The 137491-nt window shown below is 40.3% G+C and overlaps 2 protein-coding genes across 6 annotated transcripts; one reads left to right on the top strand and one right to left on the bottom strand.

Moving 5' to 3' along the window:
- The first annotated feature begins 10143 nt into the window (after positions 1–10143).
- LOC122660188 (amino acid transporter AVT1A) lies at positions 10144–63744 on the top strand. 3 transcript variants are annotated; one of them, XM_043855388.1, is made up of 12 exons: positions 10144–10333; positions 20869–21152; positions 21797–22011; positions 22413–22436; positions 22543–22723; positions 22822–23041; positions 23117–23252; positions 23369–23388; positions 23497–23642; positions 24679–24722; positions 60938–60997; positions 63332–63744. In XM_043855388.1, the coding sequence occupies exons 1-12, from the start codon at positions 10146–10148 to the stop codon at positions 63422–63424; spliced, it is 1611 nt and encodes a 536-aa protein (XP_043711323.1). In that variant the 5' UTR covers positions 10144–10145; the 3' UTR covers positions 63425–63744. The 3 variants fall into 3 exon arrangements, with proteins under 3 accessions (XP_043711323.1, XP_043711325.1, XP_043711324.1); XM_043855390.1 differs by having other exon boundaries at positions 60938–60994; positions 63324–63744; XM_043855389.1 differs by lacking the exon at positions 10144–10333 and adding an exon at positions 20098–20262.
- Positions 63745–78226: 14482 nt separating this feature from the next.
- Positions 78227–88841, bottom strand: LOC122658243 (protein SUPPRESSOR OF MAX2 1-like). 3 transcript variants are annotated; one of them, XM_043853161.1, is made up of 4 exons: positions 88823–88841; positions 81004–82600; positions 80277–80565; positions 78227–80165 (listed from the first exon to the last, which is right to left on the bottom strand). In XM_043853161.1, the coding sequence occupies exons 2-4, from the start codon at positions 82224–82226 to the stop codon at positions 78504–78506; spliced, it is 3174 nt and encodes a 1057-aa protein (XP_043709096.1). In that variant the 5' UTR covers positions 82227–82600; positions 88823–88841; the 3' UTR covers positions 78227–78503. The 3 variants fall into 3 exon arrangements, with proteins under 3 accessions (XP_043709096.1, XP_043709095.1, XP_043709094.1); XM_043853160.1 differs by lacking the exon at positions 88823–88841 and adding an exon at positions 82737–82789; XM_043853159.1 differs by lacking the exon at positions 88823–88841 and having other exon boundaries at positions 81004–82835.
- Positions 88842–137491: the final 48650 nt, after the last annotated feature.

Raw genomic sequence — 137491 nt, forward strand, 5'->3', positions numbered from 1 at the left:
AACAAAAAGGAAAAGTTTTTGATGTCATAGGGCTGACGTCACGATGACATCAGTAGGCTATTGTTTGCTGGTCAAGAGTAACCTACTCAGAGAAATCCGACATGGGGTTAAAGATTCCCCAACCCGGTCAATAGGACCAGGTCAAAGATTCCCTGACCCGATCAAAGTCAAACCTACCCGAGGCCCAAAATGTGACCCGATTTTCTGCCCAAAAGCGTAAATAGTTGACCCGATGTTCCGATTCAGTGGTCCAAATAAGACTAGTTTGGTTCACCGGTCTAAATCGATTTTGACTCGAATTGAACCGGTTTGATTACGGTTTTAGAACAAAAAACTTCCAAAGGTCTATACGGTTTTGTTTGGATCAATTTTGAGGCTCGGTTTTTTTTATGTTGTTTATTTTTTTCGTGCTCTTTATTTTGATATGTAATTTAACATATCTTGGTGTGAGGGCTATGACATGGCGAGGGATCGCCACGTGTCCTCCACCTCATCCCTCTTTAGGGAGAAGAGAAAGGTGGATTGAATGTTGGAGTCGCCAACTAGAGGAGGGTCTAGGACCCAAAAAATTGTAAATGTAATGACTCTCATATCATGCCCTTTTGGGGATCAAATGGTCCGTTGGTCTGGATACGGATCAAGTTACTGTCCGGGGAAGGTATTAGACACCCCAGTTTGTCCGGACTTGCCGGTCTCTCTATTGCTAGGAATAATGGAATGAATAACATACTTTGGGAGAGTGTAAAATGCAAGTAAAATTATGAGAGAATAAGACATAAGAGATGTTAAGAAACACATACCCGGAGGTTTGACTGCAAGGCAAGGGTTAGTATACAGGAACGTAAAAGTAAGAGATTTAAGTCCTAATAAACCTAAGCATGGTGGACATTAAACTAAGAATGGTGATGAGAAAAGCATAGGAGCCGAAAATGGTACTTTTATGCATGTACATGATGAAGCATGGAAATTAGGTGTGAAAGACACAAAATTGAATATGCAAGCTAAAATGAGAGGATGTGAGATTGTATGAAGCAAGTGCAAATATGCAATAATGTGAATATGAACATGGTAAAATCTTATACTATAGGGGATGGGGGTCAGGTGAAGATGCATCCATGACATATGATGTAATACCAAAAAAAGAACAACAAGGAGTAAATGGGATCACCATCTAGAGAGATGAGATCACTTTCCTCCGAAGATGCAAAACGGAAAAAGTGAAAACAATGGATATCAGATAAGATTAAGAATGAAAAAATGGCTTACCTAGTTAAGAGGAGATCAGAATGGGGATGTGGAGGTTTCCCTTGTGTAACTCAAGAGATTTGTACGTTGAGCAAGTATCGAGACTTATGGTGGCTTCTCTTGTCTCTTGTACTTGAATGTTTCGCTGTCAAGCCAAAATTATCAGATTGGTGTCTTCAAGTGTTAATCTTGGGGTCTTCAAGTGGGATAATGGTGTTCAAGAAGTAGGGGAGGCAATATGCTTCAAAGATCTTGAATATAGGCTAAGTATGGGTGTAAGGGAGCAATGTCTTTGGGATGAAGGCTTGGGCAAAGCTCATAGAAGGTGCATGTAACCCTCCTCAATGTGAGAGGGGTGCATTTATAGACGTAGAGGGGTATGTGCACTCCCAAATTCGTGTAAGATTGGCTGGGTTGATCCAGATCGTCCAACGGGGGTGTCTTTACATCGACGGTAGGTGTTAAGTCAAGGTAAGGACCAATGGATGGGTGACAAGTGTTTAGTTACCTTTGGAAGTGTTTCTTGGGGCCTAAGGGTGCCAAGATTGAGATCCAAAGTGCCAAAAATAGGCTGGGACGCAAAAGGAATCGTAATCGGAGCGAAATATGAAAAGTTTGGGCTTCTCGGATTTATAGAGATTCGATAGTGAAATTGCCTGGGTCGACATCGAAGTGGGGTACAGTCGACATCGAGGGTTGGTTGTTGAGTGTCGATTGCCATTGAGTGAATGTCGAAGTGAGATAGGTAATAAAAGTGCATTGTTCGACAGTGAGAGGGAATGGCTCGATGCCAATGTAAGGTGGGTTCAGTGTCAACTCGAGGCCTTTGAGTGTCGATCCATGTTTTTGTGTCGACAAGGATGAAATGGGTTGTTTGGGCCAGGTTTTGGGTTGGGCCAGGCTGGTTCCAAGGGGTCTGGGTCATGGCTAGCCTTTCCAGGGGTTCTTGGAGGGCTTGGAGGCTCTGGTTTGGGCTCCGGCAAAAGGGGAAGGGTGATCGGTAAACGGATTCGAGCAGTGTACACTGACGCTACATCCACAAAAACACCGGCTCTAGGCCTTAGAGGTTGCTCATCATTGTTACGGGAAACCTCTGGGAAAAAAGACAAAATGAGGTATCTACATTTGGGTAATCAAAGACCATGGTTTTGGCAAGTTTTACGTTTTCCTGCAACCTTGAATGCATGTTTAGGTCAGTTTTAATGGGCGTGGAGCATTGGATTGAGCTCCGGTTTGGATCGTTGTGTCCGTCTTTCTGAGATCTATTTTTTGGGTACCTTGTTTCAGTACGGTTGACACCTCTAGGGACCTGTTTTGACTTTTTACCTGTTATGGTGTATACAAACTCGATTTTCTTGAATTTTTAATTGTAATAGGTTGTGGGTATCCCGGTTTTGGGGTTTGAGGTACTTAAATGTATCAAAGTGACTTTGATGTCAAAGTTAATTTTGTGCATAGGATTTTAGAATCCCCAATTTGGCTGTAAAAGTTAGGATTGCAAAATATCATGATGAAATTAGGCGGGACCCACCAAAGTGGCATGCATGATTTTTATTGTGATATCTTTTGTAATTCAAGGTTATATAATTGTTTTAGTAGCAAAATCGATAATGATCACTCAAAGGTGACATTGTCAAGGCTTGGAAGTTTTATGCACAAGAAATTGAGAAGCATGGCCTAGGGGTTTCTTATCACATATAGGTAGAGGAGATTTTCGAAGGTCATTGCCTTCTCGCAGTAGTTGCACTGAGAGGACCAGTGCATTTTTTGACCCAAAGGTTGGAAAATGTAGTACGGTTAGAATTCTTATTTTCTAGTTCAAATTACTGGCGTAGTTCATTAGGTGTGTGTATATCATACCAAAGTGTTGGTGACATTTGCCCAAAGGTGATGTCACCCAAGTTAAGGAAACACATGTTGGAAAGGACAATAATCTAGGGGGTTCCTTCTGCCCAAAGGTGATGGGATTTCTGGGAGTTGTTGTTCATTTCTCAGTAAAAGCAGATGAATAAGAGAACCAGTGCATTCCTAGCCCAAAGGATAGGGATGTCGTAATGATTGTAACTCTTATTTGGTTTTATATTGGTAAGTACACTGATAATGTAATTGACTGGCCTATTTTCTCATGTCTAATATCTTGTTAATTGTTTCTTCTTTCATGTGTGTTGTCTAATTTTAGAATATTTGCTACTGTTCTTACTCGTATTAGAATAACTATAAGGAAAAATAAGTTATGGACCTATAAGAGAATTTAGGGTTATTGTCCAAACTTGATATGTTTAGACTTTAGAAACACTCTAGGAGATAAGATTATGATAGAAAAATGGAAATATGGAAGAAGGTAGTTGTGTTCAAAAGGCACTCATGATGAAATTAAGGGTTTGGTGGTACTGAGCCACACAGAAATTCAGGCAATTGTTTCAAAAGTATTGTACAATTTACTTGGTGGTTTATTGCTTATTTTAGTTAATCAGTGGGAGCTTATTGTTTGTTTTGATTAATTAGTGGGAGCTCAGTGGGAACTTGTTTAGTATGCTTAACAAATATGTTGCATGCTTGGTTTGTTGAGAATAGATATTTATGAGTGTGCATGGTTTGCTTGGTTTAGGATTTGTATACATATGTTTGTTGATATGGGATTTTTATCGTCTCAAGTGTACGCCAAATCCACCCTTACGATGAAGACACATGGAAATAGAGGATCTGACGGTCTAAATTGGAAATGAGAATTTCACTTTCATTTGTCTATGTTTCAAAAATTTCCCTCCATTCTCTCTCTGTCTCTCCTGTCTCTGCTCTCTCAAGAAGATGACCTGACCATAGCTCCATGGTGGAGCTCCTCTCACGACTTCGATCTGACCAGACTCGACGGTGGAGGTGGTTTCCGTCACCAGAAATTGCATCCACATGTCGGCGTTCATCTTCCTCGTGGTTTTCGTTTCTAAATCCCTAACTCGCTCTCTGCCATAACTCCAGATTCAAAGGCGTTCATCTTCCTCGCACGAACAAAGCTCTCTGCCCCTGTCACTTCAGGTAAATGGGAGTATTTCACTCGAAGTTTTATTTAGGTTTGCCCTAGACCTAACCCAACTGTGTTCTGACATTGGGTTTCTTTTGCAGACCAAACCCTATCTCCTCTCCGTCGACTCCTCTCCTCCAAGGCAGCGGCGGCGACAACAGCAATGACGACAACTCCTCTCCACACTCCAGGTATCCCCCATGGCTATCTTGCCCTCTCATGGTCTTTCCTTCGATCTCTTTTTCCTTGACATTGCCTCTATTTTTGTTTGTGTTTTTTGTTGTCATTTCTGTATCGATTTGGAACTAAATCAATTTCCATCCAAACTTGCTCCAAGTCTAGGATGAGCTGAATAGTCCAATCAGAGATTATTGACATATTGTACTCATGTTCCAGCTACCATTCCCATAATCCATGACCACCTTTATTTGTAAATTCAAGCTGATATGCTCATGAATGATATACCTTGAAAAGAAGTATAGATCTTTTCTTTGACTCTTTACATTGTTAACTTCCCTAGATACAACCTCTACTTATTACCCTCCCTCGCAACCAAACGATATAATCTCTGATTTGCTTCCATTATCCATTGTAGTTTGTAAGTTCTCAGAGACAGAGAGAGAGAGTTTAGATTCCTTGCCTTTTGGTGGGTCAGAAAATTGGAGATTGAGCTTTAGACTTCTTGAACCCTTTGTGGGTCCTCTCTCTCTCTCTCTTTGATTTGGCCACCCTGCATTATCCATTGTAGTTAATAAGATCTGATTGGAGAGAGAGAGAGTCTTTCGCTTTTGTGGGTGCTCTGTCTTGCTCTCTTCCCAGTTTGATCATTTGTGTCACTTAACAGTTTGAACTTATAAAACATCGGTCATCTTTCTTCCCCATTATATACTGAGCACAAGTGGATGAACACAGACGACTCAACAATGGTTACCATTTTATAATTTCGTAATGGGTTTGTTGCTTAAACTATTTGATGTCTAGAAAGACTTTCCACAAACAAACGAACAGCAAAGTCTTCCTCTTGTTTGGATATATTGCAAGCATGATTAGTACATGAAATAAAGAAAGAAGGGATTCCTTGACTGGTAGGTCTATAGTTTGGCCCTTTGCTTGACAGAGTTGGTGGCTTCCATCGACCTTCAGTTTTGGTTTTTAGTAAACTTCAGTTAAAAATAATATTCTTGAGCTTATTGTACTAGTAATTTTTCTTCTTGGGCTTTGTTAAAGATTGGATTCTTGAGCTTAAACAAATTTTTTTTGTTGTTGTTTCCTCTCCTCTATCTAAGAGGGACATAGGAAGAGCTTTACAAGACTTTGGGCTTTAATTGGGATCATCTTTTGTCTTAGGTTTCTAGTGATTGAGAATCATTTGTCAAATACTTTGACTTGCTTATTTGCCTCTAGAGGTTTGAGTTTATTTTTTCACTTGTTAAGTGTAAGAGTTGTAGAAAACTGAGTATCTTCAAGTGCTAATCACTGAGGTGAATATGGAGGTGTGATTACTACAGTGAAAAGTAATTGGGAATGATTGATTGCTACCATTTGAAAAGCAATTGAGTTATAAGCAGTGAAACTGAAGAAAAAAAACTATTGGATTGATTGTGAGTTTGGAAAAACAAATGTGTAAGGATTAATTACTACATGGGAAAGTAAGTGTGTGGAGGTTGTTAGATCAGTAGCATTGAAAAATGATTGAGTGAATGGAAAGTCCAAGAATGTGAGTATCACTTGATAGTAAAATTTAAGCAAATGTGTCGAACCACTCTAAATCGCATTGCGTTAAAACTATCTCTCTCTCTCCCCCCCCCCCCTCTCTACATATGCTTTGTAATTTTTATTTACTTCCTAGCATTCAACGGTTGGGTTGGGTTAAAATTTTCAAAGTACCTATTTTAGTTGTTCTTTCATTGATCCTATAACGCTTATATTTTCACAGAAATGGATGAACAACCTCCGATGTGTAGTTGTGGCCAAGGGAGGATGGTCATGCTGACTTCCAACATGCAAAAAAAATCCTGGGCGACAATTTTACAGATGTCCGGTTAGGGAAAAACATCCAGAAGCTTTTATCTCGGTGGATAAGATTTCGAGGAATGAATCAGGGAATGTAGACATAGAGGCATGTCAATCGTATGAAAGTGTTAACAGCCGCACACAGTTGAATTCGGTTGGTCCACAGAAAGCATCTGGCCCACAAGTGCATAACCAAATATGTGTGGACCAGACACTACTCAACCATTACTATGGAATGACCATCTTCCTCTGTATTTGGGTGTTTATTCTTTCGTGCTATGTATTTTATGCTATGTTTGTGTAATATTTATACACCTTCCATTTTGCCAGACTAAACATTGTTTTGTTCTTATCTATGTAAACTGATATTTTGGATTCCAATCGTTATGATTTTTTTTGGGTACCATCTTCATTAATTGTTGGAATAGAAAACAATAGAAACGTATTAGAACAAAAAAAATCAAAATAAAAAAAAAGGATAGTTCACCCACCATGTTAGGGATTTGGTACGTTGCAAAATACCCTCTCAATACTTATTCATGCCCACTCCCGCCCTGCAGTGAATGAGATCCCATTCACCGTGGGTGGAAGGAATCTCAGCCAAAAAAAGAAAAAAAGAAAAAAAAAACAAGAGAGAGAACCTTGGGGGGCTGTTAGACAATATAGATCCCATCAAGAACAAAGGTTTTCCCACCTTGAAATTATGCCTGTGAAACCATTGTGACAATAATAATTTGCCTTTTTAAAGTTGCTTTTTCCCTTGTAAATCAATAAAATAGACAACATCAATATCAAACAGGCAAATAAATGGATTTCATTTGAATCTGTTTCATTAAATTCTCCCTCTCACCCCTTTACTTATCTCAGTAATGTGCACCCCCAATCTCATACCTGTACTCTCCTACAAATTGACTATATCCTGTCCTTATTTTTCAATGCTTCCTAGTATATGTTTAATCATGATTCATAGGGCTTTCTTATGTTGCTTAATGGAAGAATTGGAAGAACAGGGGACTGTGTAGAGGCAGCAAGGGGTGGGTGAGTGTGTGCCTGTGTGTAGGGACAGCAAGGGGTGGGGGCGAGTGTGTGAGTGTTTGTAGGGGCAGCAAGGGGTGGGTGCAAATTTATGAGTATGTGAGTGTGTGTAGGGGCAGCAAGGGGTGGGAGTGAGTGTGTGAGTGTTTGTAGGAGCAGCAAGGGGTGGGGGTGAGTGCTCGGGTGTGTGAGTGAAATGAAGGAATTAACATATTGCCCTTCTTGGAATTAGTAATAAGGAGGTTGAGGTTTAATGTACATAGTGAGAGTCTGAACAGGAAAAAAAATGATGGAATAAAGTTCAGCTTAATTTGTGTGGGAACGAGTTTGAGGAGATTTTTTGGTCCACAATGACACAGAAAGAGTCATACAAGAGGTTCTTTCACAATCTAACTGAAAGAAAAAAAAATGCCATGAGGCTTTATGGATTTCTATATGCATCCATAGGTCCAACAACAATTTATGGTTTCAAACAAGTGCGTGGATTCTCTATGCCCACAGGGTTGGGGTTCTCTATTCTTGGAGAATCTGTGAATTGTGTTAGGGCGTTTGTATATTGATTGGGGTGTTGGAATTCGATGGCACCTAAAGTTAGTGCTTGACAGGTGGGGAAGTTAACACTCATATATTTACACCCACCCTTTCCTGCCCATACACACACTCACACACCCGAGCACAACATGCAGAGATGTTTATTTATGATCGTAAAGAAAACCATAGTCTCCTTAAGATGTAGTTGTAGAAGTAAATTGAATGCAATGAGTAATAAGAATTGGGTTACTTGTAAACGTCAAACTTCAAACTCTACTTGTTGGGTCTTTAGCTCATGGTAGAGCACTTGGAACATGAGCATGTCTCAAGCATGTTCTAAGGGGATGGTGGTTCGAATCAACCAAGATCCTTTTTAGATAGTCATACATGATCATGATGGATGTTTTCATCTTAATTTTAAGTAAGTTTAGTCAAGTAATGACATTTCTGTAATAATTAAAAAGTGTTTTAGAACAGGTTTTACCAAACGGAATTGTATTGTTTTTTTTGTTCTAAAAATATTTCTAAAACAAGTGTACCAAACACCATTTTAGAGCCTAAAAACATGTTTTCAACACAGAAGCGTTACCAACCGCGACCTAAAAGAAAACAAGTAGAGAAAGTTGTGTGCCTTTCATTCCTATTTTCCCCATCACGGTTTAAAATAGATTTTTGGGGCAATTTTGGAAGTTGCTTTTATTTTATTATTGCGTGGCATGAGTACTAACCAACTTTGAGGATTTGAGTAAATCTTTTCAAAATGCAAAGTAGTAGATATAAAACAAATTTGAAACCTACTTATTTTGTAATTTTCGTTCTTATCTAGTTGATCTAAGAAATTGTCTATTTTTTTCCTAATCGTTAAATGATGACACATGACCATCATGCATGTATTTGGTTCGAACATACAAACCAATTTGAATCAGATTAAACAAATCAGCCCCTCCACATAAGCCCTTCTGACCGAACTGATCTATTTGGTGGATCGGATTCCAATTTTTTGCAACCCTGGTTGGTACATCCTCAAACCCTCGTTGTGTCTCGGCAGCACGGTCCTACCGGGCACCTACCTGAGCAAGGGTAAGGCGATCATTCACGTGCCTCGATGTGTCTCGGCAGCACGGTCCTGTCGGGCAGCTCGGTAGTAGAAGATCCAAATCAAGGTTCAAAATCCAGGTATCAAACTCAAGATCGAATGACCGCCTTACCTGCTCGGGCGGGGCACGAGTAGGGGTGGGGCGGTCATTCTGCGCCTCGTTGTGTCTCGGCGCACGGTCCCTCACAGGCACCTACGAGCAAGGGCGATCACCCCCCCCCCCCCCCCCCCCCCCCTCCCCCCCCCCCCCTCCCCCCCCCTCGGTAGTGGAGGATCCAAATCAAGGTTCAAAATCCAGGTATCAAACTCAAGATCGGTCATGGCCGAAACCTTTCCGAATCGGGATCGGATTGGTCCAAATCGGTTAGGATCGATCAAAAAACCCCCAAAATCATTTTTTTATGGATCGGGTCATATATCGGTCAGAGTTGGTGGGTGTTGTGATCTCAGGATCGAATCGGCCGATATTATCTGGATCGGATTGGTCAAAATCGGTTGGTATCGATTAATATAAAAAACTTAAAAAAAACTTAAAAACTTTGAAAAAATAAAAAAAATATTCACTTGGATTGGTCGAGTTGGATCGGATCGACTGATCCAACCGAGTGAGCGATCCAATCAACGATCCAGTCAAACCTTGTTGAATCGGTCAAATCTCAAGATCGACTTCAATCGATACCGATCCGATCCGATAATTGTCTTTTGTGTGGGTCTAAGTTGGTTGAATGGCTTAAAATCGAAAAACTTTTATCCAAACCTAAGGTCGTGCTTAACTTTTTGTAGCTTAAGGAGCCAAGTGCCACGTCACTTATCCCAATCCTTTAAAATGGTTGGCAGAGTTTGTAATGAAAAGAACAGGTCATTCGCGCCTCTGCAGCGTTGCCACTTGCCAGTTACCACTTCTTCCTGGTCCATTACTCTAGATTCTATAGCCACACGATGCCTTCCAAAACCAGAAACTAAATTTCAAATTTCAAAATTTATTGTAAAAAACAGTAACTCTACCAATGGGTGATCTCTCATTCAATCAAATTATCTGTATTCCACGAAGTTTTTTAAATCATGCTCCCACGTTGTTTTTACTATCGTAGAGAATTCAAGAAATCCAATCAAAACGATCTATATAAATTCTGAACATTTTAGGGCTTTTTTATCGCTTTTGGTTTCTGCAAGTTCTTGGGTGGCTCGGTGGTGTTATTTGCAGAGATGATGAAGGAGAAAGATTCTGAGTTTTTCATGGAGAACGGTATGGATGATGAAGAGACAGGAGAAGACTGCAATGGTAACATTAGCAATAGCAGCGATGGAGAGGCAGAGGAGAAAAGTCAGAAAGGGAGTAGTAGTTCGAGTTCGTTGTCTCCTTTCTCTTCCCAGCAATGGCCCCGGAGTTACAGGTGAGTCTCTGTATTTGGATTCTGTTTCATTTGAACTCCATTGGGTTTTCTTTATGTATTAAGATCAGTTGTGATTGGTGATCTGGTTTGGGTGGTGGTCACTACTCCTTGCCCTTTTTTTTTCTTCTCGAGCGCATCACTGTTGGATGTCTCATCTGTCAGATATCGAGCTTTCAGCCCCGAACTGCACTTTTAGGTGCTAGAGAGGATCCAAATCCGTTATCTTCTTATTCATTCAACCTTCATCTCCTTTTTCTCTGTCTCCCTCTCTCCTCCTATTTTCTCTCCACCTCTCTCTCTCTGTGGAGATACAAACTAGTTGTAGGGGAAGGAAAGAAATTAACTTGAAGAGGGAAAAGAGGAAAGAAAATGCTGGCTTCGAGGGCAGCGGCCTCCTAGAATAGAAAAGGGATGAGAGAAGAGATTTGATTAATTCTTTTCATACCCATTACATCGTAATGGACCACCCATCCTTTTATAACAATCACCCCAGTCCCCAGCTACCCAACTTGCTTAACCATGTAGCAAACTATAAGATTTTCCTACCCAACAGATTTACCCAATTACCTCAAGAGCAGTCATAACAGACCCCACCTCCTCTCTCTCTCTCTCTCTCACTTTTCTCCTAGAGTTTATACACGCATGAATAGATATTCCATATCTCTAGTATTATTACCTTTCCATTTTTTAAAGTAGTTTCCTTGTAAAGGCTGGAATTTAGGAACTAAGAAAATTTTGCTGCAATCCGGGTTGCAGGAATATTCCTGCTACCTGATTCACAGCCAAAGCAACAGAATCTAAAAGGGTATATTGAAAATAACTAAAATCTATGAGGGTATTTATGAATCAAAGGGAAAGTGAATTATTTCATTTCTTTGGCTGCAAGCCCGAGTAGCAGCAGGAACATTCCTGCAACCTGGATAGCAGCAAAATTTCTTTTCCTGATGGGATTCTCTTTACTTTCCAATTCAATTAATGCAACATGCTGGCTGAAATATCCAAGAGCATGCTGAATTCATCAGCTAAGTGCTCTAGCCGAAACCATTGTCCAAAGAAGCTGACTCATCACCTAAACATGTTGTTTGATTCAGATAACTATCTCTTGTATCCTTATCCAATTCAAAGATTAACACTAGACTCCAAACTTAGAACCTATTTTTGTTTTGATAAATAAGATTAGAACCTGTCGACTACTACTAAAAATTGCAAGACTTTAAATAATACCAACATATAATAATTAGGTGTACCCTTGACATGCATTATTATTGGATATTTTTATTTTCATTTTATGGCATGTGGCATGTATGTTTTGTGCCTTAAGGAATTGATTAAATGGTACCAGTGTTATTGGTCTATTGGATTAGTGGACTGGTTTTGTGGATGATTATTCGAATGAGCCACTTTGTAGTCCTCGAGTTGACTGCACTCTTCGTGATTCACTACATGCTTAGGTGTGTATAAACTGTAACTGGATCATGATGGGTTTGAGGGGTACAAGTCAAATTTTTTTTCCTCCAAACTATGGGAGACAAAAGGACTAGTCTCTCGATGATTAGTGTACATAAGGTATATAAAGTCCTTCCATGAAAAGTCCTCGTGTATGTTGAGTGTTGATCTTAGTGTTTGATGTTCCATTGCCAGTGACTTGACAATTATGGAAGTGTACGTGTACCTATAAACTGAAAATTTAGAACGATTTAGCATAAAAGGTTTTGCATGAAAATGTTTTTTAGTTGTTAGTGAAGGCGATCAACATAGATCCGTGGAAGCATGGTAGGATCGATTTTATCAATGGAGAATGCTATTAAATTATCTAGAACAACACGAGAATTGATCGTTACCTAGAGTTTCACAGATGTAAGACCTCCAACCGATGATAGCCCTTTTTCAGTTGTTCCACGCACTACGCAAAGCTTGGCGTTCCCACACGATCAAGCCAACTCCTCCACATACAAGGGTTCTCAAAACCCAAGCTTTCTCCAAGATCAAACACCAAGAGAGGGAGAGAAAGAGAGAACGGTTCTAGGGAGGGGAGTGCTCCACCGAATTTCCAAGGATGAGAGAGTGTTTCTTGAATTTTGGCAAGCTCATGAATATATGTGATTTACCATCTTACTCCCAAATTGGTAGCACACATGGGCAAGGAATATTGAGTTTTCTATTGGGACTCAATCACCAACCCATCTAATCTTTCCCATCAAGGAAAGATCCCTATTGCTAGAGGAATCCAATATTGGGTCCAATATCCAATATTGACCAAACATCTTTCCTTTTCTAACAATCTCCTCCATCCTACTGTAAGATCTAATCTTACAAGAGGATCACGAAAAGGAAATCATGATCAGCCGTGCTGTGTAAATGAATGGAACCGAAAGGAAAGGGATAGGATCGTAATGGGATTCTACTCGGCTTCTAAAGTGTCCAATCACCAAAGATGCCAAAGAGAGTGTAACAGTCAACGCCCAAGGTAAGTAATTAAGACACCCATTAGTCCCCCACAAAACAATGTTGCATGGTTCAATATAAGGCATGTATTCAAGACTGTCAATCCTCAATGAACTGATACGCCGATCGAGAGATTCAATTACCTTGATTGGATCGAGGAAAAATATTTCAAACAAAATGTTTAAGAAAATAGATAATGGTTTGTAAATATATATCAAAAAACATTTCAAAAATATTTTGAAAATGCTAACTGATCCAGATTTGTGTCCAATCCTGTATAGAATACTCTTCTCAACATATTCCCAATGTATGGGCTGTGGATTCCATGTTGGGCATCTCTTTCGAATACAGTCAGACACTGTGAATCTAGTGCATCGATATATAGTCAGAGAGACATCAACCGTTGGTGCACCAAAACACACAACATCTGAATACAACGATAAGGACCCCTTAGGTCAAGGGACCAATCGAGAACTACTTAAGAGAATCTCATTCTCTTTATAAACTGGCAGTACACTACATGTGAAATTCTTAAGTGATCTAGTCCAATGTACATACCGTATGTACACTCATACTTGTATCTTAGAAAAGTAACCTTCCTAAGCACACACAATGTGACCACCATGCCGGATAGGATGTTTAGTCCCATCCCTAGTAGTGAACAATTTTAGGTATGAATACCTATGAACAACAACTGCATGCAAATAAAAAATTAAATTGATTAATTCAAAAAGAGTTTGTACATCAGTGCCAATTACCCATAAACTTTATCCCCATGTTCCCAACATGTTTCTAAAAAACAATAGGATATAATGCTTTAGTCATAGGGTCAGATAAATTATCTGCCGTGTCAACTTTAGCTATGGTTATGCCACCACGCTGAATGATCTCATGAATCAAGTGTTACTTCCGCTCTACATGCTTATTCCTTTAATGAACTCTTGGTTCCTTTGCTTGTGCTATAGCTCCCTTGTTGTCACATAACAATGGTATGAGTTGCTCCACTAGCTCAGACACCACCCCTAAGTAGGTCAAGAATTTCTTGAGCCAGACACCTTCTTTGGCTGCTTCACTAGCTGCCAAGTCTTCAGCTTCTGTTGTGGAATCGGCTGTTGACTTTTGTTTGGCACTCCTCCAAATCACTGCACCACCACCAATCATAAAGGCCATCCCAGAGGTGGACTTTCTGTCATCCTTGTCAGTTTGGAAGTCCGAATCGGTATATCCAACTACTGACAACTGATCACAATCATAAACAAGAAAGTAATCATTGGTCCTCCTTAGATACTTGAGGATCCCCTTGACAACTGTCCAATGTTCTTATCCCGGATTGGATTGATATCGGCTCATAATCCCCAAAGCGTGATAAATGTCAGGTCTGGTACACAACATGGCATACATTAGACTTTCTACTGCCGAAGCATAGGGAACTCTTTTCATAGCCTCCACATCCTCAGAAGTTTGAAGGTATTGTGACTTGGAAAGACTGATTCCATGTCTGAGAGGCACATTACCTCTCTTAGAATCCTGCATATTGAACCTGTTAAGCACTTTGTCAATGTAGGTGGATTGTGACAATCCCAACATCCTCTTCTTGTAATCTCTCACAAGCGTAATTCCTAAGATGTAACTGGCTTCACCCAAATCTTTCATTGAGAACGTTTTGGATAACCACATTTTTACAGATGAAAGTAACTCCACATCCTTCCCAATGAGAAGTATATCATCCACATATAGGACAAGGAAACAGACGGCACCCCCACAAATTTTCTTATACACGTATGGTTCATCAATGTTCTGCTCAAACTCAAATTCCTTGATAGTTTGATTAAAACGGATGTTCCAGCTTCTAGAAGCCTGTTTCAGTCCATAAATGGACCTCAACAACCTACATAACTTGTTTTCCACCCTTAGGGAAGCATAACCCTCTAGTTGATCCGTGTATATGACCTCATCAAGATATCTGTTAAGGAAAGCGGTCTGTACATCCATCTACCAGATCTCATAATCATAGTATGTAGCAATCGATAATAGAATCCGAATGGATTTAATCATCGCTACTGGTGAGAAGGTCTCATCATAGTCGATACCCTCTTTCTGAGTATATCCCTTCGCAACCAGTCTCGCCTTGAAACGTTCCACCTTTCCATCCATACCTCTCTTCCTCTTGAAGATCTATTTACAGCCAATGGTTTTCACCCCTTGTGGCAGATCCTTAAGAGTTCAGGCATGGTTAGAATGCATGGAGTCTATTTCAGAGCGCATTGCTTCCTTCCATTAATCTGAGTCAACATCCTTTAGAGCCTCAACATAAGTATAAAGATCCGTGTTTGAACAATCAGACACCATGTGAAATTCTTCCACACTTTGATCCTTCTCTGTGAGAAGATTCAAATGAGTTGGTGGTTGTATAGACTCCCACTCCGTCTAGGCTCTTGAGGCTGTTGCTCATCAGTGGATACGTTGGCTGAAATTTCTGTGGGTGCAGAGGGTAGCTGGTCATTAGATATTTCCTTTATGACCATTGGATCCGATCTTGGTGAGACCATGTCATCCTCTAGAAATGTCGCATGCTTACTAACTATAACCTTCTGATTCACCGAGTCATAGAAATAGTAGTAGCCTATTGTAGTCTTAGGGTATCCAAGGAAATAACATCTGTCTGTACGAGATTTCAACTTATTCGTCTGTTCCTTCCGCACATGTACTATGCAACCCCACACCCTGATATGTTGGAGACTAGGCTTGCGCCTATACCACAATTCAAAAGGTGTCTTGGGCATAGATTTTGTGGGAACCCTGTTCAGTATATAGATGGCAGTTTCTAGTGCAAAACCCCAAAAACTTAACAGTAATTTTGAATAACTCAACATGGATTGAACCATGTCCAACAAGGTTTGATTTCGCCTTTCTGAGACTCCATTCTGTTGAGGTGCCCCAGGGGCCGTCAATTGAGATACTATCCCAGCTTCTTTCGGATAGTCCCTAAACTCATTTGATAAATACTCTCCTCCTCAATTAGATCAAAGGCACTTGATGTAACTATCCAACTATTTTTCAACTTCCACTCGAAATTCTTTGAATTTATCAAAAGTTTCCGACTTGCAATGCATCAAGTATATATAACCATAACGAAAGTAATCATCAGTGAAGGTTACGAAGTATTCGTAACCATACCTCGCTGGAATATTAATGGGCCCACACACATCCGAGTATACCAATTCTAACACAGTTTGGGCTCTTCTTTCTTTATTTGAGAAGGGTTCCTTGGTCATCTTTCCTTGTAGACATGACTCACAGGTTGGATAAGGTTCTACCTTCGAAGAATCTAAAGGTCCATCTTTTACCAGTCTGCTTATCCTATCTACTCCAATATGACCTAACCTTAAGTGCCAAAGATATGTTGAATTATCTTAGGCTGATTCTCTTTTTATAGATGTATTGGAGATTTCGTTCACATCAAAAACCGGTTTTAGGAGAGATAATCCGTTATCTATTAAGTCAGTAGTAACAAAAGAATTTTTAAATCGAACAGTCAACTTATCACCAAATAGAAAAGTATAACCATCCATCACTAGCTTACTAATAGAAACAATGTTCCTCCTAAACAAGGGAACATAAAACCAACCTCTCAAGATCAAAGTAACTTTATTGTTAAAATATAAAGTAAAATCTCCAACGGGCTCAGTAATGGCCTCAGCTCCAGTACCCGTTCTCAGACGAACTTCATCCTTACTTAGCCTTCTTGTCAGCTTAAACCCCTGCAACATGTTGCAAATATGGGCGAAAGACCTGAAGTCCACCAACCATGTATTAGTAGGTTCCTCCGACAAATTAGACTCATAAAGGATTAAAGTTTCAAAAATACCTTTTTCTGGCTTCTTTTTCTGAGTAGCCAGAAAAGCTCGACATTCCTTTTTCCAATGCCCGTCCTTCTTGCAATAGAAATAAGTTTCTTTTTTCTTGTTCTTCTGAGTTCCCTTTGACTCAACCTTAAGGGGTTTCCCCTTGTCAGTCTTATTTTTCTTCTTCTTACCCTTAGGCTTAGAAGAAGAAGGCTTCTCTTCTGTGGTCAAAACCTCCACTTTCTGCTTTTTGAATGCAACCTCTACCTCTTGCAACATGTTGCCCATCTCAGGATGTTCGATGGAGAGTTTATTCATTAACAATAAACGATCCGTAGATATCATGAGACAAAGAGTGGAAGATAACATCCGTCTTATAATTCAGCTTAAAAGACTTCCCAAGGTTCTTTAGATCTTGGAACAAGTTTCACATTTTCATCATATGATCTATAACTGGAGTTCCTTGGGCCATCTTCGTGCCATGGAGAAGTGTCACTAGTTGATGATGGTCATGTCTTTCTTTTTTTCCATACATCTCCTTCAACTCCTCCATCATATCCTTTGTCAAGTACAAATCTTTGACAGAATTAGCGATGGTCTTTTCCACAGAGTTCAATACGAGGAGTTTGACCTTAGAATTGTCCTGACGAAACAACTCATAGGCCGCTTTAGCAACAGGGTCTTCGTTTTGAGGGAATTCAGGTTCATCTTGCTCAATGACTGACATCAGACCTTCTGCAGTCAGGAGTAACTTGATGTTCCTCCTCTAGTCAACGTAGTTTGGGCCGGTCAAAATATGGTCTTTTATGAGGGTAGCATAATTGATTTGGGTCAACATAGTATAAAATCTACACGATGTACAAAATAACGATTAGCATGATCGACAACCATTGAAAAACGAGGTAAGAACAATCAATGGTCAATCACACCCTAAGCTTCCCTCTGGCTTATAGGGTATGAATTGGAACTTATCAACCCTTATGCTCTTGACTTAGCATATCAAAGTTCATCATTTGCATGTTGGTTGAGTGGACTATTCTGTCCGTCACTTAGGCTTCCAATGTGATTTAGCCACCTGAGTGTCATGCCCATTCCTATCGGCTGACATACACTACACTAAAGTCATACCCTTAGTTTTGGAGGGAATTATGGTGTTTGTGGGTTAATGCCTACTATCGCAATACACGTACTACTGACTATATTTTCTACTTATCACATGTGAGATGGGTGTAGATAGTTTCATCAACCTATCCAAGTATTATCCTATCGGCATCTACAAGAGTAGATCGATGAAATTTCTACACTCACCAACTAAGGGAGGCCATGGGAATCCCACCAACCAGGGTTTCCCATAATACACTTGTTTTAAAATTGAGGGATTACGGGAATGCATAAAATCACAACCATACATCCAATGTATAAGCACATAAACACATCCATCCAAGGAAAATTAAATACCAATGATTATAAGATAACATCTTTAATCAACATAAGTTCACATCCAATGTAAATTCACTTTGATTACAAGATGGATGAGAGTAATCACAATCTCATATGTCACTCCCACACATAGCAATAATCATGTGATAATGTAGATGCAACTAAATATTACAGGAAAATAAATCCAAAATTATAAACAACTTGAACACTCCAAGTGAGCAAGTCCCTCCTTCTCTAATCTTCTTACCAATGAACCGTCAAGATCCTTGATCCATGATCAAAATCACGATCTCGATCTTATCATGATCATCAAGCGGTTACAACAAATAATATAAACTAGGGTAAATTACACATCACCCTCTGATTTTCAAACGAAACTCAGATCACCCCCTGATTTTTGAAAAAACTCAAATCACCTTTTGATTTAGACCCCAATATGACAAATTAGTCCCTACCGTTAGTTTTATGTTATTAAGTGATGATGTCAGCTAGTTAAATAAATTTAAATCCCTAAACTACTCTTGACTAATGTTGAAGATGAAAGAATGGTAGTATTGTAAATTTAATTCTAATGCTTTAGTATAAGGATAAAATAGTCCTTTCACACCGATAACTAACAGCAGACTAATACTGTTACTGTAGAGGGAGTGATTTGAGTTTTTTCAAAAACCAGGGGGTGATCTGAGTTTCGTCTGAAAACCCGGGGGTGATGTGTAATTTATTATCCTATAAACTAATTTAAAATTATTACAACCCTTTAAATATAAATAAAACTTAGGAAACCAGTTCACCAATTTGAACTGTCTGAAGGGGAATTATATAACCTTTACATAAGAGATGGGGAGAAGAATGAAAAAATAATAATTGCATCCAAAACCACATCCATGCCATGCCTAGCACACACATCCATGTAATACATATAAATTATTAAATCCCATAACCATGGTCCTCATTATATATATGATGCTCAAATATTATAGATTCTATATTTTATGTGAAAAATGCTAAAAACATATAAAAACACCATTACCATAACTAAACATGTCACAATGGCCATGAACATCTAATGCCCATCATGATTTAATCAATACCACATACATGCTTATCAAAAAACCAATAAAATAAGTCATTATATAAAATGGTGAAGATGGATGAAGAGAAAAATCTCTTGTCCCATCTTCCCCAATGAGTCTCCTTTCAAAAAACCCTTGAAATTGATTTTTTTTTTTTTTTTTTAATATGCTTGCTGTCCATCAAGGCAACCCATGGGAAAAAGACAAGGGGACCATCCTCTTTCTAATAAAAAAAAAACTTGAAAACATTTTATTTTTTTCCAATCGTAAAACAATGATACATGGCAATCATGCACGTATTTAAATCGAACAGATGAACCAATCATCTGCACCAGTGCACCAAAAAAGCCCTTCTAAATTAGTCAGAATCCGACGATCCGAATCGGTCAATCGGCCAATCGGATTCCAATTTTTGAAACCGTGGGTGGACCATCCTCAAACAACTTGACCCACACAAAGAGTCAAAGATTCCAAAATCCATCCATGGTTTAAAATCTAAACACCTTTATCTAAATCTAAAGGTCTTGGATGATTTTTTGTAGTTCACAGAACTAAGGTGCCACGTGATTAGAGGAGGAGTGATTTGCATGTGGATGGCTTGCCAGGCGTACGAGAATGTTCTCGTGAACCTGAGTGGGCCTCGCGTTTGGCATCGTTTGTAATAGAAAGAACAGCTCATTCGCGCCTCCGCAGCGTTCCGTTACTCCATATTCCATAGCCACACAATGCTTCCAAAACCAGAAGCTAAATTTAAAATTTTCTGTACTCGGAAGGTTTTTAAAACATGCTCTCACGTCGTTTTTCCTGTCCAAGAGAATTCGAGAAATCCAATCAAAACGACCAATATAAATTCTGAACATTTTAGGGGTTTTTTTTTTTTTTCGCTTTTGGTTTCTGCAAGTTCCTTGGGTGGCTCGGTGGTGTTATTTGCGGAGAAGGTGAAGGAGAAAAGATTCTGAGTTTTTTTCATGGAGAACGATATGGATGAAGAGATAGGCGAAGACTTCAATCGTAGCATTAGCAGTAGCAGCAGAGATGGAGAGGCAGAGGAGGAAAGTCTGATCGGGAGTATCAGTTCGGTTTCGTCGACTCCTTTCGTTTCCCAGCAATGGCCCCAGAGTTACAGGTGGGCCTATTTATTTGGATTCCGTTTCATTTGATCTCCATTGGATATGCTTTGGAATTTTGGGTTTTCTTTATGTATTAAGAGCAGCTGTGATTGCTGATCTGGTTTGGGTGGTGGTCACTGTTAGACCAATGCTGTTCAATATTTGAAGATAGTCGATAGGTCTTGAGAATATCTTGTAATGCAATTTGTTTGAATTCACCTAGTCACACTCGAAGCTAAGTCTTTTAAATCCATTGATATTCAAATTTGTATCTGATTCTATAGAGTTTGGACCATATTGAATTCCCTTTTTGAATATAAATGACCTGTTGATTGCTTATGATGTGATATACTCAAAATGGTCCTTCTTTTTCAATTTTCTGTTTCTTTAGTTGGAAATGATGAGCAATAAATGTTCAATTGGTTGCGTACTAGACAATTTTTTCTGTTTGTTGATTGAATGAATGAAGAAATCCGATCAATTTGAAGTTGAGATGAGCTTTTGGACATTATATGTGTTGCTCATTGATTGTATGAGGAAATCCATTCAATATGAATTTGATGTGAGCTTTTTAACATCCTGTATGACGCTGGTTTAAGTTCTTATATGTAATTTTATGTCAGGGAAACTACTGATTCCTACACGATAGCTGCGTCTCCAATCGTCACTAGCCTCATTCGGGTCCCTAGTATTAGGTATTCTAGTTTCGACCTTGGTACCAAAAGTAATCTGGACATCGATGGAAAATCTCCATTGCTGCCCGACTATGAAAGATTACATCAGGGAAAAGATGAATCAGAATCAAGAATCCAGTCAATTTTGTCGGAGAAGTCCTACATGCATGAGCAGCTGAGTGGAGAACTACCGATTGGTTATGGATGTAGCTTAACTCAGACGGTCTTCAATGGTAAAGTGCATCATCTAAGTGCTCTATCAACAACGATTACTGATATTTTTCTGAATACTATTATGTAACAAATTTTTTTTTTAATTTTTATTTTTCTCATAATTTTATAGTTTAGAGAAATGACAGGAACTGTTAATCAACATGATTAGGTGTCTTCTTTAATTCTGGAAAATTGCATAAAAATATTTCAGGAAATTCATGCAAAAGTCATAGGTTTTCCAGGGGCTACATGAGCTAGCACCGATCTCTTGCCATTTTCTTTTCCTCTATCCTGGAATTGCCCCCTCCCCCCCCCCCCCACCCAAAAAAAAAAAAAGAACAAACTTTATACTTCTGCTATGTTTCCTCTTGGAAAATATCCCAATATTTACATTTTATGCTATTTGTATTTTACCTATAATAAAACATAGGTTTCCAACTTTTCATCCTTTTGGTTTTGTGTTGGAGTATATTATATTTATGTTGTTATTTTGGGGCAATGGTAAATATATAGGCTGCTGCACTTCTTTAATGGGATTCGCTTGTGACAAAAATTCTTTATAATGTGAAATTGTGCTACTTGTATGCCCTCTCTGAAATGCCTTTTAACTGTTTGATTTCGTGAGGGATTTTGTTTTCTTTTAATTTCTGTTGTTTTTGCACAGGGATAAATGTCTTGGCTGGTGTTGGGCTTCTTTCTACACCATTTACTGTGAAAGAAGCTGGTTGGGCAAGTTTGGGTATCCTACTCATTTTTGCTGCTGTTTGTTGTTGTACGGGCATTTTCTTAAAATACTGTTTTGAAAGCAAGGAAGGTATTTTGACCTACCCGGATATTGGAGAAGCTGCATTTGGGAGATTCGGGCGGCTTTTCATATCAGTGAGTTTTGCCTCACTGTAAATTTCAATTAACTTTTGAAGAAAAAGAGCATTTTCTGTTGATCAAGTTAACACAAGTTATTATGGTATTTTCTGACACACCAATTTTCGCTTGATAAATATGGTCTTTTCTTCAGTTCTATATTAGATACTGGTGGATGCGCAATTTATCCTTTTTCTAGTTTTTATGGTATATGTAACTACTACATGCATCATTTTCCTTTCATGGCATATCAGCATCTGGGGAGAAAATTTTTTTTCTTCTATTTGAGATACTTCGAGGATTATAGTATTGGAAACAATATTAGGATCTTATTGACTTACAATTTGGTCATTTTAGTTATATTAATTTTCTTTTTCTGAGCTTTCTGATGCAGTTGTTTTCTTTGACTTCTAATGCAGATCATTTTGTACACTGAGCTATATGTAAGTGAAGCACAGATCCTGATTCTACTGATTCTTTGGACCAGCTCACCACATGCTATTACAAACCCTAACAGAATTATGAGATTTATTTGTTCCATGAATGCAGTCATATTGTGTGGAATTTATTATTCTGGAAGGTGATAATCTTACAAGGCTATTCCCCGGAACTTCTTTGGATTGGAATGGGTTTCATTTGGACTCTCTGCACTTCTTTGGAATTTTAACTGCTCTTATTGTTCTACCAACTGTTTGGTTGAAGGATCTCCGTGTGATTTCTTTACTTTCAGGTGCAATGGAATCTCTGTATCAAGCTCTAAGGAATTATGCAGTTTCAGACTTTTCAATGTGCAGCCTTATCTTATCATACTTTATTTTATTCTTGCAGCTGGTGGAGTGATTGCAACAATTTTGATAGTTGTTTCAGTCTTTTTTGTTGGTACCTTTGATGGGATTGGGTTCCATCAAACAGGTCCTGCGCTGAACTGGAGTGGTGTCCCATTTGTTGTCGGGGTATATGGGTTCTGCTATTCTGGGCATTCAGTGTTTCCAAATGTTTACCAGTCAATGTCTGATAAGACACAGTATAACAAGGCATTGATAATATGGTATGAAAACCCTTATCTTCTTGTGTAGGATGGGCGTTTTGCTTGACCTTTTCCTTAGACACTTTTTTTCTGCAGCTTTATCTTGTGTACTGCAATATATGGAGGTGTTGGGATCATGGGATATCTCATGTTTGGTCAAGGTACTCTGTCTCAGATAACTTTGAATATGCCAAACCATTCTTTTGCTTCCAAAGTTGCTTTGTGGACAACAGTAAGTATTAGATTCTGATATATCCACTCATGTTCTGAGTAACAATCAATGCATCCTCCTTTCTTGATGATTTCTGCATTTATACTCTTTTTCTCCTTTTTTTTTCTGTTGCCCAGGTTATCAATCCTTTCACAAAGTATCCTTTTGTCTACTAAATGTAAAAGGACCAACTTATTTGGAAACTTCAATTACAGTAGATCCTTTTTCAGTAGCAATTTCAATGCATTTCCTTATCAGCCAACAGATATGCTTTGTTGATGAATCCGTTGGCCAGGGGTTTGGAGGAGCTTCTTCCTGCTAGATTCTCTAATGAAACTTGGTGTTTTATTCTACTGAAAACCGGACTTGTCGTTTCAACTGTTTGCGTTGCTTTTCTTTTGCCATTTTTTGGTATGTTACATAATGTGAACTTAATTTCCATCCTTTTTATTAAATATGTGAAGTAGTCTCAGATATGAAGGAACTGATCTGCAAGAATCCATGTTGTCTTTCCTTTACACCAACTTTTGATGAGGTCTATAATTTTTTTTGGATTATTTGTAATAAACATTTTTAATAAGAGAAAGGTTTGCTTGCACATGCAGAAATTGTCACTGGAGCCAATTTTTTGCATATATAATTTGTATTAACCACAATGCATAAGCAAATTTTTTTTTTTTTTTTTTGGGTCTCGTAACACGTTCTCCTTGGTTTTCTTTTTGGTTCTGAATTTCTTTCTGTTAAGATCTGTATCATTTCTTGTGCTCAATTAACATTCTAGATAAGAAGAAGCAGGATTTGTGTAGCTGACCACATTTAGTTGAATAAGGCTTAGTTGAGTTGTGTCTAGTTCACTTGATCTTTTGCATGTGATTTATTATCTATTATTATTCGTAAAAAAAAAAGTGTCGAATTTACATTTACTCATGTATCTTGCTATTCTCACTAAATAATCAATTTCAAGAAGCTTCTGACTGATTTAATACATATCCTTATAACATGCGCTCATGCATGTGTTTAATATGTATCAATGTAAGATAACTACAAATTTCAAACTGCTAATCAAACATATTATCATTTTTCTATATAATAAATACTGAATGAACTATTTATGTCAAAAAAGAATTATATTTTTCTTATAAATGTCTCTCCCATGTTTGTAAATGCATTCCTTGCATAGTCATGCTTACACACATGTGAAACATAAATCCAGCTCACAAAATGAATCAAAACAATAAAAATCTCAGCAAAGTTGGGATTATTAGCGACTGCAATGCTAAGAAATTCCATGATTGTGCATCCTGATATGTTTCTAATGTATAATTTTTGGAAAGGCATATTGCAACTTATGATTGAGTGCCATGATCATACATTTAAGTATTAAATGCTTTAATGCCTCAACTCTCGTAACAACAGAACTCATACATTGATGCTATTGCAATTGCAGGTCTTGTGATGGCTTTAATTGGTTCTCTCCTCAGCATACTTGTGGTAATTTCACACCTCTTTTTTTTTTTTTCACAGTGCTTGTGATTGGAACCACAATCAATGTTTCCCATCTAGGGTATTTTCACCATTCTTTAATGGTACTAGCAATCATCTGTCCTATTGACTACCCCTGGATGATCAGAGAAATGAATATGACTGAAAAATATATGGTCCTATTTCCATGCATGGGTCAAGTTTTATGTGCTGTTCTTAGAACATGTTCAATTGTTGAAGTGGCATCAATAAAAGACCTTAAGAGGTTGGAAGCTATGTTGCTATGTGAACACCTTAAAGGTTTAGGATTTTCTCTGTGCTTTCTGGTCAGATGTTTGATTCTGACTCTATAAACTTCTACCTTAAAATGGGAAGAAATAAAAAACAAAGAGACACTGTAATTTCCCGATAAATATAATAGTGTTAAACTTGGCATGGGCAAGAGCATGGCCTTCTTCCTTCCAATGGGCCATACTCTGTAGTTTCCATCTGTTACAAGGATCTTTTATTTTATTATTATCAGTTTTTTGCTGCCTATGATTTTTCCATGAAATAGTATTGTTAAAAGCTGTAAGACTTCGGTAAGGATGGTCTAGATAAGACATTACTCTATTTAGAACTGCATTATTTTTCAAAGGCCAAAATTTGTTCTACCTTGAGAAATACGAGGAACCATAGCATCCATTTTGAGGATTCTGTGCATACATGTAACATAATGAATGTCTTTGGACCAGATCTTGTTGAATGTATGTGAGAACATCTCATAACATTATAGGTTTTTCAATCACTGTAGAGGAATGTATCATATTTCTCTCGTGCAAGGGCTTACCGTACATAGTTTATTCGTTTTATTTAGACAGACATTTTTCTGATGACCAAACCTACTCAGGTTCTTTTGAGATTCCTTCCTAGATGGTTCTGCTTGGTTACCTACTGTAATTTCATTTGCTTGTAAACAAGCAAAGCCATTATGTGTTCCAGTATTCAGAATTTATGAATTGATTAGAGATTTGATCTGTCTGATGGTTTATGGCCGTAAGAACCCTAACATTATGGAATAGAAGCATTGTGTGCGGGTCCCATGTGGTCCTAGACCATTGTAGATGAATTGAGGCTCAACTGGTGACCCATTTTCTGACCTAAAATTACAGGTATAAAGATCATGTTGTAGAATTTCTTAATGGTATTTCAAAAGAACATACCATAGTGTTTACTGGATTTAGGGGGTTTTGGCCAAGCAAAGAATAAATCAATGTAGTCGGTCAAAGAATCTAGATTATGCCTCACCAATAGGGGCTCCACAAAGGCTAGGCCCCTGGGTGGGGGAGATAGAGAGATTCTTCATTTTTTAGAAAACCAAGTCCCTAAAAAAATTTAGAAGCCCTCCTCCCTAATTTGCTGCTTGTTGTTTAGTTAAATAGAAAATAAAGCTAGATTTGATATTTACTGAAATTAGAAACCTCTAATAATCAAAATCAGAAACATGCAGAAACAAGCTTAGCCATTATGCCTTCTATTTGTGCACTCCCTTGGATTGGTTGTAGGCCTAAAAGGAGTTACCATGAAGCTAGGTATGGTGCATGGATTTAGGGGTTGGAATTGGATCAGACATCAACTGAGTGGCCGGAGTCATATTGGGATTGTCCGGGTCTGATACTGAATCAACCTGGTGATCCCTCCAGAACTCAGTTGTAACAGATTTCTATAACCCTGTCGTGTCCTAACTAGGCTGAGTCAGGTGAGTATCTGCCAAGTTGACTTGGGATTGGATTGGGCTCAGCAGTAGCTGATCTTATCCCTGAGTCTGAGCACTGATCCTTGGTAAGGTGGGCCAGAAATTTACTTCATGTGCTCAACCATGATGGGCTTATAAGCTGGTTGAAGACCTGTTGGGCCGCATGCATTGTTGTCCTTCAAAAAGTACGATCTTGACAAGCGATTTAAACTGATGGTTGGAATTCTGGATCTATTCCGAATTCAGATAGTGTTATATCCACTCCAATAACATCTGCTCTCTTTACCCCCCTCCCAAAAAAAAAAAAAAAAAAAAAAAGAGTAAAAAAATACATCTGCTCTGATTATAATTTTTATTTAATATGTTAACTATATTCGACATGTGTAATACCTTTCATTTTTACTTATAGGTTTAGGCATAAGAATCAGCATTTATTACTGAACCCCTTGATGCAGATAAATCATATAATTGGGCTTATTTCATTAGAAATAAGCTTTGGGTTGGGTTTATATATTTGTTGGGCCTTCGGTCTAATTTGTTTTCTTTTTAATAGGCCATGGGCCTAAAATATGGGTAGAAGGAAGGGATATGGGATCTACTTTGTTAATTTAGTTGAGTGTTTTAGTAATTGTTATTTCCTTGGTTGTTACGGATAGGATAGAGGTTTGCTTGAATAGATGATGTAAATAAGTCACTTAGAGGGCTTATTTTATTGAAAATAAGCTTTGGGTTGGGTTATGTAGGTGTTGGGCTTTTGATCCCATGAGTTTATTTTGTAACGGGCCAATTTAATGGGCCTAAAATATGGGTAGAAAATAGGAAAACGGGATTTGCTTCCTTAGTTTAGTTAGAGTCCTATTTTGAGTTTGTTTTCTTTATTATTTCACTTTCTTAGTCAATTTAGGTTACCTTATTAGTTAAGGATAGGGTTAGGCCTTTCCTTTTTAGTGTCTGAGTCTAGTTTTGAGTCTTCTATATAAGTTTGTATTGGAGGCCAGCATGGTAGACGAATTTGATTAATGAAGTATTGGCTTTAGCCTTTGTTAAAAAATCCTGAGATAGGTTGGGTGAGATGCCCAAGATGAGCTTAGACAGCCATCCCCTTCCCCAACCCCCTCCATTGATCTCCAATCGAGCTCCATTCAAGTTTTAATTCTCCCATAGCCGATCCCTTGAAGAAACATATTCAGTTGCTGGAATTTCTCTGCAAGGTTCAAGATATTTTCAAACAACAAGTAAGTCTGAAATTGAAATTCTGCAATTATTCTTCTTCCCTTGTAGAAGGTCAAATGCAAGGTGATTTTCGCTAGAATTCTGCCCAGCCAAATCTAACCGTTAGAACCTGCTGCAATTTTGATCGAATCTTCCTCAAACCCTAAGAGAGACTTGATCCAAATTTCATTACCATCCACCCAGCCGATTGTCTGAAATTACCCTTTTATCCCTCAGTCCTATTTCTACTAGGATTCCTCAATAACTTCAGATTTAGTCATCTGGTTTAACTATAAATTTCAGCATCTCTTCTCTTCCATATAATCCACTCTCTCCTAACTTAACACTAACATCTAACCCTAGGTTCCATCAAACCTTAACCCTAATTTTATAATTTTCACATAATTTGACCTAGCCAATTTTCCCAATCCATAGCAGATCCTGGTTATTGGTTTTAGTTGATTTCCTACCAATCTAGAATTACATTATATTGAAAATAAGCTCTGGGTTGGGTTATGTAGGTGTTGGGCTTTTGACCCCATAGCTTTATTTTGTAATGGCCAATTTAATGGGCCTAAAATATGTGTAGAAAATAGGAAAACAGGATTTACTTCCTTAGTTTAGTTAGAGTCTTATTTTGAGTTTGTTTTCTGTATTATTTCACTTTCTTAATCAATTTAGGTTACCTTATTAGTTAAGGATAGGGTAGGCCTTTCCTTTTTAGTGTCTAAGTCTATTTTTGAGTCTTCTATATAAGTTTGTAAGGGAGGCCAGCATGGTACACGAATTTCATTAATGAACTATTAACTTTAGCCTTAGTTAAAAAAATCCTGAGATAGGTTGGGTGAGATGCCCAGGGTGAGCTGAGATAGCCATCCCCTTCTCCAACCCCCTCCATTGATCTCCAATCAAGCTCCATCCAAGTTTCAATTCTGCTGTAGACGATCTCTTGAAGAAACATATTAAGTTGCTGGAATTTCTCTGCAAGGTTCAAGATATTTTCAAGCAAGTCTGAAATTGAAATTCTGCAATTATTCTTCTTCCCTTGTAGGTCACAGGCAAGGTGATTTTCGCGAGAATTCTGCCCAGCCAAATCTAACCGTTAGAACCACCCGGCCGATTTTCTAAAATTACCCTTTTACCCCTCAATCCTTTTTTTATTAGGATTTCTCAATAACTTCAAATTTAGTCATCTGATTGAACTATAACTTTCAGCATCTCTTCTCTCCCATATAATCCACTCTCTCCTAACTTAACCCTAACATCTAACCCTAGGTTCCATCAAACCCTAATCCTAATTTTACAATTTCACATAATTTGACCTAGCCGATTTTCCCAATCCATAGCAGATCCTAGTTATTGGTTCTAGTTGGTTTCCTACCAATCTAGAATTACATTAATAGAACTCCTATTCCTACTTTGAATATAGTTTTAATCACGTGTGATAAAAATTCTAACTAGTGCAACGGTTAAGGTTGCTCCATTGTGACCAAGAGGTCATGGGTTTGAGTCTGGAAACAGCCTCTCTGCGAAAGCAGGGGTAAGGCTGCGTACATTATGACCCTCCTCAGACCCCGCAATGGCAGGAGTCTTGTGCACTCGGTCAAGTGCTCACTTGCTGAACGCTTAGTCATGGGTTCAAGTCCTGGAAACAGCCTCTCTTGAAACAGGGGTAAGGCTGCGTACATTTGACCTTCCCCAGACCTTGCTAAATGCGGGAGCCTTGTGCACTGGGTACAACCTTTTTTTTATATTTCAAGTACACTTTCCTTTCCTATTGTAAGTACACTTTTAGTTTCTATATATTGATATAAGAGCCATAGAGCTATATGATTATTCTATTGAATCAAATTGGCTTTTGTTGCCTCTATGTTCTGTGAGATTCAAAATGCTATGTTGTGGGATCCAACAACCCTTGGCGAGATGCTGAGGTTGGCTGATGGAATGTTAACCTAGTGCCAGGTTGGATGCTTGTTTTATACCTTTTTTCGAATGTCACTTTAATGGTCTAGAATAACACCTCAAAATATATTTGAAATCAAATATTCAGATATGGAGTTATGGACTCATCCTAGTGACAATAGGATTCTAGAGTTAAGGGTTTCAGCGCAACAGTGAAATGAAAAACTTAATGGTCCAATTTTATAGTCAACAAAAGAGCAGAATAATGATCAGATATTAGATTTGATTTAACAATAAGTGTCTATAGATCTGAAAATAGCGAATAGTATCTGATCGTCAAAACAAGTAGAATGAAGAATCCCATTTGAAGTAGGACTCTAAGAAATCAGCACCAAAATCAAAATTTGAAACCACAAGATGGTTTAGAATGAGGTTCGATGTCCAAATCTGATGTTTGATTTAAGAATTGAGTCGTAAACAATATAATAACAACTCAGCCTTATCCCAACTAAATGGGGTCGGTACATGGATCCTTGCCCTCCAATCAGCTTTATTCGAGGTCATACTTGATACAAGGGCTAAGCTATGCATGTCTTTCCTTGCCACTTCTCCTAAGGTCAGCTTAGATTTTCCCCTGGCTCTTTTAGTTCCTTTAATCTGAATCAAATCACTCCTCCGTATTGGAGCATCCAAAGGCCTTCGTTAAACGTGGCCATGCCCCCTCAAACGACTTTCTCGTAGCTTATCATGTATCAGATCTACTCCCAAATCAGCTCTAATATGATCATTCCGTACTTTATCCTTCCTAGTTTTGCTACTCATCCATCCCAACATCCTCATCTCCGCTACACTTAGTTTATCTATATGGTGCTTCTTAATTGCTCAACATTCTGCACCATACATCTTAGCCGGTCTTATGATTGTTAATAAAATTTTTCTTTAAGTTTTAAAGGAATACGTCGATCACACAACATTTCGGACTCACCTCTCCACGTCATCCATCCTATTTTAATTCTTTGTTAAACATCATCCTCTATATCACCTTCTTTATTTTTGATTGAGCCTAGATATCTAAAATAAACACTTTGCGGAATCTCCCACATCAATTTTCACCACCTCATTATCCGTCCTAGTGTAACCAAAGTTACATACCATATACTCCAACTTGGCGTTATCTTAAAACGTTTTGATTCCAAGGTTGATCTCCATAACTCCAACTTGGCGTTAATCCTTGCTTTTGTCTCATCCATCAAAACAATATCATCAACAAAAAGCATACATTAAGGAAACTCATCTTGAATGCCTTCAGTTAAATCATCCATATTGTCAATAACTGAAGGAAAAGAAGAAGAGGAAGAAGAGGAATCGAGAGAAAGAGGAGAAGATGTGCAACTTAGGAGTTACACGATATGTGTAATCTCCTACTAAACTTCATTATATTCAAGTGGTAAGGGCAAAATAGTAAAAACATAATAAAAAATAAATAATAAAGCTAGATAGAACTACCCTTTCTCACCCATCTCGATATTAGCCTAAGGAGCTAATATCGAGCTTACACCATTTACGATAACACTCCCCCTCAAGCTGGAGCATAGATGTTAACCATGCCCAGCTTGTTACAAAATTAATCCACTCTTGCACTCCCCAAAGACTTTGTGAACACATCTACAAGTTGTTCTCCTGTACAAATATGACCAGGAGAAAACAACCCTTGTTGTAGCTTCTCTCGAACAAAATGATAGTCAACTTCAATGTGTTTTGTCCTTTCATGAAACACCGGATTTGAAGCAATATAGACAGTAGCTTGATTGTCACATCACAGTTTCATTGGAGAATCATCAACAAAGCCAAGTTCAGCCAACACCTGTCTCACCCACTTTAACTCATAGGTAACATGTGCCATAGCCCGGTACTCTGACTCTGCACTGGAACGAGCTACTACTATCTGTTTCTTGCTCTTCCAGGACACCAAATTCCCTCCAACAAACACACAGTAACTTGTAGTAGACCTCCTATCAACTAGAGACCCTGCCTAATCAACATTTGAAAAACCCTCTATCTGCCTATGACCATGATCACTATAGAGAAGACCATGTCTAGGTGCCTTTTTAAGATATCGTAAAATATGCATAATAGCCTCCCAATGAGATGTCCGAGTGTTAGACAAGAACTAACTCACCACACTAACAAGAAAGGCTATGTCAGGCCTAGTCACTGTTAGGTAATTCAACTTCCCAACAAGTCTCCGATACTTCTCAGGATCAGACAAGACATCACCATCATCAACAGTAAGCTTCAAATTGGGATCCATAGGAGTATCTAGAGGTTTAGAACTCAACATTCCTGTCTCTGAAAGAAGATCAAGAACATATTTTCGTTGCGAGAGCGAAATTCCTTTCTTGGACTGAGCAACTTCCACACCCAAAAAATATTTCGACCTTCCCGAATCTTTGGTCTGAAATTTTTGCTGCAAGTGTACCTTCAAACTTTCAATGCCAGAAAAATCATCTCTTGTAATAACTATATCATCTACATAAACCCCAAGAAATAATATTCCCACATCAGAATGATGGAAAAATACAGAATGATTACTACCACACCTCGTCAGCCCAAATTCTAACATAACCTCAGTGAATCTGCCGAACCATGCTCTAGGCGACTGTTTCAGCCCATATAGAGACTTCTTCAACTTACACACCAAACCAAACTCCCCTGAGCAACAAACACAGAAGGTCACTCCATATAAACTTCTTCATTCAAATCCCCATTAAAAAAAAGGGAAAATTTCTTAGATCTACTAGATTAAAAAAAGAATTACAAAATAAGTGTATTTTAAATTTGTTTTACATCCATAAAATTATATTTTAAAAAGATTTACCCAATCCCCAAATCAGTTAGTTTCCGTCCTGCCCAAACTACAAACTTCCTAATATACCCTATGACTCAATTTTTTCCCAAAAAAAAGAGCTAAAGATAATGCGTGTAACCGTTTGTATTTAAAAAAAAAAAAAAAAAAAAACCAAACCGTTTGCATTTAAAAAAAAAAAAAAAAAAAACCACTGCACAACTTATTGAATTCCCTGTTCTTCATAGACTCCTCTTCTTCTTACCTCTAGTTGTCTATGAATGCAATAGTCAGAACGATTTTTCATTAAGTAAAGCCAGGTAACCGTGGAATAGTCATCAACAAAAGTTACAAAGTAACGAAAACCCAAAGTAAAACTGACAGGACACGGACCCCATACATCTGAATGAACTAAAGCAAAAGGTTGGTCAAACCGTTTATTGACTTTAGGAGGATAACTCATACGGTGAAGTTTCCCAAACTGACAGGACTCACAATTTAAACTAGAAAGGGACCGAAAACAACTATGAAGAAGCTTCAAACTCTCCTACGAAGGATGACCCAAACGACAATGAATCTGGTGGGGTGACCCCACACTGGTACACGCCATAGATGAAGTGTCCTCAAGTATATAAAGCCTCCCCGACTCACGTCCTCTACCAATCATCTTCTTCGTCATAAGATCCTGAAACACATAAGAAGCTGAAGAAAAGGTTGTAGAACAGTTATAGGATTTGATAAACCGACTAACTAATTAAACGGAAAATCAGGCACATAAAGAATTGAAGGCAAAGGCAGAGAAGGTGTAACATGAGCAGTACCAATACCTATCACTTTAGCTAAGGAACCATCAACTAAAGTGACACTGGAGGAAGATTTTTGAAAAGAAGTATACCTGAAACACCAGTCATAGTTCCGAGGCCCCTGAATCAATGATCTAAGGACGAGGAGTAGCAGTAAAAAGACATGCAGTGGCATTACCTGTCTGAACAAATGTGGCGGTTGGAGGCTGGGCTGACTGAGAAATCTGAAACTGCGTAAAACGGGTATATTCATCATCAGACATCTTCACGGTCTTACCCTCAAGCTGTGGAGATGTAGAAACAGGAGACTCAGTAATCGTAGTAGAATTGGCAAATTGTTGTTGAGTTGGTTTGCCATGGAGTTTCCAACAAAAACGTTGGATATGTCCTTGGAGACCACAATAATGACAAGTCTTCACTAAACCACCTGAACCATCAGAACTACTTTGAGTGCCCAAAGTAGGTGCTTTATTAGAACCAGCCCCACCACCACGACCACGGCCACCACTAGTACCAGTCCCATTGTTGGGCCCATGGTTAGATGGAAAAGAAGCCAGAGCTGAAGTATCAACTACAGTAGTGCTCTCACGAGAAACACGAAGAACCCTGGAAAAAGTTTCAGACAAAGTGGCTACCTTGTCACCACCAAGAATTTGGTAACGGACTAAGTCAAATTCCTTCCCAAATCCTCCGAAAAACCCCATAACAGCAAGTTGCTCTCGCTGAATTTGCATTTGTTCTACATTAGACGTAATAGGAAGTAGGGAATTAAGCTCCTCATACATCCTCTTAAAATCAGCAAAATATTGGGTCAAAGGACGACCCTTTCTATCAACCCTGTAGAACTCTTGGGACAAGTCATAAATACGGGAATTGTTGTTTTGTCCAGAATACAATACATTGAGGTACTCCCACAACTCCTTTACTGTATCAATGTGTGTCACCAAATCGGCTATTTGGTGCCCCATAGAATCCAGCATCTGTCCCAAGATTGGAGCATCGACTGTGTCCCATAATGGATCATCATCAGGCTTGAGTTTAAACAAGTGATCCTGTTGATCACGTCCCGTCAACACCAACTTAACAATTTTCTTCTATTGTTGAAAGTTGGTGATCCCCTCCAATTTCTTCTTAGTGATACGATTGGAGGAGGAAGAGAAAATTTCTGTAGTTATTACAGATTTGGAACCATCACCCATCATGTACTATCGGATTGATGAAGTGAAGAGAGAAGTCCCAAAAAATTCTGGAAAGGTGTCCAAAAATCGATCCTTCAAAAAACCCTGACAAAAAATTGACTTTGCCAGAAACCCTAACAAAAATCGATTCCAATAGAGAAGGCAACCAGAAACTGTTTTCCAAAATTCTGCCACAAAGAAAAGGCAACACTCTTCAAATATCCAGCCAAACCAAAGAGAAACAAATATTGATTTAAAAAATCCTGAAAAAATCGATTTTTCTCTCCCAAGAAAAATCAATCTCAAACCCTAACAAGTGCTGCCGATTTGATGCTTGAGCCTCCAATGTAATCTTCAGTCTTCACTCCATCCAACTCCTTCAAACACTTCCACAAACAGAAAAGGAGACCTAGTTCTTAATTTATGCTATGAACTAGTCTCTAAACAGTCCCAAAATACAGCATAGGGTGCTGCAACCCTTCAAACAAAGAGTAGAAGAAACCGCAAGGCCTTCAAATCCTCTAACACACTTCAATATTGGTTGTAGACTGTAGAAAAGAGAAGAAGGATCCAACCGAAGGCTGTAACAGTACCTAATGCTCTGATACCATGTCAATAACTGAAGAAAAAGAAGAGGAAGTAGAGGAATCGAGAGAAAGAGGAGAGGAGAAGATGTGCAACTTGGGAGTTACACGATATGTGTAATCGCCCACTAACTTCATTATATTCAAGTGGTAAGGGAAAAACAGTAACAACATAATAAAAAGTAAATAATAAAGTTAGACAGAACTACCCTTTCTCACCTATCTCGATATTTGCCTAAGGAGCTAATATTGAGCTTACACCATTCATGATAACACATATTAAGTGCAAACAAATAAGGCTGACCTTTGATGTAACCCAATTGTAATTGGGAATTCACTACCTTGGCCCCCCACAGTTCTTACACTTGTCACCGCACCATCATACATATCTTTAATTGTGTCCACATACTTGAAACACTTCTCTTCTCTAGTACTTGCCAGATTAACTTTCTAAGGACTTTGTCAAACTTTCTTCTAGGTCAATAAAGACCATATGGAGATCTTTCTTGCAATGTCTAAATCTTTCCATGAGTCTCCTAAAAGATAAATAGCTTATGCTGTGGATCTTCTTGGCATAAAACCAAATTGGTTCTCTATAATAGTAGTTTCTTGTCTTAGGTTGGTTTCAATAATCCTCTCTCATAATTTCATAGTATGACTTATTAGTTTTATGCCTCTATAGTTATTGCAGCTCTAAATATCACCTTATTTTTGTAATTTGAACCATAATGCTTCTCCTCCATTCATTGGGACGTAAACACTGAGAAACAGAAATTTCCAGCAACTATAACATGAAAAATAACTGAACAGAAAACTAAAATTACTAACCTGAATCAGAGATAGATAGACTAGAAGAAAGGAGTAAAAGAAAGATATGAACCAAGCATCCCACCTGGAACTAGGCTAACATCCCATCAGCAAACCTCAGCATCTCACCAAGGGTTGTTGCATCCCACAACAAAGAATTCTGAATCTCACAAAACATAGAGGTAGCAAAATCATATAGAGCTCTATGGCTCTTACATCAATATATTGAAACTAATAGTGTACTTACAATACAAAAGGAAAGTGTACTTGAAGTAGGAAAGAGAGAAATAGGAAACTCTATCCATAATAGGAATAGATGGCCCTTATAACTAAAACTCTAACTTAGCTAGTTAGAATAGGTGTCCCACATAATTCGGAGATCTATTCAGTCAATACTCTATCCTATCCTTAACAACCAAGGAAATGAAAATTTCTTGATGAAATAAAACAAGGTAATAAAGTAAATCCCGTATTCCTACCTTTCTAGCCATAGTTTAGGCCCATTAAATTGCCCTAGTACAAAGAAAACCCATTGGACCCTAGGCCCGACACGTATATAACCCAACTCAAAGCTTATTTCTAATGAATAAGCCCATTTATGTGATTTATCTGCATCAATTCTCTTTGGCTTGAAAAAACTCAACCTGTAGTTTTGTAGAGTTGAGGGATCAATTGTGTGTGATGAACATCCATTTGCAGCCCATAACAGTATTCTGATAGCTCACGGATGATAGCAATGTAATATTTAAGTCGTGGAGCTTTCATGTAAGAAACGAGGTGATAAAACAATAACTCTATCTCTTCAGGAACAACATATTGGATCTTCAAGGTTTCTTGTGAAGTGTTCTTGAGCTTGTTCTTGTTCTTGGCTTCATCTTTCCCCACTAGTTTAACCTCGTCTTCATTGACCTCTTATACATAGTCTTTCACGGTAGGCTGAAGGCTCTAAGGAAGGAAAGTCTTCCACTTTGCAAAGGGTTTGTCTTTGCCTTGAGCCACTGACTCTTCTACAGTCTGGGGGAGAACTCGATCTTCCTTTGTTGATTCAGTTGAAGGAATTTCTTCCTCGATCTCAGGTTCCTTTTCTTTGAATGCATCCTTCATTTCTTCCTTTGATGGTGCAAAATTGAAATCAGCCTGTGCTTTAACATTGGAGTTAGACTTCAAACACTCTCCAACTTGAAAACTGATCTTATTCTCTTTAGCTTTAAATGCCTTGTCGAAGGGGAAGTTTCTTTGGATATGCTTTGGTAGGTACTTGTTCTCCAACTCTTGGTTCATCTCTTCCCAAGTCTTAAGCTCGGGTTTTCTAGCTCTGAGCCTCTCTTTATGGATTGTCTACCATTCTTTCGCATGACAGTCAATAAAAAATTAACAACTCTAAGCTTAGATGAAAAGGTTACCACTGTTGAAGACTCTATGAACACGACATAGACGGTTGATATGGATTCAGAGGTCGAGCCCATAGAGTTTGTTGTTGAGCCCTAGTTAAAGCTAAGAGGAATAATTAGTAGCAGTGGACAAGTGGGTTTGCCAATGTGGGTTCTTTGAAGAGAAAGCTCCACGCCATGAAGACTACATTTCAAAGTCTACAAGCAACCATAATTCTGCTTGGGAATGGTCAAAGCTGCTACTCACATGTTGTTTCCCCCTCATCATTATAAAATTCGTCCTTTCCAGCAGGGGAGAGCTGATGCAGGTTTATCACCAGACTGGGCTTCTTTCCTTAGAAATAAGTCTAGGGTTGGAAAGTTAAAGTTCATAAGCTTGGATCAGTAAGGACTGAAACTCCTCTCTCTGGCCCGATGACCTAAGCTCCCATGTCTGATCTCTCTGGCGTGGCGCCGCCGTCACCCAAGGACCTTCCCGCCGCCTCCCTCCCATTACCCCTCCGTTGGTCACCCTGTCTCAGGCCTGTCTTGGTCCTTCCTATTCGGCAACTCAAAGTCTCCTACTAGAGATGGCCTTTGCCTTCACTTTGTTACACCCTCCATTAATGGCACCTCCAAGGTTGCTTAATACGATCCTACCCTTCTGGTAAACGGAGCTCGCAAATGGGAAACCTGCCTTGTAGGGTATATTTTGGGTAGCCGCCCCCCTTTTCCGGCTGTCAAAACCTCCCTTTCCAATCAATGGAAGCTCCTAGGTTCAGTCGAGACTTTCATGCTTGGAAATGGCTTCTTCATCTTCAAATTTTCTGATGGCCTCGACAAAGCTCGCGTTCTTGAAGGTGGTCCGTGGAATGTTGGTAGAAAATTGGTAAGAGATTTAGAATTAGAGAATAATGCTTGGTTAGTCTAAGGTAGACCCCAAGCCATATATTTATAATAAGAGATGGGAAATACATGGACAGAATTGTCCCTAACACAGCCGACATGGCTGTACATGAAATAAAAATAGGAAAAAGTCCAGAATACCCCCACGGTATTCTGGCCCATACAATCCAACACTCCCCCTCAAGTTGGAGCATATATGTCATGCATGCCCAACTTGACTAAGATAGGCAGAAACACTTTGCCACTTAGCCCCTTAGTGAACACATCGGCTTACTAATCAGAAGACTTCACAAAGGGAACACAGGTGAGTCCGGCTTCGAGCTTCTCCTTGATGAAATGTCGGTCAACCTCCACATGCTTAGTATGGTCATGCTGGACAGGGTTATGAGCAATGCTAATGGCTGCTTTATTGTGACAATAAAGCATTATGGGAAGACACCAATATCCTGCAACAATCCTCTAAGCCACAACAGTTCACAGATTCCTTGTGCCATTGCACGGATCTCTGCTTCGGCACTGGACCTTGCCACAACATTCTGCTTCTTGCTACGCCATGTGACAAGGTTTCCACCCACAAAAGAACAATATCCAGAAATGGATTTTCTGTCAATAGAGCAAGCCCAATCGGCATCAGTCAACCTTTAGATGACCATTGGGATTTAAGAGGATTCCTTTTCTTAGAGCAGACTTTAAATATCGCAAGATGCGAAGGACTGCCTCCATATGAGAAGAATAAGGATCATGCATAAACTGGCTTATCAAACTTACAGCAATGGCTATGTCAGGTCGTGTGCGAGAGAGGTTGATCAGTTTGCCCACCAATCGCTGATAACGACCTTTGTCAACAGGTTCACCTTCTTTCTCCTTAAGTCTTGTAGTAGCTTCCATAGGAGTATTTGAAGGGTGACAACCTAGCAACCCAGTCTCAGACAATAGATTTAAGATATATTCTCTTTGAGAAAGAAAGATGCCCTTTGAAGATCGGGCAACCTCTATCCCTAGAAAATATTTTAGAGTTCCCAGATCCTTTATTTCAAACTTACGGCCAAGGAAGAGCTTCAATTTATTGATCTCATCACCATCATTTTCGGTCACAACAATATCATCAACTTAGACTATGAGGATAGTTACCTTGTCACCAACACGTTTGATGAACAAGGTATGATCAACATTGCTTTGTTTGTATCCTACAGAAACCATAGCCTTGTGAAACCTGCTGAACCAAGCTCTAGGTGACTGCTTCAACCTATAGAGAGCACGCTTCAATTTACACACCTTGCCCTTGGTAGTGTTACCTGAAAAACCTGGAGGAATGTCCATATATACCTCTTCCTCCAGTTCTCCATGGAGGAAGGCATTCTTCACATCTAACTACTGAAGATCCCATCCAAGATTCACAGCATAAGATAACAATACTTTTATAGTATTGAGCTTTGCCTCAACTCTATATGTCTGAGTAAAGCCCTTTGCAACCAGATGGGCTTTGTATCTATCTGCTATTCCATCTGCCTTCTGTGACCACAAACACCCATTTACATCCCACTGGTTTTTTCCCTGGAGGAAGAGCCATAAGATTCCACGTATTATTTTTGTTCAATGCTCTCATTTCTTCGAACATTCCTGCCTTCTACTTTCCATCTGTAGATGCTTCTTGCCAATTTTTAGGAATGGAAACAGAAGAAAGAGAGGATATAAATGCACGAAAAGAAGGAGAAAGAGAACTATAAGAAACAAAAAGAGAAATGGGATGCTGAGTGCAAGTCCCAGTACCTTTACGATGAGCAATAGGTAGGTTGGAAGAGGAAGGCTTACCAGGAGAAGAAGGATCTGGGTCCTGAGTCGGCAACTGGATAGGTATTGGTGCTACGGTGGATTGAAGCTGCCCTTTGCTGGAACTTCTCTTTTTATAAGTGAGAATGTTGGAGTTGTCAATGGCCTTCTAAAATTACTAATGGTTCTCTGTATTGGACTTAGCACCTGCTGAATAGGAACATTACCACCACTTGTTTCCATGATGTCCCCCTGTAAAGGATTCCCTTCGAGTGAAGGGGCAGCAGTCAAAGGAGGCTAGGCAGCAGTCAGAGGAGGCTGGACAGCATCCATAGGAGGCTGGGCAGCAGCCATGGGAGGCTGGTCATCAGTCAGAGGAGGCGGGTCAGCAACCATAGGGGATAAAAGAAGGGGAACTTCAAGTGAAGGAACCACATCTTCACTAGAACTCTCCCCCTAAAGAGGTGGGGAAGAATAATAGGAAAGGTTTTCATGAAAAATGGCATCCATACTGACCATAGTACGACGGGAAGGAGGATGGTAACACTTATAACCTTTCTTTGTAAAAGAATAACCCAGAAATATGCACTGTAACCCATGAGGTTCAAGTTTGCCAGGGGATTTGGTATCCCTAGCATAACAGACATAACCAAACACTTTGGGAGTAACCACAAATGAGGAATTCCCAAGTAAAACTTCAGCTGGGCTACGAGAATCAAGAACTCGGGAAGGTAGCCGATTAATGAGATAAGCTGCGGTTAGGATAGCATCATCGCAATATTGGGATGGAACATGCTGAGCAAACATCAATGCTCTGGTCACTTTCAACAAGTGGCGGTTCATTCTTTTAACCACACCATTTTGGGCTGGGGTATCGATACAACCAGTCTGGTGTATAATCCCATGATTAGCAAAATATTTTTGAAATTGAGATTCCTTATACTTAGTCCCATTGTCACTTCTCAAAATTTTGAGAGTAGCCTGGAACTGAGTTTGGATCATGTTATGAAAATGCTGAAAACATGCAAAAACCTGATTTTTTGTGTGCATATCCATGTATTTCTAGAATGATAGTCAATAAAGGAGACAAACCACCGATGACCAAAAAGAGAAGTTTTACGACTAGGCCCCCAAACATCAGAATGCACCAAATGAAAACAAGAACTCCTTTTATTTGATAGAGAATAAGTGGAATGTGTCTGTTTGGCCAGATCACAAGCCTCACAAAAAAAATAATCCTTACTACATTTGGTGACCAAAGTAGGAAATAAATCAGCTAAAATGCCTAATGGAGGGTGACCTAATCTAGAGTGCCATTGGTAAAGTTCAAAAGAGGCCAAGGAGTTCTGGTGTAGCAGAGAAGGTAATGGTGGTGGAGAGAGACGACCATCATCAAGTAGGTGCAGTCCACCTTGCACTTTACCCAATCCAATTGTCTTCCCAGAGGCCAGATCCTGAAAAATACAATGGGAAGGAAAAAAAGTCACTTTGTAGTTAAGATTACGAGTGATACTACTAATGGAAAAAAGGTTAGTAGTAAAATTAGAAAAATGTGCAAACCAGAAGACAAAGGAAGGGAGGAAGTACAGTTGAGGATTCCTTTTCTAGATATGGAGGAAAGGGAACCATCAGTTACTTTGACCTTGTCTTTCCCAGAAGTGGGAGAATACCGATGGAATAGGCTAGAGGAATTGATCATGTGATCTGTTGCCCCAGAATCTATGATCCAAGGATGGGAAGCTACAGAAGCATAATGACCACCAAATGGAATATCTGACCGGGCAAAGTGTGAACCTGAAGGAGCAGAAGAGTTGGCAGTAGCTGATGTAGTAGAGCCGTAGAGGCAGCAGTAGCGGAAGACCTTAGCACATGTAGGAATGCCTGTAGATCATCCTAGGATTGACCAATGTCAGTAGCCGGGGCTATAGGAACAGATTCAGAGTGGTTTGCCTTTTTTTTTTGTCTTCTTCTTGGCAGCCCGTTTGGCCTCTAAGTCAGCTGGTTTCCCGTGAAGCTTCCAGCAGTTCTCTTTGGTGTGGTAAGTCTTGTGACAATGCTCACAAGTAATAGTCCTTGTAGTAGAATCACCAAGAGAAACATGTCCGACAAGTGCAGGAGTAGCCTGGGCAGCAGTCTGGAGGGCTGATCTGTCAGTAACAGGAGGGTGGACCATAGCAGCCCGACGGTTCTCTTCAGAGGAGACCAAAGCATAAGATTGTTCAAGTGTGGGAAAAGGGGAATGACCCAACACCTGAACACGAATCTGGTCATACTCCATGCTCAAAACAGCCAAAAAATCATACACCTGGTTTTGTCCAGATGCTTCTTATATATGTAATGATATCAGCAGCTATAGTGGGGTGGTAATCAGAAAAATAGTCCAATTGCTGCTAGAGACTGCGCAAGGTAGCATAGTATTTGGAGACAGATAACTCCCCCTGAGTAGTATTAGTGGCCGTCTTCCGGAGTTCATACACCTATGCATCATTACCAAGCTATCCATATGTCTCCTTGCAAGCAGATCAGATTTGATGGGCTGTATCAAGGAGAAGGAAGCCACTGGCAAGGTCTGATTACATTGAGCCAATTAAATAAGACATGAGTATACCATTGTTGGAGATCCATCTGGTCAAGAGAGGGCCAGGGGCAGTTGGCATAGCAATGGTGCCATCAATATGGCCCGTAAGCCCACGGCCAGCAATAGCAAAGTATGCCGAGCGAGATCAGATCAAATAATTGCTCCCATCTAGTTTGATAGGATTAGGGAGGAGATCACGGTTGTCATTCCTACCAAGTCCATCAGCAGCAGAAGTGCCAGTAGAGACTTCAGAGTCACCCATAATGCAGCAGAGAAACCCAAATCGCAGAGAAGGGCTGTGGTGATGAGAAACCCAAGAATTCCTTCAAGTTAAGGGCTGAAAATTGGAGGAGAATCCCCTTTCAATGGGAGAATATATGTCTCCAAAAATCAGCAGCAGCAGACAAGTGAAACCCCTAGATCAATATTGTCAGGGTTTTGGAAAAAAACCCTGTTTTGCTGAAATTGATGTAGGGAAGAATGGGCCTAAAAACTGAATTGTTGAAGCTAAAATTGAAGTCGAGTGTGCCTTTTATAAGTAGAGAACCACACTTCAAAAAATTAGAACCAATAGAAGTCGACAACTCCTAGATCGATAATTGTCAGGGTTTTGAAAAAAACCCTGTTTTTGTGAAAAATCGATCTTAGGGAGGTCTTCAATGCTGCTTGGAGATAGGAACTGAATCAGAGAAGAGAGCTTGTTGCAGTTCTTGGTCTTCAAAGAGGAAGATTAGTTCCTTGTAGCAGAGATGGAAGCAATCCTAAAAAAACTTGAAGTTCCAAATACCGTAGGCAGGTAACTTTGTCCCTATAGATAAAAAAATTGCAGCATTGAAGGAGGTCATTGAGGGCAGCAACAAGATCTGTAGATCACCTCATCAGTGCTGCCCTAGTGGGAGAATGAAAGCAAAGGAGATCAAGACAGAAGAAGAAGAAGAAGAAGAGAAGAAAAAATCGAGAGTGAAGGGGAGGAAAAAAACGAGAGTGGAGGGAAGCGAAGGTCCCTAATTCTTAACCTGCTCTGATGCCATGTTGAGAGATTTAGAATTAGAGAATAATGCTTGGTTAGTCTAAGGTAGACCCCAAACCATATATTTACAATAAGAGATAGAAAATACATGGATCGAATTGTCCCTAACATAGTCGACATGGCTGTACATGAAATAACAATAGGAAAAAGTCTAGAATACCCCCACAGTATTCTGGCCCAACAAAAACCAATTCTTCTCAGGCAATGGGATCGACACCTGTAGCTCAACAAACTTGATCTCAGCTCTATCCCCCTTTGGATTTCTCTGCCAGGGCTTCCGCTTCATTTTTGGTGTGAGGATGGTCTCAGTATGGTGGGCTCTGTTCTCGGGAAGCCTCTCTTCTCTTATGGAAGAACCAAGAAAAAAGATTGGTTGGCCTTTGCCAGAATTTGTGTGGAAGTTGCCGCCGATGCCCCCCTTCCTTCCCACATCACTGTCTCTGATACTGAAGGTCACTCTTTCCAGCAACTCATAAGCTTCGACTGGTCTCCTCCCCACTATGCTTCTTGTAGTGTTTTTGGTCACCACCAGGGTAATTGCTTCCCCCAGTCTTCTTCGTCTTCCCTTCCTACATCCTCTGGAACCCCCCAATCCTCCTCTTGAGCCTATCGTTCTCTCTGCCTCTCCTTCTTTCCTCACTCCAGCCTTATCCGCTCCTATTTTACCCTCCTTGCTCCCTCCTCCCACCGTCTCCCCCTTTGGTGGTGGTGATTCCCCTTCTCCCTCTCCCTCTCGGGGTCATTGTCGGCGTCGAACTCGTAAAATAGCTTGCCGCCGCGGCCCCAACTCCCCTTCCCCTTGCGATCTCTTCTTCGCTCCTTCCTCTTGTCCGGAGGTCTCAGGCGGCCTTAGGACTGCTGGTCCAAACCGATTCCTTCCCTTGGAATCTCTGCCTGACTCCTCCTCTGCTGTTCCTGCCCCTGTCATTGAGCCCCTTTCTTCCTCTGCGACTTTGGTGTTGTCTCGTTCCTCTGTTGACGAGTTTCTATCTTCCTCTGTCGCCCTAGCCTCTCCAGCTCCCAAGCCTTCCACCTTTAGTTTAGGGATTTTAGACTTTCTCAAAAGCCAAAAAAAACCCTTTTTGACACCCTCGCGGAATCCCCTTCTGGTGGACCCCCCGGTGACCCCTTCTCTCTCCTCTAATTCCATTCCCCGGCCCATCTCCCCTTCCTCTCTCGTTGCTCCCTCTGGGCCTATTGGGCTTGCTGGGCCCAATGGTCCTATTGCTCCTTGCTTTTCGTCTCTTTGTTCTAACCCTTCTTTTGAGGCTCCCTCCTTCGTGCCCCAGCCCAACGCTCCTCGCCGCCGTAACCCCAGTTCCCTCCTTTCCATAAGATTCGCCCCTACATTGCCTACTCCCTCCCTGGCGCGGTGAAGATTTTACCCCTGAGTTTGGCTATCAAAAATCATTCTTTTTGCCGTGTGGCTGTGGATCCGGGTTAGAGTTCGTGTTTTGTCGAGGCTGCCTTCAAATTGGCTTTTGTTTCCCTTTGTTTTGATTTGCTTAGTGCGTAGTTACTTTTCGGGCTATTGCCTTTTATTTTGCTAGCCCTTGCCGTTTGGCAGGTCTTTGTAATTGGTTTGCGCTGTTTCCTTCCCCCCCCCCCCCCCCTTTCTCTTCCCTTTGGTAATGAAATTTATTATGCATCCAAAAAAAAAAAAGTCTAGGGTTGGATTATAGATATGTTGGGCCTTTGATCCCATGGGTTTTCTTTGTAATAGACCACTTTTATGGGCCTAAAGTAGGGGTACATAGGTTGCATTCAGGATTAGCCCTATACTTAGTTTATTTTCATGTTTTCGTGTTTTAAATTGAACTGGTTGAACCACTGGTCCAATTTAAGTGATTTTAGAATATTCTTTTAGGATAGAATATTTTTAACTTAAGTTATATTTTAGGGTCTGTTAAGGATGTCGGTTAGAATTAGTAATCTGGGGGTGTTTGGTTTGATTTGTGTCTTATTTATGTTTCTAGTTTATTTTCTGTATTAAGGGTAGTTTAGGTATTTACTCTTGTAATGTGTTTAAGTTATTATAAATATATTGCCTCTCCTCACGATTCAATTAATTAGAATCGTGAGGGAGTTTTCCTGCTTCTCCCAATCAATCTCTCTTCTCCATCTTCTCCCCTCTTCTTCTCTACTGATCATGATTGCAGGTCTGCATTGTTTCATGGTATCAGAGCAGCAATTCTGATCCACAATCTTCCCCTCTCCTGCAGTTTTGAAGGAATTTCTGGGTTCTCTCTTATTGTGGTCCACAGCAACCATATGCTGCCTTATATTGCCTGAACCCTAGTCATATTATGATGAAGGACTAGGGTTCCCTGCTGTGCTAATGTTTGACTGCCTGCCAGTTTAATGGTTGAAGTGTTCTCTGCCCCCATCTAAGATCGATTTTCCAAAAACCCTGTGAAAATCGATTTTGTTTCTCCTGGGATTTTATTCTCTCTTCATTGGCTGCTGGTCTGGGGCTTTGTTCTCTGCTGTTTGAAGATTATTTGGCCATAAATTGGTTCCTTTTTTGGCTGCTGCTCACAGGGTTATCGGATCCCCTGTTTTTTTGCCCTATTTTGGGTTTTTTTGGCTGAAATCGATTTGGCTTAACCTGTTCCATTGGTTGGCTGCATCTGTCCAAGCTTTGAGACATCATCTTCTTGGTTATTATGGCTGATTCTAAGCCTCCTACAGATCACTTTAATGTGCAGATTACTACCATCAAGCTGAATGGTGCTTCGAACTAGCTTCTTTGGTCTCAAGCCTTTGAAGTATATGTTACTGCCCACCGGAAGATGTCCTACCTTACTATGACTCCTCCAGCCTCTACTGATGATAAAATATGAAGATTGGAAGGCTGAGAATACAACCCTCCTCTGCTGGCTTTGGAATAGCATGGAGTCCTCCATAGCCTCCAACGTGATATTTCATAAAACTGCCAAGGGTGTTTGGGAAGAACTCAAGGAGAGCTATTCTCAAGATACTAACCTCTCACAGATTTATGATTTGTATGAAAAGTTTTCTCCTTCAAGCAAGAGGGAAAATCGCTTGGCAAATACTACAGCTCTTTGAAGGGTATGTGGGAGGAACTCAATGTGTACCAACCTATATCTACTGATGCTGCTGTGATTAAGGTGCAACGTTCTGAATTTCTTGTTGCTAAGTTCCTCTCTGGGTTAGATTCTGATCTTTAGTCAGTCAAAAGCCAATTATTGACTAGTGAGAAGATCCCGTCTATGAATGAAGCTTACTGTCGCATACAAAGGGTTGTTTTTCCTCCCACGGTCAAATCTGATGCAGCTCCTGTCTCTAAGGATAATTCTGCCCTTTTTGTTTCTACTGGAGGGCGTAGTCGTGGTGGTGGTACCTCTTCTCGAGGTGGTCGTGGTTCTGGAGCTGGTCGTGGCCGTGGGGCTGTTTCTCGTGGTCGAGGGGCTGGTTCGAACCCTGTTGGTTCATCTTCTAATGATGCTGGTTCTCGATGGTGTTCTCATTGTGGTCGTCCTAACCACACTGTTGAAAAATGCTGGCTGAAACATGGCAAACCACAATGGGCTCGAGAGCAGTTTGCCAATGCCGCAGTCTCTGATGGAGCGGCTGATTCTGTGCATCCTTCTAACACTAATCATGGGTCTCCTACTGATGGTAGTGGTACTTCTAGTGATCTGGTTTCTCAACTGTTACAACGAGTTCAACAACTGGAGGCATCATCTTCTACTACTACAGCTACTCTTGCCCACTCAGGTACTACTGCATGTTTCTCCTCTTCATCCTCTCCGTGGGTCATTGACTCCGGTGCATCTTCTCATATGACTGGTAAGCCTAATTTATTTTCCTCTTTTACTCAGTCTACTACTTCATCTCGGATTTCCATTGCTGATGGATCTTTTATTCCTGTTACTGGTCATGGGGATATCCCCTTAATCTTTCCTTGACTAATGTTCTTCATGTACCTTGGCTGCCTCTTAATCTTTTGTCTGTTAGTCAGTTAACTAAATCTTTAAATTGCTCTATAACTTTTCATCCATCTCATTGTGTTTTCCAGGATCTCGCAACGAGGACGACGATTGGTGGCGGGCATGAGAAGGATGGTCTCTATTATTTTGATGTGGCAACTTCTCCAACAGCTGCTGTTGCTACTTCTTCTGGTGTTTCCCCATTGCATTGGCACTATCGGCTAGAACATCCTTCCTTATCCAAGCTGCGGCATCTGGTCCCTAGCTGCAAATCTGTCTCCCGTATTGAGTGTGGAGCTTGTGAGCTTGGCAAGCATCATCGAATTGTTTTTCCTTTGAGTCCAGAGTCTAGGACTCTAGGAGTACTTCTTTATTTCAATTAGTCCATTCTGATATTTGGGGTCCATGTAGGGTTAAGAGTCGATTAGGTTTTCGTTATTTTGTCAGTTTTATTGATGATCATTCTTGGATGACATGGTTGTACCTCTTAAAGGATAGATCTGAGTTTGTTTATGTTTTCAAACAATTTTATAACGAAATTCGTATTCAATTTGGTGCTCATTTGAAAATTTTACGTACTGATAATGCTCTGAAGATGGTTCAACATGAGATTTTTTCCTTTTGTTCTGACAATGGCATTCTTCATCAAACTAGTTGCTCTTATACACCACAACAAAATGGTGTGGTGGAGTGCAAATACCACCATTTGTTAGACATTACTAGATCATTAATGTTTCATATGAATGTTCCTAAACTCTATTGGACTGATGCAGTGTTGACTGCTTGTTTCTTGATTAATCGTATGCCTTCCTCGGTTCTTCATGATCAAATTCCCTTTAATGTTGTTTTTCCAGAGCGGGCTGCTTTCTCTCTTCCTCCTCGTGTCTTTGGTTGCCAATGTTTTGTTTATGTTCTTCGCCCTGGCCTTGATAAATTGTCTCCTAGGGCTATCAAGTGTCTGTTTCTTGGTTATTCTCGTACCCAGAAGGGGTATCGATGTTTTGATCCTATTTCTCACCAACAATATGTTTCCGCTGATGTGACTTTCTTCGAAAATACTCCTTATTTTCCTAGTTCTCCCAGTGATATTGACCTTACTGTTGATACTGGTGTTGTTGGTCCAGTTGTTACTACTGTTCCTCCTCTTCCGCTAGTTGCCAATCCTCTGCGGGTCTATCACCGCCGTGCCCAACAGCAGCCGGCGCCTGTGCTGCCTCAAAATGTTGCTGTTGCCCCTCTACTGCCACCAACTGAGTTTTTGCCTGCGGATCCTCCTTTAGATACTGATGACCGTCCTATTGCTTTGCGCAAAGGTACTCGTACTTGCATTCAAAATAGTTCCCTTTACCCATTGGCAAATTATGTTTCTGTTGCTCATCTCCCAACTTCTTATCGTGCATTTGCTACCACATTACACTCTACCTTTGTTCCCACTTCTTATACCCTTGCCTTATCTTACCCCCGGGGTGAAAACATGCTATGGATGTGGAGATGGATGCCTTGATCTCTCGTAAGACTTGGTCATTAGTGGATCTACCACCTGGTAAAGATCTGGTTAAGTGTCGTTAGGTGTATACAGTTAAGTACAATCTAGATGGAACTGTGGAACGGCTCAAGGCCCGTTTGGTTACGAAAGGGTTTACACAGACCTATGAGGTTGACTATTTTAAGACCTTCTCTCCGGTTGCGCGTTTGAATTCTGTTCGTATCATACTTTCCTTGGCAGTCAATCTTGATTGGCCTCTATTTCAGATGGATGTGAAGAACGCCTTCTTATATGGTGATCTCCGTGAGGAGGTATATATGGAGTAACCTCCTGGGTATGTTGCTCAGGGGGAGGATAGTGTCCGGGTTTGTCGCCTTCATAAGGCAATTTATGGACTGAAACAGTCTCCCCGTGCATGGTTTGATAAATTCAGCAGTGTTGTGGCTGGTTATGGGTTTTCTCAGTGCTATTCTGATCACTCTATTTTTGTTAGACGTCAGGGGTCTAACGTGGTCATTCTTGCAGTATATGTTGATGACATCATTATTATTGGTAATGATGTTTCTGGAATTGCACAGGTGAAGACTTATTTACATGATAATTTCCAAATCAAGGACTTAGGTAACCTCAGGTACTTTCTTGGCATTGAGGTTGTTCACTGCTCTCGAGGTCTTAGCCTGTCCCAGAGAAAGTATGTCCTTGATTTACTTGATGAGATAGGGATGTTAGGTTGTAAACCTATTGATACTCCTATGGATCCCCACATCAAGTTTGGTGCTTCTGATGACAAAGAGTTTGGTGACATACATCAGTATCGATGTCTGGTTGGTAAACTTATTTATCTCACAGTTACTCGTCCTGATATCTCCTTTGCTGTAGAGGTTGTTAGTCAGTTCATGCAGAACCCTAAGCAAGTACATTGGGATGCTGCCTGTCGCATTCTAAGATACCTAAAAAGTGCTCCTGGTAAGGGATTAGTGTATTATCGCCATGGTCATACCAACGTGGTTGGGTTCTCTGATGCGGATTGGGCTGGTTCTGATGGCGATAAAGATCGACCACAGGTTATTGTACCTTCTTTGGAGGAAATTTGGTCACTTGAAAGAGCAAGAAACAGACGACTGTAGCTTGTTCCAATGCTGAGGCTGAATACAGAGCCATGGCTCATACTGCTGCAGAGTTGATGTGGATTCGTTCGTTCCTTATTGAGCTTGGTTATTCCAGTGATCAGCTCATGGAGATGTACTGTGATAACCAAGCTGCTATTTACATTGCCAACAATCCTGTTTTTCATGAACGGACTAAACACATTGAAGTTGATTGTCATTTTGTTCGAGATGCTGTTCAGAAGAAGCTCATTGTCACTCCCTTTGTTCGTTCACAGTTTTAGCTTGGAGATATGTTTACGAAAGCCTTGTTTCGACCTCAGTTCTTGGATGGTTGTTCCAAGCTGGTTCTTGGTGATGTCTACGCTCCAACTTGAGGGGGAGTGTTAAGGATGTCGGTTAGAATTAGTAATCTGGGGGTGTTTGGTTTGATTTATGTCTTATTTATGTTTCTAGTTTATTTTTTGTATTAAGGGTAGTTTAGGTACTTACTCTTGTAATGTGTTTAAGTTATAAATATATTACCTCTCCTCACGATTCAATTAATTAGAATCGTGAGGGAGTTTTCCTGCTTCTCCCAATCGATCTCTCTTCTCCATCTTCCTCTTCTCATCTCCTTCTCCATCTTCTCCCCTCTTCTTCTCTACTGATCACGATTGCAGGTCTGCATTGTTTCAGGGTCCAAACCTCTACACGAATTTTAGAGAGGGAGTGTAATGTAGTCCTAGATAGGTAGGAGTTGCAGGTTTAATGGAGGTTAGGGTTTGATGGATGGAGGGGAAGGATATATGCGGGAAACTAAAATTACTTATTGGTTTGATCTCCTTCAAAGGCAGCAACAACAGCTTGAAGAAGCTTGATTGAATAAGAAGAAGGACCTCCCGATCTACAAGATGCAAGGAGTCGATCGGAGTCCACCAATCCCTTCACCTTGATATGATCCACAAGGTACCCTTGATATTACTCACAAGGCACACTCCCTTACAAACTTATATAGAAGACTCAAAAATAGACTTAGACACTAAAAAGGAAAGGCCTAACCCTATCCCTAACCTATTAGGTAACTTAAATTGACTAGGAAACTAGAATACTAAAGGAAATAGACTCAAAACATGGCTGGACTTATAGAGTCCTAATCCAGCCCAACTTACATCACATGACCACTTAAGTTGTTACATGACCACTTAACCAAGTCACATGATCACTTAAATTGAACCAATTGGATGTAACCAATTTGAACCGGTTCAATTAAAAAACATAAAGATAAACTAAGTATTGGGCTAATCCCGTATGCAACCTATTTACCCCTAGTTTAGGCTCATTAAAGTGGCCTAATACATAGAAAACCCTTGGGAACAAAGGCCCAACATGTATATAACCCAATCCTAGGCCTATTTCTAAAGAAATAAGCCAATTTCTATGATGAACCTGCATCAGAGTGTTTTGAATTTAGACTCAGCCTGGGATTTCCTATTCCTAGGCTGCATAGGAATGGCCTTTGGCCAATATAAATAAAGAACAACCGTGGGGGGCTCCTCTTTAGTCTTTACCTCACTGTTTATGAAATCTCTTGCAAGCTGCTGCAACTTTTCTTCTATTGAAGATCTGCTTTGTGTGTGATCAAAGCTGGTTGGATTGGTGTGTGATCCAATCGATACCTTGTGGTGTGAAAAGCCCGGGTGGTTCGTTGGTGAGATTGTTATCTGATCCAATCGACACTATGTGGTGTGAAGCCCGAGTGGTTCTTTTCAAGTTCTACAGCCCCCAATTCTATTTCTAATCCTCTACAGCCCCAAACCTTAGCTTTTCCCCTTTTTTATTTTCAATTTCCCATAACCTAAAATCTCCACAGACCTAACTGTTAGATATATGGCCAGAATACCGTGGGGGTATTCTGGACCTTTTCTTTGTTATTTTGTTAGTTTTTGTATTATGTGGTTTAGTCCCACATTGCTCGTGTACATATTTTACTATTCAATTATTCTTATAAATAAGAAGGTGCTTGGGATGGATTAATCATCCAAGCATAGAGTTCTAATTCAGATCCACTTAACATGGTATCAGAGCTGGTTATGAATTAGAACCATTCACGATTCCCTCCCCTTCTCTAATTCTCGATCTCTCTCTTGTTCTCTTCTCTCCTCTTCTTTCCTCTGTTTTGCATTGTTCTTCTTTGTCCCATAGGGCAGCACTGATGAGGTGATCTATTGATCCAGCTGCTGCCCTCCCTTGTTACCTCACATCATGATATGAAGAATTGATCGATAAGGTGCTGCACTCCTTTGCTGCGAATATTGAAGACTTCAGCCTTCATTGGACAGATTCACACTATATTACAAGGATTTTGTTCACTATATTGGAGCTTCAGACCTGCGGCAGATCAGTATTCCAGCACCTACATCAAGCTACATCAAGTTCCAGCCCTCAAGATCGATATCTCTTCACACTTTCAGGGTTTTTTTCAAAACCCTGACAATTGTCGATCTTGGGGTTCCACTTATCAGTTAATTCTGATTTTTTGAGGAGTGCTTCACATCTGTTCAAGTGTTCTTCGACTGCAATTTCAGCCTCACACAGTCATTTTCCAGGCCTCATATCATCTTATCGATTTCAGCAATTTCAGGGTTTTTTTCAAAACCCTGAAAATATCGATCTCAAGGTTTTCTCCTGCCTGCTGTTGCTGATTCTTGGAGACACTTATTCCTTTATTATTAGAGGGCTTTCATCCTTGTTTCAGCCCTTAACTTGGAGGTATTCTTGGCTTTCTCTTCACAACAGCCCTCTTCTCCGATTTGGGATTCTTCACTGTCTCCATGGGTGACTCTATGGATTCGACTGCTACTTATGTTGGTGATGGAAACAGCAAACCAGAGTATCATACTTTCTCTCCAAATCCAATCAAGTTGGATGGCACCAATTACCTACTTTGGTCTAGGTCTGCCTCCTTTGCCATTGCTGGCCGTGGCCTTACTGGTCATATTAGGGGATCCACTCCTATGCCTACTGAGGTTGGGGCTGCTCAAGACAAGTGGCTTGCCAACAATGGAGTTCTTATGTCCTACTTGATTGGTTCTATGGTTACAGATCTACAACACAATTTTCTTCTCCTTGATACAGCCTCAGAAATTTGGGCTGCTTGCAAGGAGACTTATGGACAGCTTGGCAATGATGCCCAGGTATATGAAATCAGGAAGAAGGTCCTTCACACTACTCAGGGAGAATTGACAGTCTCCAAATACTATGCTACCTTGCGCAGCCTTTGGCAACAATTGGACCATTTTTCTGATTTTCACCCAAGTACAGCTGCAGATATTACTTCTTATAAGCAACACATGGACAAGATCAGGGTTTATGATTTCTTGGCAGGATTAAATGTGGAGTATGATCAGATTCGGGTTCAAGTGTTGGGTCACAAGCCTTTTCCCACACTTGAACAGCCCTATGCCCTCGTCTCCTCTCGAAGAAAACCGTAGGGCTGCCATGTTGCACCCTCCTATTATCGCTGATCGCTCTCCAGTGCTGCCCCGCCACTCCTACACCTAGTGGCATTGCTTCTCTTGGTGATTCTACTACAGGTCTCGTTGTTTGTGAGTCATCACAAACCTTACCACACCAAGGAGAAGTGTTGGAAACTTCATGGGAAACCCGCTGATTTTGAAGCTAAAAGGGTCGCAAGACAAAGATAAAGACAAAGACCAAGGCCCATCGATCGAGATCATATCGCAACTCCTGCTGCGTCGACATGGTCTATCCCAGGATGATCTACAGGCCCTCCTTCGTATGCTCGGGACTTCAGCTGCCGCCGCTCTACTACATCGCCATCGCCAATTCTCAGCTCCTTCGTGTTCACACTTTGCCCGGTCAGGTATTCCATTTATAGGTCATTGTGCTTCTGTGGCTTCCCATCCTTGGATCATAGATTCTGGAGCTACAGATCATATGACCGGTTCCTCTAGTCTGTTTCACAGATATTCTCCCACTTCTGGGAAAGATAAGGTCAAAGTGGCTGATGGGTCCCTTTCTTCAATATCTGGAAAAGGACTCATCAACTGCACTTCCTCTCTTCCTTTGTCTTCTGTTTTACATATTCCTAATTTTACTACTAACCTTCTTTCCATTAGTAGTATTACTCGTGATCTTAACTGCAAAGTCACTTTTTTTCCCTCTCATTGTGTGTTTCAGGATCTGGCCTCTGGGAAGACGATTGGATTGGGTAAAGTGCATGGTAGCTTGTACCTGCTTGATGACGGTCGCTTCTCTCCACCACCTTTGCCTTCTCCGCTGCATTAGAACTCCTTGGTCTCTTCTGAACTTTACCAGTGGCACTCTCGGTTAGGTCACCCCCCTTTAGGAATTTTAGCTCATTTATTTCCTCGTTTGGTCACCCTACATACTAAGGATGACTTTTTTTGTGAGGCTTGTGTTCTGGCCAAACAGACACGTTCAAATTATCCTATTTCAAATAAAAGGAGTTCTTCTTGCTTTAATTTGGTACATTCTGATGTTTGGGGCCCTAGTCGCAAGCCCTCTATTTCTGGTCATCGCTGGTTTGTCTCTTTTATTGATTGTCATTCTCGGAACACTTGGGTATATCTTTTGCACACTAAAAATCAGGTTTTCTCATGTTTTCAGCATTTTCATAAGCTGATTCAAACTCAGTTCCAGGCTACTCTCCAAATATTGAGAAGTGATAATGGAACCGAGTTCTTGAATCACAATTTCAAAAATATTTGGCTGATCATGGCATCATTCACCAAACTAGTTGTGTTGATACCCCTGCCGAATGGTGTGGCAGAAAGGAAAAACCGTCATTTGTTGGAAATGGCCCGGGCTTTGATGTTTGGGAGGAATGTTCCTTCTCAATATTGGGGATGCGGTTCTCGCCGCCTATCTTATCAATAGGCTCCCTTCTCGGGTTCTTAATTCCCGTACCCCCTCTGATATTTTACTGGGTCATTCCTCCTTTATTGTCCCTCCCAAAGTATTTGGGTGTGTGTGTTATGCTAGGGATACCAGATCTCCAGGCAAGCTTGAGCCTCGTGGGCTCCGTTGTATTTTCTTGGGTTATTCTCCAACCCAGAAAGGTTATAAGTGTTACCATCCCCCTTCCCGTCGTACCTTGGTGAGTATGGATGTTGTTTTCCATGAGACCCTTTCTTATTATTCTTCACCACCTCTTCAAGGGGAGAGTTCTAGTGAAGATGTGCCCTTTGAGATTCCTCCACTAGAGGTTCCTCCGTGCTGCTGCTGACCTCCTTTGACTGATGCCCAACCTCCTTTGGATGATGTCCAAACTCCTCGCTGTTCCTCCCTCACCTAATGGGAATCCTTTACAGGGGGAGACCATAGAAAATAGTGTTGTTAATGTTCCTCTTCAGGGGGAGCTGACTCCAGTCCAGAGAACTATTGGTGCATTTCGAAGAGAATTGACAATTCCAACATACTCACCTACACGAGGGGCAGAACCAACAGAGGGCGCAGCAATCCCCTTTAGCACCAATACCCATCCAATTGCCGGCTCCAGATCCAGATCCTCCATCTCCTGGTAATCCCTCTTCATCCGACCTACCTATTGCTCACCGCAAAGGTACTAGGACTTGTACTTTACATCCCATATCTCGTGTTGTTTCTTATAGCTCTCTTTCTCCATCTTTTCGTGCTTTTGTATCCTCTCTTTCTTTTTCGATTCCTAAAACTTGGCAGGAAGCATCTACAGATGGAAAGTGGAAGGCAGCAATGTTGGAAGAAATGAGAGCACTACATAAAAATAATACATGGGAGCTTGTGACTCTTCCTCCGGAAAGAAACCGAGTTGGATGTAGATGGGTCTTCGTGGTCAAACGAGAAGGCGATGGTTCGTGGATCGATATAAGGCACGTCCTGGTTGCAAAGGGGTTCACTCAAACTTATGGAGTTGACTATCGGAGACCTTTGCATGCGAAGCTCAACTTTGTCCGGGTGCTATTATCTTGTGCTATAAATCTTGGGTGGGATCTTCACAGTTAGATGTCAAGAATGCCTTCCTCCTGGGGAGCTTGAGGAGGAGGTATATATGGACATTCCACCGAGGCTTCTCGATGACGGACGGGCAAGGTCCGTAGGCTCAAGCGTGCACTTTATGGGCTGAAACGATCACCTAGGGCATGGTTTGGCGATTTCACAAGACTATGATTTCAGCAGGTTATAGGCGAGTAATGCTGATCACACTTTGTTTATCGGACGAGTTGGTGACAAGGTAACTCTTCTCATAGTCTATGTGGATGATATTGTGGTCCTGGTAATGATGGTGATGCTATCGGGATTTGAAGCTCCTCCTTGGCCGTGAATTTGAGGTCAAAGATCTTGGTCCTCGAAATATTTTCTAGGGATAGAAGTTGCTCGCTCTTCAAAGGGCATCTTTCTTTCTCAACGAAAATATGTCCTTGATCTATGACGACACAGGGCTGCTAGGTGTCATCCTTGGATACTCCTATGGAAGCTACTACAAAACTTAGGGAGAAAGAGGGTGAGCTTGTTGACAAGGGTATTTATCGCAGTTAGTGGGCAAGTTAATCTACCTTTCTCACACACGACCGACATTGCGATTCTTTGTGAGTTTGGTGAGCCAGTTCATGCATGATCCCTATTCCTCTCATATGGATGCAGTCCGTCGTATTTTGAGATATTTGAAGTCTGCTCCAGGAAAGGGAATCCTTCTATCTCCCACGGGTCACCTTAATATTGAAGCCTATACTGATGCCGATTGGGCTGGTTCTCCTGACAGGAAATCTATCTCTGGTTACTGTTCCTTTGTTGGTGGGAACCTTGTCACATGGCGTAGCAAGAAGCAGAATGTTGTGGCCAGGTCCAGTGCTGAAGCCGAGTTTCGTGCGATGGCCCAAGGAATTTGTGAACTTCTGTGGCTTAGAGGATTATTACAGGATATCGGTATTGCTATTCATCTTCCCATGATGCTTTATTGTGACAATAAAGCAGCCATTAGCATTGCTCATAACCCTGTCCAGCATGATCGTACTAAACACGTGGAGGTTGACCGACATTTCATCAAGGAGAAGCTTGAGGCCGGCCTCATTTGTGTTCTTTTTGTGAAGTCTACTGATCAACTGGCTGATGTGTTCACCAAGGGACTGAGTAGCAAGCTGTTTCATCCTATCTTAGTCAAGTTGGGCATGCATGATATATATGCTCCAACTTGAGGGGGAGTGTTAGATATATGGCCAGAATACCGTGGGGGTATTCTGGACCTTTTCTTTGTTATTTTGTTAGTTTTTGTATTATGTGGTTTAGTCCCACATTGCTCGTGTACATATTTTACTATTCAATTATTCTTATAAATAAGAAGGTGCTTGGGATGGATTAATCATCCAAGCATAGAGTTCTAATTCAGATCCACTTAACACTAACCAGCCTGCCAAAACCTGTCATATTTGGATCGATTACTCTCCTGCCATATTGGGAAATTCTATCCAAAGATTAGCCCCATCCTCCCACTCAAACCCTAGAAAACCCCACTTCTATTAAAACCCTAGAAACCCTACAAATCTGACCAATTATCCCTCATACCCTCCTAAGAAAACAATTCAAGTTTGGTTAACTTCTGACCAGCCAAACCCTATAAATCCATCTTTTCCTCTTTTCCAAAACCCGAAACCCTAACCCTAACGTGCTGCCTATTGTAGTTTACACACTTTCGCTCATCAAACCATCTCAGGACCTTCACTAATAAAGTCCCCTACACCTGCCTAGTATAACCAACCCCTCAAACCCTAACCCTAACCCTAATTTTGACCTAAACCTCTTTTCTGCCCCAATCGGCTTACCAGTTCATAGCAGATCCTTTTGTACTGGCTCCTAGTTGGTCTCCTACCAATCTAGGACTACATTACAAGGCTTCCCTCCCCCCCCCCCCCTTCAAAAGTTCTTGTTCTTCAAACATATTTAACTTTTTCAAACTTTTTAAAAATATTATTTTAATGAATTATAGAGAATTCATATTGGTCCAAAGATTTAACCCATGACTGTAAGAGTTTGGGCCCACCAGACACTTCTCAGTGGAAAAAGAAAATTTGTTGGAGTGGAATGACTGCCCACATTGTTGGCATTGGAATCCTCAAAGAAACTATAAAAATTTTAACTATATTAAAATTTGGAAATCTGCATATCCACTTCAAATTCAATCCATTTACATTCTTAAGAGTCCGGATCAGCTCCACATATGTGGAGAGCATTTATTCTCCACATATGGTGGTAACCATCCACGTGACCAAGCTCTGACCGGCAACCTTCTACCATTGTTATTGTTTTTTATTATTTTTTAAATATAATTAAATGATGGGACCCACGTCTTCTTCTTTTACCCGGAGCTATCAATCTGAAACCAACAACTGCTTCACCGGAAATCTCTCCCATTTGAACCAACGAATTCCTCTTCTGAAAGACGCCTTGACCTTCCCGACGGCGTAGATTTTGTATTTGACCATTCGTTACTTCTTCTTCACATGAGCTTCGTTGAAGCTCCGGCTTCTTTTACAATGACGGCCCCCTTCCCCCCCCCCCCCTCCCCCCCCCGTGTCCAAGAATGAAAAAAGAAAAAAAAAAACCCCCCCCCACACCCCCTTTTTTTTTTTTTTTTTTTTTTTTTATTAATTTTTAATTTTTTTTATAATATTAACTACCTAACTTTCTCCCTCTCTCTCTCCCTGCTTGAAACACTTCTTCCATTTATTTCTGCGGTCTTATGAATCTGCAAATTGTTCCCCTTTTCAAAGCTTCTAAAATTTAATCCCACAACTCAGATTTTCAGATCCTCCTCCAAAACCTTGGTTCAATCTCGGATTGAAACTTAATTAGATTTGTCGTCTCGATTTGTGTCCAGTTATTTGATCTCCTCTTATGCTTCTTCTTTTTCTTCTTCTTCCATCTCTTGGTTCTCAACCAGAGAACTATTGCAGAGGCCAAGCCTCGACATTTGAACAATTGCAGAGACCAGCCCATTAGAGTAGCGTTTTACTCTCTTCATTTTCTGTTTTTTAATGTATTTCTATTTTTAAATGTAGTCACTGTTTAGAATCCCAAAGAATTCAAAATCGGAACTCAAGGCAAGCTTAGGTCCTAATAGACGTTGTCTGTCAAAATGAGAGAAAAAAATATTTTTATTGTTTAGGACAGAGGAAATATCCCTACCATGGACAACAGGGCGGGAGCAGATGGGGGTTGGGAAGGGAGATCAGGGGTGGGGGCGCAGGAATGAGCAGAGGGATGAGGGCGGGAGTTGCAGATGATGATGCGGGGATGGGAGTGTGAAATCAGAGCAGAGTGAGGGGATGGGGTGGGCGGTTGCAGTTGATGGGACGATGGTGTTTAATAAGGAAGAAAGAATAATAAAAAAAAAACAAAATTGTTGGAAAAGAGAGAGATAAAGGAGAGGATATGGGTTCAATAGGTAATAGGTTTTTAAAGGAACACGTGTTGAATAATCACCATATGTGGAGAGTGTTTATTCTCCACATATGTGGAGATGATCCGGACTCCATTCTTAATCCTGACCTGTTATTTGGTAAATTGATCTTGCTGGATGTTCTATAATGATTTGTTCCTGAAGCACTTACTATTACTTGCTCATTGGAAACTGGTTAGTCCTTTTCAATAAATGATATAGAGAAAGCATATGTTATTCTTCTAGCTTGATTCAGTAAAGCTTGAGGGAAAAATAATGATTTGGTCATCGCTGAAGGATGATTATTCATGATCTGTGTGTGGGGACTTTGCATTAAAAACTCTGGCTCCTACTTTATTATGACCATCTGATGTGATGCCATACAACACTCAGATTGATCGACTGTAAAGTTGATTTTGGTTTTGAGGCTGTTATAATTCCATCTCTATGTTTTCTAAAGATAGTGAGGAAGGATCTCCTCTTATGCTTCTTCTTTTTCTTCTTCTTCCATCTCTTGGTTCTCAACCAGGGAACTATTGCAGAGGCCAAGCCTCGACATTTGAACAATTGCAGAGACCAGCCCATTAGAGTAGCGTTTTACTCTCTTCATTTTCTGTTTTTTAATGTATTTCTATTTTTAAATGTAGTCACTGTTTAGAATCCCAAAGAATTCAAAATCGGAACTCAAGGCAAGCTTAGGTCCTAATAGACGTTGTCTGTCAAAATGAGAGAAAAAAATATTTTTATTGTTTAGGACAGAGGAAATATCCCTACCATGGACAACAGGGCGGGAGCAGATGGGGGTTGGGAAGGGAGATCAGGGGTGGGGGCGCAGGAATGAGCAGAGGGATGAGGGCGGGAGTTGCAGATGATGATGCGGGGATGGGAGTGTGAAATCAGAGCAGAGTGAGGGGATGGGGTGGGCGGTTGCAGTTGATGGGACGATGGTGTTTAATAAGGAAGAAAGAATAATAAAAAAAAAAAACAAAATTGTTGGAAAAGAGAGAGATAAAGGAGAGGATATGGGTTCAATAGGTAATAGGTTTTTAAAGGAACACGTGTTGAATAATCACCATATGTGGAGAGTGTTTATTCTCCACATATGTGGAGATGATCCGGACTCCATTCTTAATCCTGACCTGTTATTTGGTAAATTGATCTTGCTGGATGTTCTATAATGATTTGTTCCTGAAGCATTTACTATTACTTGCTCATTGGAAACTGGTTAGTCCTTTTCAATAAATGATATAGAGAAAAGCATATGTTATTCTTCTAGCTTGATTCAGTAAAGCTTGAGGGAAAAAATAATGATTTGGTCATCGCTGAAGGATGATTATCATGATCAAATGATTGTCTTGTGTGTGGGGACTTTGCATTAAAAAACTCTGGCTCCTACTTTATTATGACCATCTGATCAATTTTTGTTGGTGATGCCATACAACACTCAGATTAGGATGGTTGAATACAATATTCACGACTGTAAACTCTATGGGATTTAATTGATGATTTTGGTTCTTGTACAGGCTGTTATAATTCCATCTCTATGTTTTCTAAAGATAGTGAGGAAGGCAACCCGATTACAGGTAAACTAGAAATTAACTGTTGTCTTGCCATCTGCAGCAACTTTCCCCCCTTCTTTTTATTTGAGAAAATGTCTTTCCCACAGAAAGATCAATTATTTGGTTCATAGTTAGTTTTTTGGATAATAACTGTTATTACAAATTTAAGAGAAACGCACCCAGTGCATGAGGCTCCCGCCACTGTGGGGTCTGGGTCATAATGTATGCAGCCTTACCCTGCTTTCGCAGGGAGGCTGTTTCCAGACTCAAACACGTCACCACTTGGTCACAATGGAGAAACCTTACCGTTGCACCAAGGCCCGCCCTTACAAATTTAAGAGAAAAAGGAAAAAAATAGTTTCTGTTCTTACATTGAATCCGTAGATGCGTAAAAATTGTTGTCCCAGTACCTAAGGTATAAAAAATTATTCCTTACTAAACATGTGCTATATTTTTTTTTTGTACATTTATATATCTTTCTAATAAAGTATGTATCGATATATGCATGTGACTTTTTTATATTATGCACGTGTGCTGAAATTTCTAGATGTATTTTTACCTCTTTAGAGTGAATTGTACCCAAATGTAATCCACACCATATTCTTACCCTTTCTTAAAGTTACCAACTATTCTTAGGTGCATCTTGCATTGGATATGACTTGTTTGTGTCAAACACAATTAACTTCCAGTCATCAATGATCGGAGTTGTGGAACTTGTCAGAGAGATTCCCTCTCCCTCTCCTTTGAGGTAACTGGTCTCCTTAAGGCTGCACTTGGTTGTTGGCCTGGGGTAGAGAAGAAAAGAAGAGCAAAGTTCAACACCCCCTCTCCACCCCCCCCCCCCAAAAAAAAAAAAAGAAAGAAAGAAAGAAAAAATAATTTCTTTTTCGATGGATGCGATTTGAGAAAAATAAGTTCATTAACTTTTTCCTTTTTTTCCACAATTTCCCAACAACATAGGTGAAATTCTAACTCAACCAAATAAAGAAATGCTTTTTTCTGTTTTCTTTACTGCTACGTCTGAGAAAGCAACCATGCAGCCTAAAGTGTGACATCTTGGATACAAACAACTTGAGCGTTCTAGTGCACTGAAGCCTTACTAGTAATAACCCAAAAAAAAAAGAAAAGAAAAGGGAAGTATTTAGATCCTCTAAGAGTTTGATTATTGCGTTAGCAAATTTGGTAGTTGGAACTTGTGCAGTACCAAATTTAATGTTTCCACAGGTACCAATAGCATAAATTTTGCAGTCATCTCGTCCCTCCTGTGCAAATGTGCATGGGTGCCACTTTAGCATGAGGTCATTAATTCTCCCAACTTTGCGAACATCTGCAATACCTGTGCTCCAATAATTTCTGTAATTGGTCAACAATATAGCTAGCTGGCATCATCCCAAATTCCCACTACATGTGCACAAAAGGGTATCAGAGGAGTTAACTTAAATTATGACCCCTTACAATTCTTTAATGATCATCTGTGATACAAGGAGAGGTAAAGTCCCTTTCTGATTTAGGTTTTTGGGTTCCTTTGAATAGATTTTCACATTCATATTTTATGTCCATCTGACTTGCATTCAGTTGCATGGTTTTAAAACTGGTAGACTCAATTTGGAACTCAGCCAAGTTGACTTAGCTGTCTTTTTAGAAGCTTTTCTCTTGGATAGAACCTGTCAAATTGTCAACCATGAACTCAGAAAAACTCTGTATGACTCCACCAAGCAGTAGCAAGTTGATTCAAGTCTCCAAATCAGCTTCTAAATTTAAGTACTTTTTGTAACTGTTTTATTTATTTATTTATTTTTTTGTTATTCTCAACATTATTATTTTAACTTGCTTACCCAAATTAAAATACTAACCAGAATTTAACTGATTTACTGAAACATTACTCCTTGTTTATATGTGAAGAAAGATTGAAATCTTTGAACTGAGAGTCTTTTAGAACCTGCTGGACCATTTAATGCCACAGTTCGCTACGTCCTCGGTTATTCCTTTAAATTTTTAGGTTCATATTTTAATCTTGATGAGAGAGAAATGACCAAAAAAGACGATTCTTGGGAAAAAAAAGTTGGAATACCATAGTGTGTAGGTTTTACACCAGTGCTACAGGAAATAAGAGGGATAGTGTTAGTACCAAATATAGAGAATCTAATTAGCAGGTTTCATCTTGATGTTATCTAACATCATAATATTGGATGATGTTGACCCTCTGATTCGTGAGCCTTTTCCTTGATTGCGAGATTAAATTAAATTTTTTTTTTTGCTGCCAAAATTGGCCTTCCAATGAAAGATGATAGGTGGATGTATAACAGTTAAGTCTTCCCTATATCTATGTTTTTCCTCATTATTGTCTTCTCATTTCAGGTAATTCTGAGTTGCTCAATAGCTGGATTGGGCATCATCAGTGCTGGTCTAGGAACATATTCTTCATTGTCCCGAATTGCAAATAAATACTGAAGTTCTCGAAGTGACTCAACAGCCAGGTATTTCGGATGTGTGGATTCCCCTTCACATGATGGGTTTTTGCCTTGCACCTTAAATAAGATTCAGATGTAATATATGTTCAAGAAGCCTTGTTCTGGTATTGGGAAACTCTTGTTTTAGTATTTTGTTAGTGCAACTTGAGGCATAAGCACCTGCATAATGGAAGTATGACTACTTATAATCATGCTCATTGTATCACAGATTCAGTTTTATTAACTGGAGCTGTAGTAGGCTGTTCAGGTTGTAGAATATGATTATTGATTAGACTTGACATGCGCAACCTTGCATGTTTCTGGTCGCTCTCGTCTGTGTCATCTTGTGACCTCTTAGCAATATTTGGGTCTGAATGATCATTTTAGCTCTAGTGGTCATTTGTGATGGTTGGATGACTAAATTAGTTCCTTGAATGGAGGGGGAAGATCTTTGAGTTCCCTCTGCCGGTGGCTTATGCTGGTTGGATGACTAAATTAGTTCTTGGCGTCAATGAGTGAAGTGTCAAGCTATAAAGGGCTTCCATCCCAGAGATTACATACCAGTCCAATGTGCAATGCTGCCATGTTGGTTTTGAGAGTTATTGTAGAACCTTGCCGAGAAGGTCAGCCAAAGAAGTAAGGAAGATAGGATAGTTGGATTGGACCAAGGTGGGTACCAATTTGATGGGTTTGTCTGGGCTTTATGAGGTATTATTGCAAGGGCTTGGCTGGCCAAGGCCCCATAATCGATATTGGGCTTAGAAAGGAAGATTAGTCTGACTCTGTTACGGGTAGGCCCAATCGCTGGGTATGAAAAAACAATTAGCATAAGGTGCTGTAAATGAGAGCAAAAGTTACAAGATTGTAAAAATACCTTTAGATTCCATTTCCAGTATAATGGAACTCTAGAATCCTAAAAAAACATAAAAAAAGGGGGTAATTTTTATAATTTATGAAACTTTAAACCATATCCCATACTTGTTTCAAATTAAAATTTGACCAGTGAGATGGCTTTGGCTCTCTTATCACATAGACCCACCCACACCCACCATATAAACTAAGGGCAAGAGATCACTGTCTGATTGTGTAGTGCTGCACCTTCTAAGGGTCGAGCTCCTCTACGGCATGGGGGTGTGTAGGAAGATGTCCGGCACACCCCTAGAGATCGATACATGGTCGAGGTGCCGTTTGAACAGCGAGGATTGATGCGCACATCTGAGCGTGGTGCACATTCGATGGAGAGAAGGATTTTCAGCTTGGGTATGCACATCCATCTTCGCCGTTTGAATGGCACTTTGGCCATGTGTCGCCTCTAGGGTTGAGCCGGACACCGTCCTAGCCTGATCCAACTTCTAATGTTCCAATCTGCAGAAGTCAGAGCTTGAAAAGAAAATTTTATTTATAATCACCCTTCTCATCATCCGAATAAATAGGAGAGTCAGAGAGAATACTAAAACAAACCCTTCTTCTTTCTTCTCTTACATGATTAGGAAGTAAAAATTCTCTTTGACATTAAAAAAGCTCCCCAGATCTAATTGATAACATCAGTTTAAGCCCCACCTAAACCTGTCTTTTAATTAACAAAACTTCTCACTCATTCAAACCCCGCTTTGCTTTGAAGCTGTTTAGCTAATAGAATCTTTCAGAAAAGAAAAAAAAATAACTGGTTTGGGGATTGATCCACCTGCTTTAGAATACTAATAATATAAAAAAAAATTGCACATTAAGCAAAGCATGCAATAGTACTTTTGTACAAATAAATTCCATTTTAGGTAAGGGCAGTCTCAAGTTTCAAGAGTAGAGCATGAAATTAACACTTACTTCAATATTTATTACTGTTCCAAGTCATAATCCACTGCCACCTCCAAGCATATTTTGGGGTGATTAATTTCATCCTCCCATGTGGTTTCCAACTCCTAGGGAAAAAAAAAAATATACAGAGCTTGGATCTATTAGGGTTTTGTGCATTATATTCTCTTGACCTTTCTTCTTGAACCCCATGTGTATATATATATATCCACATGGGCATATCCCTCAATTGGAACTTGAAAGTGGAAACTAGTTGCAGTTTTGATATGCTCTATATTATATAGCCTCTCTCAGTCTCCCCCTCCCCCACCACCACCAATTTAAAAACAATAAACCATTCAAAGCAACAGATAAAGAGGATATATAATTGATTAATTGAGCAAAAAGTAGTGTTATTAATATGTGACTTCCATTTACATATCTCATTTTTAATATGGGCATGAGAGGGGTGGGGGGAAGGGGAACAGGTAAGCGTGGTGCACTAAAAGGTGAAAAGGGTCTGCAAAAATCTTCAAAAAGATGAGCAATAAAGCATGTTGTTGGTTACATAAAATCTCTCATTGTTTCTATTTGCATTATTAGATTATGTTTTGAATATATTATTCTTTATTCTTTATTCTTCTTGATTTCCAAGAAAGGAACCCTCATGTAATATAATAGTAATACAAAAAGGAAAGAGGATCAATATGAATACACTTTTTTTTGGGGTAAAAATCAATATGAATACACATCCCTAAAGGTCTTAATCCTTTTCTAAACATGACATGGCAGCCTCAACTTTTGGAAGATATTTAGAGGAAGTAAAGAAGAGGAAAATAATTCAAAAATGATACAATATATTCCTTTGAAGATAAAATCTTTTTGAATCCTTCCCCAGCCAAGTGCTAATTAACATGAGGGTCGGTGTTAATATATGATGAGTTAGTTCATGTGATAGAGAACCTCACATCTATTATATTTATTTCATCGATCAAATTTTAACCTAATAAAGAAAGTGGCTCAAACTCAGATTCAATGTTTTAATAAAATTATGAAAATAACATCGGTGGAAATAAATACAAAATTTAAAATGACGTCTTCTATAATTTTACCTACTTCCTCTACTCATTTTAAGAGAAAAAAAGAGATGCCATTGTGAACATTCCATTGCAATTAAATTAAGAAATAGCTATAACATAATTTTGTTTTTTTGTTTTTTTTTTATAGATACAAAGAGTTTCTTGAGATGCTTTGATCCAAAAAAGAAAAAATAAGGGAGACCATAAGGACCAAAGTCTCCTTTGACAAACACAATTTTTAGACTTAGGATTTTTTTTTATTTTTTGGTAATAAGACTTAGGAATTGTAGTCAATAAAATTAAGGGTGCTATTGTAACAGCTTAGCTGTTACAAATTATTCGAGTTTATGTAAGAGAAGTTAAGAATAGTATGCGAATTTACTATGTGGAGAGCTAGGGTCCAGAGAAGCAAAAATACTTGGGTTTCTTGTATGGTTTTAGTGCACGTTATCGGTCATCTTTAAAATCAATATGATATCGATATAGATCAGCACATATCAGACAAGTTTGCTCCTAGTTTTTTTTACTGTTTTACCCTTGATTCGTACCGTTTCATTGATACAATTCCGAAATTGGTGGCTAGTGATACCAATACAAATCGTCCAATACTGATATCTCAAACCGTGATTTCTTATGAATAGAACATCGGATAAAATAAAAAAAAATGCACAACTAATATTGAATTTTTTTTTAAAATGAACAAATGAATTTAACAGATGAAACAAGGCTATCTAAGAAAAGGTCAAATAGATATGATTTAGGTCCTTAGGAGAGGGGGGGGGGGGGGTGCTAAGATTATAAGTGCTTCTTATAGGAGTCTCTTTCAAACTTCATTTCTATTTAGGTTATCTTTTTATCTTCTTTAATATCTTGTCAAAAAAAGGTGGCAGTGATGTATGTTGAAACATGGAGAATTCGTGAGGAGGAAAGTAAAAGCAATGAATGGAACTCTTCTTAAAAAGACCCTTTTTTTGAGTCTATTATTAGACTTTTTTTTTTTTGTTTTTTTTAAAAGTCTTGTTGAGGGGTTGATTCATTAACGCGTGGGGTTCACCTTCACCCACACTCACTCGGTTGGAGGCGCCGACCCATTTTTGTGATTATATGCACTTCCATCTTATCTTCTAGAAAAACAACCGAGGAGTGATCTCACTTTTTTTTGTTTTTTGGTTTTTGTCTTTGGAAAAAGTTTTCTTTTCTTCTGAACTTTGTTTGCTTACCAACTCCTCCTCTTCCTCTCTTCTTACTACTAAAAGTTCAAACCCTGCTTTTTCAATTCATTGAATTGCTTGAATTTGGAACCTTTTTACACAAATAAATTTCAAAGGTCCACCCTTCCTGGATGCATGTTTACACCACATATATTTATATATGAGAAAGGAAAGAGAGAGAAGATTGAAGGGAAAGGATATATCTTCATTCTTCATGGAATATTATAATAAGATCTATGGATTAGGATATCAACAAGTAATTAAAAGAGTAGTACTACGGCTGCAACAGGGTTGGGTTGGATCGGACTTTTCAAAATTCCAGTAAAATCTTGAGTCTCCTTAGCTAGGCCTAGGCCTAGGCCTAGCCTGATCCAGACGCAGGTCTGAATAATCTAACTTTGGCCCTGAGTTAGGGTCGATTTTGGGTCAGGCCGGACTGATCTTGATTGACCTTGACCATGGGGAAGGGGAAGGGGAAGGGGAAGGGGAAGGGAGATGCATGGGTTGAGCTGGGCTGGATCGGGTTGAGGAAAAATCATCAAATTTACATAAATAACACCCTAATAAAATATATTATATCATTGATTATCTTCATATATATTATATTATGGGAAAAGGCTAGACATGCCGTCAGGGTGTCCAACATGTGTCAACCTCCCTCCTGTGTCTAGCCCTGTGATTGGGGAAATTTATCCTCTCCAATTCCTTAGAACTCGGTAGTGTGGCAGTACTAGTTGGAGATGCCAACACATGGTACCTCGGACACATGGCAATGCTTGGATGTCTGAGCTACCATGTGTCAGCATCTCCACTTAGCACTGCCGCACTACTGACTTTTAGGAATTGGAGAGGATAATTATCCTTGGGATTGGTGCATGCCGCTACCTTACCAAACTGGTGGCATGCCCAACCTTATCCCTTATATTATTATACAACAAAAATGTGTCTGATGTAAATAGGTTCAGGCTCAGCCAAAGGCCTCAACCCTGGCCTGGCCCGACCCTAATTTAAAGTCAGAAATTTCTAGCCCTGACTTGTCCTCAGGGCTAGGGTATCCCAGCCCAAACCTTGTTCAGGCTTAGGGCAGGTCCGAGTCGATGGGGCCAAACTTGCACCTCTAAATAGCACCATATGTACATTTGATTTCATTAGAAATTCCTTCAAAATGGTCCAAGAGTGGTGGGACCATCCATCAAATAAAGTTATCTAAATGTGAGGCTATCTTTTTTTTCTTTTTAATATAGGTAAATGAAATATCATTAAGAAATGGAATTACAAAAGTTAATAGATACATTGGTTTGAATCATTTTTTACAAGTTTACAAAGCTCTTTTGGAAAATCAGAAGAATACATAATCTTTTCCATAGTTCCAAAAGGCATAGATGCACTACAACCTTTCTTGAATAGGTGGGGGACTATAAATTAAACCTTAACCCAAAGCAGAATGAGCAAATAATATCTAATCACCTAATCCAAATATTATTCCTTGTAAAAAATTTCTAAAATCTTATAATTCAACTCATGATCTCCTCATCAAATTTTGTTTCATCTCATATACCCCCCCTCCCCCTCCCAAAAAAAAAAACACCCAACTACCATTGGCCATTGGGTCCTCATCCAACCTTTAAAGTTGTTTTTGTTTTTGTTTTTGTTTTTTTTTTTTTAATTAAAGACAAACATTTAAAGCTGTTAATGAATCAATAAATAGTCATTTAGCCACCGGGTCAAATGGATGGATCCAACCAAGAACGTGGCTAGTTTGACCCAAATGAGTTTTAGAGTAGTACTTATGTCACCCAAAGTAGGACTCATTTTGAACCTATGCACTATGAGTACTTCATTGTTTAGTTAAAAATGATACTTTTGACTAATAAAGTAAAAAAAGAAAAAAAGAAAAAAAAGAACTTAAGATTAACCCCTTTATTAATTAATAAATATCATATAACGCCCTTGAAAACTGGAGTGAAAGAGATAACAGAATGAAAAAGAGATTGTGAGAGATCACCAAACAGTATTTTTTATAATAATAATAATAAAAAAGATGGATGAGAGACAGAGAGAGAGAGAGAGAAGATAAATCCAAAGGATAACCTTTTATCAGGATAACAACAAAAAGGCAAAGAAAGAATAAATATAAACACGCCGACACTAGTAAAGATAGACGATCGTGCATCAAAGTGATTGGTGAGAAAACCCCAATAAAATTAAAATGTATATATTATATATATATATACATATCCCCACCCCTCCATAAGCTGACAAAGTGATATTATCGAATCAAAACAAAACACTCTATCTATTACCTTGGGTATGGGGTCCACTGGTTTAGGTCACTTATCACATGCCACGTGCTTTTGATAATAAGAGTATATATATTAAATAGCTCATTAGGTTTTCCAAGCATAAACACCTTGTGTGCAGAGTTTTGGTAAATTTTCAATCTAGGATTTAAATCTATATGAATTATGGACTGGGTTTTGAGAGGGATATCGATGTTTGTTCGTGTTTTGTTATTGTCGTCATCAAAGGAATGACAAAATTCAACGTCTATACCACCATAGCCTTGATGCCACCGATGCTCTAACCAATGCTTGAAGCTTCCTAAATCTAGGTTTTTCTCATTTTCTGTCTCTCTTCTTTTCTTTTATTTCTTCCTCTTTCTTTCCCTTCCTTTTTCCTATTTTTCTTGTTAAAACCTTTCCAAGTCTTCAATGAGCATCACCTACCTTCTTGCGCCATCACCATGGCTTCATTGCACCCAAGAGAGGTGGTTGGAAGGCCTCGATGCTCACCCAAAAGCCCCGCCAACTCATTCTTGGTATTTCTTGAAGAACCAAGGCAGGACCTTGGGGTGTCAATTCCAGGCCCTACATATATAGTAACAGGCGGTTCCGATGTGAGGTCCTAGTCTGTCGGGCGCCCTACTGGACCGATCGAGTACTACCCCGGCCGAAGCCCGACCTTCTAGCCCGTCCAAACCCAAGCCATTAGGACGCCAAAAGCATTTGATTCTGGTTTCTGTTCTCAGGATTAAAACTTTAAACATACAATTTTGAAGTACACAAAAAATTTATTGGTGAAGTTTTGCATAGCTATGGAGAAGATTCATTCTAGGCTACCATAGTTGGATACTTTTAAAGAGGACAAGAACACAGTTGCACTAAATTCCATACAAAAACTCTATGAGTAATGAACTCAGGTGCTCTACATCGATTTTCATGCATGGGCAGTGATTTTGAAAAATAGCTTGCTACTCTAGTTCACATCGGTTTTGTGCTTTTTTATTTTTATTTTTATAGAGAGATAACATTTCGATAACTATGTGGTTGCATCGTTTAGAGCCCGGTTAAAGCCCGTTTAGAGTTAAACATGCCCACAGTCCAATTATAGTAGCCTGATACCAATCGAGCCCGTCCAGGCCCGACTAGGCCCGACCGAGCCCGACTGGTTGACACTCCTAGCAGGACCACCTCCAAAGCTCTCTCTCTCTCTCTCTCTTCCTTCAGTAATGTTCTCCTCTCTTTTGTGGTGATTTTGCTAGTGAAATCACTCAATTTGGATTTGGGATGCAAAGTTAAGGCTTCCCAAAGATTCAGGGGCATTATGGGTATTTTGATACATTTGGTGACAAGGGGAAAGTTTGACGCATGGCTATGGCCATTCGTTTACGTGTACGGTTTGCGGAATAGCTCCAAGCCGTTAGATCGGCCTCTAAAAAGTGTGGGTGTCATCTTGTCCATCCGATCGACGCTATGTTACTGATGAAACCAAGGGATAGCAAGGTGGCTCAAGCTGAATCAAATGGAACATATTGAAGGCCCATCGTAGACTCGTGACACACGGGATAGCGCCTTCAAGATGGGTGGGAGGTCAAATCAACCATTCGATTCACATCAGATGTGTGGTGCTTTGTAAGCTCTCGAGATGGAATCGAACCAATTAACGCATTGTACTCATACTACATTGAATCAGAGCACTGCATCGGTGCAACCCTGCACATGGAGAATTCTTGCTCCCCTCCAAAAAGACTCGCGCCAGTATCTTGACAAAATTATTGTCAATGCCTTCTTGAATTTGAACTAAGCCGCGTGTGATTTGGATCAATCTCGATTGATTCGAATCTGATGGCTGCTATGATTCTGGAACTTGCCATTCATCACACAAATGTGTGTCTCGCGTGCGCAATAGATAGTTGTGGCCGCTTGGTTGGCGCACAACCCTTGAGGCTTGAGCTATGCTACCAACGACCCTTTTGTTATGCCATGCATGCATGCAACCTTTGGCTGCAGCTCCTGCGCTGTAGTGCAACCTTGTCCATGGCCCTATGACTATGTGTTGTAACTCCATCCTGCTACCACTTGTGCAGCTAGCTGTACTGCCACATCGTTAGGTGCTGTCACCTTACCATGTCAGTTACTACTGACATGTCACCACACCAGAGCTATACATGTCATCTGACACATCATCATCATGCCATGTTAGCAACATGCTGACATCGACAGTGAGGCCCACATGATCAAGAATTGAGTGAGTGGCACACCTTACTCAAGAATTTTGTTGAACACCTGGGCCGGCCTATATGAGTGAGTGATCATATGGAAACGACCGTTTCGATCTCCCCCATCTGGAGTCGGATTGACGCAATTCCAATTACCTTGGAAAGAAGACTTGACATTCTACACTTCTTATATACAATTTATTTACCAATTCTGCCAATTGGCTTGTCCAAATTGGCTCTGAAGTTGACTCATTTGCCTAGCACTTTACTAACAATTCCAACACGTCCCAGTCACTACAAACTCACTCGGGTTCGGACATTGTCTAAAGCTTCCAGCTCTGTTAATTCAATGTCAGACCATCACTCTGTACTGCCACTGCACTCTGTACACTATTCAACTAATCAGTAACACTACCTATGTACTTGTATAGATACCCAGCTATGCAATCTGGTCTCTCTCAGACTACCATTTCACTGATTGTTGACTGACTTTGTACCTGCTCTGATACTTACTGCCATATGTCCGCTCTGCCCATGCTACACACAAGTGATCAGTGTTAGAGTTTATGGTTTAAGCAATAGGTTGCTTAAAGCATTATACCCTGTGTATCAAGTTTGGAATACCTAGACTGCTGCCTCCAGCTAGTATTTATAGGAAAACTAGGATTTATGTTAGATAGATTAATTACTAGATTGCCCCTCATAGTTTGAGCTTTAATACAAGTAGCATTATATTAGAACATATGAAAAGATATTACATCAATACCCTTACAATCAGCTACACATAGTGTTAGTGTGTTGCTCACTATGTTGGCAACAATGACAATTCCAATTCAACAATACGTGAGCGTGAGCAGATAATCCTTGATGATCATTATCAATCTTTAAATTTTGACGCCCCCCAAATTAAGTTTTCATATGGCAAGTGTTAATTAAGATTAAAAAAAAAAAAAAAAAAGCTTTATATATATAGGAGAGGGTTTCCTACACTAGCAATGTAAGAAATAATTTTCACACTACACTAATGAATGATTATAAAGTGGTATCATCCATATGAGATTCACATAAGATCCACATTGTCAGAATAAAGAGAGAGTATCGACGTGAATCCCACTATTTATTATGTGAGAAGAATATACAAGAATCGATAAGAGAGCCAGAAAGTACCAAGTACAAAAAAATCTCATATTAAAAAAAAGCTCTCCATATTAATGAATCCATCATCTAACAATTTGTTTTTTTATTTACCAAAAAAAAAAAAAAAAAGATAATTAAGAAGATGATTTGTGGATTTAATAGACCCAATTAAATAGCTAGCTAAGAACTTCAATATTTGTGGGTCTTAACTCTTAACCATTTAAACAAGACACTCAAAACAAACTTTTGCAAAGGACTTTTTTTGTTTTTGGTAGAAAGTTTTGCAAAGGACCCAAATACCCAAACCCATGGATAAGTCAAAAGACTTGTGCTCTTAAGATCCACATGTGTCACTTGTTTATTGGACTATGGCATACATTGCTTTCTATTTATCCAGTGTACACCAGTGAGGAAACACTGGAACTTTTTCATGGATTTATGATTTCCCACTTGCCACAACCTGCCTATGAAACTTTATATGAGAGAGAGAGAGAGAGAGAGAGAGAGAGAGAGAGAGAGAGAGAGGTGCCTGTTAGGTTAGGGTGTATGAAATATGAATGGGACATTGTGTTGTGTGGTGTAGCTTTGAAGAAAAGATAGAAGAAGACTAGTGTGATCATATCTTGTTCTTCTATTCTAAATTTAATTTTTCTTTCTTCTTTGAAAAGGTTGGGGGAAAGAAAGGAGAGAGTGGTTGCGTTTTGTATTTATTCCAAAAAGGTTGATTTGACAGGGTGAAGTATAAAGGTGTAAAGGTGGTGTGGGGTTGGAGTCTTAGAGAAGAAAAAAAGAAAAAAAAACTGCCAACAACTTTCCTTTCTGCTTTCAGACAAATCAATTGGAGTTTTTTCTTGGATGTGGTAAGAGAGAACTTTCTTCCCTTTGCAAATTTCCAAACAAGCCCTTATCTTTGAATCCTCCCCTCCCCTCATCTATATCTCTTTAATTAAAGTTAAAGTTGAGAACAAAATATATCAAACCCTACTAAAAGAACACAATGGATGGAAACTTTTGTGCACAACATTAATTAATGGGAGAAAGAATTCCTTCCTTATAATTTTTTTTTAGAGATGATTGAAGCAAAAGGGGTTTTTTTTTTTGTTGTTGTAATTATCTCTCTATATTATGTTTGTTTTGATTCAAATAATCAGAGAATGTTTTCAAACCTTCAAGGTTAATAATAAACTTTAATAGGGAAAGCCAAAAAAAAAAAAAAGAAGGGAAAAACAATCAATATTCTAGAAGCTAATAACTAAGTCAAACATCATAATCTTAAACCGAAATGTATAATCAAGAGAAAGCTTGTTTGGGAGGGAGGGTGGTGAGGGATACCTTTTAAGTAGGGGTATCAATTCGGTTGGTCCAGTTGGTTTTTGTCGCGGGTTTGGAGGTGGGGATGGTGAAGCCGATTGATTACATAAATTGGTCCTTAAAACCCCAAGATCGAAATTGTTATGTGTCTAATGAGGTTCGATCTATTGTATAAGTGTTAGATTGAGCCACCCTAGTGTAAAATAGGTTAAAGGGCTTGATTTAATGCGTTCTATCAATTCTGGAGCTTTTGACGTATCGATCAAATACCTAACATTTGGTTATCAGAATTGAACATCACGTTATGGATTTGAATCACAGAAAGGACTACCTAAAAGAGATCTACTTGAAGTAAAATGAAAGTCATTGAGAAAAGAAAAAAAATTAATTATCTTAAAAGAGATGCAAAGAAGACCACTTCATAAATAGTGGGTTCAGTTTAGATTTGAATAGGATAGTGTTGGTCGGGTCAGTTGGTGTGGGGCTTGAAATGGAGACCCCATGGCCTTTACTTTAAAGTGCATTGATGATTGAATACACAATTTTCAAACCCTGGAGTTCGTGGGGGCAAAGGCAAATGGGTTGGGGAGTTTATACAAATTGATATAAGAGAGGTTAAATGAGATCACATGCATGGTAGGTATGAAATTGAAATTGAAATGGACCCTTAAAAAGTATTTTGCATTGATCGATCTGATCACAATTCATAACAAATGAAAATTTTAATTTGTCTTTTTTGGTGGGTTTCTTCTTGTCCATGTCCAAGTAGTCCAACTGTCCAACAACCTATCTTTCTAACCAGACTCTTACATTAATAAGTATAGGGTTGAATGATTTTGTGACCATGGGATTGAGTAGTGAGAGTGACAATAGGAGATTTATCAATTCAATAGATGTATATAACCATTCAATTTATGTAATTTTACATTATTATATGAGAAAATGTTGGGCACACGTCGGTATACTGCAAGCTAGCACTCGTTGTGTTTATCTCTTTCTTTTTTCCTTTTTGAACATATCCATCATATATGATGTCCTGTATCACACGTCCATTGATGTTGCCCACTAGCTTACAACATGTGAGCGGTGCGTATATCCTGCTAGCTTAGCATTTGTTGTGTCCTATGTACCTTTTTTTTGGGTGCAATTCAAGGGCCCACCGGCCATCAACCTCAACAGGACCCCACAATGAGGCAATGAGGGGACCCACAGGCTCCACTTCTTGGAAAGCAATTAAATGTGGACTAGATGTCACTAAGGAGACTTGAACCACCGATCAAGTGCCTGACACAGTTCTCTCAAGGGAGTAGCGAACCATCAGGGCAAGCCCCCGGATCGACTGTCTTATGTACTTATTATCAAAGGGAAGGGAAATGACAAATTTTTAAACCTAAAAAAGAAATTTTTTTAATCATTATCGCATGTGATTGTATAAACTACTTAAATTTCTTACCATATTTAGTTATGATATATTTTACATGTAATTTTTATTTTACTTTTTAAGCCAAAAGAAAATGGATGCAAAGTAAAGTGAGATTTAATAACTAAATTTAGAATGATTTGAAGTTATAATGATATGAAGTAATAATTACAAAAATTTCTACTTCAAGTGTGAAAATTTTACTTCCCTTCACTTTAATTCCCCTTGTAACTAAACGAAACAAGAGGGCATGGACCAGCTGTGATTTAGGTTTAATCTTAAAATTTTTGTTCGGTATCTTCAATACTGGTTCTCTTTTTTTTTTTGTTTTTTCCTTCACTTGTGAAGTAATCATAGTCTATGCCCCTCTTCATTCGAGGAAGAAGGGGAAGAAGGAAGATTTTAGAATAACAAGGAAAACAAAAATGACTTACCCTAATGAGGCTTGACTCGATCGAATCACCAGGTTTTACAAAAAAATAAATTAAGTTAAAAAACCTTATTTTCCAATTGTTGTAAACACACAAAATTTTGGGAAAATGTCACTAAGTTGTTTTTATAACCATGATCATCCTTGTTTTTGTTTTTATCTTCCACACCTTTTAAGACAAACATGCTCTCCATATGTTTTAATAACAAAAGATCATTCTTTTGATGTATCTATCCTCTATTATTTGTTTGGAATAAGCTATAAAGAGAGAAAGTGAGAAAGATGATGAAAAGGGTGATATGGTTGATTGAGAAACCAACCACTCTCAACCTCTCCCACAGTGGGGTATAATAACATTAACATTTACATAGAGAGCCTTAAAAAGGGAATTTTTTTTTTTTAAAATCTAAAACTCAGATGAGTCTGTGGGCTGCCACACTTTTAAGTCTGCAAAAAGGTCTCTGCTGTGCTTGCTTTGCGTAATAATAATCATCATTCATGTAAGATTGTAAGTGGGGGAAGGTGAAGACTGAAGAGAAGACTCACGAAGAGAAGAGTGGTGTGTTGGGTTGCCTTTTAATTACTACTTATTAGCTTTATATATTAAAAACCTTCTTGAAGCTAGTGCTCTTTTTCTCTCTTTTTTCCTTTCTTTCCCTTATTCTTCCTACTTCCCTTCCCTTTTCTCTTTTATCTTAGAAAAGCCAAACACTTCCGTTCTCCAACTTCTTCTTTGCCTTTTTCTCTTCTCTATCTCTTCCTCTACCTCCCCATAATGCTTGTCTCCGCAATCAGACAAATTGCCACGTGGATCACCTTTCCTCACCTTTTGAGTCTTTTTTTATTTTTATTTTTTATTATTTGCCTTCAAAGATCAGCAAGCAATTCAAGAAGAGAGAGAGAAGCAAAGGAGGAACCATGGATTTCATTTTCAAGTTCCTTATTAGGCCCAACACAGGCCAATTTTGGTGGGTTTGGATTTTGAAAATTACTAACACTAGTGGTCAAAACTATGGACCAATACATATTGAATCATTTGGTTTTACATTAACTAACCACCCCTTAATATTCCATAGTTGTTTGATTGTTCACACACACATATACTTGTTTTTTTTTTTTTTTTTTTCTTTGATAAAATGCACACTTGTCGATCCTTTACGCGCTTTCTTAATCACAATAATCTAAGTAAATAAGTATGATTAAATGTATAATTATCACAAAAAGTGTTATTATTGAAAAGGAGAGATGCAATTCAACAGTATTAGATTGGAATTTAACTGATAGTATTCTAACCCACATCTAATTTTACCTAAAAATAGTTGATTAATGTATGGTAAAAAGTTGTTCCATTGCGACTTAATGGTCAGAAACCTTGTGTGCACTGGATATGCCCTATTTTATATATATCTAATGAGGCTAATTAGCTAAGAATAATTCTGTAAAGAAAGAGAGATTCTTTCATGTAGAAAGCAAGGGTGCAAAAGACTTGTCTTGCAAAGATGGCTTTGTCACAAAGCATTAAGAATCAAAAGTAAGAGTAGTAGTAGTAGTAGTAGTAACCTTTCAAACTCCTTTGGGGTTTGCTCCGACTCATATTACAAAAAGGTCTGAGATATATTCTAAACGGATAAACTAACACTTAAAAAAAAGGTACTCATGAGACATCTAGATTAGCTTTTCTTTCACTGCAAAAGCTCTTCTTTTGGGGTTGCCTAGATTCTGAATTGTCAAAAAAGGAAGAATGGCATGTTTCTTGAGTCTCCAAGAAACATGTCAGCAAACTCTCTTTCTATGACCTGATCACCAGCAAAAGAAACTAAAAGAAATTAAATAAACTTAAATTGCATAAACCATTCACACAATCTACAATTTACTTTAAAAATACAAAAATTTAATTTCCTTCTCTCTCTCTCTCTATACAATGCAATATGAGCAAAGTGGAGAGGTGAGGTGCCTCATCTTATTGATCTCATTCTCCAGGTAATTAATATGAATAATTATAAATGGCAGAAGCAAATTAAAGAAGGTAAAATTATAAAAATTGAGATTCTATTACTGTCTCAACTCCCAAGCTCTTCTGTTCTAACCGTTTCTTTAACCCCCTCTTCCATTGTAGCAATTTTCCTCTATACCGGTTGACCATATTTACATCTCTACCCACCAGCCAGAAATGGGAATTCGCAGTCATCGTAATTCCCTCTGATCTTCACAGCCCGTTGTCGACGACCACTGTGATCTTATCGGGCAGACATTCCTCACTACAATGTCTCTCTGAGTCCCTAACTGAGACAAGCCGAATAATGGCATTGTCATCAGAAATTGCAGCTGAGGATAGGCTAGTTTTCATCTGGTGAAAGCTTGGTACCAAAACCTTATCTGCCCAGTCCATCACTTGAGTCTGGCTGAACCAAACACCACTCACAATCTTCTCCAGTGTCTCAGTATCTACTTCAATTGACCAGCTATCCCCGACAATGGCTGCAAATTGTGAGGCTATGATGCTGGCAATCTTGCTCCGAAGTGGACCAAAGTCGACGGGTTTGAAAGCAATGGCTTCATCAACAAAATTGAGTAGCTCATAAGACAATGGTGTTATGGAAGACCGCAGCTGAAGTGAAGCTGTTGTTGTGGAAGACTGCACATTCACAAGGCTTCTTCCATTTTCATGCTCCACAGTAAGGTCGCTTGAATTGCGTGACCCTTCTCTTCCGTCATCTTCAGCATTAGCTGCTTCATTCAGATCAAATGATAGACCTGGACCTGATTCTTTCCTAGACTTCGTAAGTCGGTCATCATTACGCAGCCAATCAGCCTGGCGCTTGCTAGTTTTTTTAGAGACTGATAATTTTAACTGCCAATCACCACCAGCCACAGATGCAAGCTTCTCTTCATCAACTGGTATACAATTTGACAAGTTCTTCAGATTTTCCGGCAACCAACTGGCTGTTAAGATGAAGATTGTGTTCCCAAGGCTGACCTCACGGCCATGAGAATCTGCAAGCCGACCTCGTTCCATTGCCCGTTTAACTCCCCCATGGACAAGCATATCTGCTTGATCGATGTCCTCAAGCAAAATTAGAGAGAAGGGGTTCCTCCGAACAGTTTCTGCTATTCGATCCAATACAGTCTTCCCACGGAAATTCTTATCCAATTCCTCTTCATCACTAGACTTTGAACCGATATGGATAGTGACTGGATTGGAACCCCATACCAGCTCCGAAAGGGCTGAAGCCATCTTCTTCTTGCCAACCCTATCTGGACCCACAAACAATAACCATGTTTCACCCCTTGCCCCACCACCACGCCGTTTATTGTTGCCTGATTTGCACTGGGTAACAGTTGTAGCCACTGCAGATGCTGCCTCCGGTTGCCACCCTACCTTCTCTGTTAACCCCTTAAAAAGCCTCTTGAATGAATCGGCATCCAATGGGCTAATTGCTTTGTCCTTCTGCCAATCTGAGAAATTGTCTTGCTGTTGTGAAGAGATGCAGCCAGCGAAGTCCTTGATGCGCTCATTGTGGTTTTTCTCTGGTGAATTCTCAGAAATCTTTGGCCGCCCAAGTGCAAGGTCTGTCCTTACAGGACTTTCAGGTGGAGTCACCACCCGTTCTGAATGTTGGTTTGGCGGTTGACTTTGGTTCATTAGCAGTGTTCCTCCCAGACTTCTGGTCAGTGATAACTTGGATTGGAAAGGTTGACGTTGGAGCAGGTTAGGATTGTACAAGGATGTCATTGAGAGAGCAGATGGAGCAATTCTATCAGAGCTGATACTTTGATGAAAACTGGGATGAAGATGCAAGCAAGTATCAGTCCATTTCTTCTGCAATTCTTGAGTTTTCTGCTTCCACATCAGTTCTTGATCCTTGGCCTGTAATACCCATGAAAATAAAACGTAAGACATGGATTGATTTAGTTAAAAACTATTTTGATATTTTGAATTTGCAATTCAGAAAACAGAAATGAGGTTCCATCAGAATACCTGCATCTGATCCTTGACAATGTCCGGTTTCGCCATCTGCAACCATGGTGGTAATGACGACCGGGTTGCTTCCGGTTTTGCTTCAGAGGAAGATTTCTCAAACTGCTTTGCTACAAGTTTAGCTAGCTCTTGCTCATAATTCTCCATACATTGTGGACAACAGCTCATCCGTCTGGCCGGATCGACATTCTCAGATGAGCGTCTTGCAAGAGCAAGTGGTGCAGGAGGGAAGCTCTTCAGTGGGGAGAGAGACTCAACTGAGCTGCTCAAAATCCCATTGCCTCCAAGCCTGAAAATGCCAAAAATATCACAGAATTTAAATATTGTGGCTTCCCTGCCCATATTAAGCATTGGGCTTATAGTCAACGTAACAGGGTTAGTCTCTGTTCCATATCCAGGGAGGGGAAAGTTTTACAGGAGACTAGGTGGAATAGACCCATAAACAAGAACTACATCAACAAACTTGGAAATTTAATAACAATCCCACGAAGCTTTCAATCTTGGAAGTGTACATCTTACAAGTATCAACACAATTTCAGTATACAAATTTCCAAAATCCACAATTACTGTGTATAAGATGAGTTCATCAATATCACAGAAAATGCAATGGAACTAATTTCACCTTTTCTTAGAAGAGTTGCTATGAAAATGAAGCTCTAAACAACATCAATATTAACTTTGAAACTGGATAATTCGATAATTACTGAATTGAGGAATGTGACTGCACCTTGGAAACAAGCCCGGATGCGGATTTCTCGCCGTAATTGGAACAGCCTGCAGATCCCAATCATTCTCCATTGAAGGATGATAAACCTGGCACCTCAGGTAGGTCTCGCAAGTCGCCGTTCCGATTAACCACAACCGGTCCCCACACCTCTCATTGAATCTAGCCAATAGCTTAGCCATCTCTGCAACTGCAACTCTCCCAGTTTCCGATACAATCTGCTGCTGTATCTGCGTAGAACCAGGAACACCAAGCCCAGTCGGTTGTTCCACAAGCCATTTCAGGTCACCCAAATCAAGAATCACACCACCTCCGTCGCTGCTGTTACTGTTACTGATTTTGGTCTCCACCAAAACTTCCAACTCTTTAAGCTTCATAGGGATCTGGGTCCTATCCAAAGAAAAATCCTTATCCAAAGAGATCACCTGAACATTTCTGAGAGGCCCATCCCCTACCTCTCTCCTCTCAATCCTCTGCAAAAGCTCTCTCACCACAGAGTCAAGCTCAGATTCACCTACGAAAATTGGGTTCCTCTTCTTTGCTCTCAATAGAATATCGAAAGCCTTCTTCACCTCTTCGCTTCTCTGCAGTCCAGATTGAGGTGAACTCCCCTGCTGCTGCTGCTGCTGCAACCTGGGATTCAGATACAGATTCCTATTCGCCGTTTGTGCAGGGCGGAACCCCAATCCGCCGCCAATTGTAGATGAATTAATGGAGCTTGAAGCATTCAGAGACTGTTCTATGGTGGCTTTGACAGCAGGGCTGGAAAAGCTAGCCTCTCTCATGACTCGGCTCACACTTGGGTCATCAAGGATCGAAACAATGAGCTGTTCAAGCTCCACCTTTACGGCTAAAAGGGGTTGTTGCTGCTGCTCTGGGCAGCCTCTGCGTTGATGGGCTTGAGCTCGCTTGAGAGCAGCCATGAGAGCATTAGAGATTGGGGGGTCAATACCAGGGGAGAGGTTCTGGGCTGAAGGGAGACGCTCGAGGGCGACACTGAAACAAAGTTCGAGTGCTCTGCATTGGAGTGGGTGAGAAGAGTTTGGGTGAGATCGAATGCAGGCTTGTCGAAGGTACCCAGATGGAGAGGCCAAAAGTGTTGCAGCGACATGGAGTGGTGTGGTTTGGCCGTGATTCCGACGAGCTGCTTCGGCGATTGAGTGGTTCAGAACACTCGCCGCCTCTGGGGTTAATGTCTGCTGGATTGTACTCAAACCAGCTCTCATGATGGGTTCTCTGCTGCTTCAACTTCTACGAATTTCTCAAAAAACCTAATAGAGAACAAGGCACACAGCAATCAGAAACCCACCAAAATTCAGGCTTCTCTATCACCAGCCGTAGTTAAAATCCTTCAATTCCAGTAAGAGCTTTAGAGACATCTCATACACAAATCACAAACTGGGTCAGCTTCTTCTTCTTTTTAATCAATAACAGTATATATCTCATCTCTCTTCCTCTCTCTGTCTCACCTCCTTCGAACCCACGACAAGTGGGCTTCGTAGTAGGACCTTGGGCAGGTGTGAATACTTCCCAATGGACAAATTCGCACTTTCATGGAAAATTCATCCCCTCTTAACATAAAAATCATCGGATCTCTCTTCTTTCTCTATCCATCTCTCTCTCTCTTCCTCTATCTCTCTCACACTGCTACACAGACTACACGCACACAGAGACAGGAAAGCAGAGAGAATTCAAATCGCGAAAGGGAACCATGAGATCCCCTCCTTCACATAAACTCTCTCTCTCTCTCTCTCTCTCTCTCTCTCTCTCTCTATCTCGTCTTTTCTCATCTTCTCACATTCTCAACCTAAAAAAAAAAAGATAAAACTTCGTCTCGTCCCCCTTTTCATTATAACAAAACTACAAAAACCCATAATAGTGTTAAAAGCCCCAAAAAACTACCGTTCCAAAGTCCCTGATTTTACAGAAATATCCTAACTGAAAACCAAAATTACACTCTCTACCCTCTAAACTCTAAAAAGAAAGAAAGCAGAGATGATAAAGAGGGCTTATGTGAAATTAAAATTAGGATTATCACCTTTTTAAGTTCTCCACTGCTCTCTCTCTCTCTCTGTGTGGTTGGTTGCGAGGATTTCTGGGTAAAGCCACCTGCTCTCCTTTTCTTCTTCTGCTACTTCTCCTTTCAACTTTTTAGAGAGAGCAAGAGAAAGAGAAAGACTAATAATGGATTGACTATGGTACTACGTCATTGGTCTGACATCTTCATGTGAGACCTTGATTTATGATGGTTGGATTGGAATAATCTTTATCTATGTCAGTATAATTCGTTATGATCCAATGGTTATGGGAAGTGGTCTTACGCTAGTACAATTTTATATTGACTAGTTAATGTTTACCATTAGTGTTTCAATGTTAGCTTTTTAAGGTGAGACCGTAAAGCATGGAGTGTGAACCCCTTTTCTTCTTCGTCTCGTTCTCTCCTCTTACTATTATTATTAAAGAATTAATAAAGAAAGTAAGAAAGGTTCTGATTTGAAAAGCAAAAATGAAAATTTGCGTCACCTAGAGAGGAAAGATTGTTTCATGGAGGTTGTGATGGAGTAGACCCAAGGACTAGGAGTAAAGTCCATGGACCCCTTTTTAGAACCACCATAGTAGAATATTTGTAATGGCCATTAATTGATCAAAACATTAAGGTACAAGAATATGTTTTGGGTTTTTTTTTTTTTTTTTTCGTGCAAGAACCCCCAAACCCCGGAATGGGGATTGGGGAATTTATTCAAGACTAGCAAGACTCATAGATGGAGCATGATACATCTCCATAATCCATGAATTGGAAAAGGACAAATCATCGTGCATGATATTGATAACACTCTCTTAGCTAGGGAGTCAGTAATACTATTAATCTCCCTCAGAATAAACTGAAAATTACAAGTAACAAAATATAAAGAAATATGCAATACACCATCCCAAATTAATCTAATCTTCAATGGTTATTGAATGACAATCCAATGTAGATAAGATACAACAACTTAATTATCAAATTTCATAATCAAGTTGTTGAAGCCCTCAGAAATGCAATCAGGCAAAATGGTTCAAATGCCCATTGCTTCACTAATGATAGGTTTGTTGAAAGTAGAAGGAGATGAGACCACCAATTTAAAATGGTTAGGATCGATCATTTTCCTTGTAAAAAGAGTATAAGCAAGAGTTCTCTATGGGGGAGTGTGGTCCATAGAGAACTCACATAGAAGCATCATGGGAGGTGAAATTTTCGTCTTTCATTAGGGGTGGGATAGTCATTCCTGCCTTCCACTGTGTCGGCATGGGCATTACACTCCCCCATAGGAAACTTTTCTCCAAAGAGTATAAAACATAGTTGGCAAACCAAGCTCGTTCGAGTTGAGTTATTAAATCATGAAACCTAGCTAGAGTCATAAAGATTCATTCAATTTTTGCTAGAGTCCATATATATATATATATATATATATATATATATATATATATATGTAACACACTGAATTAATTTTTACAACTCATATACAATCCATAGATTAGAAGTTCAATCTACAACTAAAGAAAACCTTAAAATTTTTACTATGTTGCCTTCAATATTCATCCCTTTTTTCTTCTTACATATAAAACAACCATAACCTTAACCTCTTCTTACTCAAAAAAGGTTTTTTGAACCGCCGGAGTACACTAGCACCTCTCTCTCTCTAAGTAGGCCGCTGAGAAAACCCTCACCCATATTTATAAATCTTTAAAAAAAACTACATATAAAAATATCCTATAAACCCCATGGTTAAAGATTCTAAATAACTGATCATCAGCCAAGGTCTAAGCTTTCCCAAAGTGGACCCTAATTCAACTCATTATCTTCAACCAAATAAATACTTTCTACACGCAACATCTACCTCTGGACCAGGTATAGCCACTCTCTACTTCTACGGACCACATCTCTCTCTCTCTCCAAATTTTTATTTTTATTTTTTAATATTTTCTAAAAAATCTGCTGGAAATTTTTTCTCTCTCAGCTTTTTCGCTACTTTTTAAGCCTTTATGAAGTCGGCAAAAACGAAATCATTCAAACTCCTCTTTCTGATAACGCACGCTTTCTCTCTCTCTCTCTCTCTCTCTACCCTTTCTAACGGGAGTTTTATTACTTTTTGACACGTGTCTTACATGCAAAATGTTTTTGTAGTTTACTGGGAGGTCCCACAATGCGGAGATCGAACGGCAAAGATTAATCACTTGTCAGTCATTTATGTGGGACCTAGTTTTTTATATGGCAGACGACTGTTATGGTCTATAATAATTATGACCAATGTAATGGTAAAATAGGAACCCAGAAGACGCGTGCAGCTTTAGTTATTTCCTTTTCCGGTGACCGAGAAATCAAAATTAAAAAAAAAAAACAAAAAAAACAAAAGATGGACTGAGAGAGAGAGAAAGGACAACTTTTTGCATTAATTGCCGCTTGTTTTCTTGTTTCTTGTAGAATGATTTTACGAAAACATCCTTGTATTTATATTTAATTACAGGGTAAACCCCCCACCCCTTCTCATTCTTTGATCCAGTGAGAAATGGACCTCTCTATCATTACGTGGCAGCAACACCTCGCTTTTGAAAAGCGAAGCTTCGAATTTTGTGGTTTCTAAAAACTTTTTCTATGTGGACTTCCGGAGCGAGTGACCGTGACCGAAACCGACCATTTTCCTTTATCCTTTATAAGTTTTATTTTTTCCTTTGACGATTATAACCCTATACTTTTACTAAAATGATGTATTTGTCCTCATAAGAATATCCGATTCTTGTAGAGCTTCCACGTGAATTCATGAGAGTGGGCATTAGACTCTTTCATTGTAGTTCGATTGGAATCCTATTGCCTCATGATTTCTCCATTTCATAACTAAAGAATTGGAAATATTCCAATCTAATGGTATAACTACAAAAAATGTCTAATTAATGATTAAGAAGAAAACTACAAAAAAGTTTAATTCTTTTATTATGGAGCATTGGGTGATAATATTGATGGAAAAACAAGGTTTTTCTAAGTCTACCAGAAGTGTTGAATCGGCTTCAACATTGAGAGGGGGTGAATCGATGTATTTAAAAAAAAAAAAAATCTTTCCTAGACGGTCTTTGATGATTACTGTACTAACTATACTATACTGTCTCAGGGATACTCACACAGGCTTAATGTCAAACACACAATCGTGTGTACATCCACCCCACTACCACAAAAAGCTCAATGGCAAATCTGACGCTTTGCCAATGATCAAAACCTGACACACTGTATCCAATGATCAAGAATTCGGTGCCAACATTGGTTTTGACCAGCCAAAAATCAAGATTTCCTAGGTTTTGACCATATCACGGTCAAAGTTTGGTATTTTTTCCAAGACAACATCTTGAATCAAATTTAAGCAATCCTGATCGAATATAAATGCGACTATTATCTCGTCTCGATAAGCTGTGAAACCGAGACAACTCGGTTGAAACCTACAGTTTCGACTGAGTTCGTCTTCCATGACTGGATCAAGCTGGACTCCATTTATCTTGATCTTGATCTCAAGTTGACTCAACTAAGTGGGAGCTTAAATAGAGGCTAAACGGACTTGGTCAATCAGGTTTTGGCTTCGCCAATTGCCAAGTTGACTGAATCAACTAGCATGACCAGATCCCAACTAGCATGACTGAATCACGTACAATGGAATTTTTCTCCGTCATCTCGAAGAGAATCTTTTATCCTCCTCTTATGAGAGAAACAGCAAAGAGTCGCCATCTAGATTAGCGTCTATCACTCAAATATGACTCCATTTGAACCGATCTAATCATGAGATCGGGTTCAAGTAAGGTTGCAGACCAAAGAGGTAATAGACATCTTTGTCCACCCAGTTAATTCGATTTTCCTATTTAGGACAGGAAGATCACTGCCAAGCTGAATGGTCCTTGTACAATGGGGCCAATGAAAGCCCACGTAGGGGCATCAATCGGGGGGGGGGGGGATTCATTTCAAGGGAGGGGCGGTCATTTTGAGCAGTCCTGTGTTTAGGTGCTACTACATGCAGCTTGGCAGGGATTTTTTTCCTCCTATTTCTTTGACATTTTATTAAATAATAAATATTCTAAATTACAACAATATCATTATCCACATATAAAATATACAAATAAAAATAAAAAATATACAAGAAATTTAAATAGAGGAAAGCAAGAAGACTTACCTCTACGCTTGAAACAACACAAAGGTTAGTATACATAATCTAATCTAATTAATTAAAACATTACACCATAATAATAGAAAATAAAATAATTTAAACTAGTATTTGTCAGCAATATAGAAAATAAAAACCTTAATATCACATGCATGCGAATGAATGACTGAAAAATGTTCAAAATAAATTTAGGAAAATTTATGAAATAGAAGAATAATATATTCTAACTTGTTTATCATTTAGATATATAAAACATCTTAAAAAATAAAAGTAAAAATATTTGAACATTTGTGCATTAAAAATATCCTATTTTCCTAGAATATAATTATGCAAAAATAATACAAATAATATAAATATTAAAAACTTATTAGCATGATTAACATTCATAAACATAACTGCTCTATTGATTTAAGATCAAAATGACATAAAAACTTACATAAAATGACATATACAACACAAAAAGAAAAAAGAAAAATCCTGAATTCACAAAACCTAAGAATAAAAATATGATATAAATTCAAGTATTAATGGAAAAAATATAAAAAATAAAATACAAAAGATAATGGTCTAAAATAACCAATAACATAAAAGTCTTATGAAACATACCCTAAATCACTTCTAGGTTACAAACAAACGCACCCTAAAATAAATGGCATATCCCTGTTGCCCAACTTTTGAATCAAGGGAAGCTATCTTTTTCACTTTAAAATCTTTAAAAATTATAACTTTTAAACCATAAAATTGAGTGATTCACAATGCAATGGAAAATTTTTTTTCCCAAATACTATCAAATAATGTATAAACAAAAATATTCCTTCTAACAAAAGATATTTTGACAAATCCATTTGAAAGTAGATCTCACATGTTTGCAAAATAGAATTTTTTTTATAATTTATAATGGGCAAACAACTCGTTATAAAATATTTTTTAATACAACGATTTAAACAACGTTAAAAGTCACTTAATCACAAAGTTTGGACCAATTTTAAGGTTGTTTAACCTATCATTGATTCGATCAACCTTTTTAGAAGTATTTTATCAATTTATCAAGGTTATCTCTCTTGATCATTTTGAGATGATTTAAAACATTAGTTGAGAGTTACTCAAGACATTAAAATCTATATACAAAATTGTACACTATCCAAAGATATTCGTTCATCATTGCTATACATGCCTCTAAGATGACAGAATGAAGTGTTTACACCAATACAACATTAAAATCAAGATAGCCCAATTGCTTTCACTAGCCCTTCTTAAGTCCTAGCCTGAGCTAGACCTTGATCATAGTACTCAAGGAGCTAAAGGGTGGTATAGAGTCATGGATAAGCATTTCTCAATTAAAATAAAAAGAAGTTTCCTAGTTTTGAAATTTAGATGAACCATCAAAGCCATCAAACAGTTAAAAAATTCTTCCATTTCAACCTTTTTTATTATTTAAAAAAAATGAAAGGTTGCAAAGAAAGGTTCTTTGGCTATTAAGGAATTTCCTTAGGAACCTCTTTGCTTTTGTCTTTATCATACCCACATCTTAAGCATGACACCATAATAATTCATTTCTACTTTAAAAAAGCTCAAGTGAACTCATCCCTCCCAACCTCTCCTCCCACTTTTAGAGATCTTTAGATCTCTTTCCTTCATTTTACTCTCTCTCTCTCTCTCTCTCTCAATGAAGATTGTTTGATGCAACAGCATCACATATAGTTGGTTCCTTCTTCATGGAAAAGTTTTCCAGCTACAAGGACCTGGTGCCTTTTTACCATCTCTCCAATAATAGCTATGTAGTGAAGAACCATGATTCAATAAATATCCTTCATTTTTGAGGCAAGTGTTCCTATATCAACCAATGGACCCAGTTGTAAATATCTCTCTCTCTAATCTCATTGTTGGTCTCAGCAAGACCCCTCCCCCACACCTTTCCAGTTCAAAGCTTTGAGAGGTTGATAGAAAGGCTTCCTTAGTGGTTAATTGATGGAAAATCATGAGACATAGGGGTCCATAACCCTTTTCACGAGTGTAAGCCACCCACATAGTATATATATGATGCAAATGTCATCAAGGTCAAACTTTAAGCAACATGTAACACTTTCCCACATCTAAGAGAAGGAAACATCATCCCTCCCTACCCTTCTTTCATAAAGGAGAAGAAAAAGGTTTTGGTAGCTTCTTGCACTCAAAGGAAGTAGACTTTCAAGCCCTTCCTTTCCCACCCCCTTTTTAGTTTAGAATAAATAAAGTGGTTTTGCTTTAAGAGAAGATGAATTAGTCATTAGAAGCACCAATCAAGCAAGGATAACCATTTCATCAAAAAAAAAAAAAAAGAAGCAAAGATAACCATTGGTTCCCTTTACAAAGTCCACCTTCCCCTCCCCCCCCCCCCCAAAAAAAAAATTACATTATTGTCAAAATTTTAAATATGAGGAGTGGCTCCTTACATTAGTAGGTAATTTATTAACATCTGATTGAAATGCAATTAGTGGCCAACCTCATCTTTTATTGGAATGAATCCCATTTTTGATATTGATCGAGCAACAGATACTATGTTTTCATGTAAGAGCCCTCTCATGGAATTGCCACACATATAACAAAAACAACAAACGAGAGAAATAAAATATGAGAAAAAAGGGATGGGGAAAGAGATAAGAAATGAAAAATAGGAAATAAATAGAAAAATGAAAGATGAACGATAGTTAGAGGAAAGAGGCACAACCCAATACTTAGGGAGAATCTCAGCTAAATGGGGTTTACAACATGGATCCTTGCCCTCTAATAGGGTTTGTCCGAAGTCATACTGGTATTAGACCTAGACTATGCATGTCCTTCCTCACCACTCCTCCTATGGTCATTTTAGGTTTGCTCCTAGCTCTTTTAGCTCATTCAATCGGGATCATATCACTCCTCCTTATTGGGGCATTCCTAGGCCTCCATTGAGTATGATCATACTATCTTAAACGACTCTCTCAGAGCTTGTCATTGATCGGGGCAGCTCTCAAGTCCTCTCTTATATGTTCATTCCGTACTTTATCTTTTCTTGTTTTTTCACACATCCATCTTAACATCTTCATCTCTGTTATACAAAGCTTATCAATATGACAATTCTTAACTGTCCAACATTCTACCCCATACATCATGACTAAGCGAACAACAATCCTATAGAACTTTTCTTTAAGCTTTAAAGGAATACATCGATCACATAGCACTCCAGATGCACCTCTCCACTTCATCCATCCCACTTTAATTCTCTGTGAAACATCATCCTCTATGTCACCTTCTTTATTTATGGTTGATCATAGATATCTAAAATAGTCACTTTGCGGTATCTCTCTTTCCTCAATTTGCACCATATGAGAATCCATCATAGTGTGACTATAATTACACATCATATACTCCGTCTTTGTTCTACTAATCTTAAAGTCTTTTGTTTCTAAGGTTGACCTCCAAAGCTCTAACTTAGAGTTAATCTCTTCTTTTGTCTCATCCACCAAAACGATATCATCGACGAAGAGCATACACCATGAGACCTCGTCTTGAATGCTTTTGGTTATATCGTTCATGATAGGCACAAAAAAGTAAGGACTTAAAACTGAACCCTGATGTAATCCAATCGTAATTAGAAATTCCCTACCCTGACCTCTCACAGATCTCACACTAGTTACCATGCCCTCATACATATCTTTAATGACATCAACATATTTACTTGACACCCCTCTCTTCACTAGAATATGTTGGATTAGATCTCTAGGGAATTGATCATAGGCTATTTCCAGATCGATAAAGACCATATGGTGATCTTTCTTGCTATTTCTATATCTTTTCATGAGCCTCCTCAATAAGTAGATAGCTTCTGTCGTGGATCTACCTGATATAAAATTAAATTGCCACACATACAATTAAATAAAAAAAGGTCTTTGTAGGTTTCAGTGCATCACTATGCCTAGTGAAGCATAACACTTCACTATTTATCGTTTGCCCGTACATGGGTTAGTCCATGTGATAGAGGACCCCACAGTCATCTCAATGGTTAAATTTTAATCCAAAATAAATAAGAAAAGTTGTTCAAACTATGATTCAAAGTTTTAGTAAAATTACCAAAATGATATCAAATGGAGATGAATATAAATTACAAAATGTCATCTTTTGTAAGTTTAGCTATTTCCTCTAGTCATTCATTTTAAGTTGAAATTATACCAATGAGATTCTTTGTCTGCTATATGACAAATAATGAAGTGTTGTACTTTACTAAGCATAATGATGGGGAATAGCTCCCCCCCCAACCCAAAAAAAAGAAGAAGAAAACAATATGTATTACCAATGAAGATATATTTTCTTGCAATGTGATGTTTAATTTTATATTGAAAACTAAAGTGGTTGGCAACCCACAAACAAAAAAAGTGAATGGGTGTAGTTGTTCAGCCATTTAGAAGAGTAACGAGGTAATTCTGGCAATTGGATATCTAGGAAATGATCTTAATAAGTGGCATATATATTAAATTTCATCATTCCATCTACTCTTGAAAGTGGGTTTGTCCATGCACCCTTTTTGTAATCTTGGATTTTTTTCATGCTTTGTTTTTCAACATAGTCAATTTCAATTGGACTAAAAGTTAACATATGAACGAAGGACCTTGAGATTTATCGATCCATAAAATTTCAGCCCCACATAATCTGCCGTGTGATAGATCTAAATACCCACACACGGTTTTATTTTTTTTAATCGTGGTTCATAGTCCACCAAAAATGTTCCCAAAAATCATCAAATTGAACAAGATATTTTGAAAGATGATCTGAAAAGGATTTGTTTACAAAGAAAAAAGAAGGCATTTTTTATGTGTAGCTTTTTAGACTTTGGGAATCCTTAAAAACTTACCAACAATAGAAAATCCACGTAGAAGAGGCAAAGCAAAGCTTCTTTCCGACTAAAAAGCGTACAACTTTCTTTTAAGCACTAAGACAAACATTTGTGGACAACTTAATGCCAAAACTTTACACACATGCATTCAACTTTCTAAGAGAGAAAAAGTATATATAAAGGCTTGGCCTAAGAATGACTTAACCCACCCCTCTTATTGCTTATAATAATAGAAAACTCTACGTGAGACAAAACAAAATACCATTATAAGTGAATTAATGCACTTTTGTGTGTGTGTGTGTGTGAGAGAGAGAGAGAGAGAGAGAGAGAGAGAGAGAGAGAGATATGAAACAATAATGTTAAAAGGTTTCTTAACATGCTTTTAAAAGCTAAGACAAATCTCTTAAGATCTCTTATATATTTCAAGATAAACTAAATAAAATTGGCTTTTGATTAGGTCACTTTGCCAATGTTTTGGCTCTAAAGCAACTTTTTTTATGGCTTGACTTTAAAGCTATAGGAACATAAGATCATTAGCAAGTAAGTCATGAGTTTATATTAATATTTATGTTCAAGTGTGTTAACCTATTAGGATACATTTTAGGGTTTCATAAATGGGTGTTATTATGCATATATTGCTGCTTCTAATCTTGAACGTTTTATGTACAGATGTTTTATAAAAGAGAGAGGGTTCTCCATGCTGCGACTATGGAGAAGAATCTACATGCTACACCAATGGGTGCCCTAAAAAAGATATCATCCATATAAGACCAACATATTTAGAGTAAGTCACGAAAAAAATTATAAAATATTTATTTGAGAGGGAAACTGCACACTGACATTATGGAATCTTTTTCCCTTTATAAAATCAATAGTAATACTTTACTTGAAACAAACAGATCCATCCAAGAACTGATACATTCAATCTACACATCCATATGTTATCCAAGTTGATATTTTGACAAAATTTTATCCGTTGGAAGTGCTAAATTTCATATTCAGATTGGATTATTAAATCCGGTTCGAGTTTGGAACTTTTTGGTCTAATTAAATAATTAGTATTTCAATCGATTTATATCACCTATATATATAATTTGTAGTACTATTTATGCAGATCCATCTATCAAATATAGATCATCCATGAGTAATGGGTTTGAGAAGATCTGGAGATTTGGCAATGCATATATTGATTTAGACCTATATAGATCCTCTCTAGATCATTATACATTAATTTCACACTTCATGCCCTAAAATGAATTTTTCATCTTACCGAGACCTGAACCCCCCCCCTAATTTTTTTGTTGGGTGGTTATGTGTGTTGAATTTATTTCATTTGATGTGTGTTCATCAAACCCAATTTAATTTGATTAAATTAATTAATTACATTTTCTTTATGTGCTTGTTATAATTGTTATATTTTGTGCAACAGTCCGATAGCACTACTATTTGTTCACAACTATAGACAAACTAGGGTATTCTGTTCTAGGGTTGTCATGTTGTATATATCCCCAAATGAAGATTGGCTGAAAATATAGATACAGGCACTTTAATGTATTGAACATTGATCCATTTGAAATTCCTGATGGTTCACCGCCAATTGTATTTGACAACAATAATTTCTAGTAGCTACATTTCCTGTACCTGGGAGACACTTATTGTTACATTTAAATTTTGTAAGTTTGTGGTGGGCCAATGGTTGATGTCTACTGACATGACTGACTACACACCAACCTCTTGGTGTAAACAATATAAATGAAGTGACACTCAATAAGATTTTCAATGCTTGTTTAGGGAGAACCAAGTAATTGAGTTGTCGAATTGTGACTGGTTGAATCCTGGGCCTAGGTAGTCGTTTTGTAAAGAGTTTACAAAACTTATATTACTGAGGCCTTTGATTTCGACCAATCATAGTCTGGTAACTCACATATTTGGATGTTCACCTTTTCAAAGTGCAAAAACCCTATTGAGGATCACCCCCATTCACACATATACTACACAATGAGCGTCCGGTGTGTAGTCAGCCTTATCGGTAGACATCAACCATTGGAACATCATGCATGATTACATGAAATTGTAAACACAATAGTAAGTGCCTCTTAGTTGAGGGAAAAGTAACTATTGCAAATTCTCTTGAATACAATGGTGGTAAATCAAATCGAGAATTTTGATGGATCAAAGTTCAATACAATTAAGTATCTACATTTATATTTTCGTACTAATCTTTATTAGGAAAATGTACAATGCAGCAACCCTTGAATAAAGTGCCCAAGTTTGTCCATAGTTGTAAACAAGTAACGGTAAAATTGGATGATAGCACATTATCAGAATAATCACAACAAACACATTAATAAGAATAATAATAATTAATTTAATCAAAATAAATTGGGTTTGATGAACACATGCATCAAATATAAATAATTAACAATCACCCACTTGTACATCAAAACCAATGTTTAACAATCTTTACTCTCATGTTCTCTACATGTTTACTAAAAACTACAAGTATGAGTCCTTTAGTCATAAGGTTAGATAGATTGTCTGTAGAATCAGCTTTGGCAAAAAATATGTTGCCACACTGTATTATCTTCCGAATGAGATGATATTTTCGCTCCACATGCTTCTTCTTTTGATGAGCTCTAGGTTCCTTACCTTGAGCAATGGCTCCTCTGTTATCACATAACAGACATATTGGATGTTGGACGAAGTTAGGTACAACCTCTAAATCAGTCAAGAACTTTCTCAACCATACCCCTCCTTGGCTGCTTATTCACAAGCTGTCAAATACTCAACCTCAGACATGGAATCTGTTGTTGAGTTCTATTTGGCACTTTTCCATATAACTGCCCCTCCTCCTAACATGAACAACATGCCTGATGTGAACTTCCTATCATCTTTATCAGACAGGAAGTTTGAGTCAGTGTACCCTGCTACTGACAAGTTATCTACACCATAAACAACGAAATAATCCGTTATCCTTCTCAAGTACTTCATGATGCATTTGACAATATTCTAATGTTCTTACCCTGCGTTTGATTAGAATCTACTGAACATGCCAATTGTATAACAAATATCAGGTCTAGTACATAGCATTGCATACATACGCCTTCCTATTGCCGAAGCATAGGGATTAATCCCTTTCATGGTCTCTATGTCCTCAAGAGTCTGGGAATCCTATGACCTTGAAAGTGTAATGCCATGTTTAAAAGGAACATTTCCTTTCTTAGAATCTTGCATCTAAATCCCTCTAGAACCTTGTCTATATAGTTGGTTTGTGATAGTCCCAACATCTTACACTTCCGGTCTCTCATAACCTTGATGCCTAGTATATAACTAGCATCTCCTAAATCTAAGGGTGTTAAACGGTCGGTTCGGCTCGGTTTCAGTCTCAAAATTAGTGCAACCAAAACCAAACCATTAAGAAATTTCGGTTTTGTTAGGTTTCGGTTTTGGTCCGGTGTGGTTTCGGTTTATTTCGGTTTTTCGATATCGGGTTATTAATGGTTTAGATCGGTTTGTTTTTGGGTTTGAACCACAATGAAATCTTACATTCATAATTTTTAGTGAGGAAAGATTCGATAAAAACACTTTAATTCTCCTTACCCAAGTCAAAACAAGTAAACAACCATATATAAGATATATTCATGTTGTAATCCAAACAAAGAAGAATAAATTGTAAGAGGAAGAATGGAAGATAACTAAAATTTAAATCAATGGATAAATAGAGTTTGTAGCGAAATCATTGTTACAAATCATATAATTATTTATCATTAATTGTAAGGGAAAGATAATTAATATTGAAATCAATGAATAGTTATTGAGAAGATAACTAATATTGAAATCACAAAATGAGCCCTACTATCAAATCATTATTTGACAACGAACTAATTTTGTCTAGTGAACAAGGAGATCAATGGAAGAAGCATTGTCACAAATCAATTTCTCTATTTTTATAACCTCATACTCATTGATTTGTAACAATTCCCCTTACAACCATAAATTTGCTCACTACTATTGAAATCAATGGATAATCAAATCACCTATTCACAACTTTATACTCAATTTTTTTTATTGGTTTCATCCGGTTCGGTTTTTGATTTGATATCGATCGGTCCGGTGCAGTCCGATTTTCAGCTGGTCCCATCATACCCCAGCCCAAAACCAATCCAATAAGGATCTTTGATTAGGTCCGGGTTTTATTGGTCGGTTTCGATCAGTCTTAACGGTTCAGGCTAGGTTTTGACACCTTTACCTAAATCCATCATTGTGAATTTGTTGGAAAGCCACTTCTTTACTGACGTAAGCAAACTCACATCATTCCCAATGAGCAGTATGTCATCTGCATATAGGACTAGGAAATAGATAGACCTCCCACTGATCTTTTTGTAAATACAATGCTCATCAAGATTTTGATTAAAACCAAAAACCCCTTATAATTTGATCAAATATGATGTTTTTCTAGAGGCTTGTTTTAGTTCATAAATGGACTTCAACAATTTGCACACTTCATTCTTTTCTCCTAGAGAAATGAATCTCTTTGTTTGGGACATGTAGATGTGCTCATCTAGATGTTCGTTCATAAACCTTTTTTGAAAATCCATCTGTCAGATCTCATAGTCAATAGCATGTTGTTATGGACGGTAAAATCTGAATGGACTTTAACATCGCCAACTGGTGAAAAGGTTTTATCAGAGTCCACACCCTTACGTTGGGTGTAAGCTTTTGCTACCAATCTAGCCTTGTATATATCTACATTACCATCAACGCCTATCTTCCTCTTATAGATCCATTTGCAGTCAATGGGTCTTTCTCTTATACATAGAATCCATTTCGGTTTTCATAGTGTCATGCCATCTATTAGCTTCTACATACTATATAGCATCCATTTCTCTTCACAAAAGAATGTCAGACAATCTAGAAATCTAACGGTCCTCCCACTACGTTAAGGTTCTATGGGGGTTTCCGTCGGTGGTGGTAAGTCAGTGGTAGGTTCTACTGGAGTGGTCTGAGCATCATGGTTATCTAAGTCTTGATTAACCAATGGATCAGTTCTGGGATTGATCTGATTGTCCTCAACAAAAGTAGTGTATTTCCTAATAAACGTTTTGTGTTCCATAGGATTATAGAAAAAAACCTATGGTACCTTTGTGATGCCCTAAGAAATGAAGTCAGTCAGTCATGGATTCTAGCTTGTCCAGCAAACATTTCACATGTGCAATGCAACTCCATAACCTCAGGTTCTGCAAACTAGGCTTTTGCCCATTTCATAACTTATAGGGATTCTTAGGTATAGATTTTCCAGGAACCCTGTTCAAAATGTAATTCCCATTTCTAAAGTGTATCCCCAAAAGGATAGAGGTAGTTGAGAATATGTGAGCATAGACCGAACCATATCTAATAGATTACATTTTCTTATCTCTGAAACACCGTTTTGTTTTGGTGTTCCAGAAGCACTCGACTGAGAAAAGATACCCCTCTTACGTAAATGGTCCTAAAATTCATCAGATAAGTATTCACTGCCTCGATTCGATATAAAGCACTTGATACGTTTACCTGACTAGTTCTTCACCTCGGCTTAAAACTCTTTGAACTTTTACAGGTTTCTGATGCATTAGGTAAATATATCCATATCATGAATAGTCTTCGGTAAATGTAACAAAGAAATAATATCCATGTCTAGCTTGAATATTTACGGGTCCTCAAACATCTGAGTTGATGAAATCCAATGTACCTCCGGCTCTACCTCCCTTCTTTGGAAAGGGCTTCTTGGCCATTTTGCCCTGTTATAGATTAGATATGTTTGTACCTCAAGACTTTCAAGTGGTCCACCCTTTACCAATCCATTAATCCTGTATACACTAATATGGTCTAGCCTAAGATCGCAGAGATAGGCTTGGTTCTTAGGAGAACACTTTCGTTTCTTTACACTAACAGTTATACTAGAATTATTGGATTCATTCAAGAAAGACTTAAGGAAATATAGGCTTGATTTTATATTCAGAAGCAACAAATTTGACTTTAAAAGACATGATCAAATCATCATTAAATGAAAAACTATATCCTTCATCAATAAGTCTTGAAACCAAAATTAAGTTCCTACTGAATCCAGGTACGTAATAACCATTATTCAACTTCAAATATCCAGTATGACTAAAATGAATAGTAAATGTGCCAATGAGACAACATCGACTTCATCTCCAGTTCCCACTCTCAGGATGATCTCAGTCCTTCTTGTCCTTCTGGTCCCCTGAAACCCTTACAACATATTGCAAACATGTGTCGTAGACCCAGAGTCCACACACCATAAGTCAGTTGGTCAACCAACAAATGAGGTTCAGTTAACATAAAGGATTTATAAATACTTGACTCTGTCTTGTATGCTTTATCCTTCTTCAGGGAGGCAAGGTATTTATGGCAATTTCTCTTATAGTGTCCTGCCTTGTCACATAAGAAATAGCTTCCTTTAACATCCTGGTGTGTCCTTCTGCTCCATCTCTGGAGTGTTCAAGAAGTTTTTTGCTTTCAACTATGGAATCCAACGCCCTATCTCTTGCACTGCCCTTACCCCCACCATTGCCAGATCCTTCCCCCTTAGACAATCTAGCCCAACCCGATCCACCATCTCATACTCTAGATTGTGATAGCACTAATGATGATGATACCTTCATTGTGGATGATGACATTAAAGAACAGTTATCTCATAGTGCAGCTTTATCCCTAGCAGGTTTATCTTGGCGGGGAAACCCTATAGGAAGTAAGCAGTTACCGAAGTGTTTATAGTAGCATGGAACGGGTTAGCTTCTTCAGAGCACGTATTCAGTTGGAGATTTCATGACCTTTGGAGGCTTCATTGAAGATTAAGCAAATGATGATCAACACTTAGTGGATATAAGGTATGAGCACCTCCTGCTATCCTGTTATTTCTGTGGTCTTCTGGGCCATGATGAGTAGCGGTGCCAATCCTTATTTGAGGCAGAACAACTTCATTGTGCATCACATAAGTGCCCTGCCGATTGTCCATGCCCACAATTCAAACATCGTCAGTACCAGACTATCCTTCGATGCCCTATACCTGATGCTTGGCTTCTCGAGCAGGCAATCATCATTCTCCCCAAACCATCACCTACCCATTCTCACTCTCTGGGAACCACCACAACTGGCTGCTGGCAATCTACACCCAGCGGCGGTGCGACCATGCCATCACAAACTGTTGTAACTAAACCTACCCACCACCTTGCCCTAACTACACCTCCAAATAACCGACGTCCACAAACCCCACCACCCACCAACCAATCTTATTATCCCACATCCAAAAATATTGAACTCCCCTTATCTCACATGAATGGATTACCATTACCCCCTCACCTTTTGGTACAGCCATTAGATATTCCCCCACCACCACCACTGTTTCAAAATAACACTCAACCTCTACCTCTCTCCGTAACCAACTCTTTTCAAACACCCACCCACAAATCAAATGATACCCACCTCCTAAATTAATTCCACCATCATCCTCAAACTTTAGAAATACATCAGGCCCTATCGACCTTACGACCCCACCTATCCGGGTGCTCTCTTTCAAACCCGAATCCAGCTCAGACACACCTTACCATTTCTTCAGCCTCTCTTATCCCCAGTCTTGTGGTTCCCTATACCCCATCCTACAACCCTTGACCCGACCCATGTGGGCCGCTCTGTGCAAACCCCCAAACAACCAAGGTTGGCATTGGAGGAGGTTCTTGCTTCGGAGGATATAGACATGGTGCAACATGAAGACACTACTCCTCTGTCCCATTTCTTAGGGCAGACCCCCGTGGAGACTGGAGACTACCAATCCCATGGGTAATAATGAAACTACTGGGGTGGAATTGTCAAGGGCTGGGGAGTCCCTCGACAATTCGCTCCCTCCACCATCTCCTTAAAGAGGATAAACCAGATCTAGTGTTCTTGATGGAAATCAAAATTAAGAAGTCTCGGATTGAGTTGGTACAAAGGAAAGGAAATTGTTAGTGCTTGTGGCAGTGTTGTCATTGTTGGCAACAAGGTTTGGCAGCAGTGGTCATTAGCATATGGTTGTGGGCACAGTATTCTGTTGGTCAGCAGGGTAAATTTTTGGGCTTGTGTTTTCTTACTTTCGGCCCAAAGGGCATTTGTTGGAAAGTATATATATTCACTTAGAATGACCGAAAATGCACTTTGGAGCCCTAGAGAAGAAGGAAACCGAGGAGAAGTCGTATTCCAGCATTCTGTCGTGGTTCGAGAGCAGAGGCACGAAGGAGATCATCTGAAAACCTTGATTTGGTGTTGGCGATTGATTCGAGTGCTTGATTCATTCTATTGAAGATCTCACAACATTCGCTTGGAGTTGGAGGTTTGCCTTTAAGGAGGTAAACGTGATCACAAACCATTACTTCTCTGTTCTAGGTTTAATTCCTATTTTTGAATGTATTGGGTAGAATCTAGAGTGTGATCTATTTTGGGTTAGGTTTGTGATTGAATCTATTTATTGGGTTGATTGATTGTAAGGCTGAGGCCATTATTGTATTGGGATTGAGGTCCTTGCCCTCACTGAGGTGAGAGGTTGAAGCAGGGTAAGGGGTATCCTGGCCATAGGGGCGGCTTATTGTATCTGATTTGAGTATTGGGCATATACGAAACCCTGAGGGGTATTACTCCGTGGACGCAGCCTTCACATACTGTGAGGTGAACCACGTATCTCTTGTCTCGTTGCCTGCTGCTTGTTGTTGGAGACTACTCCCTTTTTTGTAGAGTGGGTTTATAGTCTTGGTAGACCTGGCCACATTCTGGTGGTGCGAGGTGGGACTATAAGCGACTGTGTTATTTACAGAAAATGTCAAATAAAAAGAAGCTGATTCACCCCCCTCTCAGTTTGATCCGGTGTTCACAGAAATTTTCAGGGAAGTGCAGTTGTGGAGCCGCAGGGTGTCTCTGGAGTTCTTGCTCTATTATGGAAGGATTCTATAACCTTGTCCATTCTGAGTAGTGATGTGAGAATGATGGATGTGGTGATTACTTCAACAAATCATCCTTCTTTTTTCCTCACATGTGTCTATGGTGTTCCCTTGAAACACAAGAGGAAGCAAGTTTGGGATCGTATAGCTGCTTTGGGTCGCAATCGCCAAGGTAATTGATTGGGTTTTGGTGACTTTAATTCTTACTTATCATGGCATGAGAAAGCAGGTGGTTCTCAACAGAGCTCACGTGATCCTGATATTTTTAGAGACTTTCTAAATTTTAGTAACTTCATTGATCTTGGGTTCCCTGGCCCTTCCTATACCTGGAACAATAAGAGAGATGGAGCTACAAATAATAGAATATGTTTGGATCGAGCTCTTTGCAACCCTAAATGGCGACAAAATTTTAGCGATGAGGTGGTCTTTGTGAAATCGGATGTGAGCTCTAATCATTCCCCTATTATTGTTGATACTGAGGGGGATCCTTTTCACGGACAAGGGCCCTTTAGGTTTGAGTCCATGTGGCTGAAGCACCATGACTGCCGTAATGCTGCACTACAGGGATGGTTGGTGAATCCTACAGGTTCTGCAATGTCCAAAGTACTGAGGAAAATTCAGCATTGTCGTAAAATTTATAAGGAGTGGAACAGGGATGTTTTTGGAGTTGTCCATAAAGAATTTGAAGGTTGAATTGGAACACATTGAGAGTCTTCCTACTTCTCTTTTTTCTCAGCAAAGAGAATTTGAAGTGCACAAACTCCTTGAAGAAGAATTACTTAAAGACGAAGAGATGTGGTGACAGAAATCTCGCATTGCCTGGTTGCCGGGGGGGGACAAGAATACCTCCCTTTTTCACATCTCTACGGTACAGCGGCGTCATCGGAACAGAATTATGAAGCTGAAAACTCCAACTGGGCAATGGTCGACTTCTGATGCTGATGTGTCTAATATTTTATGCACCCATTTTTAGAGACAGTATGCAACCGAAACTGTGTGTAATGTTGCTTTAGCTCAAGTGCTAGATGCTGTCCAGCCAATAGTAAGTGATGAGATAAATGATATGTTATGAAAATCCCACCAATGGTGTAACCTAAAAACCTCCCAAGGTAGGTAATTTTCATTACACTTTACCCTTGCACTGCAAACGTCCATAATGCACGCTCATAAGTATGGAATAAAATAACCCGCCAAAAGTGCAAGTGTAATGTAAATTAAACCATGAGTGTCAGGATTAATGACTAACAAAAAAATATTTGAAACTTCATTCAAATAATTAAAACTAAAATTAATGAGACCCCGGATTCCGACCAATTATAGTTCGACAACTCACATACTTGGATATCACTCTTTCGAGGTGCGAAAACCCTATTGAAGATCACCCCCATTCACGTATAAATCCCACACAACGAGCTTCCAATTTGTTGTTAGTTCTATCAATAGACATCAACCATTGGAACACCATGGTTGCATAAAATATAAACCCAACAGTAAATGCCTCTTAGGTACGGAAAAAGTAATTACTAGAAATTCTCTTGTGAATACAATGACGGTAAACCAAATCAAAACTTTGATGGATTATAGTTCAACACAATTAAGTGTCCACATTTATATTTTCTTGTTAATCTCTATTAGGAAAATATACAATATGACAACCCTAGAACATAGTGCCCAAGTCTGTTCTTAGTTGTGAACTAGTAACGGTAAAATTGAGCGATAGCACAGTATCGAAATAATCACCACAAACACATGAATAAGAATTGTAATATATAATTTAATCAAACTAAATTGGGTTTGATGGACACACACATCAAATTTAAATAATCCAACACTTAGCACGAAAAAAATCTAGAGGGCACCTTAAGAGTTTGTCTCAGTTATTAAATTTTCTACTGCTATTAACGGTTATGCACAAAGTGTTTCAGTAATGGTTGGCTTCTCAAAACTCAAGGGTCTTATTGAAGTCCACTGTCACTCCATGGTGGACTCAGATCACAAGCCAGTTTCTATTTGATACATCCAAGATTCACTGGACCAATCAGTGGCCGCCACGTGTCACAGGGCGACCCGCTCCAGAACCAAGGAGAACAAACCGGGGGTCCCACCAGGGCGTGGCCAGCACCCAGGCGCAGCCTGCACCCAGGCACGGCCTCACCCAGGCCCGGCCTGCACCCAGGCGCGGCCTGCATTTAGGCGTGGCCTCACCCAGGCGTGACCTACACCCAGGCGGGCCTGCACCCAGGCACGGCCTCACCCAGGCCCGGCCTGCACCCAGGCACGGCCTGCATTCAGGCGTGGCCTCACCCAGGCGTGACCTACACCCAGGCGGGCCTGCACCCAGGCGCGGCATCGTGGACGCGGACGTGATGTACACGGACACCGGGGCCACTCATCTATGACCCAATCGTGTCACTACAGACTCATGTCACCACCAGGACTCTAGGCCACCGCTTAGAAGTTACGTCACCCAGACGGATTCAAGCACCAATGACGTTATCACCACACACGGGTATCTATCCAACAAGGATCTTGATACCACCAGGACACTCCCTCCCGTGGGAAGATGGCCAATCAGGATAGAGCCCCGTTACCCAGGGCCTCTATCCACTCAACAGCACAATCGCCATCAAACTGGGACTCTCCACACCGCCATACACTACTATAAAAGGCAAGGTACACAACCCCATTGAGAGGACATCCAAACTCATATTGAATAATCACTACTCATCTGTTTGCTCAGGAGATCTAACTTTGGCATCGGAGAGCCCTAGGCCGGGACCACACCGGTTCTCTCTTTTGACCCCTTGGTCCACTTGCAGGTGACGGCACTCGCAGGACCGCTTGACGATTCCTTGAAGCAATAGATTGGCGCCGTCTGTGGGAACGACGCTAGCCATTACAGCTACTAGCTCGCTTCCATATTCATTCAATGGCACGAATGAAGACTCCACCACCAACAACGGAGCAAGGAATGGATTACCACCCCCAGAGTGCTCTCGTCGCAGAGCCAATGACCAGGATCATGTCTCTCTGGAGGAAGAGATCCCCCTTAATGACCAGTTTATGGTCGATGAGCCCAACAATGACGAGGCAGACGATGCGGTAGTGGTGGTGATACCTGACCCCAATGCTCCAGCTACTGTAGATCAATGACCTGCAACGACAGATCCTCGATGAACAACGACTCTTTCGAGAATACTTGACACAGCGTGCGACGTCTCATCGTCGAAGGATGTCACCATCAGCAAGGGTGCAGTCCGTACCTAGACAAGAGCCAAACCCTAAGAGATCATCTCCCAGGGGCGTGGGATCAGAGAGACTTGCGCAACGGGCAACCCCCACTCCGCAGCGGGGGGAGCCTTCTCAGCGTCCCAGGAGAACAAGAGACCTCTCGCCAAGGTCAGAACGTGGGAGGACGCCAACACCCAGGGCGAGGGTGTCTAGCCCGGAGAGATCGGTCCGGAGGTCAGTGTTCGATGAATGACTTGAAGAAGGTCACATACCACGATGAAGCAGGACCTACAAAGAGGAAAGCCCCTCACCTTCACGATAGGGTTCATCACGGCGTAACCATTCACCATCCCGCCAACACTCAAGGCGGGAGGGGACATCCAGGAGAGAGCGCGAACTGGGTCGCAGCGAACGTCTGGCCAGGCGTGAGGGACAAACACGGGACGAGGAGCTCGATCGAAGACTTCGCAACCTGGATGAGAAGTTGGAAGGGTTGAAGAAGCAGATCAAAGGCGAGACACATTCCATACCTGGACAACACCCATTCTCGGCAGAGATCATCTCAGCCACGCTACCTTCCAGGTTTTGAATACCCACCTTTGAACATTACAGCGGTACCATTGACCCACATCAACTACTTTAATGGCATGATGACGCTGTATGGTGGGACGGACGTGGTCTCCTGTCGGGCATTCCCTGCATCCCTCAAGGGAGCAACCACATCATGGTTCTCCAGCCTACAACCGAGATCTATATGCTCGTTCGCAGAGCTATGCGAACAGTTCGTCACCCACTTCCAAAGCAGTGTCAAGCAAAAGAAGACCACCGTCAATCTACTGAACGTGGTACAGAACCTTGGGGAATCTCTCAGGGAGTACGTTAGCAGGTTCAACAAGGAGTTCCTGGAGGTTTGAGACTTAGACGACCAAACACATCATGCAGCCCTAGCAGGAGGCATCAAGGACCTGGACCTGATCAAGGACCTGGCACGTCATGAGACCAGGACTATGAAAGAGCTCCTGGAGCAGTGCAACAAGTTTACAAATATGGCCGAGGTACTACAAGCTAGAATGAAAATAATCGAGGCCAAGCCGCAGGACAATAAGAGGTCAGCACTTGAGGACTGCAAAGAAGGTAAGAGGTTGAGGATAGAGCGTTGATAAGAGAAGGGCGACCGCCCATCTGGGAGGACAGACCGTCGCCCAGAGAGAAGTGAGAGGGCAAGCAACCCTGAGTTCACACCACTTAACACCACCAGGTCCCAGATACTCATGCAGATCCAAGACCGTGACCTACTCCATTGGCCACGACCCATTCTAGCAGGACTAGAGAAGCGAAACCCTAACAAGTATTGTCTCTTCCACAAAGAGAATGGGCACGACACATAGGAGTGCTATCAATTGAAGAGAGAGATAGAACAACTTGTAAGAGCAGGAAGCTTGAACAAGTATGTGAAGGGGAGACGTGACAACTGCTCAGGCCAAGGAGACAGAGGTAGCGATGGAGACAAAGTGGAATCGAGACGAGAAGAAAGAAGAACAGATCGAGAGAGAGACCGCCCAGAAGAGCAGAGAGATGCAACAGAACCTAGTGGCACCAAGGGACCTCCTATGCTCACCATACTTGGAGGACCGGGGCAAGAGTCCACCAAAAAAGCTAAAGCTCATGCCAGGTTCGTGGGAGTGGCAGAGAAGCCAAGCAAGATAGCCAAGACTGAGGCGGTGATCTCCTTTTTGGATGAAGACCTGGAAGGACTAAACTTCCCACATGAAGATGCCCTGGTAGTACAGGTGGAGGTAGCCAACCGACCTGTACACAGGGTACTGATAGACACAGGGGCGTCTATTGATGTATTCTCCTTGGACGCCTATTGACAGTTCGAGTTTGGGGACGATCAGCTCAAACTAGAGCCCACTTACCTCCATGGATTCTCATGTGCCACCGCCTCCATCAGAGGTACCATAGAACTACCCGTCACCTTCGGGGTACACCCTCGACAAGTGACTATCATGGTGAATTTCATGGTAGTCAAGTCCGGCCTACTAGGGCAACCATCTCTGACAGCCCTTAGAGGAGTCATATCGTCACTTCACTTGAAGATGAAGTTCCCCACCGAGAATGGGGTAGGCGAAGTCCGAGGAGATCAGAAGAAAGCAAGGGAGTGCTATGCCACCTTCATGAAAAAGAACAATGGTAATGCCCGTGGAATGGCACTCTACCTAGAGAATATGGTTAGTGACCAGAGAGATGAACTGACAGAGAGAAGGGGAAGACCAGTGGAAGACCTCATCCCATGGCCCCTTAGCCGGGACGACCCCTCCAAGGTCGTTCAGGTCAGCTCGCTACTAAGCAAGGAACAGAAAGAAGGGCTTGGACACCTCCTCCAAGCGAACATAGATGTCTTTGCATGGTCGACCTCCAACATGCCAGGAATACCACGTTCCACAGCAGAGCATCGACTACATATCGACCCAACCAAGAAGCCCATTCAACAGAAGCGGCGTAACTTCGCCCTCGACCGACAAGCAGCAATCAAGGAAGAGGTCGAGAAGTTAAGCCAATCAGGGTTCATCAAAAGGGAGAAGTTCCCATCCTAGCTCGCAAACGTGGTTATGGTACCAAAGCCAAGTGGGAAGTGGAGGATGTGTGTCGACTACACTGACCTGAACAAGGCATGCCCAAAAGATGAGTACCCACTGCCTAGGATCGACCTACTGATCGACGCCACCGCCGGCCATGAGATGCTGAGTTTCATGGATGCCTACTCCGGGTACAACCAGATCCTCATGCATGAGGGTGATGAGTCCTACACCGCATTTCGGACAGACAAAGAGAACTACTGCTACGACGTCATACCGTTCGGGTTGAAGAATGCAGGGGCCACCTATCAGAGGATGGTCAATAAGATGTTTGAGGAGCAGATCAGGCGCAACATGGAGGTATATGTGGATGACATGCTCGTGAAAAGCATCCACGCCAACCAACACCTGACCGACTTAGAGGAAGCATTCACAGTACTGAGGAGGAACCAGATGAAGCTAAACCCTGCAAAGTACACCGTCCTAGATGGGGTACTATACAAGCGGGGGGCAACAGCACCACTACTCCGGTGCCTAGGACCCAAGGGGGCAGAGTACGCCCTAGCAGAAGTCTGTGAGGGGATATGTGGAAGCCACATGGGGGGACGAGCCCTAGCCTACAAAATCCTCCGCCAGGGACTATACTGGCCACGAATGCAAGAGGAGGCCATCCAATATGCTAAGAAGTGCGAGCAATGTCAGTTGTTCGCCCCAGTACCCCATCTACCCACCACAAAGCTGACATCAATCCTCAACCCCATACCTTTTGCCATGTGGGGACTGGACATCTTAGGCAACTTCACCGCAGCACAGGGAAACAGAAAGTACCTGGTCGTCGTGATTGACTACTTCACCAAGTGGGTCGAAGCTAAACCCTTGGCCAAGATAACAGAGACAAAGATGGAGAAGTTCGTCCGCGACGACGTCATCTACAGGTTTAGGGTACCACAGATCCTCGTCTCAGACAACGGCAAACAATTCAATAACCCCAAATTCCAAGCATTCTGTCACAGCTACAACATCGACTATTGGCCTGTATTGATAGCATACCCACAGGCCAATGGTCAGGTGGAGGTCACCAACAGAATACTACTGGAAGGAGTCAAGAAAAGGCTAGAGGGAGCAAAAGGAAAATGGGTCGAAGAGCTACCAAGTGTCCTGTGGGCGTACCGAACTACAATACGGACACCCACAGGAGAGAGCCCATTCCGCCTAGCATATGGCATTGAAGCATTGGCGCCAGTAGAGGTCTGCGCCATGTCCCATAGGGTTCTGCACTTCAACGAATGTACCTATGTCGACGGACTACGGGCGAACCTAGACTTTCTAGATGAGGTCCGTGAGAGAGCACTACTAAGGAACGTCGTCTACCAACAACGTACTGCCAGGTACTATAATGCCAGGGTCAAGGAAAGGCTATTCCACCGGGGAGATCTAGTCCTACGGAGGGCAAGTGCATCACAGCCACAGAAGGCAGGGAAGCTGTCAGCTAACTGAGAAGGACCCTATATAGTCTCCAAGCAGATACGTTCAGGGACCTACCGCTTGAAGACTCCGGGGGGCAAGAAGGTAGACCGTACCTGGAACTCAGAACACCTGAAGAAGTATTACCAGTAGAAGCAAACAACTCCATCAATAGTAGTAGTCAAGTAGTAGCAGTAGTGGTAGTGGTAACAGCAGTAGTAGCAATAGACGACATTACTATTTCAAGGGCAATTTGAAAATTTTCATTCAAAATAAAGAGGTTTTTCAGGAATACTTGTCTTCTTCTACCACTCAATCAAACCACTGCCACTATACCAAGGCATTACGCCACCACGGAGGCTTTATGCCTAAGGCAACATGCCACCACTAAAGCTTTATGCCTAAGGCGTCATGCCACCACTGAGGCGTCATGCCACCACTGAGGCTTTGTGCCTAAGGCGTCATGCCACCATCGAGGCTTTATGCCTAAGGCAACATGCCACCACTGAGGCTTCATGCCTAAGGCGTCATGCCACCACTGAGGCTTTATGCCTAATGCAACATGCCACTACTGAGGCTTCATGCCTAAGGCGTCATGCCACCATTGAGGCTTCATGCCACCATCAAGGCTTTATGCCCAAGGCGTTATACCACCACTGAGGCTCTATGCCTAAGGCATCATGCCACCACCGAGGCTTTATGCCCAAGGCGTCATGCCACCACTGAGGCTCTACGCCTAAGGCGTTAAGCCACCATGGTCCGATGACCACCAAGGCGCAACGCCACTACCAAAATCCCATGACTATCAAGGACCATAGGGCATCAATGCGCAATCAACCACCAAGAGACAATGCAATCAAAGAAAAGCAATAGCGATCACATAGAGAAGTCATAATAGTTACAACTCAAGTCCAAAAAGGAAAAAGGTCAAGACGTCTACAAGATCGATACGGCCGTAGGGTCAAGGAACCACAAAGGGGTGGGTCACCTCCGACCCAGCAGGAGACATCATGTCCACCTCACGAAGATGCGTAGCAGCACCCCCCTTAGGCAGGGCAGCCTCCACCTCTAACACTGGAATGCTCTCCACCACCGCTACACCAGGATGCGCCGTAGAAAACTCAGAGAACCCCAAGATAGAGAAGTCATAATCGGGGTTCACCTCCAGGACACAAGCGGCTAAGTCTCGGACCCCTCCCTCATAGGCAGGCTGAAGCTACGCCTGATACAGCACCGAGAACGTCGAGGACGCCTAGAACTCAGCCACAACTCGCTCGCCTGCAGATGCTAGCTCCGCCTCATGACTCCCCCTCAACGAATGAAGCTCCTCCTCCAAGGTAAGAACCCTAGCCGAGCTCTCGGCCGCACCAGCAGAGGTCACACGAAGCTCCTCAGACACCTCGAGGAGCTTCCTTGACGCCACCACGATCTCCCTCGACCCCCTCTGCGCGTTGGCCTCGGCCCTCTCATGGGCATCGATCTGTCCCTGGAGCTCCCTCTCCACATCACATAGGGTGCGCTGTATCTGCACCTAGCGAGAAGCGTGACTCTCCAATCGAAGCACCGCCTCAGCAACATGGTGATGGACCTACAATCAACATGGCAAGCGATAAAACACTCTAAGCATAAGTGGAACAGTGAACATGACGAGATAAAAAAGGGATAACTCACCAAACCAATATTATGGTAGAGAGTCTGGGCCAGACACGCATTGCTAAGCCTCTACAAGGCCACCCTCGCGGTAAGGAGCCTACCCCTATCCACCCACTCCCATGACACACCGGCTCCAACCAAGGTCGAGCCTTTTGGCACGCCCAAGGTGATCACCAGGGACTCATCCATCGTGGGAAGATCAGTGGCAGTACCACCAGAGGAACTCACCCCTTTCCCCCTGGAGAGGGGCAATACAGAAGACCCGGAAGGGGCGACAGATGGAGGCAGAGGCACAAAGCCCAAAACACCATCATCATCAGGAGAAGTACGGGGAAGGAGGACACACACACCAGAGCTCGTCACATGGGCATGTCCTGGACCACCCTTCCGCTTCGCTCCAACAGCCACAGGCGTAGAAGGACCACCAACATCGGTCACTCTAGTAGATGGACCAACCTGAGAAGCGGCTTTCCTCCGCAGATTACCACGGAGCAAACTGAAGTTCGGATGCATATCCACTGCATAGACCGCCCAACCAGTCAGATGACATATATATTCAAATACAAACATTCCAATCAAGTACAAAAGACAGTGCTCTTACTAGGGCTCAGCTTCCAGAGGGACAGGAAGGCCTCCGAGTCCAACTCCTGGACGTGGAACGGATTGCGACCCAGGCACTACTTGAGGGAGTCACCCTCAAAATCACTCAGCTCAAGCCCCTGATTGACCCTCTTGAGGTCAATGACTTCCCTAACAGTCCGTACTGGGCATCGGGGGACCATGGCAAAAAAGAAGCGATCCCTCCAATACTTCACGTTGCTAGTGATCCTCGTGAGAAGCTCCACAGAGGCATAGGGCCCCTTGAGCACGCGGCGAGCAAAGTGATAACATCCATTATTCCCTTTCTTCAACAAATAAAAGTGGGAGAACATGGGAACAGTAGCGGCATGCCCCAGGCGGGCGAAAAAGACATAGAAACCCAAGATCACCCTCCAAGAATTGGGCAGCACCTGCCCAGGGGTGAGGTGCCAATGCTCTAACACCAACTCGACAAAGCGAGGGATAGGAAGGCGAAGGCCCTGGAGAAAAAAGGAATGATAGAGACAGATCTCATCCGCACGGTGAGAGAAGGCATACTCGCCAGGTCCAGGAGTACGCAACATGACCTCAGCGGGAATATGGAACTCCTCACAGAGGGAGACCAAGTTAGAAGGGGACAAGATGCTAGCAACATGACCCAACCTATCAGCAGGATCGGCGATTGAGGACGCTAGAAGGTCCCACACCCCCATCAATAGCACTGGGGGAGGGTATAGAGGATGGAGTACCCACAGAAGAAGGCGATCCTGGGGAACTCTCCTCTGAAGATCCAACCCCGACTGAAGTAGGGCCAAGGTCACCCGGAAACGACATGAACGACAAGAGAGGGATGGACTACTTACTCGAGAAAGCGATCTCCCAGATGAGAAGCTAGCAAGAAAAATGAAATGAAGGCCACCTGCAAAGTATAAACAGCAGATCCATCACAGACAAGAAGATGAAAAGTGGAGAAGCATGAGGGTCCATCATACCAACGTCACGGCCACCATAAGCGCGGCCTCACACCCACAGGCATAGCCATCCCAGGCGCGGCCTCACGCAGGCGCGGTGACCCAGCGGCCTCACGCCCCATAGGCGCGGCCACCCAAGCGTGGCCTCACGCCCCACAAGCCCGGCAACCCAGGCGCGGCGACCCTGGCGCGGCCTCACTCCCCACAGGTGTGGCCTCGCGCCCACAGGCGCAGCCTCATGCCCCACAGGAGCGGCCTCGCTCCCACAGGCGTGGCCACCCGAGGCGCGGCCACACCCGCAGGCGCGGCCTCACCTAGGCGCAGCCCTGCATAAAAATAAAAAATAAAAAAAATAAAAAAAATAAAAAAATAAAAAAAAGAGAAAAAGAAAGTGAAGGGGTCGAACTTACCTTAGGGGGAAGGCGATCGCATGGGGAGGCAGGCACATGACGACGCAGCCACACCACTAGCACGATCAAGTAACAGAGACCACCAAAGGCAAGGCACTCAAGCCAAGCACCACTCAAGCCATCCAAGCAAACAAGACACCAAGTGAGCACAAAGTAAACACAAGGACCCAAAATCAGGCAAAATGGATACTAGTCTAGGTGACCCAAAGACAAGCACATGGTGGGCACAAAAGACAAAAAGTGGAATGCAAAGGAGAAATTAAAGAAGAGCAAAATGGGAGACAAAAAGCAAGAAAGAGAAATGAGAAGTGAAAGAAGAGAAAGTGAAGGAAAGGAACATATATCTACAAAAAACAAAAGAAAAAAAAGTGTAGGAGGAAAGGTTTGACCCCCCAACCTCTCCTACCTCACTAATAGATTTGCAGGTAAGCCCTGCAAAGAAAGTTTATTCGCAGCGGACCCCATTATGTAAAGGCATCTACTCTCTTGGACATCCTATCTCAAGAGAGTGGGGGCAAATGATACATCCAAGATTCACCGGACCAATCAGCGGCCGCCACATGTCACAGGGCGACCCGCTCCAGAACCAAGGAGAACGAACTGGGGGTCCTACCCGGGCGCGGCCTCACCCAGGCGCGGCCTAACCCAGGCGCCGCCTAACCCAGGCGCGGCTTGCACCCAGGCGCGGTCTGTACCCAAGCGCGGCCTCACCCAGGCGCAGCCTGCACCCAGGCGCGGCCTGCATCCAGGCGTGGCGTCTCACCCAGGCGGGCCTGCACCCAGGCACGGCATCATGGACGCGGACGTGATGTACACGGACACCGGGGCCACTCGTCTATGACCCAATTGTGTCACTACAGACTCATGTCACCACCAGGACTCTAGGCCACCGCTTAGAAGTTACGTCACCCAGACGGATTCAAGCATCAATGACGTTATCACCACACGTGGGTATCTATCCAACAAGGATCTTGATACCACCAGGACACTCCCTCCCACGGGGAGATAGCCAATAAGGATAGAGCCCCGTTACCCAGGGCCTCTATCCACTCAACGGCACAATCGCCATCAAACTGGGACTCTCCACACCGCCATACACTACTATAAAAGGCAAGGTACCCAACCCCATTGAGAGGACATCTAAACTCATATTGAATAATCACTACTCATCTGTTTGCTCAAGAGATCTAACTTTGGCATCGGAGAGCCCTAGGCTGGGACCACACCGGTTCTCTCTGTTGACCCCTTGGTCCACTTACAGGTGACGGCACTCGCAGGACCGCTCGACGATTTCTTGATGCAACACTGTTCATTTCATTTCTTGGCCGAAAAAATGTAATTGGGTTCTTTATTTCGAGGAAAAGTGGGTAGGTCACCTTCACCTCCCTCAAATTCTCTCTCGTGTTTGGGATTGGAATCCTACTGGTACTGCTTCTTATAAAAATTTCATAAAACTTAAAGATTTTTTGTGCAAACTCCATTAATTAATATAGTTGATTTCCTGAGCATAAAATACACTTGATATCCAAAATCACAATCTTTGCCTCCTCTTTACCCATAAAGAGATTAGGAAAACTACCTTTCAAATTGGGGCTTTCAAAGCTCATGACATTGATGGTATGCCTCCTAAATTCTATCATGTTTAATGGTTCTTTTCTAAGGGTTTTATGTTTAAGGGTTTTAATAGAATTGGTATTATAAAGGGCATACCTAGTACTACCACTATTACAGGGTCTTGGGAGGCTGATATATGTAGGCTTACCCTCGCTTCACGGAGATGCTGTTTCTTGACTAATAGAACTACTATTATACTTAATTATCCCAAAATAGAAAACCCCTTGTGAGTTAAGTCAATTTTATCCTATAAGCCTACTTTTGTTATATACATTATAATAGTTAAATGTTTAGTTAATCATCTTAAGCCCGCTCCTAATTCTTTAATTAGTCCTTATCAAAGAGCTTTTATACCTGGTGTGTAGTATGTATGATTACACTTTCATAATTTAAAAAAAAAAAAGAAGTGCTTTTATACCTTCTAGTGCTATTTTTTATAATGTCTATATGGTTCATGAAATATTACCCCAGATGAAGTCTTTCTAAATGCAAATTTGGGCTCATGGCCCTCAAGATGGACTTGTGAATGGAATTTTGTAGAACATATGCAACACAAGTTAGTTAGGTTTTACCTATAATATTAAGGGCTTCTTCGGGGCTGTCCATTGAGTCCCTATCTTTTTATATTATGTCATGAAGCTTTCTCTAGTTATCTTCTTAAAGTTAAACTATGTAGGAAACTTACTGGCATCCGTACTAGTAGAGGTGATCGTATTGTTTCCCATTTATTATTTGCTACCATGGAAACCGAGAGATCGATTTGAAAGGACATAATTTTCATCCTCCCATTTCTTTTAAAAAAATGATATAATTTTTGCTTTTCCTCTAGTCATGATTATATTCCTCTACATCAATCAATTGCTAGGACAAGCAGAGCAAAAACTTTCCAAAATTTATAAAAATGGCTTCATGACACCCATCAACTTTAGCATTCACCAAGGAGAAACAGGAAAATATATTCCTTAATGCAAGTCTTTATCTGGATCTAGATAGATTATATTTGATATTTTAAATCCAACTGGTTCCACTTTTACATCTTAACTTACAGATTAAGGACCATGATTAAAACTTTATCGAATACACAAGGAACCCCTTTTTCAAATTAGCTTAACTAGCCTAATAAGTCAACACTTACCTTCCACTTAAGTTAATAAAATTAGTGCCTTGCCTATGCTAGAGAGAGAGAGAGGTTTGAGTCACCCTCTTAATGAATACAATAGGATGACTTCTATGAGGGCAGCATGGATTTTTCCATTTTTAGTGGATGAAGAAGTTAATTATAAACATAGTTTTAAAACCAAAAAGAGTAACCATTTGAATACTTAAAGGTGAAATCTAACAGGGCAGCAGAGCTTTTTGCATAGCTAGTGGTTGCAGATGTTTTTTTTATAAAATTAAGAAACAAAAAGAGACAACAACTTTGTATACTTAAAGAGTCTTTTAATTAAGCCCCCTAAATTAAGGGATTAAATCTTATTTTAAGCAAGTTGAGTCTGAAAAGAGATTATAGAAGAAGAATGTTGATTAAATTAGAGTAAGCATTATCTTTTCATTGTATTATTACATGTGAAGGAAGAAGCTAAGGAGGCTTTAAAAAGGAAAGAATTAGAAACAATTTTTTTTATTTTTTTAATAAGGTTGGGAGACAAACCTATCTTTTTGTGGAAAATCCTATCATGTAATGATATCAAAAAATGTTTTTTTTTTTAAAAAAAAAAAAAGGCAAAAAGATTGAAGACCTTGCTTATGTTGGTTTTGTCAAAGAGAATAATGTAAAGTGGTTTTTTTTTTTTTTTTTTTTTGGGGGTAGATGGTCATCTTCTTATGTGGTCCAAAAGAGAATAATAATCTTCCTTGAGATCCTTACAAACATGTGTTGGTCTGACCTAAGAGTCTGAAGCTATAAGAAGCTATAAACTAGGGATTGCATATGAGATAATGTTCTCTAAAATTGATTTGCTATCAAGGGCCAAGAGCGGTGGGGTTTACCTTTTTTAGTCATTATCTAAGATGCTTTAGTTCTCTCTCTCTCTATATATATATTAGATTTATTAATCCTTCAAAAAGAAAAGTATTAGATTGATTAATGGAGTTATGGACTTATGGGGTTAGGAGTTAATCTCTAATTGGTGTGACCCACTCAAGATCAAGAACTGAAAACTTCCTACTCCTTATTATCAATTGCGAGATTTAGGGATATGTCTTCTAGGCCGGTTCCAAGTTTTAAAATTGGAAATTTTGGCCTACCTCCTCTTTGACAATTAAATATTTAACCATTTGAAAGAAAAATTATTTGTGTCAAGCTCAAATATTGAGAAGAATAGAAGTTGGTGGGTGGTTGTTTAGAATCTTATAAAAAAATTATTTGTCTCAAGCTCAAATGGGTGTGTAGAGGTAGGCCTTGTTGGCAAGTTTTGAGCCAGAGTTTGCCATGCATGTGGCAACACAAAGGTTCATAAATAATTAAAAAGGGACAATGTTTTTTATTCGGGAGCGGAGGATGCGCTAGCACTCCCTCTTTGTCTCCCTCCTTTGGGCATGAAATGATATTTTGGCCTACAGGAGAGAGAGATGGAGAGCAAGAGGTGCTAATGCACTCTCCGCGCTCAAATGTTCCACTTGAAAAGTCAAAACAAAGGAAAATTCAATAGTTTGAAGTAAAGGGTGAAAGTCCAATACAAGATGGGACATATGATTGAATTGATCCATCAAATTTAACATATGGCTAATTCAGCCAAGAGTCACCTTATTTATCCAATTCTTTAGATTGACCATATCGTACCCTTGGCTGTCCTTGCAATTCAATCTAGGGCAATCCCTTGGTTTGTTCTTCAAGATTGGAATTTCCTTCAACTTCTCTTGAACTCTGTCCCTTGGAAGATCACACACTGTTACAAAGAGACGAACCACGTCGCAAACTTAATTTGACAAAAGATGTCATAAAATCAAGGTCTTCAGAGTACATGATTCACTTCCCAAGACACATTTCTGAAGAGCTTGGGAATGACGCAATGTCAATGCCCAAATTCAGATTCGGTTAGGAGGGGGTGGGGGGAGCAGATTCTACTAATGGTATATTTGTAGGTGGGTTTACTTCTCTTCTAGTCTTTTGCTTGGGAATGCCCAGATTTTGATGTTATGTATTTTTTTCTTTTTTCTTCTTGTCTTTCAATGAATCCTTTTAGCGAAATAAAAAAATCATATCATAGCCTTAACTTGGCTTAAAAATAGATTATCGTGTGTGTTAAGACCAACATAATGATTGTTATGCTATATTTATTTTAAAATAAAAATAAGAAAATTAAATTCAAATTTAAAAAAAAAAAATATTCTAAGAAAATGGCTTTTATCATTCAAGATAACAATTTCAAGATAGTATAAGGTTGCCGAACAAGATGGAACCTTTTGTTAGGCACTCAAAAGTGAAAAGTCCAGTAAAAGGATGTGGTTTTTTTCTTTGAAAAGTTCTGAGGGTTTCACATTTTCCAGAGATGGCATACTTTTCCCCTATGCTAAGGTTTGAGTTCTTCTCTTTGAGGTTACTATAACTCCCCGCATGCATGACATTATTACTTTATTAATATTTTAGTTGTTCTTTAATATTTTAATATCTTTGTGAATATTTTAAAAATTTTGTATTATGATGGGTGTGCATTATTGTTATTGTATTATTTTATTAATGTAAATGAGCATACAACCAAAACAGGGGTGTTTACTGTAAAATCAACATACAATCTCTTATCAAATCTAAACCTTGAGCATGCTGCCATGGGTCCTTCTTCCTCTCGTGTACATCAATGGGAGCATGTTCTTGATTTGGTGTGGAAACGCATATGGTCACTCCAAACTCTACCAAAAATTAAATCATTTTTTTGGAGAGTATGTGCTGAAGGCATTGCTACTGGTGAAGGACTCCTCTCACGGCAAGTACCTATCGATCCATCATGTCATCGTTGTGGTGCAAACAAAGAGACTGCAGATCACTTGCTCTTTGAGTGCCCATTTTCCAAGGTGGTTTGGTTTGGTAGTTCATTAACATAGAGCCCTCCAACAAATCAAGTACCCAAGTTTTCAAATTGGTTAAATAGTTGGGACTCATTATATCGTCAAAATAAGAAAGTCGCACGTGAATCTCTATCTCGTGCTTCTTTCTTGTGTTGGTATCTTTAGAGAGCGAGGAACGATTATGTATTCAACATTAAAAATTGGACCCCGCAAGAGGTAATCACAGTGGTCGAGCAAGCCTTTCTTGAGTTCCATGCTGCATCTACTAAGAAATCAAGTACTCAAGTTTTTAGATTGGTTAAATAGTTGGGACTCATTATATCGTCAAAATAAGAAAGTCGCACGTGAATCTCTATCTCGTGCTTCTTTCTTGTGTTGGTATCTTTGGAGAGTGAGAAACGATTATGTATTCAACACTAAAAATTGGACCCCGCAAGAGGTAATCACAGTGGTCGAGCAAGCCTTTCTTGAGTTCCATGCTGCATCTACTAAGAAATCAAGTACTCAAGTTTTTAGATTGGTTAAATAGTTGGGACTCATTATATCGTCAAAATAAGAAAATCGCATGTGAATCTCTATCTCGTGCTTCTTTCTTGTGTTGGTATCTTTGGAGAGTGAGGAATGATTATGTATTCAACACAAAAAATTAGACCCCACAAGAGGTAATCACAGTGGTCGAGCAATCCTTTCTTGAGTTCCATGTTGCATCTACTAAGAAATCAGGTACCCAAGTTTTCAGATTGGTTAAATAGTTGGGACTCATTATATCGTCAAAATAAGAAAGTCGCACGTGAATCTCTATCTCGTGCTTCTTTCTTGTGTTGGTATCTTTGGAGAGTGAGGAACGATTATGTATTCAACACTAAAAATTGGACCCCGCAAGAGGTAATCACAGTGGTCAAGCAAGCCTTTCTTGAGTTACATGCTGCATCTACTGGTGACTATACATCAGTATCTGCACCTTCTAGTGTTCGAGTATGTTCTGTGCCTAGTGCACTTCTTGTTCCCAGTTGGACAGCTCCTCCGGTTGGTTAGTATAAAGTTTTTTCTTAACCTGAATATTACTTGGGACCCGGGCTGGCCCCTTGAATTTTATTAAAACAAACCACTATAAAAGAAGTACAAGGGGGGAACATAGCCCACCTTACCCCAAACCCAATACAAAAATCACACAATGCAACACTCCTGAAAAGCAACTTGAGATCCACAAGACCCTTAAAATCGAAAAACAGGCAAACCTACCTTATCTTCCCTCACTATAACTTTGAGTTCTCTGGGAAGGATTGAGGGAGACTAAAAAGAAGTATTACCATTAGTTGAGTAGGCCAAATTAGCCAGCCAATCAGCCGCACGATTGCTTTCCCTGAAAGCAAAAGAAACTCGGGCACGGAGGGAGTCACATTCCTGGAACCAATCCCAACAATTCCATAGGCTGCAATACTTTTTACTAATTTGATTCACAATCAGCATAGAATTAAAATTCACTACAAAGTCGGAGAATCCCAACACATCGCACAAGCAAAGCCCATCCCTAAGCGCACGCAGCTAAACCACCGAATTAGTGTAAACTCCGTAAAAATTGGAAAAAAAACTGCAATAAAATTCCCATCTGTGTCTCTAATAATTCCTCCACCACCACTAATTCCAGGATTTCTTTTACTCGCTCCATCAACATTAAGTTTAATCACTGAGGAAGGGGGAACCCAATAAATAGGACAGGGCACCTATAAAGGGGGGGGGGGGGGGTAAAGAATTTTTCCCTTTAAAATCTGCAAAGTTAGATCTTCCTTAAAGCCATGCCTTTTACACACATTAGGTGGATACTGCAAATCTCGGATCCAATTGAAAATATGTTTAATGATGGTGGCAGGCATACGAGGATCCTCTCCATGTCTTCTCAAATTTCTCTCCCGCCATAGTTCCTATTGAATAAATGAAGGCAGCAGACCTGATAAATCCGCACACCCCCTTGTGGTTTGCATTCTCAATCTAGAATAAAATTCTGCTTCTAACATCCTAAGAGTTATTAATGGTCACATCCATTAACCGACCAAAAAATGTCCATACCTTAGAAGCCGTTCCCCCTGCCAGCAAGCAGTGATAAGCCGTTTCCCTCCAAGGATTCCCACAACAACAGAATTTGAAAACCAAAGGAATTCCAATCCTCATCAATGCATCGTCTATTGGGATTTGACCATTAAGGATCTACCAGCTGAAAAAATCAATTTTGGGTGGGAGGCTGAGGTTCCAACTCCATTGAGAGTATGGAACCACGCCGCCCTGAGATCTCACTTCATTCCAAACTTACCTAAAAGAGAATAATCCATCCGGAGCAGGCATCCGGATGAGCTTATCTGGCCTCCCTGTAAGCTTGATGCTACTGTTAATAATTGTTTCCTGGATTTCCATTGAGTCAATAAGCTGCAGAGTCTGAAGGTCTCACTCTCCCACTCTCCCTCCAAATTGATAACCTCCTTGACATGGGTATTCAAGTTAACCTGCAGCGCTCCATCAACAAAATCAATCAGGGGACCCTTGCCCGTCCAATTATCCAACCAGAATAAGACATCGTCCGTGTCAATCAGCCATTTGGAGTTAGAGAAAAGCATCTCCTTGAGGCCTAAAGCTTTCCTCCAAGATTTTGACCCAGACAAAGGAGGAGTAGCCAGCATTAGGTGGTTCCTTTTTAAGAACTTGGCCTAAAAAAAATTACCCCATATAGAGGTATAGATATAATACACCATAATCCCTTTAATCTCATAGATAGTTTAATATCCTCAAGACGTCTGATGCCCAACCTCCTTCCTTCAAAGGCCTACATATTTTTTTCTAGTCTACTCAATGGTGGCGTTTTCAATAGTTTGAACATCCCCATAAAAATCAGCACAGATACTATCATATTTATGCAAAACCATTTTAGGGACATCCAAGACAGAGAGATCGAATACGAATGGGTAAAGATGATAGAACATATCTAAGCAACGTTAATCGGCCAACAGTTGAGAGTAACTTACCTTTCTACCCTGCTATTTTGAGACTGAGCTTTGCCAACACTTCCTTAAAATGAGATATTTTCAGCCTGCCCGAGTAAAGTGGTGCTCCCAAATACACAATGAGCAGCGACTTCCTCACAAACCCTATCACCTCACTAACCATCCGAGATCTTGCATCAGAAGCCTTGGCGTTTAATATGAAGCAGCTTTTTTGCCTATTAACAAGCTGACCATAGAATCCCTCATATTTCCCGCTGAACTCCATAATATGTTTTAAGGAGGACTTCAGACCTTTAGAGAAAATAATAGTGTCGTCAGCAAATAAGCTATGTGAGATACCCGGGCATCTTCATGGGAGTTGAAAGTAAGCTGTTTTCCCCTCTGTAAAAAGCATCCTCAGACCCCTACTAAGCACTTCAGCCAAAATAAAGAGACTCAGTGAAAGCGGATCTCCTTGCCTCACCCCTCTTGTAGACTTAAAGAAACCTATCGGTCCCTGCCCCAAATAATTGAGAACCAACAATTAATCACTGTTTTTTTGATGAGCTCTATCCATCTATTGGAAAATCCAAACTTTTGCAGGGCAAAAAATAAAAAATTCCACTCAAGGTGATCATAGGCCTTGGCCATATTTAGCTTCAAGATCACATTGCCTCCCCCCCCCCCTTGTCTTTCTGTTAATATCATGGGCAATCTCTTGTACCAAAGAAATATTATCGTGGACACTCCTACCTTTAAGGAAAAGGAAAGCCCCCTGCTCCTCCGAAATAAAACCAGGAAGCACACTCACCAATCTTGAGGAGATAATTTTTGCAATTATTTTATAAGAAAAATTACATAAACTAATAGGCCTAAAGTCAGCCATTACCTCTGGGGAATCCTTCTTAGAGATCAAGATAAGGTTGGAGGACGTATAACTGCGAGGTAAAGATCCCCCTGAAAAGAAGTCTCTAACAGCAGCCCAAACATCGTTGCTCACCACTTCCCAACAGGATGTGAAAAAATAACCTGAAAATCCATCAGGCCCCAGTGCGCTATCCTTCGAGAGTGCAAAAATCGCTGAAAAATAGAACTTCAAAAGGTGGTGTAGGTTTCATTTTCAGAGATCATAGGGGTTATAAGGTGAAAGCGATCTCATCTCCTCTTCACTTTAGATCAGCGATTCAAGGTGAAGCTATTGCAATTCGAAGTGCTCTTGTAGAAGCTGTAGCTGTTGGTTTCACTCAACTTCAAGTGGAATCAGATTGCAAGGAGGTGATCAGTTATATCTATGACCAAAACCGAATTCCACCCTATGAAATTTATGTTGTAATTTCAGATGTTAGGAGACTATCCTCTTCTTTTGGTTTTATTTCTTTTCAATGTTTATCACGGACTATGAATGGTGTTTCAGATGCCCAGGATAGGAGGCCCTGTCTATTATGTGTGTGACAATTGGGCCAAATTCCAGTCCATGGTTTCATGATCTTTGTGAATCTAAAACTAAAAGTTGTACACATTTATCCTTCAATGAATTTTCTTTTTACCAAAACAAAAATTAATGTAAATGAGCAGTGGCATAGTTATAATTTTTGGCATGGTCAATATAGGTATCTATTATATATGGGAGGAGAGGGAAGATGAGAACCAGGAGGCTTGAACCCAAGTCGTAGGGTGGACTTGTACACTCCACGCTACTACCAATTGCACTAGGCAGTTATATTATTATAATGTTAGGTAAGCCTTATATAATATAAGATTTATTACATTATAATACACTAAAGTTATAGGTATATACTATGGTAAGTGTATATAAAAATTTTATGTATAGGTTTTTTTTTATGAGAATTTTGTGTATTGTTATATACCAAATGAATAGTATATATATATATAACTATTGGGAAAAGAACGCTACCTGGTCGCGTGGCCAGCATGGCTCGTGCTCTTAGACACAGTACTGTCCTGTCCCTATGGAAAGGCAGAATTTCCACCCAGATTGATGCTTGTGTGAGCGCTACCATTGGCCAATGAACGTGCAGGCTCCAAAGGCCCAAGCAGTGATCACTTGCCCTATAACTGTATATGATATATAGTAATATATATATATATATATAGATAGATAGATAGATAGATAGATAATATATGTATATAGTTTAATGTACATGTAAATGAGACTAAGTGAACAGTACCTAATGGGCTTATTCATCAGCTTTGATCATAGAGTTAGTGGAAGATAGGTGGGAGCAGCATGGCTAAGGTTAGGTGTTGTGGCATTTCTAGGATCAGCCACCTAGCAAGAGATGTTGAGTTGTCAAATGTGCTGGAAATTAAAAGGTTAATAGGGATTTGACCAAAGTAAATAAAGAATAATGATTATTAACTATATGGAAAATAGTTTAGTTTATTAAAATCCAATAAGGTTATAGATTAAGTTGAAGTGATTAAGAAGTATGTTATTATGATAGTATATATAGATTAAATTGAGGTTAGAATATGGGTTAATTGCTCAACAAATCAGAACCGATTCTGCATTTGGAAAGGAAGAAGAAAAAGAAGAAGAAAAGAAGAAGTAGAGGAGGAATTGATTGGGAGTGAAGAGGAACTGCTGTATTAGTGAGGAAATTGTGTGACATTGGGTATTTTGGATGCCAAACTACAAGAAATTGAAGACAAATTGAAAGTTAAAAGGGAGCATTGCTGAGTAGTTAGACAAAGAATGGAATAGGGAAAAGGGTAGAAAACTGAAATCAAGTTTTGAGCTGGGATTCTAAGGTAAGTAGAGAATCAGACTTATGCTTTGAATTGGTAGGAACTTGTAGAAAGATTTGTTTGTAATTAGAGAAACTCTGGGTAATTGGTTGAAGGTCTGTACACATTAAGGGAGGAATTAGGGTTAGCAAAATTTCAAAAGTAAGTACGACTAAGCTCCATTGATTAAGTGTCCCATTTCAAGTTGAATTTCAGTAATGAGGTATTTAGAAATTAACTAAAAGTTTAAGGATACTTTGGGTAGAGTTTTTTTATTTGAGAATTTTCATTTTTGGTTTGATTCATAGGGAGGGTTTAAACCTGACTGATATGTAAACACTACTTCATGGTGTGATATGCATGAAAATCATGACATAACTTTCCACTCCGATATCGATGTGTCCAGATTTAAATTTTCAAGAAAAATATGACTCAGAGATATTCACTTTTCAGGTTTTAGATCCTCCAAATTCTGACTAGAAAGCATCTTAAAAATTATGTGAAGTTGTTGAACCAACACAAAACTGCTTAGCTAGCACCTCATGCTCTCAAGCTATATCAAACCTACCACGACCCAATGCTTGTATGTGGCACCTCTGCCTCCACAGATCCATCTGTGTCATGTCATTTAATATGCCACCTCAAACAGCCATAAACCTCGCATGTATACATGTGCATGCATGTCACATCATCATCACTTCATGGCCTGTTGTCACCTATAAAACCTCCATACATTGGCCACCTCTACTTCATGCATCCACCATGGTCAGGTATATCATGTCATCAGATGACCCTTTATACTTCCACATCATTAGTACTAGTCACTAACACCTAGACTCCCTCATCTTGCTCCTTTGTTTAGCATTGATACAGAAAACTCTATATCTTTCCCATATGACCTCAGAATGGAGTGATTTTAATTGCATTGGAAAAAGAACTCAGCGAACTACAACTCTACAATATATTCCCTCTTCCAATTCTATTCTTGGCATGCCTAATCGACTTCAAATTTGACCCTTCCGCATGAACTTGTCAAGTCACCATAAGAAGTTGCATGTACAATGTTCTCAATGCTGTCACATGTTGCCAACTACTGAATGACACTGTAATATACTGCCAATAACCATCATACACTGCCACATGAGTCTTGAACTCTCTAAATCACTGCCATACTCCTACTTGTCTTGAACTCCCTACAACTATACTGTCTACACTACCAAGCAACTATCTGTCACAGTCAACTTTACTAGAACATCTGTGATCCCTATCACATCACATATGATGTCTTGCTATACCAGTACATTATCTATACACCTTTGTACTCATAGTTGTCATTTGTACTATTGCTCTGGTGACTATATTGATTGCCACTATGATGCACTATTTTGACAACAATGACAACACTACACATGCAAAACATACACTATGTGTACAACATACATTATACCATGTAACTTTCTAGCCATGAATCAAATTCAAAACACATTCTGTCACGCCCCCATCCCAATGTAAGATATTTTGCTACATAGGGGGTGACTGGAACAACACACATCATCCCAATACCTACCAGGATCACAGATACAGTGTCCCGAGCCACAACCCACCCTGTCATCACATTATGATATGATAACAGAAAGGAACATACCACAATAGAAAAAAGCGTTCCAATTACAGAGTTAGCGGAAGCGAAATTAAATCAAATCATGTGAAATTATAGAGCATTAGTTCTCTAATGATAACACATAGTACAATCTCAATATTTGTAACCATTCATCTCTCTCCTTATAATTAAACATATAGTTTGTACATGATTGTGGAATGAATACAGAAATTAAACAATAAATAATTACCACAAGGGCATCATTCTTGGATGTACATCTACATCCAAGTCATAGCCACCGGCTCCACTTGATTCGCATCCAACGGTTCTCATCAAGAGTAGTACCTCCTGCATATAGACTAAAAAGGGGTTGCGCAACGGGATTAGCTACACCAGCTAGTGAGGGAGCAAAGGGGAATGCACACGCATACACACAAACAGTTTCAAGCAGAATGATGCATGCTAATGTCAGACTCATTTTTCACCGAGTACACAATTCTATCGGTCAAGTGTATGCTACTGTGATAACTCGGAAGACACTGAGGGTCACTTGACTTATCGTCCCAGTGAAACCTCAATTATCACAAGGGGACCTATGCCGGTAGAAACCATCCGGTCACCCAGTGGCAGACCCCGATAGTCATCACTACCCCTGTCCTGGCCTCTCCCACCTCCACAGACCATAGGTGCTCAGACTATCCAACACATAAACCCCTGTTGGCAAGGGTCGTAGCATAAGGGAACAAGCATCCTAACCGCAGATATACTATATGCAAGTCCTATCGTCCCGAGAGGTATTCCAGGTGCATCAACGTCCCATTCCATCTAATACCTGGGTACTAACACGGCACGGCACATACACATTAGGATAGCATATAACAATTTTCATAATTAAATAAATTGGGGTTCTGGCACCGGCACACCCGGCTCCGTAGCCCGATACAATGGTGAACATAATATCACAATCATAACATTTCACATTTGGGATAATAATGCAATGCGCACAATGCTCATAATTATATAATAGCATGCTTAAGATTTGCATATTATACATATTCAAACCCAACAAAGTCACCCAGAACCCACTCACCAAACATCGGGTGTCACCTGGCGTGGTTGACATGAATCTCACCGATGCACCAGCTATCCATCGAGTTGGGTACCCTAAATATACAAAAGCAATCATTAAAGCAGGTAAAGAAGGGTCCCATGCTAGGCCCCCAAGGTTAAAATCAAGTTTCAACCAAGGCAGCACGAGCGGACTCACGGACGATTGCAGCAAGGTGAATCCGTCCCTGACCCCGTTCAGGCTAAAAGGTAAAAACATAAGGAGCGGATCCACAGGCGGATCTTCTTACTTGGATCCGGTCATGCATCCGTTCAACTTCTAAGACACACCCGAGAGCGAGCGGACCCATGGACGGATGTGTTTCCTTAGTCCGCCCCTGCATCCGGTCGATCCCTGAGACATACCCGAGAGTGAACTGCCCCGGGGCGGATGCAACAGACTTGAGTCCGTTCCTTCATCCGTTCAGGTCATTTCACAGGGATTATACTGGACGGACTGAAGGATGGTACCACGATTGGTGGATCCGATCATACGTCCGTTGGCAGTCTCTTCCGAGATTTCAAAGGGCTTCTTCTCCAACTTGAAGCTTGGAGTACCCTAGCACTTCTGGGTCATGGAGGGGGTGTCTAAGTCTCCCTAGGGTCACTAGAACCTAAGCTCACCTCATGGATCCAAGATCCTACAAGGTTTGGTCTCAAATTGGTCCAAGGGTTGGGTTTCATGGCTTAGGACCAAGGGTTTAGCAACATTGGCTGCAAGGCAGCTCATAACAACCATTTCTAGGGTTCAACCATCACCATTTGAGCCCCAACAATGGCTGAGCTTCACCTTGAGTCTCAAATGGAACCCTAGGTTACCCCTAGCTCAAGAAAATCTACAAAATGAAAAGGAAAATGGAGGAGAACCAAGTTTGAGGTCTTACCTTCAATAGAGGCAACAAGGATAAGGCTAGGTGAGCCTTCTTGACCTCCTCCCAACCATCCTCTCCATCTCTTCTCCTTCACCTTCTTCTTCTCCCTATGTCCGGTCAGCAAGAGAACGAGATGTGGGGCAGCCAGCCATCTTGGCATAGCTCCCATCTTCTTCCCTTCCCCTCTCATTCCTCTCCTACGTCTACTTCTTCTTCTTCCTTCCTCCTCCTCCTTCTTCTCTTGTCTCTTCTCCTCCACGGTTTGCTTAGGAGGGAGGAGAGATAAAGGAATAAGGATTCTCTTATCCTTTTAAGGGTTAAATGGGCCTTAGGCCATGTTTGGTTTAGGTACCCCCAAAACACTTAGTGGTCCTTAGGTCTAAATGAGTTTTAGTTGGGTCTTAGGTCATGTATGGTCCAAGTCATAGACCACTAGGTCCATTTAGTTAGTTAGGGTCTGTTTGGGGTGCACCCTAAGTCCATAGGACCTAATTGTCCTTTGAGGCTTGTTTGGTTTAGGTTTAGGGTATAAAACCCATTAATTCTTTAAGTTAAGCCTTATGGGCTCACTTTCATGGTCCATTTAACCAATCAATGGTAAGGGCGAGGGTCCATATGGTCCATATGGTCCAAAGGTCCAATTAGGGTGTCTGGGACACGGGGATATGGGTCCCACAGGAAAAATTACCAAAAGGGCAGGCAACAGCACGGGCGAATCCTCGAGCAGATTCAGTTCAAGTGAGTTCGTTCGTGACGCTGGTGCTGCTGTCAAGGCCCAAACTTCAAGGAAAGTTGCGGGGCTTTGACCCACACTTCCAAGACTTCAAGGGGATAATTATAATAATATTTCAAGTTCAAGGTTAGTAGTGTTGACCATTGCCACCTAGGCATTACCCTGTGGGCAAGGTCCAAATTACCCCAGGGTATAAGGGGATATTTCGGGTGCGGGTGTAACACATTCAATCAAGGGTATCCCCAACCTTTTTATTCAACTCAAAGGTAAGCAATGTAGATTAATAAAATAAAAAAAAGAAATAAAATACGTAAGGGAAGGCATTCTTTGTCTGGGAGCATGGACCCTGCGTAAGTGAAGGCGTTCTATGTCTGGGGCCAATGGGTGCGCACAGAAGCATTTGTCCAATTAACATTTCCACCTTTCATGGGGGTAGAGCGGTCATTTCGTCCCCTCTGTGTTGGGCACATGGCACACACTACCAGACAAAGCTTTTGCCCAATACATTAATCGACAACAAGTTCTACTTCGAGCGAAAAACACATGAAAAATCTAGCAAAAATTAACCAAATTTGACATTACTGTAATTCAATATATAAATAACAAAGGGAACACATTCTCTATTAAGGAGTGTGGTCCCTGCACTAGCGCAGGTTCAATGGGAACACGTACAAAAACATCAATAGGGGTGAGATTTTCGCGTTTCAAAGGGTTGGGGAAATTATCTCACACCATCTTGTGTCTAGGTGTAGGGCCACAATTTTTGTCAAAACTAATATAAACCAACAAATGACATAGCAAGAAGATGTACTTGATAAAACTCCAATTCTAGAATAGTAGCTCAATTCATGCTAATTAGGGTGAAACAGGACTGGGTTTTTTAAAACTCTAACCCAACCTTAAGTCCTCTTAGCTCAATCCAAGTCCAAACCGGCCCTAGGTCTAGTTGAGATATCTCAGCCCAGGCCCAACCCTGTCGGGCTTAGCCCAGCCTAGGCCCAGCCCTACCCTGATCGAGCGGGTTAGGCCGGGTTGGCTTTGATTAACCTTGATTTTTGCTAGGGTTTGGTTGACCCTTACTTACCTTGCATTTTTGCCATGTCGTCCTATGTATTAACAAAAATGAGATACATGTGATTGGGTATTGGTTTGTTTCATACATAATTGATTATTAGATTTTTCTTTAGATTAAAAAACTTTGTCTAATCTTAAAATTGTAAATATTTTTGTTCAATAGATAAATTAACCTTTTGTTTTGATAAACCAATAAATAAATAAATATAAAAAAAATTGTAAAATATAAACAATAAATAGTAAAACATAACTTAACACAGGGTTAGACTTAGCCGAGACCTCACCCTGGCCAGTTCAACCTAACTCAAGGCCTGGAAATTTCAACTCTTATCCACCCTCAAAGTTGAAAAATCCAATTCGAACCATGTTTGGGTTCAGGGTTTGTTTGGGCCAAACTTACACCACCACTAATACTAATTATGCATGATGCATCCAAAGAGCGAGAGAGAGAGAGAGAGAGAGAGAGAGAGAGATGTACTTCGTACTTTAATCATTTATCTTCCGATCATTTAATGGGTGGTTCGATAGATGTGTGTTTCCAAAAAAACAAAAATCAGTAGATGTGATATTGCATGCCTCCAAAGTCCAAAGTCTTTCTCTCTTTATATATACATTGAATGTTGTACAGTTTCAGCAAAAAACCAATAAATGCAAAAAGAAAAAGAGACAAGAGATAGAGAGGAAGAAGAAGGGAAAAAAGACTGAGTCTTAATAATTCATTGCCAAAAAAGCAAAGTCTAAACAAATAAATTAACTCCCGAGAAATCCGCCTCTCTCTCTCTCTCTCTCTCTCTCTCTCTCTCTCACTCACTCACACACAGTCTCTCACAGTCTGTGCATCTGCAAATAATGCAATGATGCCATATCACCAATTGACTAAAGAGGCCGGCTGAGAGGGAAAAGACCAGAGCAGAGTGCACGCTACTTGCATGGGGATTCACGCGTATCTCACAGGGACACACACATTGAGATGGAGATTTACACTCATATATCACATCCATCTATCCATCCATCCTTTCACTTTCAGTCATATTTGCTCTCTCTCTCTTTCTCTCTTTCTCTCTTTCTCTCTCATGAGTGAGACAGACAGAGTCATGCTTAGCCTTTTTTTTCTCAAGTCTCAAAATATCTATCAGTTATTATGAGCTTTGGGTTTGGGTTTAACCTTTTAACCCCATAACAGAAAATGTTGGGAGTTGAGTCAGTCATAGTCTTCTCATTGACTACTCATTTAAAGAGTCTTGGGGTTTTGCCTGCCACTTCCTTATTTCCACCAACAAACCAACCAAGCAAAGCAGTGATTTTTGACACTCAAGACCCCAAGACCCCATGCAAAGTCCAGTCATATGTTTTAGTCAAACAGTGATGATGAGAATTCTTTTTACTGATCAAGGGAAGGGAAGGGAAGGGAAGGGAGGCAGGGCAGGGCAGGGCAGGGAGACTAATGGAGTTTTCCCATTGAAATTTGATTAGCAGAACACTGCATAGTAATAGGTGTGTGTCCCCCCCCCCCCCATTGAATTATGTCTGATATTCGATGGATATTTCATTATTATTGAGCTACATCATATACGATATATAATATGAGTTGGTAAGATTGAGTTCATTAGTGATTTGATATATATAGAGAACTATAGTTAACGAAAATGGAATTGGAAATGGACGGTATCATTGTTCATTGTTGTCAACACAATCAACACATTTCTGGAATGATGCATGTTCAGTTGGAATTAGGAGTCATTATTTTAAAAATCATTTTCAATAGATGCTAGTTTGTAGCTCAATTTTGGGGTTCGTGCTTTGAACACGAATTAAAGATACTAATAGCATGAAAAGTGTAGCCTAGCCCTTCAAGTCAGTTTTACATTGGCAAAAGAATCAGGTCAATCGGAGTTCGACAGAGAGAGATGGGGTTAATAAGTTAAGTAAGTCATTGTTCAACGCAGGGGTGTCAACCGGTCGGGCTCGGTCAGGTTCAGTCGGTCCTAGTCGGGCCTCACCAATTGTGCAGGCTGCACCATGTCCGACCATTTAAGTATTTGGTCCGGGCCTAGACGGGCTCGATCGATGTCAGTCTTTAATCGGGTACTAAAATCGGACTTTAATCAGGCCTTAACCGGGTTGTGGGCCTGTTTAACTCTTCATCGGGCCTTACCCAAGTCTTAATCAGGCCTTAACAGAATTAAATTCCTACTTGAAAAAATGAAGAGAAAGGAAATGCGTTTCCACCAAAACACATTCAAGACCCAAATCCAAGCCTAATTTTTTAAACCATAATCTTTTCCTGAACTTATGTTTATTAGTTTTTATTTACTGATTTGTTTATTTTTGTAATTATAATTAACTCAAATCTATGAAGTGCTTATGCTTATCAGCTCAATCATCATTGACGGTACTGGGTTTGTCCTGCTATTTGTTTTCTCTTTAAAATCTATGATTTTGCTGGACTAGTGCTTGCTTTGATTCATTTAACTAGCAGGTTCTTCCATCTAATATTCAACGGACACCAATTTGGAGCAAGAACCCCCCCCCCCACCCTTTTTGTATATGTTTGGTTCTGATTCTATGAAATGAGAAGCTTAATGGAGAAGAATATAACCATTTTTATGAATTAAGGAAACCCATCAATTGAATTGCCCATTAATTTAGACTTAATGGGCTAATCATTTTAAGGAGTTTTTTTTTTTTTTTTCTTTTTTGATGAAAGAAAATAAACTATAATAAATCAAAAGGCCAAAGTTAGTGAAGTGGCACTAGTTGAGCCCACCTCCGAACAGTAGTGAAACATAATATTCTTAAAATTGTTTGACATTTCAGCTAGATGCAAAAAAGGAGGTAATGAAGTCCAAGGGATGGTAGTAGCATATGGATTGGTAAGCCATGAGAGAAGCTCCTTGTCTCACAGCCAAACATGCTTAAGAAGTATCCCTTCGCTTTGCGATCTATCTCATCCTTGGAGAAGCCCATAGAGAGCCGCAGTTTTTTATTCCTGTACATTGATACAACCTGCATCTATGACAAAATTGTTGTCATCTATCAAAATGTTAAAGGTCCACTTTGCTAAATTAAGTTGAAGTTCAAAGAGGCCTGCGACCATTAAACCAGTCATGTTTGTCATGGTGTTAGTAGGTTTCCATAAAGGCACAGGAGACAATTGGTAATTTAAAAGACATGGAGATAAAGATGGGGGGTAGATCCGTAGATCATTTGCCCATTTAGTAACATTCCGAATCACAAACATCTGGTATGCCTTGGCAGCCTACATAGTCACATTGTTCCTTACAAACCATATGAAATAACAAGTAATAATAAAAATAGAAAAAAACCAAATGAGGGATTGCTTGTCGATATCCAACGATGCAAGAAGGGAAGTGCACAGATTGAGGAATGAAGAGCCAGAGAGATGCTCAGTTCTTAGTCCAAGCAAACCAGAAGCCCAAATACGTTTAGACCAAGCACATGAAAGGAATAAGTGCCAGATCGATTCATCACTATCGCCACAAAGAACACATGAAGGGTCGATTGTGAGCCATTTTGAAATGGTAGCCTTGATAGGGAGTCCTGCATTCAAGAGACGCCAAAAAAAATCTTTAAACCATGGATGCAGCTTAAGTTTCCAAACAAACCTCCACCATTTAGAAACCTGAGGTTGGGGGGTAAAATTGGATATGTAATTGGCAGACAATTTAACAGAAATTTTTCCATTCTGAGAAAGAGTGTAGCTCCATTTATCATCATCTTGTGAGATGAAAATCATACGAATGTTATCAATCAAGGTAGAGTTAAAGCATTCATGGAGCCTATCAATATTCTAGATGTTTTCAGAGATAAATTCAGAAACTAATGAGAACTTAGAATTAAAAGTCAAAATAGAGGGGGAAATAGTACCTGTGTCTGTTGGAATCTAGGGATCCACCCAGCAAAAAGTGGAGCGGCCATTACCAATTGTTCTGGTAATCACACGTTTTAGTGTGGGGGCGACTTTGGCTATCTCATTCCAGATCCAAGACCCCCTTTTTTGCAAGGGTACGGTTGTCAAACAAGGAGGATCTCGAGTAATATTTGGCCTTGATAACTCTAGCCCAAATAGTTTGTGGTTCAGAGACGAGTCTCCAACCTAATTTAAGTATGAGGGCTTTATTGTGGGTTTTAGACTTTCGCAGTCCTAACCCTCCCAGGCTCAAGGGTCTACAAACATTGCCCCAACCAATAAGGTGACATTTGCAATTAGCATTGTCATTATTCCAAAATTTTAAGTTGATGGAATCAAGATCCAAACAGGTTTTTTGAGGGAACAGGAAATAGGACATGAGGTAGGAAGGGGTGGACGCTACGACGGATTGGATCATGACCCGTCGATCGGCAAAAGAGAGGAAATTTGCCTTCCAAGTAGCCAGCTTATCATGCACCTTATGCACCAAAGACTCCAGTTCACAACACTTAGATTTAGAGTGGAAGAGATTAATGCCTAGGTAGGAGGACTTGTGGTTCATTTCCTTCATGCGAAGAAGGGAGTGTAAATGTCTTCTAACATCACTTGGAGTGTTTTTGCTGAAAAAGATTTCACTTTTAAGAGGGTTGACTTCTTGTCCAGTCAGGCCCGAGAAAAGGTCTAATGTAGATTTAATAGAGAGGAAATAATCCTCAATCGCCATGCAGAAAATGAAAGTATCATCCGCAAAAAGGAGGTGGGATACCTCCGGTGCGGAGCGGGAGATGCAAATGCTTTTGAATATGCCGGCATCCCTAACGGCATCCAGGAGTCTTGAAAGGACTTCCATGGTTAAGAGGAAAAGGTAAGGGCTAAATGGGTAGCCTTGTCTAATTCCCCTAGAAGACTTCATGAGGCCAAAGGGGCTACCATTGATTTTGAAGGAGAAGGAGGGTGTAGAGATGAGATTAAAAACAAGAGAAATCCAGTGAGTAGGGAATCCAAGAAAAGAAAAAAATTTGTTTATCAAAATCCATTCCACCCTGTCATAGGCTTTTGACATGTCAAGTTTGATGGCAGCGTATCCCAACTTCCTTTTGGATCTCCGCTGAAGGAAATGGAAAATTTCTTGGGCAATTATAATGTTGTCAATTATTTGTCGCCTAGGGACAAAGGCGGATTGAAAAGGGGAGATGAAATTATATAGAAAGGGTTTAAGTCTGTTTGCCATGATCTTAGCCAGAATCTTATAAGTCACATTACACAGGCTAATAGGGCGAAAATCCGCCGGAGAGGAGGCATTTTCCTTTTTAGGGATCATGCATAGAAGAGTATGGTTGCAGCCATAGGGTATGTTACCATTTTGGAAAAAGTCACAAACACAATTAAATATATCACGCCAAAGCATATCCCAGTGTTTGTGGTAAAAACAAGCTTGGAAACCATCGGGGCCTGGAGCTTTGAAGGCCCCAATGGAGAACATAACTTTCTTAACTTCAGAGATGGTGGGTATGGCCGAGAAGGAAACAATAGAGGATAGATCTAGAATCGAAGGGAAGAGGCATTCAATGAAGTTGGTATCAAGGGGATCGGAAGTGTTGAAAATTGTGGCAAAATGGTTGGTAAAAATAGTTTCCATATCTCGGGGGTCCTCAATTTTAATACCAGATTCATCAATTAGGAAGGGGACTGACCTTTTCCTGATATGGGTTTTGGAGATGGCATGATAGTATTTGGTGTTTCGATCGCCATCATAAATGAAAGCCTGCCTAGATTTTTGGAACCAAAACAACTCTTCAGCAGCAGAGATCCATTTAATTCTAGATGCTAGGATTTGTAAATCATCAGCTTGGTGAAGGTGCTCCTCAGAGTCCTCAAGATTACCAAATTGGTTAAACTAGTTATCTTTCAAAGATTGAACATGTCCAAACACCATTTTGTTCCAGGAGTTTAGCAATCTACTCAAAGAGGCCAGTTTAACCGGGAGTGGGTCATTGGGCAGGTTGTTCCAAGCAGTGGAACAGAAAGTGCGGAAATCATGGTGGTGAGTCCATGTAGCTTGGTAATGAAATAGCTTCTTAAAAGAGGGTTCGATGGCTGAAGTTTTGAAAGATAGGGGATTGTGGTCAGATCCCACAGAAGGCAATTTGGTCACTCAGGAGTTGGGAATTAAAGAAACCAAGTAGGAGAGACGAGACCTCTGTCAAGGCATTCCTTAATCAGGTGTGGTGGCTTTTGACAATTAGACCAGGTATAACAAGATTTGGGAGGGGAAATAGGTTGGAGGGAGAGGTCAGCAATGTAAGAAAGTAGAATCAAGGAAGAGGGGTGGTGGGTGAATGGAGTTCCCCCAAGTTTATCATCTCGTGAAGAATTTCATTGAAATCACCAATTAACATGTAGTCGCCTGTAATAGACGAGAGAAAGTTGTGGAGATCGTTCCACACAGGAACACGACTCGGGCCATGGGGGCGCATAGATAAAGATACCGTACCAACTAGGTGAATTGAGGTGGAGAAACCTGAATTGCAATAAAGTGGGGGGTGGGTATAAACAACCGACGTCTTAAGGCTAAGTGAGGATAGTAACCAAAGTCCTCCTTTCAAACCCTTCAAGCCACCGCTTCCAATAGATGCTACGGTTTTGTAGTGATGTTGCAGAAGGTTAAAATGTAGGTCTTCATGTTTTTCACATTTAGTTTCACAGAAGAGGATTAGATCGGGGTTGGGTTTTTTAATGTGATAGGCAATACAATTTCTGGTTAACCTACTATGAATTCCACGGACATTCAAAGAGAAGATAAACATATTAACACAGGATATAATAAGAATTAAAAAAGAAAAGGAGTTGAACAAGGAAAAATCAAATAGGGAAAGCCAAAGATTAAACAAAATGGCAGGAAACCTTAGTGGAATAAAACACCACTGGTTTGCTTTGCGAGCAAGTGAGACCCAACTCCAAACAATAGAAAGGATTAGCATGAAAAAAACACACCAAGATAAACAAAATTCAGCGTGAGCAAGGAGGAAATCACTTACCTAGACTGAACTTGATGCATTAGTGGTGTTGGCAGTGAGATCTGAGTAATGTGGCCCATGAACATGAAGTATCCCTGTGCCCTCGGAGGAAGGGGGGAGAGCTCATTGAGCCAATCACGAAGCAGGTGAATCAGGGCTCTGGGATCAAAGGAGGAGAGCAAAGACTGAGACAGTGAATCCTTAATGTTGGAGAAATCCAATAGGATGGAATGATTCCAAGTGGGGAGGGAGAGCTTCCTTTTCTTCAAAGCAAGGAGATGACTAGAGCTGCCAATGAAATCCATCGAACAAAAGGTGTTGGTTGCAATAGACTGCGAGATCATGCCAATACCAAGTCCAGATGCCCCCTGGGAACAAGAGAAATGGACACCAACCGGATCTGCAGACTGAGAAGGGCCAAAATTCAACTCTGGGGCCATACCAAACATCAGTTGAGGGGAGGAATCATTCAAGGGCAAATTGGATCCGTAAACAAAATCCTGAGAGAGAGGGGGTACAAGGAGCGACCAGTTCAATTCTTCGGCGACCGAGAAGAGTGATGGGGTTGAGATACTGAAATTGCCACCAAGAGGAGGGAGCACAGTAGAGTCAAAAGTGGAGGGACTATCGAAACCCGCATCAGACTTAGACAGCGACCCAGAGGTATGCGGTGCAGGCAGAGGAGGTGGCTGATCAGTAACCGGGGCTGCAGTAGAGGAGGAAATATCCATGTCCGAGGAAGAATGCGACACCGAAGTGGTGGGAACTGTAGGATAGACGAGACCAGCCGTGGCATTGGGTAGAAGCGGTTGCGTCACAGCATTATTGAAATACCCAAGAGGAGGCAGGTGAGGGTCCAGACGTCCTCTGATGTAAGGACAATGGGACATGTTGTGATAAATCCGGCCGCAGCAAGAGCATAAAAGGTGTAACTCATATGTAACAGGCACCAAGACCATGCTACCATCAGCCAACTTGAAAAATGCAGCGATGATAATGGGCTGCCTTTTATCAAACACAATCCGAACTATAGCTGTGTAAGGTGGGAGTCCCAGGTCACCATAGTTGAGCATAAAATCTAATGGCTTTCCAATATCCGATACTGCCAGTCGTAACCCATGGAGGTTGAAACATTCACCTGGAACGTTAGAGATCTGGATCCAAATAGGAGTCAAGTCACGCTCAAAGGTGTAATGAGGATTGTTGATAGAATGCTTGACAAGATGGAGGAGGCATTTGTTGAATTGAACCACCATGGAGAGGAGTCCATGATAGCCTGCTTGTGGGAGGGAAGATAGCACATAACAGAAAAACTTCCTTTGTCAAAACATTTAACAGATAAAGCCCCAAAAGGCTCCCAGAGTTTGCCTAAAAAAGAACTGAATTCCTCCTTAAGGGGTTTTGGAAACCCAATAACATAGCCATGAAAAGTGTGGTCCCGAATAAGATCAGGGGATATGTGCTTGGTAAGGGCTTGCTTGGAACGAGATTTCCAGAGAGAAAAGTGGGGTGCGTGCTCATCATAGTAGCAAAACTCCCTGCCATAGTGCTGTCTATGACGATGCTCAGACAATGAACCAGAAGCACGCAACGACATGGGGAATACCCACAAGGAAAACCAAGAGGAATCGGTGGGCGAAACACAGGCACCACCAAGGTCGTCACTTTCCAGTGGTGGCCAAGAAACCAGCAGCGTAGCAGAAACGCACAGATCACAGCCAACCGAGGTAGGAAGGATTCTGGAAGAGAGAACAGAGACAAAGGGAAGGGAGGATAATAGCGTCTAGGGAAGGAACAACAAGGAGAAGGTGGAAAGGGCAGAATAGAGGGGCAGGAGTCACGAAACCAAGGAGACCGAGAGAGGGGAGGGAAATATATAGGCCACCACACAGTACCACTGCCAAACGCCCACGTAGCATCAAGCCTGTCCAAGTAAG

The sequence above is a fragment of the Telopea speciosissima genome, chromosome 4, assembly GCF_018873765.1.
Source record: "Telopea speciosissima isolate NSW1024214 ecotype Mountain lineage chromosome 4, Tspe_v1, whole genome shotgun sequence".
Classification (NCBI taxonomy): Eukaryota; Viridiplantae; Streptophyta; class Magnoliopsida; order Proteales; family Proteaceae; genus Telopea; species Telopea speciosissima.

Coding starts and splice junctions, on each gene's coding strand:
- LOC122658243 (XM_043853161.1), bottom strand. CDS start 82,226: ATGAGAGCTGGTTTGAGTACAATCCAGCAGACATTAACCCCAGAGGCG. Junction 80,566..81,003: donor CATCCGGGCTTGTTTCCAAG/GTGCAGTCACAT, acceptor TGGCATTTTCAG/GCTTGGAGGCAATGGGATTT. Junction 80,166..80,276: donor TTGTCAAGGATCAGATGCAG/GTATTCTGATGG, acceptor TGGGTATTACAG/GCCAAGGATCAAGAACTGAT.
- LOC122660188 (XM_043855388.1), top strand. CDS start 10,146: ATGATGAAGGAGAAAGATTCTGAGTTTTTCATGGAGAACGGTATGGAT. Junction 23,042..23,116: donor AACAAGGCATTGATAATATG/GTATGAAAACCC, acceptor TTTTTTCTGCAG/CTTTATCTTGTGTACTGCAA. Junction 24,723..60,937: donor CTCTCCTCAGCATACTTGTG/GTAATTTCACAC, acceptor GTTCTTGTACAG/GCTGTTATAATTCCATCTCT.